Source organism: Macrotis lagotis, chromosome 4 (genome assembly GCF_037893015.1).
Source record: "Macrotis lagotis isolate mMagLag1 chromosome 4, bilby.v1.9.chrom.fasta, whole genome shotgun sequence".
NCBI classification, from domain to species: domain Eukaryota; kingdom Metazoa; phylum Chordata; class Mammalia; order Peramelemorphia; family Peramelidae; genus Macrotis; species Macrotis lagotis.
The window spans coordinates 230,215,571-230,359,749 of record NC_133661.1 but is presented as its reverse complement, the minus strand read 5'-3'; the positions used below and the strand labels follow the sequence as shown (position 1 = coordinate 230,359,749).

Here is a 144,179-nt window from a genome sequence, read left to right as displayed (position 1 = left end):
AGCCCTCTTCTATTCAATAAATTCCATTTACTTCTTGCTGCCAAGGATCAATGGCTGGAACTCTATTCCTCCTCATCTCTATCTCTTGACTTCCTTCAAGTCTCAGCTAAAATCTCACCTTCTGTAGAAAGTCTTTCTCAGTCTCCCTGATCTTAGTGCCTTCCTTCTAAGTCTATCTCCAATTTACCTTGTCCTGCATATATCTTGTTTATATGTAGTAAAGGACCGTGTCTGTCTCTAGCCTCTTTTCCTCCTTACTCTTCTTCATAGGAGACTTTTGCTTGTTAGGAAGAGAGGGTTTGGGTCAGAGGTATAGCCATTTTGCTGTCTTCAGAGAGAGAGAGGGTACTAGTATAGAATTATTTCTATCTGAATATTCAAACATTAGTCTAGGAAATGTGGTTTTCATGTTCAATTTAATTTTTGATTTCTGTTTCATTAATTGAGGGTTTGATATGCAAGGTTCGACTTCACTTCCACCTATTAGTTCCACATTATAATAAGCAGTAAAGAAATACATTTATCCAAGTAAAGAGCCAAACAGAAACCAGAGGAATGATTCATAGAAAACATATTAGACAATCAGAGTTAAGATGCTCTCCCATTGTAAGGAAGATGAATCAACTCAATGAAAAGAATTCTAGTTCTCACCCAAGAAGTTTGCCAGAGTCTTTAGAGTAGCAAGGGGCATGATGGAGTCTACTAGCTCCTCTCAAATCAGCTTCTTCTACCAGCTCCTCTCAAATCAGCTTCTTCCCAGAGCCCTTCCTTTCAGCAACCTGAAATGCAGTTGGCATCTTCCATCTTCTCTCTCAAAACTAGAAGCCAGAAACATCAAAAGTGACTGAAGAAACCAAAGAAACTAAGGAGACTCAAAGAGACTCCAAACCACAATGAAACTAAACTTTTCTTCTCTCCTGCTCCCACTTCTCATGCCAATATGGGACAGTGATCTCTACCAATGAGGAAAGCGTCCCATATTAATGGGTTTTGGGACTTCAGTTACATATAAAATGTTATATGTCTCACATATTGCTCACATGTTATTGGTGGTGGTGTTGCTCAGTCATTTCATGCATTCCCAACTTTTCATGAGCCAACCATTTGGGGTTTTCTTATCAATGGCTTTGCCATTTCCTTAGCTAGTTCATTTTTAAAATGAGGACACTGAGGCAAACAGGGATAATTGACTTGTCCAAAGTCACGTAGTTAGCAAATGCTGAGATTGGATTTGATTCAGAAAGTTCAAAACTCTAACTCCAGATCCTGCATTCCATTCACTGAGCCAATTAGTTAATCCTCTTTATATACTTTTCATCCCATTAGACTGTGAGGTCCTTTATAAAGGGACCTTTTCCAGTATTTTTTCGTCATTCCCATCATTTACTTAGTACAACCACAAAGTAGATGCTTAGTAAATGCTTGCCGATTTATATATGCCAGAGGACTAAGAAATACAAGCCCCTGACCATTGGGAAGGAAAGATTGGATTTCAGTGGGATCCGAGTTAGAGGTAAGTTGAGCCATTGGGGGAAAATCAAAAACCAGAACCCTACTAAATTTTTGATTATATTATATTAATTATATTATATTATTGTATTATATTATATTATTGTATTATATTATATTATATTGTATTGTATTATATATTATATTATATATTATATTGTGTTGTTATGTTATATTATGATATATATTAATTATGTGATGTGATATAATGTGATGTGATGTGATATGATGTTGTATTATATTATATTATATCATATTGTTCTGTTTCTTATGCTCCATTTTCCCAATAGATTATAAACTCCTTAAAGAGAGAAACTCTATCATCTACCATGAGACCCTGGTCAAGTCATTTAATCTCTATTTGCTTCAGTTTCCTATTATGTAAAATAGGGGTAATAATAGAACTTATCTTGTGGGGTTATTATGAGGATCAAATGAGATCATAATCATAAAATACATATAACAATGCTTATATGGTACATACTATGTAAATGTCATTATTGTTATTATTATTACTGTCCTGGTGTCTCTTAGAGTTCCTATTGTCAGTAGGTCTGAATGACACATATTAAGAGGGATCTGGAAACATGACTTCTTGTTATACAGACACAAACCAAAGAGGTCAGTGCCATTGGGTAATATCAGATTTTTCAGTTGCACACCATAGTTGTTCTAAGCAAAGTAGTATAATGAATTGGGCTTGGATTTAAGAAGACCTGGATTCAAATTCTTCCTCAACACTTACATGACACTCGGGAAGCACTTAACCTCTCCCGAGACTCAGTTTCCTTCTCTCTAAAATAGAGATGATAATGGCAACCACCTCACAATGTTTGTTGTGTGGGTCAAATGAAATGAATGTATTAAAAGCAACTTGCAAAGCTATATACCAACATGGGCTACTGTGCCCTCAAATGGTTTGCTTAAGCAAACTTCTGTGAAGATTCTAATCAATATGACTTAAAAGCTAAGAGGATTTCTTATTTTTGTTTGCTTTTTCCGCTATTACAAGTTAAAAGAATTTTTTCAGTGATTTGATTTTTTTGTAAATTTTGACTCCAAATTCTAGTCTTCCCTCACCCCCCCCCAGACTATAAATGATCAGATATGGGTTACACATATGAAATCATGTAAAATATTTTCATATTAGTCATTTTGTACAAGGAACTAGAATAAAAGAAAAAAGAATGAAAGTGAAAAATAACATACTTCAGACTCTCTTTGGTGGGAAATCTGTTCTAACTAGTAGAGGCACTAGGAATTGGTCAACCCCCCAAACAGCTCATCCAGCCATCATTTCTGAGGAGACCCTAATGTCTGAGATGCTTTAAAAAAAATCAGCTTAAGAATCTAACACTAAAACTGCTCCCAAACACTTACAGTTGATCTGGGCCACGCAGATACTAAGTGGTAAAAATGGTAGTCAAATCTATATCTTCTGACTTCAAATCTAATAGTTTTGTTTGGGATATGCTTATTTTTTTCCTTACTATACACACCTCACTGAATCCCAACATGGTCCCACTACTGTGTTTTCATATTCTGTCTTTTAGGATATTACTTAAAATGATATTACAAAATCTCTTGAGTCTTTTTTGTAAGGTTTTTGTTTTTAGATTTTTGCAAGGCAAATGGGGTTAAGTGGCTTGCCTAAGGCCACACAGCTAGGAAATTATTAAGTGTCTGAGACCAGATTTGAATCCAGGTACTCCTGACTCCAGGGCTGGTGCTTTATCCACTGTGCCACCTAGCCGCCCCTCTCTTGAGTCTTAAATCATGAAGCAGCATTGTTCTGATGTAAAATATGCCAAAATCAAAAGTAGCCCCAAGGGGACAACAGGCAGAACCAAAGACAATTCAGCTGATTGTCCTTATTAGGAATCATCAAACCTTAGTCTTGGGCTCTCTTACCCTTTACTAAATAATTTGTGATTGTCTAAACCAGTCACCTCCAATGTCCCCAGTGTCCTTACATACTTCTAAACAAAGGGAACCAGTCAGATGTACTTCTCCCAAACCACTTTTAAGTACAGTTATCCCTTCCACGTCGATAGGGTTAGGGGCATTTGGAAAATCCACATAAAATGTTTTGACCCTATCTTCATATCAGAGAAGAGGTCTGAATTTTTTCCCTTTTCTTTTATTGGTTATTTACAGTACCAAAAGATAAACTATATTGATATTATACAATACTATACAGATATTTTATGCGTGTCTATGTTTCTAAACTTGTTCTATGTCATTTTCTGGCCACTGCTTATCTACAGCTTCCACAAACTATCCCCAAAAGTTCCATTTAATTTTTTGTGCCAACCTGTAATATATCAAAAATGTGACGGGGAAAGTGAGAATGTGAAAGGGATAACTGCTCTGGTTCTCTACTTAAGAGTCTAATCAAACATATCCTAAGCTCACATAGCCTGCTTTTCCCCTAACTAGAAAAGAAGACCAAGGGAATCTCATTTTCAGAGATCTTGTTTCTTCAGCTCCCTCCTGAGTATTCTAAAAACTAATTATACCCTAAGAGTGTGTGTGTGTGTGTGTGTGTGTGTGTGTGTGTGTGTGTGTGTGTGTGTGTAGGACAGGGGTTCTTAAACTTTTTTTTTTATATTTTAGACTCCTTTGGCAGTTTAGTGAAGTCTGTGGTCCATTTATCAGACTAATATATTTCGAAATGCATAAGTATGTGTCGGATATAAAAGAAAGCAAAAATTACTAGAAATAAAGAAAACCAATCATTAATGAAAAATAAAGACGTAATTTTGTTTCCCAAATTAATTTACTGACTACAGAAAAACATTCATAGATTCAAAGTTCAAGGACCCCAGTTTAAGAAATCCTAGTGAACCTGTCTACTTCTTCAAAGATTTCCTGATGTTTCCAAATTTAGAGGACTCTTGAGCTTAAGAAACCAAAGGTCCCACTTGTACAGAATTCCAAATTTCAAGGAGTACTTTTTGGCCAAGGAAAATCAAACACTCCAGGTACATGAACATCTGGGGAATGTTGAGTTATCCCAGGAAACATTCTGAGTCTCATAGAAACCCAGGATATAACTTGCTTACCTAAGAAAACTCCAGGTATTAGTAATCTTGTTATGTTATTTTAAATTTTATTTTTTTTCAATTAATAAGATATTTTTAGATATTAAAAAAGTTAATCAATATCTAATGAGACAGAGGATTCCCTGTAGCTTTCCAGAAAAGCATGGAATTTCAACAGGATGTTCCAAAATGGTTTGAGAGAAATAAGAATGATGAAAGCAAAATTTATAGTCTGTACAACAGAAGAAAATCAGAAAAAAATTAAATGTATGGTGATATGTCTCTTTAAAGAAGCAAAAGAGAGAACTGAATGGAAATAAAAACTTCAGAAACAAAACTCAATGAAAAGAAGAGAAAAAGCAATACTGTCAAAAAAAAAAAAAAGCCTGGGATGATATTCATGACAAGATGCCTAGAGTTAATTTAAGAACCATGGGTCTCCCAGAACACAAATTTCCAAGAAAAATATTAATATAAAGTATGAAATAATACAAAAAACTGTTCAGAACTTCTGAACTTAAGAGTACAAAGTACAAACCAAAAGAATCTGCAGATCACCTCCTCTCACACACATACACATACAAAAAGTACATGCTGAAAACTTTGACCATAGTTAAATGGAACAGTTCCAATGACAAATAATATATTCTTCAAACAATCTTAAAAAAAACAATCATACCCATCAATTGGGGAATGGCTAAACAAGATATGGTACATGAATACTATGGAATATTATTGTTCTATAAGAAACCATAAATGGTCGAACTCTAGAGAAGCATGGGATGTCTTACAGGATCTGATGCTGAGGGAAGGAAGCAGAACCAAGAGAACAATGTACACATCAACAACTTTGTGAGATGATCAACCTTGATGGAAGCATCTCCTCTCAGCAGTCAAGAGAGCTAGGACAACTGTATCGGACCAGGTGTGCACAATGTTATCCCCATCCAGAGGAAGAAAAAACGAAACAAAACAACCCTTCAGAATCTGATGAACACTTCATAAAAATTATCTCTTATGAATCTCTTTCCCTTAATCCTAAATGTTCATACCAAAAATGACTAATTTGTAAACATGCTTACCAAAAATATGCATGTACAATGTTAACCTGTTACTGAGGGGAGGGGTGGGAAGGTGGAAGGAAATTTTGTAACTTGAAAATATACATATGCATATGGATGAATGTTGAAAAAACTTTCATAGCACCCTCATACATATTTGTGATGCACTTTGTTTTGAAAATCTATGGACCAGTCAAATCTGAACAATTCAACTCTACTCCAAGCAATCATAACTTCTGATAAGTTGTTAAACTTTGACACTATCATCAATGGAATAATATAAAATATATGATGGTTCTCTTGTCCTTCATTATTGAAGAAGACCAAAATGACATCACTATGTTTGAGAGAAATTACAGTGTGTTCAACTGTGGCTGATCAGTCCAATAGGCATTTGGACTGCTCTACCACAGGTAGGGCATAAATAGTCCATGTGAATACCTGGGGTGATTACTCTAAATTTACATATGTCATGTTTCTTTGTTGAGAGAAATTTCTGAACTACCTCAAGAGCAAGATGGCAGATGACACCTTTTATTTTTTTTTCTGACCCACATCAACTCTCAAAACTCTCCAGTCTAGGAATTATGCACAAGAGGTAGCACACCTGAAGCTCTCCCAACAGGTAAAGAAACCAAGAAGCCTATTTATCATTTGGAATCAAGACTAATCCCTAATCCTTGATCCCCTCACTCAGCATCCTATCCTTCGCCAGCCCATATGTTCTGGCAGAACTACACAACTGGACCCCAATCTTTTGAATTCTGGGATTCACCCAGAAATATTCTTGATGGTCTGAAATCTCTGTCATCACACTCTTTTTCCAATCATATCCCACCATTATGTGACAATAAGCACCCTTGATGTTCAGAGGAAATATAGATTTAGGAAAGTAGAAGGTGCGGTGCATGGAGAATAAAAAAAGAACAGGACTAGAAGACCAGATTATGTTGGGGGTGCTGGACCAGGTCCGAAGAAGATCATTCCTCTGGGACCTGTTCTATTCCCCCAGAAGTCCCTTGGAACAGGGACTGAGGCTAGAGAAAAGGGAGTATTTCAACATGGAAAGGGGCAGAAAGCTTTGAGGTCCAACCCTGGGGGGGGGGGGGGATCTACTATAAAAGGAAAAAGAGTCAGAAAGTTAGTGGTAACAGACTATAAGGGAAATGATTGAAATTACAGAAGATCTCAAAAGGAAGAAAACAGTGAAAACTGCTGCTTGAATGCAAGCAGATGAGTAGACAGAGAATATAATAAAACCAAAGGGAAGAATTTGCACCAGACAAGAGGTTTCTCCTAAGTCTGGCTGCTTTACTGGCGTACATACACTAACAGTATTTAGTCAGTGGATGGATAGCAAAGGGGAAATGTCTGATTAGCAACCTGTAAAATGTTTTATGCTGATAAGGATTCAGAATCAGCCTCCCAGAAGATTATTACCAATAGTTATGTCATCACCATATTCTCTTTTTAGTTTGTTTTTTGTTTATATGTACTGTGAATGTATGTTTAGCATGTGTGTGTACAGGTGTGTTGAAGTTCAAGCACGACTCCATTTGGGGTTTCCTGGCAGAGATACTGGAGTGGTTTGCCATTTCCTTCTCAAGTTTATTTTACAGATTAGGAACCTGAGGCAAATAGGGCCAAATGACTTGCCCAGGGTGACACAATTTAATAAGTATCTGAGACCAGATTTAAAATCAGATCTTCCTGACTCCAGTCCTAGAACTCTATCTCTGTATACCACCTAGTGTCCTGTGTACTGAGAATATACCTTTTAAATCATTTGTCCCTGGAACACTGGAGCTAAAGAAAATGAGAAAAGAGAACCTAAATTCTCCCATTAGAGCAAAGTACCCCCAGTCTGAACTTAGCATGAACTACCTGGGCACAGAAGAGGTGGCAGGTTCCCCCAGCCCTGGTGGATCCCACAGTACTTTTTCAAGGTCAAAGAATAATAAATAAATAAATAATATGAAATAAAGGTAAAAATATAAGGGAAGAAAAGCAAATGTCTCCATTTGAGAAATTTGAGTTGGGAAAGACCATTTTCAAATATATCTATATAACAACACTCACATACATTGCATCAGACCTTAACTCAAAGCCCTATTTACTCTTATTTTACATATAATTCTTGTTTATTAATTCCTCAATCTACAACATTAGGAACAGTCATTAAATGAGGCTAACCTAATAACTAGAAACACTTACACAGTGAAGAAGTGACAATTTAGAGCTTGACACTGAGGGAGGAGGAAAAAATAAACAAAAACACTTCAAAAACCACAGCAATCTGGAACCATTTAGTTTGAGGGGCACTCTTCTATACCCCATCTGTGGCTATCATTTTCAAATGGCTCAATAGATAAAATGTTGGCCTTGAGAAATAAACAAAAAGTTAAATTGTGTTTAATATCCTCTTTAAGAAGGCAAGGAAAGGAATAATCTGCTTTTAAAAGAGTTCTGTTGAAAACAATTAAAATGAAATGTTTTGGTGCTTAAAGGAGATAAGCTTCAGTTACCTGGAAAATTCATTCTCTTGGGACAGCTCCACCAATGATGCAGAATAAAGGAAGTGTTTCTGGAATATGAAAATGAAAGTACAGCAACAACATTTTCAGCTTGGCTTAGTGGTGCAAACATGCCAAAATCCTTCCGTTGGGAAATGCATATTAGTAGAAAGACACTTAAAATCAGATTACTAGCTTGCACTCACATTTCTCCAAAATGCATTTAATGTGCTAATGGTAAAACTGGGTTTTACTTATTGATAAAGACTTTTATTAAATTCTAAACAACTTTTCCTGGATTAGCTGTGAGTTTTTCATTTAGGCCACATTTTTTTCCTCTGAAAATATAATTAATAATTCCTTACTAATAAGTATTATATCTGATTATGTGATTACTCAAGTTCAATAATTTAGACTTTGCTAATGACTGCAAGAATGCTCTCTGTGAAGATGAAGAGGTAGCTTCAACTAACCAATAAATCAAGAAGTATTTATCAACTGTATCAGAAACTGGGCTACACACTAAAAAAATGAAACTGCTTCTACCCTCAAGAAGCTTACAGTCTTATAGGAGAGATACAACATGTTCACAAATAAGTAAATATGGGACTAAAGCTAAATAAATTACAAAGAAATTTGATAGAGTATAGAAGGATATGAGTAACATTTAATCTGGAGTCAGGAAGACCTGAGTTCAAATTCTACCTTAGGCATCTATTTTGTTAAATGATCCTGGACAGGTCATTTAACTTTTATCTGCTTCAGATTTCTTATCTGTAAAATGAGGATAATAATGGCCCAGACCTCCCTGGGCTGCTTTGAAGATAAATAAGGTAACATAGGGTTTTTTCAAATATTAAAGAGCTATATAAATGCTAGTGATGATGAAGACCATGGTTATGATGATGATGATGATGATGATGATGATGATGATGATGAAGAACTTTAAAAACCAAAGAGAAAAGTTCCTTTTTGATCCTAGAGGAAATAGGGAGCCACTGAAGATTCTTGAACAGAGTGGGAATATAGTTAATCTTGTCCTTGATGAATTTCAATTTAGGGAAAGATTAGGTACAGGAATATTGGGAATCTTTCAGAGTATTCCAGGTCAGAGGTGATGATGACCTGAATTAAGGTAGTGGCTGAAAGAATAAAGAGGAGGCAAAGGAGCCTAACTCAATCCTATCTATTTATCATACCAGGATTTAGGGAGGTTTATTCAATGTATGTAATGTAGTTCAAGATTTCCCTCTAGGGGCGGCTAGGTGGCATAGTGGATAAAGCACCGGCCTTAGAGTCAGGAGTACCTGGGTTCAAATCCAGTCTCAGACACTTAATAATTACCTCGCTGTGTGGCCTTGGGCAAGCCACTTAACTCCATTTGCCTTGCAAAAACCTAAAAAAATAAAAATAAAAAAAAGATCTTAAAAAAACTATATGATTAGAGGCGGCTAGGTGGCATAGTGGATAAAGCACTGGCCTTGGAGTCAGTAGTACCTGGGTTCAAATCCGGTCTCAGACATTTAATAATTACCTAGCTGTGTGGCCTTGGGCAAGCCACTTAATCCCGTTTGCCTTGCAAAAACCTAAAAAAATTTTAAAAAACTATATCATTAAACACTGTTTTAATACAATAGAGGTATTCTCAGAAACTTGAGGGTAAATCCATTAATTGTAAATCAAATTTTAAGTAATTCTCTATTTTAAGGAATTTTACATCTACATATTCCTGGAAGCAATGGAGTCCAAGTTAATGGTATACTCTGACCCTACCCTTGCTCAGGGTATTTTATTCATGTGCAAATAGTAATAACAAATGCAAAGTATTTTATAATAACATGTTAAGGTTTGCAAAGTACTTCTATTAAATCCATGGAAGACATTAAGGGGGAAAAAAATCACAAAATTTCAGTCTTAGGAAACATAAGTAAGATTTCACTCATTTTGCCTTGGTAGTAGTGGGAGATGGAGTTATTACTGACATGATTACAAATATGTTTTGGTGAAGTAATAGAGTTAATTTGCCTAGTATCATGCAGTTAGCAAATCAAATTTGAACTCAGGCCCTCCTGACTCTAGGGTTGGTGCTCTATCCACTACACTACCTAGCTGCCCCTAAACATGTATTTTTTAAGGTGGATAATAATCTACTAATTAGTCTGTTCACTGATAATGGTTTTCACAGAACATTTATCTTCTTTCTTTAATTCTTAGTAATAACAACAACAACAACAACAACAACAATAATAATAATAATAAACTGACACAATGCTTAAAAAGTTTTCAAAACACTTTAGATAAATGATCTCATTTGCTCCTCACAACTTGTGAGGTGGTCACTACAAATATCGTTATTCCCATTTTAAAGATTATAGACCATTTCCCTTGATCACAGCCAATAGGTATCAGAGATAAGATCCACACCAATTTTTTTTTACTTCAATTCCATCATTCTATACAAGTTTAAAAAGAGAATAAATCTATCCTTAGATGCTGAGAATCTAAACTATCCAGAGGTATAATTCTATGGTTTCAAATTATATTTAAAGGCAGAAATCCCAAAACAGTATGAACATTGTTATTGTTCAGTTGTTTCAGCTAAATCCAACTCTTGATGATGCCACTTGGGTTTTCTTGGCAAAAACACTGGAGAGGTTTGCCACTTCCTTCTCCAGCTCATTTTATAGAGGAGGAACCTGAGGCAAACAAGGTGAAATGACTCATCCAGGTTCATGAAGCTAAGTATTTGAAGCCACATTTGAACTCAGGTCTTTCTGACTCCAGATCTAGCATACTGTACACTGAGTCACTTAGCTCCCCTAGTATGAACATGAGTGCTTAAGAAATGTTTGCTTCTACATGGGGTTGATGATCAATCTTAATGGGCTTTGATCATTTCATCAATGCAACAATCAGGGACAATTTTAGGGTATATGCTATTGAGAATACTATCTGTATCCAAAGAAAGAATTGTGGAATTTAAACAACCATCAAAGACTTACCTTTAAATTTAAAAAAAAAGGTATCTTATCATCTAATTTTGCTATCTCTTATGTTTTATTTTTTCCTTAATATGATTTCTCTCTCAACACATTCAATTTGGACCAATTTATAGTATGTAAATAATGTAAAGACTATCAGACTGCCTTTGTGGGGGGTAGGGAGAGGGAAGCAAGATTGGGGGGAAATTGCAAAATTCAAAAAACAATAAAAAAATAAAAGGGAGAAAGAAATGTTTGCTTTAATGCTTGAAGCATGTGAACTTGACCACACCAAGACCAATATCCAAAAAAAAAGCCAAAAGCATGGAAGGAAGAAGTAAAGTTCATGTTGAAAGCAGGAATGTTATGGGTCAAGTTGGAATAATAAACAACAATAATAACTAAGTGTTAGTTACTATGCTAAGTCCTTTACAAAAATTATCTCATTTGATCCTAACAACCATCATGGAAGGTTAGTGCTATGATCTCCACTTTAGAGATGAGGAAACTGAGGCAAAAAGGTTAAGTGACTTTGCCCAGGATCATGAGATTAGTATCTGAAACTGGATTTGAACTCAGGTCTTAGTAACTGTAAATTTGACATTCTATCCTTTGAGCTACCTAGCTGCTCCACTCTATAAATATAAAGTGATAGTAATAAGGATATTTTCAAAATTCAATGTCATAACACAAATTAAGCAAAACAGGGGACCCTGAGACAGAATGAGAATTTGCCTATGCTACTATTTTTAGCCAACATCATTCATAATATCTTGATATCTTTCTCTGAAGAAGGGACAAAGAATTAGTATTCATCAGAGCAGTCATTTAAGAGGGATATGATTCTTTCAGTGATTAAATTCAAAAAATGTAAGTAGAAATCAAAAAAATCCTCTTCTTAAGTGGGGACCTCTGCCAGAGTGAGCACATGGAGCCCAGCCCTCAGGGCACACAGCAAGCAGCATCCTCTTTCCCCCAGCCCTGATCCAGGAAACAGAAGCAGGCAGAGCCGGTAAGCAGGAGCTCCCAGGGCATGAGCCCATTGAGCTGAGGGAGGGCAGTGAAGAGAGACTGCCTAGCTCTGTCCTCTGCCCCTGAAACAGGACTCTGGGGCTCTGACCACATTCAGATCCTGACCACAGTCTAGGCCCCCCCATAGAACAGCAGCCCCCCCCCCCACATCAGCCCCTTGGCAGAGGGGGATGCTTATGGTCATTCACAGACCAGGAGGGAGGACAGAGCCGCACACACTGAGACCCTTGTGGGAGTGTGACAAAAGCTCAAGAAACACCCCAAACCAGGCCCAGGCTGGGAAAATGAACAAGCAGAGAAACAAAAAGAAGACTATTGAGAAATATTTTGCAAATGAGCCCAAGAAGGACCAAAATACTCAGTCTGAAGATGAGGAAGCACAAGCTCCTGCATCTAAAGACTCCAAGAAAAACAGAAATTGGGCTCAGGCTATGATAGAGCTCAAAAAAGACTTTGAAAATCAAATGAGGGAGTTGGAAGAAAAACTGGGAAAAGAAAGGAGAGAGATGCAGGAAAAAACAAGAAAATGAAGTCAGCAGCTTAGTCAAGGAAATCCAAAAAAATGCTGAGGAAAATAGCATGCTAAAAACCAGCTTAGGTCAAATGGATAGAACAGTTCAAAAAGTTATTGAGGAGAAGAATGCTTTAAAAAGCAAAATTGGCCAGATGGAAAAAAAAGAGATAAGAAAACTCTCTGAGGAGAACAAATCCTTCAGACAAAGAATAGAATTCAGGGAGATTGATGAATTTACCAGAAATCAGGAATCAATACTTCAAAACCAAAAAAATGAAAAATTAGAAGAAAATGTGAAATATCTCATTGAAAAAACAACTGATATGGAAAACAGACTTAGGAAAGATAATTTAAAAATTATTGGAATACCTGAAAGTCATGATAAGGAAAAGAGCCTTGACATCATTTTCAAAGAATTACTACAGGAAAATTGCCCTGATATTCTAGAAGCAGAGGGCAAAATAGAAATGGAGAGAATCCACCGATCCCCCCAAGAAAGAGATCCCAAAAAACCAACCCCTAGGAATATTATAGCCAAGATCCAGAACTCCCAAGTCAAAGAGAAAATATTACAAGCAGCCAGAAGGACACAGTTCAAATATCGTGGAGCTGCAGTCAGGATCTCACAGGACTTAGCAGCAGCTACATTGGAAGCTTATAGGGCTTGGAATACAATATACCAGAAGGCAAGAGAGCTTAGAATGCAGCCAAGAATGAACTACCCAGCAAGGCTGAATGTCCTCTTCCAGGGAAAAAGATGGACTTTCAATGAACCAGGGGAATTTCAAAGGTTCCTTTTGGAATGGCCAGAGCTGAACAGAAGGTTTGATCTTCAGATACAGAACTCAGGTGAAGCATGGAGATTGGAGGAGAGGGGGGAAATATGAGGGACTTAATGAGGATGAACTGCATGTATTCCTACATAGAAAAATGACACTGATAATACTCATATGAACCTTCTCAGTTGGTGGAGCAGGTAGAGAGAGCTTTTATAGTTGGGGCACAGGAGAAAGCTGAGTTCGAGGATAAAATATGGTGTAAAAATGGAGTCAATAGAAAAAAAAAAAGGAAATGGAAGGGGAGAAAGAAAAAGGAGAAGGGGAATAGTCCAAGATATTTCACATAAGATTATTTTTATTACAATGAGCTATTGCAATGATATGGAAGGGGGGAGGCAAGGGGGAATGAGGGAACCTTTGCTCTCATCAAAGGTGGCTAGGAGAGGAAACAGCATATATACTCAATGGGGTATAGACATCTGGAGTAAGAAGGAGGGGGGTGCAGGGGGAAGGGGTGGGGATGTGAATAAAGGAGGAGAGGATGGACCATGGGGGGAGAGTGGTCAGATATAACACATTTTCTTTCTTACTTCTTGCAAGGGGCTGGGATTGGAATGCCTGCCCAGGACCACAGGGCCAGGTGGATTCTGGGCCTAAGGGGTGGTATGGGGGCTCAGGGCTTCTTGGCCCCAGGACCAGGGATCTGTCTGCTGAGCCACTCAGTGACCCCTACAGCAGAGTCATAGTGAAAGGACAGAGAAAATATAGTACACGGTAGTGGAGAAATAAGAAAGGAGGGAGTTGCGATCAGCAATGGCAATGGTGGAAAAATATGGAAATAACTTTTGTGATGGACTTATCATAAAGAATGAGATCCACCCATGACAGAGTTGTTAGTGTTGGAACAAAGACTCAAGCACATTTTTTGTTATGATTATTTGGGGGAGGGTGCAGGGCAAGTAGGGCTGGATGGTCTGCCTGGGGCCACATAGCGGGGTGATCTTTGGGTGTCTGGGGCCATATTTGGACCCAGGTGCTCCTGGCTCAAGGGCCAATGCTCTGTCTGCCACCCAGCCACCCCTACTATTATTACTATTTTATTTTATTTTGGGTCTTTTTTTCTTTCTTTTTTTTTTTTTTTGGTTCTTGCAGGGCAGTGGGGATCAGTTGGCTTGCATGTCACATGGCTGGGTGATTTTGGGGTTTACGAGGCTGGATGTGGACTCCGGTGCTCGTGGCTCCAGGGCTGGTGCTTCATCCATTGCGCCACCTGGCCATACCTACAATTATTACTATTATTATTTTTTTATTTTAATTTTTTTCTCTCCCCTTTACTTTTTTGCCCAAGCAAGTCTATCTATATTCATGGGGGAGGAGGGGGGGTATTTTGTTTACTTGTAAACAAGAATATTTTTATTAATGTAAAAAAAATTTGTATAAAATGAGAATAAAAAATAAATTAAAAAAGAGAAAAAAAGAATGTTAAAAAAAGAACTGGGTATAGCTCATGGCTGACTTCAGATTAGGCTAATTTTTAATCAGAAGATGAATGGAATCCAATATGTCATTAAGGGTTTTGTTTAAAGGTTGTTGTTTTTGTTGTTGTTGTTGTTGTTGTTCAGTTGTATCTGACTCTTTGTGAACCTATACAGGGTTTTCTTAGCAGAGATATTGGAGTAGTTTGTCATTTCCTTCTCCAGTTCATTTTACAGATGAGGAAACTGAGGCAAAGATGGTTTAGTGACTTGCTCAGGGTCACACAGCTAGGAAGTGTCTGAGGACACATTTGAACTCAGAAAGGTGAGTCTTCCTAACTCCAGTCCTGGTGCTTTATCCCCCATGCTACCTAGCAACCTGTATCATTAAGTAAGTAACATTAAAAACCAATGATGGAACTCACAGGTACATGGCTGAAACTTTGTTAAATTCATATGAAAAACAACATCAGATGTATCACCAGTCAGATTTGTCTAGCTGTTATTAAAATTAGCTGGTAAAAGCTAACATTATCCAGAGTTGGAACTTATACCACTTTAATTTACCTTCACTTTACCTGCTTTAAATGAATCTGTTTTAGATCCCATGTAGATTACAATAATGAGGAAGATGAAGATACTTCCCCTCAACTATTTTGAAAGTAGTTTCCTGCTCACAAAACCATTTTAGTTTCTACTTCTAATTATCAAAACCAATGCTGTTAACTTTTCTTCTGGTCCCCACTTTAGCATTTTTGTTTAAACATAGTAATAGTGCCATCTAGTGAGCATATCTTAAAACAGTGGTTATTTTGTCTTCTTTACATGATGGGGAGGAAGGAAAAGATTAGTCCTAACGGTTCAAGTCAAATCTCTAGTATTCTTTAGTAGACTGATCTTTCTGATGCCTCCATAGATTTTTATTATTGAAAATCAGAATTGCAGTAATGAGATTTTTGTTTAATTTTTTTTAGCCTGAAGTATGAACAAGCCCTCTCGCCTGACTAAACCGAATGGTATTTTCAAATATTGTGTCAGTCACACTCAGTGAGCTGGAAGAGTATTTTTGTTTATCTGCTTTGGGTTAGGGCTAAAGAGCTCTGTACAAGGGGAAAACTGTATTCCTTTGAAAAGGCATGCTCTTAGATAAGTTTAATTGCTGTATCTTCTAAAATGAGACCCTCAATTAGAATCTATTGCTGAGTGTTTCTTTTTTGGTTATTTTGTGTATATGTGTTTGAATGTGTGGGGGGGGGGTTGTTCTGAAATAATCAGGTGCAACTCTGTGTAACAAATATTCAATGATTGGAAAGAAAATATTTTATTTTTACACAAACACAATAACACTACTGCCTATTAGCTACAGCAGTCATTAAAAAGGCATCCTGGGGAGACAGCAAGATCTTACCCTTTACTGAACTTCAGCTTGTACTATCTGTATCATTCACCTGGTAATTAATCACATACTTCCTTGTGACACCTTCCAAATTGTCTCAGGTTCATTAGACTCATCTTGATTATCTTTTCCTGAGTTTGTCATTTTTCCCTCAGAGAGGTGGAGTGTTCATCAAAGAATCAGAATACTATATAGGTTCATAGATTTAGAACTGAAAGAGATATAGGGTATTAAGATCCAAATCTCTATTTTACAGATGAGAACCTATATAGAAAGACTAATTAGATAAAATAGGAGGCTACCAGATGTTAAATTTTCTATTTCCAAATCCTAGGTGAATTCCTGCCTTCCTGAGGGTACAAATAAAATATTAAGATGATCTCTGCTCACCCGAAACTCAACGTTCTAACTGAGATGACACATTTAGTTCAGTTTTGGGCAATGGAAAGGCCCAATGGACCTTAGGGTATGTCAACTCTGGTAACAAATGACTAAAGAGTCTCAGGTTTTGTAACTGCTGATAACTCCAAAAATACCAAGGAATTCATACAAGTTTTAAGCAAAAAGCTTTCTTTATTCCATTGGAGGAAGGAAATTAGACACATGTGCCGGGGTCTCTTCTAGTAAGAGACCCAAGGTGGTGGGGTTAAAATTTGATTTACATATTTGTGGGTAGACAAAGAATCAAATAGTGAGGTCTAGTAACACTGATGAGGTAAGGTTGTCTAGTAACAAAAAGTCCATTCATGGTAGGACTTCATGTCTGATGCTAACCTGGGCTCAGGGACCATCAGTTCTGTGATTTAATTGCAGAGGGTGAACACAAAGGATTGTTGCTGCAGTGAACTCAGAGTAGTTTGCTTGCTGAGACTAAGCTCTGGGAAACAGGGTGTTTCCTAATAGTAAAAAGAAAGAAAGAAAAAGAAAAGAAAAATGTTTTTAAAAAGACTGTTCTCAGATCCTGTAGAATAGATGGAAAGAACCAGGAGTCATTAAAGAACAGTGAAAGAGTAGGTGTCAATAAATGGTGATCTAATAGGCAGCAGAAGAGCAGAAAATTGTCCTTGAGGTATAGTGGCAATATCTATATCTATCTATATCTATAGATAGATAGATAGATAGATAGATAGATAGATAGATAGATAGATAGATAGATAGATATATTCAGGAAGACATAGAGTTACCACTGAAATGATGAGTTGCCATGTCTCACATCACCACCGCCCTCTCAATCATCAGGGCTCACCAACTAGATATGACCTTTTCTTCACTCACTTTTACCACCAATGTCCCAACCATTGTCAAATTCTGTTGACATCTCTCTTATGTGTTCCCTTCTCTCACTTGATGATTGTACCTTCCTGGTGTAGGCCCCACTCACATCATTCCCAGACTATTGCCATAGCCTGCTCATTGGTCTCCCTGACTCAGCTCTCCACCTTGCTGTTCATGCTGTCAAACTTATCTTCCTAAGATACAGTTCTGAATATGTAGCCCTCTTCTATTCAATAAATTCCATTTACTTCTTGCTGCCAAGGATCAATGGCTGGAACTCTATTCCTCCTCATCTCTATCTCTTGACTTCCTTCAAGTCTCAGCTAAAATCTCACCTTCTGTAGAAAGTCTTTCTCAGTCTCCCTGATCTTAGTGCCTTCCTTCTAAGTCTATCTCCAATTTACCTTGTCCTGCATATATCTTGTTTATATGTAGTAAAGGACCATGTCTGTCTCTAGCCTCTTTTCCTCCTTACTCTTCTTCATAGGAGACTTTTGCTTGTTAGGAAGAGAGGGTTTGGGTCAGAGGTATAGCCATTTTGCTGTCTTCAGAGAGAGAGAGGGTACTAGTATAGAATTATTTCTATCTGAATATTCAAACATTAGTCTAGGAAATGTGGTTTTCATGTTCAATTTAATTTTTGATTTCTGTTTCATTAATTGAGGGTTTGATATGCAAGGTTCGACTTCACTTCCACCTATTAGTTCCACATTATAATAAGCAGTAAAGAAATACATTTATCCAAGTAAAGAGCCAAACAGAAACCAGAGGAATGATTCATAGAAAACATATTAGACAATCAGAGTTAAGATGCTCTCCCATTGTAAGGAAGATGAATCAACTCAATGAAAAGAATTCTAGTTCTCACCCAAGAAGTTTGCCAGAGTCTTTAGAGTAGCAAGGGGCATGATGGAGTCTACTAGCTCCTCTCAAATCAGCTTCTTCCCAGAGCCCTTCCTTTCAGCAACCTGAAATGCAGTTGGCATCTTCCATCTTCTCTCTCAAAACTAGAAGCCAGAAACATCAAAAGTGACTGAAGAAACCAAAGAAACTAAGGAGACTCAAAGAGACTCCAAACCACAATGAAACTAAACTTTTCTTCTCTCCTGCTCCCACTTCTCATGCCAATATGGGACAGTGATCTCTACCAATGAGGAAAGCGTCCCATATTAATGGGTTTTGGGACTTCAGTTACATATAAAATGTTATATGTCTCACATATTGCTCACATGTTATTGGTGGTGGTGTTGCTCAGTCATTTCATGCATTCCCAACTTTTCATGAGCCAACCATTTGGGGTTTTCTTATCAATGGCTTTGCCATTTCCTTAGCTAGTTCATTTTTAAAATGAGGACACTGAGGCAAACAGGGATAATTGACTTGTCCAAAGTCACGTAGTTAGCAAATGCTGAGATTGGATTTGATTCAGAAAGTTCAAAACTCTAACTCCAGATCCTGCATTCCATTCACTGAGCCAATTAGTTAATCCTCTTTATATACTTTTCATCCCATTAGACTGTGAGGTCCTTTATAAAGGGACCTTTTCCAGTATTTTTTCGTCATTCCCATCATTTACTTAGTACAACCACAAAGTAGATGCTTAGTAAATGCTTGCCGATTTATATATGCCAGAGGACTAAGAAATACAAGCCCCTGGGAAGGAAAGATTGGATTTCAGTGGGATCCGAGTTAGAGGTAAGTTGAGCATTGGGGGGAAAATCAAAAACCAGAACCCTACTAAATTTTTGATTATATTATATTAATTATATTATATTATTGTATTATATTATATTATATTGTATTGTATTATATATTATATTATATATTATATTGTGTTGTTATGTTATATTATGATATATATTAATTATGTGATGTGATATAATGTGATGTGATGTGATATGATGTTGTATTATATTATATTATATCATATTGTTCTGTTTCTTATGCTCCATTTTCCCAATAGATTATAAACTCCTTAAAGAGAGAAACTCTATCATCTACCATGAGACCCTGGTCAAGTCATTTAATCTCTATTTGCTTCAGTTTCCTATTATGTAAAATAGGGGTAATAATAGAACTTATCTTGTGGGGTTATTATGAGGATCAAATGAGATCATAATCATAAAATACATATAACAATGCTTATATGGTACATACTATGTAAATGTCATTATTGTTATTATTATTACTGTCCTGGTGTCTCTTAGAGTTCCTATTGTCAGTAGGTCTGAATGACACATATTAAGAGGGATCTGGAAACATGACTTCTTGTTATACAGACACAAACCAAAGAGGTCAGTGCCATTGGGTAATATCAGATTTTTTCAGTTGCACACCATAGTTGTTCTAAGCAAAGTAGTATAATGAATTGGGCTTGGATTTAAGAAGACCTGGATTCAAATTCTTCCTCAACACTTACATGACACTCGGGAAGCACTTAACCTCTCCCGAGACTCAGTTTCCTTCTCTCTAAAATAGAGATAATAATGGCAACCACCTCACAATGTTTGTTGTGTGGGTCAAATGAAATGAATGTATTAAAAGCAACTTGCAAAGCTATATACCAACATGGGCTACTGTGCCCTCAAATGGTTTGCTTAAGCAAACTTCTGTGAAGATTCTAATCAATATGACTTAAAAGCTAAGAGGATTTCTTGTTTTTGTTTGCTTTTTCCGCTATTACAAGTTAAAAGAATTTTTTCAGTGATTTGATTTTTTTGTAAATTTTGACTCCAAATTCTAGTCTTCCCTCACCCCCCCCCCCAGACTATAAATGATCAGATATGGGTTACACATATGAAATCATGTAAAACATTTTCATATTAGTCATTTTGTACAAGGAACTAGAATAAAAGAAAAAAGAATGAAAGTGAAAAATAACATACTTCAGACTCTCTTTGGTGGGAAATCTGTTCTAACTAGTAGAGGCACTAGGAATTGGTCAACCCCCCAAACAGCTCATCCAGCCATCATTTCTGAGGAGACCCTAATGTCTGAGATGCTTTAAAAAAAATCAGCTTAAGAATCTAACACTAAAACTGCTCCCAAACACTTACAGTTGATCTGGGCCACGCAGATACTAAGTGGTAAAAATGGTAGTCAAATCTATATCTTCTGACTTCAAATCTAATAGTTTTGTTTGGATATGCTTATTTTTTTCCTTACTATACACACCTCACTGAATCCCAACATGGTCCCACTACTGTGTTTTCATATTCTGTCTTTTAGGATATTACTTAAAATGATATTACAAAATCTCTTGAGTCTTTTTTGTAAGGTTTTTGTTTTTAGATTTTTGCAAGGCAAATGGGGTTAAGTGGCTTGCCTAAGGCCACACAGCTAGGAAATTATTAAGTGTCTGAGACCAGATTTGAATCCAGGTACTCCTGACTCCAGGGCTGGTGCTTTATCCACTGTGCCACCTAGCCGCCCCTCTCTTGAGTCTTAAATCATGAAGCAGCATTGTTCTGATGTAAAATATGCCAAAATCAAAAGTAGCCCCAAGGGGACAACAGGCAGAACCAAAGACAATTCAGCTGATTATCCTTATTAGGAATCATCAAACCTTAGTCTTGGGCTCTCTTACCCTTTACTAAATAATTTGTGATTGTCTAAACCAGTCACCTCCAATGTCCCCAGTGTCCTTACATACTTCTAAACAAAGGGAACCAGTCAGATGTACTTCTCCCAAACCACTTTTAAGTACAGTTATCCCTTCCACGTCGATAGGGTTAGGGGCATTTGGAAAATCCACATAAAATGTTTTGATCCTATCTTCATATCAGAGAAGAGGTCTGAATTTTTTCCCTTTTCTTTTATTGGTTATTTACAGTACCAAAAGATAAACTATATTGATATTATACAATACTATACAGATATTTTATGCGTGTCTATGTTTCTAAACTTGTTCTATGTCATTTTCTGGCCACTGCTTATCTACAGCTTCCACAAACTATCCCCAAAAGTTCCATTTAATTTTTTGTGCCAACCTGTAATATATCAAAAATGTGACGGGGAAAGTGAGAATGTGAAAGGGATAACTGCTCTGGTTCTCTACTTAAGAGTCTAATCAAACATATCCTAAGCTCACATAGCCTGCTTTTCCCCTAACTAGAAAAGAAGACCAAGGGAATCTCATTTTCAGAGATCTTGTTTCTTCAGCTCCCTCCTGAGTATTCTAAAAACTAATTATACCCTAAGAGTGTGTGTGTGTGTGTGTGTGTGTGTGTGTGTGTTGTGGTGGTGTGGTGTGTGTGAGGACAGGGGTTCTTAAACTTTTTTTTTTATATTTTAGACTCCTTTGGCAGTTTAGTGAAGTCTGTGGTCCATTTATCAGACTAATATATTTCGAAATGCATAAGTATGTGTCGGATATAAAAGAAAGCAAAAATTACTAGAAATAAAGAAAACCAATCATTAATGAAAAATAAAGACGTAATTTTGTTTCCCAAATTAATTTACTGACTACAGAAAAACATTCATAGATTCAAAGTTCAAGGACCCCAGTTTAAGAAATCCTAGTGAACCTGTCTACTTCTTCAAAGATTTCCTGATGTTTCCAAATTTAGAGACTCTTGAGCTTAAGAAACCAAAGGTCCCACTTGTACAGAATTCCAAATTTCAAGGAGTACTTTTTGGCCAAGGAAAATCAAACACTCCAGGTACATGAACATCTGGGGAATGTTGAGTTATCCCAGGAAACATTCTGAGTCTCATAGAAACCCAGGATATAACTTGCTTACCTAAGAAAACTCCAGGTATTAGTAATCTTGTTATGTTATTTTAAATTTTATTTTTTTTCAATTAATAAGATATTTTTAGATATTAAAAAAGTTAATCAATATCTAATGAGACAGAGGATTCCCTGTAGCTTTCCAGAAAAGCATGGAATTTCAACAGGATGTTCCAAAATGGTTTGAGAGAAATAAGAATGATGAAAGCAAAATTTATAGTCTGTACAACAGAAGAAAATCAGAAAAAAATTAAATGTATGGTGATATGTCTCTTTAAAGAAGCAAAAGAGAGAACTGAATGGAAATAAAAACTTTAGAAACAAAACTCAATGAAAAGAAGAGAAAAAGCAATACTGTCAAAAAAAAAAAAAAGCCTGGGATGATATTCATGACAAGATGCCTAGAGTTAATTTAAGAACCATGGGTCTCCCAGAACACAAATTTCCAAGAAAAAATATTAATATAAAGTATGAAATAATACAAAAAACTGTTCAGAACTTCTGAACTTAAGAGTACAAAGTACAAACCAAAAGAATCTGCAGATCACCTCCTCTCACACACATACACATACAAAAAGTACATGCTGAAAACTTTGACCATAGTTAAATGGAACAGTTCCAATGACAAATAATATATTCTTCAAACAATCTTAAAAAAAACATCATACCCATCAATTGGGGAATGGCTAAACAAGATATGGTACATGAATACTATGGAATATTATTGTTCTATAAGAAACCATAAATGGTCGAACTCTAGAGAAGCATGGAATGTCTTACAGGATCTGATGCTGAGGGAAGGAAGCAGAACCAAGAGAACAATGTACACATCAACAACTTTGTGAGATGATCAACCTTGATGGAAGCATCTCCTCTCAGCAGTCAAGAGAGCTAGGACAACTGTATCGGACCAGGTGTGCACAATGTTATCCCCATCCAGAGGAAGAAAAAACGAAACAAAACAACCCTTCAGAATCTTATGAACACTTCATAAAAATTATCTCTTATGAACCTCTTTCCCTTAATCCTAAATGTTCATACCAAAAATGACTAATTTGTAAACATGCTTACCAAAAATATGCATGTACAATGTTAACCTGTTACTGAGGGGAGGGGTGGGAAGGTGGAAGGAAATTTTGTAACTTGAAAATATACATATGCATATGGATGAATGTTGAAAAAACTTTCATAGCACCCTCATACATATTTGTGATGCACTTTGTTTTGAAAATCTATGGACCAGTCAAATCTGAACAATTCAACTCTACTCCAAGCAATCATAACTTCTGATAAGTTGCTAAACTTTGACACTATCATCAATGGAATAATATAAAATATATGATGGTTCTCTTGTCCTTCATTATTGAAGAAGACCAAAATGACATCACTATGTTTGAGAGAAATTACAGTGTGTTCAACTGTGGCTGATCAGTCCAATAGGCATTTGGACTGCTCTACCACAGGTAGGGCATAAATAGTCCATGTGAATACCTGGGGTGATTACTCTAAATTTACATATGTCATGTTTCTTTGTTGAGAGAAATTTCTGAACTACCTCAAGAGCAAGATGGCAGATGACACCTTTTATTTTTTTTTCTGACCCACATCAACTCTCAAAACTCTCCAGTCTAGGAATTATGCACAAGAGGTAGCACACCTGAAGCTCTCCCAACAGGTAAAGAAACCAAGAAGCCTATTTATCATTTGGAATCAAGACTAATCCCTAATCCTTGATCCCCTCACTCAGCATCCTATCCTTCGCCAGCCCATATGTTCTGGCAGAACTACACAACTGGACCCCAATCTTTTGAATTCTGGGATTCACCCAGAAATATTCTTGATGGTCTGAAATCTCTGTCATCACACTCTTTTTCCAATCATATCCCACCATTATGTGACAATAAGCACCCTTGATGTTCAGAGGAAATATAGATTTAGGAAAGTAGAAGGTGCGGTGCATGGAGAATAAAAAAAGAACAGGACTAGAAGACCAGATTATGTTGGGGGTGCTGGACCAGGTCCAAAGAAGATCATTCCTCTGGGACCTGTTCTATTCCCCCAGAAGTCCCTTGGAACAGGGACTGAGGCTAGAGAAAAGGGAGTATTTCAACATGGAAAGGGGCAGAAAGCTTTGAGGTCCAACCCAGGGTGGGGGGGGATCTACTATAAAAGGAAAAAGAGTCAGAAAGTTAGTGGTAACAGACTATAAGGGAAATGATTGAAATTACAGAAGATCTCAAAAGGAAGAAAACAGTGAAAACTGCTGCTTGAATGCAAGCAGATGAGTAGACAGAGAATACAATAAAACCAAAGGGAAGAATTTGCACCAGACAAGAGGTTTCTCCTAAGTCTGGCTGCTTTACTGGCGTACATACACTAACAGTATTTAGTCAGTGGATGGATAGCAAAGGGGAAATGTCTGATTAGCAACCTGTAAAATGTTTTATGCTGATAAGGATTCAGAATCAGCCTCCCAGAAGATTATTACCAATAGTTATGTCATCACTATATTCTCTTTTTAGTTTGTTTTTTGTTTATATGTACTGTGAATGTATGTTTAGCATGTGTGTGTACAGGTGTGTTGAAGTTCAAGCACGACTCCATTTGGGGTTTCCTGGCAGAGATACTGGAGTGGTTTGCCATTTCCTTCTCAAGTTTATTTTACAGATTAGGAACCTGAGGCAAATAGGGCCAAATGACTTGCCCAGGGTGACACAATTTAATAAGTATCTGAGACCAGATTTAAAATCAGATCTTCCTGACTCCAGTCCTAGAACTCTATCTCTGTATACCACCTAGTGTCCTGTGTACTGAGAATATACCTTTTAAATCATTTGTCCCTGGAACACTGGAGCTAAAGAAAATGAGAAAAGAGAACCTAAATTCTCCCATTAGAGCAAAGTACCCCCAGTCTGAACTTAGCATGAACTACTGGGCACAGAAGAGGTGGCAGGTTCCCCCAGCCCTGGTGGATCCCACAGTACTTTTTCAAGGTCAAAGAATAATAAATAAATAAATAATATGAAATAAAGGTAAAAATATAAGGGAAGAAAAGCAAATGTCTCCATTTGAGAAATTTGAGTTGGGAAAGACCATTTTCAAATATATCTATATAACAACACTCACATACATTGCATCAGACCTTAACTCAAAGCCCTATTTACTCTTATTTTACATATAATTCTTGTTTATTAATTCCTCAATCTACAACAGTAGGAACAGTCATTAAATGAGGCTAACCTAATAACTAGAAACACTTACACAGTGAAGAAGTGACAATTTAGAGCTTGACACTGAGGGAGGAGGAAAAAATAAACAAAAACACTTCAAAAACCACAGCAATCTGGAACCATTTAGTTTGAGGGGCACTCTTCTATACCCCATCTGTGGCTATCATTTTCAAATGGCTCAATAGATAAAATGTTGGCCTTGAGAAATAAACAAAAAGTTAAATTGTGTTTAATATCCTCTTTAAGAAGGCAAGGAAAGGAATAATCTGCTTTTAAAAGAGTTCTGTTGAAAACAATTAAAATGAAATGTTTTGGTGCTTAAAGGAGATAAGCTTCAGTTACCTGGAAAATTCATTCTCTTGGGACAGCTCCACCAATGATGCAGAATAAAGGAAGTGTTTCTGGAATATGAAAATGAAAGTACAGCAACAACATTTTCAGCTTGGCTTAGTGGTGCAAACATGCCAAAATCCTTCCGTTGGGAAATGCATATTAGTAGAAAGACACTTAAAATCAGATTACTAGCTTGCACTCACATTTCTCCAAAATGCATTTAATGTGCTAATGGTAAAACTGGGTTTTACTTATTGATAAAGACTTTTATTAAATTCTAAACAACTTTTCCTGGATTAGCTGTGAGTTTTTCATTTAGGCCACATTTTTTCCTCTGAAAATATAATTAATAATTCCTTACTAATAAGTATTATATCTGATTATGTGATTACTCAAGTTCAATAATTTAGACTTTGCTAATGACTGCAAGAATGCTCTCTGTGAAGATGAAGAGGTAGCTTCAACTAACCAATAAATCAAGAAGTATTTATCAACTGTATCAGAAACTGGGCTACACACTAAAAAAATGAAACTGCTTCTACCCTCAAGAAGCTTACAGTCTTATAGGAGAGATACAACATGTTCACAAATAAGTAAATATGGGGACTAAAGCTAAATAAATTACAAAGAAATTTGATAGAGTATAGAAGGATATGAGTAACATTTAATCTGGAGTCAGGAAGACCTGAGTTCAAATTCTACCTTAGGCATCTATTTTGTTAAATGATCCTGGACAGGTCATTTAACTTTTATCTGCTTCAGATTTCTTATCTGTAAAATGAGGATAATAATGGCCCAGACCTCCCTGGGCTGCTTTGAAGATAAATAAGGTAACATAGGGTTTTTTCAAATATTAAAGAGCTATATAAATGCTAGTGATGATGAAGACCATGGTTATGATGATGATGATGATGATGATGATGATGATGATGAAGAACTTTAAAAACCAAAGAGAAAAGTTCCTTTTTGATCCTAGAGGAAATAGGGAGCCACTGAACCAGAGTGGGAATATAGTTAATCTGTTTGCCTCAGTTTCTTCATCTGTAAGATAAATTGGAGAAGAAAATGGCAAACCACTCCAGTATCTCTGCCAAGAAAATCCCAAACAGGGTAACAAAGTGTCCCAAACAGGGTAACAAAGTGTCAAGCACAACTGAACAAAAGCAAAGACTCTGCTTAATATTTGCAGAACCCTGGATAAGTCACAGCCTCTATGGGGCTCAATTTCCTCATATGTAAAATGAGCTATCAGAGGTATCAAATATTCTGCCTCTCTTGCTCCCAAGGGCAACCCAAAACAGATTTAAAATATAATTGAGAAGCATTTAACAAAATAAGAACATAGATAATGTTAACATGTAATGATTTTTCTAAATTGATAATCTGTAGCATTGTTTTATATTTTAGTTGACACTATCCAATGTTTTCTCTAGGGTCCCTTCCAACTCTAATCTGTCACTCAAATCTTAAATGTAATTTGTAATCTTTGTCCCAAAAAGGAAGACCATAGCACTCCCTTTTAAAATTTGGGCATCTCAAAACCTTAAGGATATCATCTGTCAGACATATTATGAGTCAGTATTATTTTCCACAGCAAGAATAGGTATTCAAGGGCTACTGGGATGAATTTTCTACTCTTGACTTTCAGATTTAAAGATGTCCATTGCTTAATTTTTAGACTACTCAGTAAAAAAGCTGATAGAATTTACAATTAGACATGAAGACCAACTAGATTTTCTCTCCTTCCCCTACTTGCCACTCTCTACCTTTCACATTCAAAGAAGGTAAACATTCCTTTAGTGAACCTTCCCTTCTCCTAACCAATATTGAAAGCAGACATACCAAAGAAAAGACTTTGGAGAAATATCTGGTGAATTTTAGATTATGAATATAGAATCTTGGGCTGGTCTGAATTAACCAGATTGTCTGTCTCTGGGTCTTGACTGTTTGGATATATCCTAAAGCTGACAGATGGTATCAATAGTTAGTTGATAGCAGTGGCAGTAATTCTGGGACCAGGGGTCTGGTCCTGGGGCCAGGCAAGCCTGGCCTCACTCATGATAATCCTCTGTTTGGGAAAAGGGATAGAACTATTCAGTTCATCTCTTTTGTTCTTTTCTACTGATCCCAGCTATATCTGGAAGAATTTTTCTCAGATGATCAAAAAAATAGTACTTAAAATCCTTATTTATACATTACTAAAGAAAACATATAAAATGTAAACAGTTATATCATGTAATACATAGAACATATATATGGAAAGGTTTTACACATGACAGATCATATGAATGACAGTTCTATGAGCTGTTGGAGCTAAAAATTGGAGGGGCTCATCACTAGAAAGTTAATTGGTCATTAGTTAATCAAGTTAACAAGCTTTTATCAATTGGCTACTATGTTCCAGGAAGGAGGTATTTTTTTAAAAATACCCTTTCAAAAAAAATCTTTTGATAAGTTGTGGCAGCATTCTATATATAGATATATATATTATATATATGCATATAAGAATTGATTTTTTAAATATATAATACCATCTAAAAAAGAATAGGATAACATGTACAAAAATATTTATAGTAGCTCTTTTCATAGTGGCAAAGAATTGGAAATTGAGGGGATGCCAATCATTGGGGAATGGCTGAAGAAACTATGGTTTATGAATGTGATGGAGAACTATTATTCTGTAAACGATAAGGGACAGGACTTCAGAATAGCCTGGAAAGACTTGCATGAACTGATAAAGAGTGAAGTGAGCTGAACTAGTTGAACACAATTCACACTAATAGCAACATTGAGTGATTGTCAATTATGATGGACTTGTTCATATCAGAGTACAATAATCAAAGACAATTCTAAAAGACTTGTGATGGAAATACCATCCATTTCCAAAGAAGGAACTATGGAGTTTAAATGCAAAGCAAAGACTATCTTCAGTTTTCAAAAGGTGTCCTTACATATTGTGCTTATTCTTTCTTTATTTTTCCCACATTTCAATTTGATTCTTCTTTCACAATATGATTAAAAAGGATTTATATTTATGTATAGCTCATACTAGATTACTTTCTGTCAGGGGGAGGGGGAGGGAAGGGAAGGAGGCAGAAAAATGTAGAACTAAAAATCTTGCAAAAAAATTATTTGAAAACTACCATTGTGTGTATTTGGCAAATAAAATATTTTTAAAAAAGAACTGAGAAGATGGCAACAAGAAGGGATCCAGTCTTAGGAGCTCTCTGATAAAATTCATCAGCTAAGGACTCTAACTAAACTTTCGAGAGACAGAACCTACAAAGGGACCCAGTGAGGCAGTTCTCCTACTCAAGGTAACCGGGAAAAGAGCAGAAAGGCTTTGCTCCCCGGTACTGGAGAGGCGGCCTGCCAGAGGGGTGGCCCACCAGAGGGGTGGCCCGCCAGAGCCAAAGAACCTCAGCCTTCTGGAGGCAGCCCCAGGGCGCTGGGGGTCTCAGCCCACAGCAGCGGGGGGGGGGGGGAGTCTCCTGAGCTGCACCCCGAGGAGCACCGGGCACAAAGTGGGGGAACAGCGGGGACCTCTGCCAGAGTGAGCACATGGAGCCCAGCCCTCAGGGCACACAGCAAGCAGCATCCTCTTTCCCCAGCCCTGATCCAGGAAACAGAAGCAGGCAGAGCCGGTAAGCAGGAGCTCCCAGGGCATGAGCCCATTGAGCTGAGGGAGGGCAGTGAAGAGAGACTGCCTAGCTCTGTCCTCTGCCCCTGAAACAGGACTCTGGGGCTCTGACCACATTCAGATCCTGACCACAGTCTAGGCCCCCCCATAGAACAGCAGCCCCCCCCCCACATCAGCCCCTTGGCAGAGGGGGATGCTTATGGTCATTCACAGACCAGGAGGGAGGACAGAGCCGCACACACTGAGACCCTTGTGGGAGTGTGACAAAAGCTCAAGAAACACCCCAAACCAGGCCCAGGCTGGGAAAATGAACAAGCAGAGAAACAAAAAGAAGACTATTGAGAAATATTTTGCAAATGAGCCCAAGAAGGACCAAAATACTCAGTCTGAAGATGAGGAAGCACAAGCTCCTGCATCTAAAGACTCCAAGAAAAACAGAAATTGGGCTCAGGCTATGATAGAGCTCAAAAAAGACTTTGAAAATCAAATGAGGGAGTTGGAAGAAAAACTGGGAAAAGAAAGGAGAGAGATGCAGGAAAAAACAAGAAAATGAAGTCAGCAGCTTAGTCAAGGAAATCCAAAAAAATGCTGAGGAAAATAGCATGCTAAAAACCAGCTTAGGTCAAATGGATAGAACAGTTCAAAAAGTTATTGAGGAGAAGAATGCTTTAAAAAGCAAAATTGGCCAGATGGAAAAAAAGAGATAAGAAAACTCTCTGAGGAGAACAAATCCTTCAGACAAAGAATAGAATTCAGGGAGATTGATGAATTTACCAGAAATCAGGAATCAATACTTCAAAACCAAAAAAATGAAAAATTAGAAGAAAATGTGAAATATCTCATTGAAAAAACAACTGATATGGAAAACAGACTTAGGAAAGATAATTTAAAAATTATTGGAATACCTGAAAGTCATGATAAGGAAAAGAGCCTTGACATCATTTTCAAAGAATTACTACAGGAAAATTGCCCTGATATTCTAGAAGCAGAGGGCAAAATAGAAATGGAGAGAATCCACCGATCCCCCCAAGAAAGAGATCCCAAAAAACCAACCCCTAGGAATATTATAGCCAAGATCCAGAACTCCCAAGTCAAAGAGAAAATATTACAAGCAGCCAGAAGGACACAGTTCAAATATCGTGGAGCTGCAGTCAGGATCTCACAGGACTTAGCAGCAGCTACATTGGAAGCTTATAGGGCTTGGAATACAATATACCAGAAGGCAAGAGAGCTTAGAATGCAGCCAAGAATGAACTACCCAGCAAGGCTGAATGTCCTCTTCCAGGGAAAAAGATGGACTTTCAATGAACCAGGGGAATTTCAAAGGTTCCTTTTGGAATGGCCAGAGCTGAACAGAAGGTTTGATCTTCAGATACAGAACTCAGGTGAAGCATGGAGATTGGAGGAGAGGGGGGAAATATGAGGGACTTAATGAGGATGAACTGCATGTATTCCTACATAGAAAAATGACACTGATAATACTCATATGAACCTTCTCAGTTGGTGGAGCAGGTAGAGAGAGCTTTTATAGTTGGGGCACAGGAGAAAGCTGAGTTCGAGGATAAAATATGGTGTAAAAATGGAGTCAATAGAAAAAAAAAAGGAAATGGAAGGGGAGAAAGAAAAAGGAGAAGGGGAATAGTCCAAGATATTTCACATAAGATTATTTTTATTACAATGAGCTATTGCAATGATATGGAAGGGGGGAGGCAAGGGGGAATGAGGGAACCTTTGCTCTCATCAAAGGTGGCTAGGAGAGGAAACAGCATATATACTCAATGGGGTATAGACATCTGGAGTAAGAAGGAGGGGGGTGCAGGGGGAAGGGGTGGGGATGTGAATAAAGGAGGAGAGGATGGACCATGGGGGGAGAGTGGTCAGATATAACACATTTTCTTTCTTACTTCTTGCAAGGGGCTGGGATTGGAATGCCTGCCCAGGACCACAGGGCCAGGTGGATTCTGGGCCTAAGGGGTGGTATGGGGGCTCAGGGCTTCTTGGCCCCAGGACCAGGGATCTGTCTGCTGAGCCACTCAGTGACCCTACAGCAGAGTCATAGTGAAAGGACAGAGAAAATATAGTACACGGTAGTGGAGAAATAAGAAAGGAGGGAGTTGCGATCAGCAATGGCAATGGTGGAAAAATATGGAAATAACTTTTGTGATGGACTTATCATAAAGAATGAGATCCACCCATGACAGAGTTGTTAGTGTTGGAACAAAGACTCAAGCACATTTTTTGTTATGATTATTTGGGGGAGGGTGCAGGGCAAGTAGGGCTGGATGGTCTGCCTGGGGCCACATAGCGGGGTGATCTTTGGGTGTCTGGGGCCATATTTGGACCCAGGTGCTCCTGGCTCAAGGGCCAATGCTCTGTCTGCCACCCAGCCACCCCTACTATTATTACTATTTTATTTTATTTTGGGTCTTTTTTTCTTTCTTTTTTTTTTTTTTTGGTTCTTGCAGGGCAGTGGGGATCAGTTGGCTTGCATGTCACATGGCTGGGTGATTTTGGGGTTTACGAGGCTGGATGTGGACTCCGGTGCTCGTGGCTCCAGGGCTGGTGCTTCATCCATTGCGCCACCTGGCCATACCTACAATTATTACTATTATTATTTTTTTATTTTAATTTTTTTCTCTCCCCTTTACTTTTTTTGCCCAAGCAAGTCTATCTATATTCATGGGGGAGGAGGGGTATTTTGTTTACTTGTAAACAAGAATATTTTATTAATGTAAAAAAAATTTGTATAAAATGAGAATAAAAAATAAATTAAAAAAGAGAAAAAAAGAATGTTAAAAAAAGAACTGGGTATAGCTCATGGCTGACTTCAGATTAGGCTAATTTTTAATCAGAAGATGAATGGAATCCAATATGTCATTAAGGGTTTTGTTTAAAGGTTGTTGTTTTTGTTGTTGTTGTTGTTGTTGTTCAGTTGTATCTGACTCTTTGTGAACCTATACAGGGTTTTCTTAGCAGAGATATTGGAGTAGTTTGTCATTTCCTTCTCCAGTTCATTTTACAGATGAGGAAACTGAGGCAAAGATGGTTTAGTGACTTGCTCAGGGTCACACAGCTAGGAAGTGTCTGAGGACACATTTGAACTCAGAAAGGTGAGTCTTCCTAACTCCAGTCCTGGTGCTTTATCCCCCATGCTACCTAGCAACCTGTATCATTAAGTAAGTAACATTAAAAACCAATGATGGAACTCACAGGTACATGGCTGAAACTTTGTTAAATTCATATGAAAAACAACATCAGATGTATCACCAGTCAGATTTGTCTAGCTGTTATTAAAATTAGCTGGTAAAAGCTAACATTATCCAGAGTTGGAACTTATACCACTTTAATTTACCTTCACTTTACCTGCTTTAAATGAATCTGTTTTAGATCCCATGTAGATTACAATAATGAGGAAGATGAAGATACTTCCCCTCAACTATTTTGAAAGTAGTTTCCTGCTCACAAAACCATTTTAGTTTCTACTTCTAATTATCAAAACCAATGCTGTTAACTTTTCTTCTGGTCCCCACTTTAGCATTTTTGTTTAAACATAGTAATAGTGCCATCTAGTGAGCATATCTTAAAACAGTGGTTATTTTGTCTTCTTTACATGATGGGGAGGAAGGAAAAGATTAGTCCTAACGGTTCAAGTCAAATCTCTAGTATTCTTTAGTAGACTGATCTTTCTGATGCCTCCATAGATTTTTATTATTGAAAATCAGAATTGCAGTAATGAGATTTTTGTTTAATTTTTTTTAGCCTGAAGTATGAACAAGCCCTCTCGCCTGACTAAACCGAATGGTATTTTCAAATATTGTGTCAGTCACACTCAGTGAGCTGGAAGAGTATTTTTGTTTATCTGCTTTGGGTTAGGGCTAAAGAGCTCTGTACAAGGGGAAAACTGTATTCCTTTGAAAAGGCATGCTCTTAGATAAGTTTAATTGCTGTATCTTCTAAAATGAGACCCTCAATTAGAATCTATTGCTGAGTGTTTCTTTTTTGGTTATTTTGTGTATATGTGTTTGAATGTGTGGGGGGGGGTTGTTCTGAAATAATCAGGTGCAACTCTGTGTAACAAATATTCAATGATTGGAAAGAAAATATTTTATTTTTACACAAACACAATAACACTACTGCCTATTAGCTACAGCAGTCATTAAAAAGGCATCCTGGGGAGACAGCAAGATCTTACCCTTTACTGAACTTCAGCTTGTACTATCTGTATCATTCACCTGGTAATTAATCACATACTTCCTTGTGACACCTTCCAAATTGTCTCAGGTTCATTAGACTCATCTTGATTATCTTTTCCTGAGTTTGTCATTTTTCCCTCAGAGAGGTGGAGTGTTCATCAAAGAATCAGAATACTATATAGGTTCATAGATTTAGAACTGAAAGAGATATAGGGTATTAAGATCCAAATCTCTATTTTACAGATGAGAACCTATATAGAAAGACTAATTAGATAAAATAGGAGGCTACCAGATGTTAAATTTTCTATTTCCAAATCCTAGGTGAATTCCTGCCTTCCTGAGGGTACAAATAAAATATTAAGATGATCTCTGCTCACCCGAAACTCAACGTTCTAACTGAGATGACACATTTAGTTCAGTTTTGGGCAATGGAAAGGCCCAATGGACCTTAGGGTATGTCAACTCTGGTAACAAATGACTAAAGAGTCTCAGGTTTTGTAACTGCTGATAACTCCAAAAATACCAAGGAATTCATACAAGTTTTAAGCAAAAAGCTTTCTTTATTCCATTGGAGGAAGGAAATTAGACACATGTGCCGGGGTCTCTTCTAGTAAGAGACCCAAGGTGGTGGGGTTAAAATTTGATTTACATATTTGTGGGTAGACAAAGAATCAAATAGTGAGGTCTAGTAACACTGATGAGGTAAGGTTGTCTAGTAACAAAAAGTCCATTCATGGTAGGACTTCATGTCTGATGCTAACCTGGGCTCAGGGACCATCAGTTCTGTGATTTAATTGCAGAGGGTGAACACAAAGGATTGTTGCTGCAGTGAACTCAGAGTAGTTTGCTTGCTGAGACTAAGCTCTGGGAAACAGGGTGTTTCCTAATAGTAAAAAGAAAGAAAGAAAAAGAAAAGAAAAATGTTTTTAAAAAGACTGTTCTCAGATCCTGTAGAATAGATGGAAAGAACCAGGAGTCATTAAAGAACAGTGAAAGAGTAGGTGTCAATAAATGGTGATCTAATAGGCAGCAGAAGAGCAGAAAATTGTCCTTGAGGTATAGTGGCAATATCTATATCTATCTATATCTATAGATAGATAGATAGATAGATAGATAGATAGATAGATAGATAGATAGATAGATAGATATATTCAGGAAGACATAGAGTTACCACTGAAATGATGAGTTGCCATGTCTCACATCACCACCGCCCTCTCAATCATCAGGGCTCACCAACTAGATATGACCTTTTCTTCACTCACTTTTACCACCAATGTCCCAACCATTGTCAAATTCTGTTGACATCTCTCTTATGTGTTCCCTTCTCTCACTTGATGATTGTACCTTCCTGGTGTAGGCCCCACTCACATCATTCCCAGACTATTGCCATAGCCTGCTCATTGGTCTCCCTGACTCAGCTCTCCACCTTGCTGTTCATGCTGTCAAACTTATCTTCCTAAGATACAGTTCTGAATATGTAGCCCTCTTCTATTCAATAAATTCCATTTACTTCTTGCTGCCAAGGATCAATGGCTGGAACTCTATTCCTCCTCATCTCTATCTCTTGACTTCCTTCAAGTCTCAGCTAAAATCTCACCTTCTGTAGAAAGTCTTTCTCAGTCTCCCTGATCTTAGTGCCTTCCTTCTAAGTCTATCTCCAATTTACCTTGTCCTGCATATATCTTGTTTATATGTAGTAAAGGACCATGTCTGTCTCTAGCCTCTTTTCCTCCTTACTCTTCTTCATAGGAGACTTTTGCTTGTTAGGAAGAGAGGGTTTGGGTCAGAGGTATAGCCATTTTGCTGTCTTCAGAGAGAGAGAGGGTACTAGTATAGAATTATTTCTATCTGAATATTCAAACATTAGTCTAGGAAATGTGGTTTTCATGTTCAATTTAATTTTTGATTTCTGTTTCATTAATTGAGGGTTTGATATGCAAGGTTCGACTTCACTTCCACCTATTAGTTCCACATTATAATAAGCAGTAAAGAAATACATTTATCCAAGTAAAGAGCCAAACAGAAACCAGAGGAATGATTCATAGAAAACATATTAGACAATCAGAGTTAAGATGCTCTCCCATTGTAAGGAAGATGAATCAACTCAATGAAAAGAATTCTAGTTCTCACCCAAGAAGTTTGCCAGAGTCTTTAGAGTAGCAAGGGGCATGATGGAGTCTACTAGCTCCTCTCAAATCAGCTTCTTCCCAGAGCCCTTCCTTTCAGCAACCTGAAATGCAGTTGGCATCTTCCATCTTCTCTCTCAAAACTAGAAGCCAGAAACATCAAAAGTGACTGAAGAAACCAAAGAAACTAAGGAGACTCAAAGAGACTCCAAACCACAATGAAACTAAACTTTTCTTCTCTCCTGCTCCCACTTCTCATGCCAATATGGGACAGTGATCTCTACCAATGAGGAAAGCGTCCCATATTAATGGGTTTTGGGACTTCAGTTACATATAAAATGTTATATGTCTCACATATTGCTCACATGTTATTGGTGGTGGTGTTGCTCAGTCATTTCATGCATTCCCAACTTTTCATGAGCCAACCATTTGGGGTTTTCTTATCAATGGCTTTGCCATTTCCTTAGCTAGTTCATTTTTAAAATGAGGACACTGAGGCAAACAGGGATAATTGACTTGTCCAAAGTCACGTAGTTAGCAAATGCTGAGATTGGATTTGATTCAGAAAGTTCAAAACTCTAACTCCAGATCCTGCATTCCATTCACTGAGCCAATTAGTTAATCCTCTTTATATACTTTTCATCCCATTAGACTGTGAGGTCCTTTATAAAGGGACCTTTTCCAGTATTTTTTCGTCATTCCCATCATTTACTTAGTACAACCACAAAGTAGATGCTTAGTAAATGCTTGCCGATTTATATATGCCAGAGGACTAAGAAATACAAGCCCCTGGGAAGGAAAGATTGGATTTCAGTGGGATCCGAGTTAGAGGTAAGTTGAGCCATTGGGGGAAAATCAAAAACCAGAACCCTACTAAATTTTTGATTATATTATATTAATTATATTATATTATTGTATTATATTATATTATATTGTATTGTATTATATATTATATTATATATTATATTGTGTTGTTATGTTATATTATGATATATATTAATTATGTGATGTGATATAATGTGATGTGATGTGATATGATGTTGTATTATATTATATTATATCATATTGTTCTGTTTCTTATGCTCCATTTTCCCAATAGATTATAAACTCCTTAAAGAGAGAAACTCTATCATCTACCATGAGACCCTGGTCAAGTCATTTAATCTCTATTTGCTTCAGTTTCCTATTATGTAAAATAGGGGTAATAATAGAACTTATCTTGTGGGGTTATTATGAGGATCAAATGAGATCATAATCATAAAATACATATAACAATGCTTATATGGTACATACTATGTAAATGTCATTATTGTTATTATTATTACTGTCCTGGTGTCTCTTAGAGTTCCTATTGTCAGTAGGTCTGAATGACACATATTAAGAGGGATCTGGAAACATGACTTCTTGTTATACAGACACAAACCAAAGAGGTCAGTGCCATTGGGTAATATCAGATTTTTCAGTTGCACACCATAGTTGTTCTAAGCAAAGTAGTATAATGAATTGGGCTTGGATTTAAGAAGACCTGGATTCAAATTCTTCCTCAACACTTACATGACACTCGGGAAGCACTTAACCTCTCCCGAGACTCAGTTTCCTTCTCTCTAAAATAGAGATAATAATGGCAACCACCTCACAATGTTTGTTGTGTGGGTCAAATGAAATGAATGTATTAAAAGCAACTTGCAAAGCTATATACCAACATGGGCTACTGTGCCCTCAAATGGTTTGCTTAAGCAAACTTCTGTGAAGATTCTAATCAATATGACTTAAAAGCTAAGAGGATTTCTTGTTTTTGTTTGCTTTTTCCGCTATTACAAGTTAAAAGAATTTTTTCAGTGATTTGATTTTTTTGTAAATTTTGACTCCAAATTCTAGTCTTCCCTCACCCCCCCCCCCAGACTATAAATGATCAGATATGGGTTACACATATGAAATCATGTAAAACATTTTCATATTAGTCATTTTGTACAAGGAACTAGAATAAAAGAAAAAAGAATGAAAGTGAAAAATAACATACTTCAGACTCTCTTTGGTGGGAAATCTGTTCTAACTAGTAGAGGCACTAGGAATTGGTCAACCCCCCAAACAGCTCATCCAGCCATCATTTCTGAGGAGACCCTAATGTCTGAGATGCTTTAAAAAAAATCAGCTTAAGAATCTAACACTAAAACTGCTCCCAAACACTTACAGTTGATCTGGGCCACGCAGATACTAAGTGGTAAAAATGGTAGTCAAATCTATATCTTCTGACTTCAAATCTAATAGTTTTGTTTGGGATATGCTTATTTTTTTCCTTACTATACACACCTCACTGAATCCCAACATGGTCCCACTACTGTGTTTTCATATTCTGTCTTTTAGGATATTACTTAAAATGATATTACAAAATCTCTTGAGTCTTTTTTGTAAGGTTTTTGTTTTTAGATTTTTGCAAGGCAAATGGGGTTAAGTGGCTTGCCTAAGGCCACACAGCTAGGAAATTATTAAGTGTCTGAGACCAGATTTGAATCCAGGTACTCCTGACTCCAGGGCTGGTGCTTTATCCACTGTGCCACCTAGCCGCCCCTCTCTTGAGTCTTAAATCATGAAGCAGCATTGTTCTGATGTAAAATATGCCAAAATCAAAAGTAGCCCCAAGGGGACAACAGGCAGAACCAAAGACAATTCAGCTGATTATCCTTATTAGGAATCATCAAACCTTAGTCTTGGGCTCTCTTACCCTTTACTAAATAATTTGTGATTGTCTAAACCAGTCACCTCCAATGTCCCCAGTGTCCTTACATACTTCTAAACAAAGGGAACCAGTCAGATGTACTTCTCCCAAACCACTTTTAAGTACAGTTATCCCTTCCACGTCGATAGGGTTAGGGGCATTTGGAAAATCCACATAAAATGTTTTGATCCTATCTTCATATCAGAGAAGAGGTCTGAATTTTTTCCCTTTTCTTTTATTGGTTATTTACAGTACCAAAAGATAAACTATATTGATATTATACAATACTATACAGATATTTTATGCGTGTCTATGTTTCTAAACTTGTTCTATGTCATTTTCTGGCCACTGCTTATCTACAGCTTCCACAAACTATCCCCAAAAGTTCCATTTAATTTTTTGTGCCAACCTGTAATATATCAAAAATGTGACGGGGAAAGTGAGAATGTGAAAGGGATAACTGCTCTGGTTCTCTACTTAAGAGTCTAATCAAACATATCCTAAGCTCACATAGCCTGCTTTTCCCCTAACTAGAAAAGAAGACCAAGGGAATCTCATTTTCAGAGATCTTGTTTCTTCAGCTCCCTCCTGAGTATTCTAAAAACTAATTATACCCTAAGAGTGTGTGTGTGTGTGTGTGTGTGTGTGTGTGTGTGTGTGTGTGTGTGTGTGTGTAGGACAGGGGTTCTTAAACTTTTTTTTTTATATTTTAGACTCCTTTGGCAGTTTAGTGAAGTCTGTGGTCCATTTATCAGACTAATATATTTCGAAATGCATAAGTATGTGTCGGATATAAAAGAAAGCAAAAATTACTAGAAATAAAGAAAACCAATCATTAATGAAAAATAAAGACGTAATTTTGTTTCCCAAATTAATTTACTGACTACAGAAAAACATTCATAGATTCAAAGTTCAAGGACCCCAGTTTAAGAAATCCTAGTGAACCTGTCTACTTCTTCAAAGATTTCCTGATGTTTCCAAATTTAGAGGACTCTTGAGCTTAAGAAACCAAAGGTCCCACTTGTACAGAATTCCAAATTTCAAGGAGTACTTTTTGGCCAAGGAAAATCAAACACTCCAGGTACATGAACATCTGGGGAATGTTGAGTTATCCCAGGAAACATTCTGAGTCTCATAGAAACCCAGGATATAACTTGCTTACCTAAGAAAACTCCAGGTATTAGTAATCTTGTTATGTTATTTTAAATTTTATTTTTTTTCAATTAATAAGATATTTTTAGATATTAAAAAAGTTAATCAATATCTAATGAGACAGAGGATTCCCTGTAGCTTTCCAGAAAAGCATGGAATTTCAACAGGATGTTCCAAAATGGTTTGAGAGAAATAAGAATGATGAAAGCAAAATTTATAGTCTGTACAACAGAAGAAAATCAGAAAAAAATTAAATGTATGGTGATATGTCTCTTTAAAGAAGCAAAAGAGAGAACTGAATGGAAATAAAAACTTTAGAAACAAAACTCAATGAAAAGAAGAGAAAAAGCAATACTGTCAAAAAAAAAAAAAAGCCTGGGATGATATTCATGACAAGATGCCTAGAGTTAATTTAAGAACCATGGGTCTCCCAGAACACAAATTTCCAAGAAAAATATTAATATAAAGTATGAAATAATACAAAAAACTGTTCAGAACTTCTGAACTTAAGAGTACAAAGTACAAACCAAAAGAATCTGCAGATCACCTCCTCTCACACACATACACATACAAAAAGTACATGCTGAAAACTTTGACCATAGTTAAATGGAACAGTTCCAATGACAAATAATATATTCTTCAAACAATCTTAAAAAAAACATCATACCCATCAATTGGGGAATGGCTAAACAAGATATGGTACATGAATACTATGGAATATTATTGTTCTATAAGAAACCATAAATGGTCGAACTCTAGAGAAGCATGGAATGTCTTACAGGATCTGATGCTGAGGGAAGGAAGCAGAACCAAGAGAACAATGTACACATCAACAACTTTGTGAGATGATCAACCTTGATGGAAGCATCTCCTCTCAGCAGTCAAGAGAGCTAGGACAACTGTATCGGACCAGGTGTGCACAATGTTATCCCCATCCAGAGGAAGAAAAAACGAAACAAAACAACCCTTCAGAATCTTATGAACACTTCATAAAAATTATCTCTTATGAACCTCTTTCCCTTAATCCTAAATGTTCATACCAAAAATGACTAATTTGTAAACATGCTTACCAAAAATATGCATGTACAATGTTAACCTGTTACTGAGGGGAGGGGTGGGAAGGTGGAAGGAAATTTTGTAACTTGAAAATATACATATGCATATGGATGAATGTTGAAAAAACTTTCATAGCACCCTCATACATATTTGTGATGCACTTTGTTTTGAAAATCTATGGACCAGTCAAATCTGAACAATTCAACTCTACTCCAAGCAATCATAACTTCTGATAAGTTGCTAAACTTTGACACTATCATCAATGGAATAATATAAAATATATGATGGTTCTCTTGTCCTTCATTATTGAAGAAGACCAAAATGACATCACTATGTTTGAGAGAAATTACAGTGTGTTCAACTGTGGCTGATCAGTCCAATAGGCATTTGGACTGCTCTACCACAGGTAGGGCATAAATAGTCCATGTGAATACCTGGGGTGATTACTCTAAATTTACATATGTCATGTTTCTTTGTTGAGAGAAATTTCTGAACTACCTCAAGAGCAAGATGGCAGATGACACCTTTTATTTTTTTTTCTGACCCACATCAACTCTCAAAACTCTCCAGTCTAGGAATTATGCACAAGAGGTAGCACACCTGAAGCTCTCCCAACAGGTAAAGAAACCAAGAAGCCTATTTATCATTTGGAATCAAGACTAATCCCTAATCCTTGATCCCCTCACTCAGCATCCTATCCTTCGCCAGCCCATATGTTCTGGCAGAACTACACAACTGGACCCCAATCTTTTGAATTCTGGGATTCACCCAGAAATATTCTTGATGGTCTGAAATCTCTGTCATCACACTCTTTTTCCAATCATATCCCACCATTATGTGACAATAAGCACCCTTGATGTTCAGAGGAAATATAGATTTAGGAAAGTAGAAGGTGCGGTGCATGGAGAATAAAAAAAGAACAGGACTAGAAGACCAGATTATGTTGGGGGTGCTGGACCAGGTCCAAAGAAGATCATTCCTCTGGGACCTGTTCTATTCCCCCAGAAGTCCCTTGGAACAGGGACTGAGGCTAGAGAAAAGGGAGTATTTCAACATGGAAAGGGGCAGAAAGCTTTGAGGTCCAACCCAGGGTGGGGGGGGATCTACTATAAAAGGAAAAAGAGTCAGAAAGTTAGTGGTAACAGACTATAAGGGAAATGATTGAAATTACAGAAGATCTCAAAAGGAAGAAAACAGTGAAAACTGCTGCTTGAATGCAAGCAGATGAGTAGACAGAGAATACAATAAAACCAAAGGGAAGAATTTGCACCAGACAAGAGGTTTCTCCTAAGTCTGGCTGCTTTACTGGCGTACATACACTAACAGTATTTAGTCAGTGGATGGATAGCAAAGGGGAAATGTCTGATTAGCAACCTGTAAAATGTTTTATGCTGATAAGGATTCAGAATCAGCCTCCCAGAAGATTATTACCAATAGTTATGTCATCACTATATTCTCTTTTTAGTTTGTTTTTTGTTTATATGTACTGTGAATGTATGTTTAGCATGTGTGTGTACAGGTGTGTTGAAGTTCAAGCACGACTCCATTTGGGGTTTCCTGGCAGAGATACTGGAGTGGTTTGCCATTTCCTTCTCAAGTTTATTTTACAGATTAGGAACCTGAGGCAAATAGGGCCAAATGACTTGCCCAGGGTGACACAATTTAATAAGTATCTGAGACCAGATTTAAAATCAGATCTTCCTGACTCCAGTCCTAGAACTCTATCTCTGTATACCACCTAGTGTCCTGTGTACTGAGAATATACCTTTTAAATCATTTGTCCCTGGAACACTGGAGCTAAAGAAAATGAGAAAAGAGAACCTAAATTCTCCCATTAGAGCAAAGTACCCCCAGTCTGAACTTAGCATGAACTACCTGGGCACAGAAGAGGTGGCAGGTTCCCCCAGCCCTGGTGGATCCCACAGTACTTTTTCAAGGTCAAAGAATAATAAATAAATAAATAATATGAAATAAAGGTAAAAATATAAGGGAAGAAAAGCAAATGTCTCCATTTGAGAAATTTGAGTTGGGAAAGACCATTTTCAAATATATCTATATAACAACACTCACATACATTGCATCAGACCTTAACTCAAAGCCCTATTTACTCTTATTTTACATATAATTCTTGTTTATTAATTCCTCAATCTACAACATTAGGAACAGTCATTAAATGAGGCTAACCTAATAACTAGAAACACTTACACAGTGAAGAAGTGACAATTTAGAGCTTGACACTGAGGGAGGAGGAAAAAATAAACAAAAACACTTCAAAAACCACAGCAATCTGGAACCATTTAGTTTGAGGGGCACTCTTCTATACCCCATCTGTGGCTATCATTTTCAAATGGCTCAATAGATAAAATGTTGGCCTTGAGAAATAAACAAAAAGTTAAATTGTGTTTAATATCCTCTTTAAGAAGGCAAGGAAAGGAATAATCTGCTTTTAAAAGAGTTCTGTTGAAAACAATTAAAATGAAATGTTTTGGTGCTTAAAGGAGATAAGCTTCAGTTACCTGGAAAATTCATTCTCTTGGGACAGCTCCACCAATGATGCAGAATAAAGGAAGTGTTTCTGGAATATGAAAATGAAAGTACAGCAACAACATTTTCAGCTTGGCTTAGTGGTGCAAACATGCCAAAATCCTTCCGTTGGGAAATGCATATTAGTAGAAAGACACTTAAAATCAGATTACTAGCTTGCACTCACATTTCTCCAAAATGCATTTAATGTGCTAATGGTAAAACTGGGTTTTACTTATTGATAAAGACTTTTATTAAATTCTAAACAACTTTTCCTGGATTAGCTGTGAGTTTTTCATTTAGGCCACATTTTTTCCTCTGAAAATATAATTAATAATTCCTTACTAATAAGTATTATATCTGATTATGTGATTACTCAAGTTCAATAATTTAGACTTTGCTAATGACTGCAAGAATGCTCTCTGTGAAGATGAAGAGGTAGCTTCAACTAACCAATAAATCAAGAAGTATTTATCAACTGTATCAGAAACTGGGCTACACACTAAAAAAATGAAACTGCTTCTACCCTCAAGAAGCTTACAGTCTTATAGGAGAGATACAACATGTTCACAAATAAGTAAATATGGGACTAAAGCTAAATAAATTACAAAGAAATTTGATAGAGTATAGAAGGATATGAGTAACATTTAATCTGGAGTCAGGAAGACCTGAGTTCAAATTCTACCTTAGGCATCTATTTTGTTAAATGATCCTGGACAGGTCATTTAACTTTTATCTGCTTCAGATTTCTTATCTGTAAAATGAGGATAATAATGGCCCAGACCTCCCTGGGCTGCTTTGAAGATAAATAAGGTAACATAGGGTTTTTTCAAATATTAAAGAGCTATATAAATGCTAGTGATGATGAAGACCATGGTTATGATGATGATGATGATGATGATGATGATGATGATGAAGAACTTTAAAAACCAAAGAGAAAAGTTCCTTTTTGATCCTAGAGGAAATAGGGAGCCACTGAAGATTCTTGAACAGAGTGGGAATATAGTTAATCTTGTCCTTGATGAATTTCAATTTAGGGAAAGATTAGGTACAGGAATATTGGGAATCTTTCAGAGTATTCCAGGTCAGAGGTGATGATGACCTGAATTAAGGTAGTGGCTGAAAGAATAAAGAGGAGGCAAAGGAGCCTAACTCAATCCTATCTAATTTATCATACCAGGATTTAGGGAGGTTTAATCAATGTATGTAATGTAGTTCAAGATTTCCCTCTAGGGGTGGCTAGGTGGCATAGTGGATAAAGCACCGGCCTTAGAGTCAGGAGTACCTGGGTTCAAATCCAGTCTCAGACACTTAATAATTACCTCGCTGTGTGGCCTTGGGCAAGCCACTTAACTCCATTTGCCTTGCAAAAACCTAAAAAAATAAAAATAAAAAAAAGATCTTAAAAAAACTATATGATTAGAGGCGGCTAGGTGGCATAGTGGATAAAGCACTGGCCTTGGAGTTCAAATCCGGTCTCAGACATTTAATAATTACCTAGCTGTGTGGCCTTGGGCAAGCCACTTAATCCCGTTTGCCTTGCAAAAACCTAAAAAAATTTTAAAAAACTATATCATTAAACACTGTTTTAATACAATAGAGGTATTCTCAGAAACTTGAGGGTAAATCCATTAATTGTAAATCAAATTTTAAGTAATTCTCTATTTTAAGGAATTTTACATCTACATATTCCTGGAAGCAATGGAGTCCAAGTTAATGGTATACTCTGACCCTACCCTTGCTCAGGGTATTTTATTCATGTGCAAATAGTAATAACAAATGCAAAGTATTTTATAATAATATGTTAAGGTTTGCAAAGTACTTCTATTAAATCCATGGAAGACATTAAGGGGGAAAAAAATCACAAAATTTCAGTCTTAGGAAACATAAGTAGGAATTCACTCATTTTGCCTTGGTAGTAGTGGGAGATGGAATTATTACTGACATGATTACAAATATGTTTTGGTGAAGTAATAGAGTTAATTTGCCTAGTATCATGCAGTTAGCAAATCAAATTTGAACTCAGGCCCTCCTGACTCTAGGGTTGGTGCTCTATCCACTACACTACCTAGCTGCCCCTAAACATGTATTTTTTAAGGTGGATAATAATCTACTAATTAGTCTGTTCACTGATAATGGTTTTCACAAAACATTTATCTTCTTTCTTTAATTCTTAGTAACAACAACAACAACAACAACAACAATAATAATAATAATAATAATAATAATAAACTGACACAATGCTTAAAAAGTTTTCAAAACACTTTAGATAAATGATCTCATTTGCTCCTCACAACTTGTGAGGTGGTCACTACAAATATCGTTATTCCCATTTTAAAGATTATTTAGACCATTTCCCTTGATCACAGCCAATAGGTATCAGAGATAAGATCCACACCAATTTTTTTTTTACTTCAATTCCCTCATTCTATACAAGTTTAAAAAGAGAATAAATCTATCCTTAGATGCTGAGAATCTAAACTATCCAGAGGTATAATTCTATGGTTTCAAATTATATTTAAAGGCAGAAATCCCAAAACAGTATGAACATTGTTATTGTTCAGTTGTTTCAGCTAAATCCAACTCTTGATGATGCCACTTGGGTTTTCTTGGCAAAAACACTGGAGAGGTTTGCCACTTCCTTCTCCAGCTCATTTTATAGAGGAGGAACCTGAGGCAAACAAGGTGAAATGACTCATCCAGGTTCATGAAGCTAAGTATTTGAAGCCACATTTGAACTCAGGTCTTTCTGACTCCAGATCTAGCATACTGTACACTGAGTCACTTAGCTCCCCTAGTATGAACATGAGTGCTTAAGAAATGTTTGCTTCAACATGGGGTTGATGATCAATCTTAATGGGCTTTGATCATTTCATCAATGCAACAATCAGGGACAATTTTAGGGTATATGCTATTGAGAATACTATCTGTATCCAAAGAAAGAATTGTGGAATTTAAACAACCATCAAAGACTTACCTTTAAATTTTAAAAAAAAAAGGTATCTTATCATCTAATTTTGCTATCTCTTATGTTTTATTTTTTCCTTAATATGATTTCTCTCTCAACACATTCAATTTGGACCAATTTATAGTATGTAAATAATGTAAAGACTATCAGACTGCCTTTGTGGGGGGGTAGGGAGAGGGAAGCAAGATTGGGGGGAAATTGCAAAATTCAAAAAACAATAAAAAAATAAAAGGGAGAAAGAAATGTTTGCTTTAATGCTTGAAGCATGTGAACTTGACCACACCAAGACCAATATCCAAAAAAAAGCCAAAAGCATGGAAGGAAGAAGTAAAGTTCATGTTGAAAGCAGGAATGTTATGGGTCAAGTTGGAATAATAAACAACAATAATAACTAAGTGTTAGTTACTATGCTAAGTCCTTTACAAAAATTATCTCATTTGATCCTAACAACCATCATGGAAGGTTAGTGCTATGATCTCCACTTTAGAGATGAGGAAACTGAGGCAAAAAGGTTAAGTGACTTTGCCCAGGATCATGAGATTAGTATCTGAAACTGGATTTGAACTCAGGTCTTAGTAACTGTAAATTTGACATTCTATCCTTTGAGCTACCTAGCTGCTCCACTCTATAAATATAAAGTGATAGTAATAAGGATATTTTCAAAATTCAATGTCATAACACAAATTAAGCAAAACAGGGGACCCTGAGACAGAATGAGAATTTGCCTATGCTACTATTTTTAGCCAACATCATTCATAATATCTTGATATCTTTCTCTGAAGAAGGGACAAAGAATTAGTATTCATCAGAGCAGTCATTTAAGAGGGATATGATTCTTTCAGTGATTAAATTCAAAAAATGTAAGTAGAAATCAAAAAAATCCTCTTCTTAAGTATCTGCTGTAGTCAAGGCATTGACCTAGGATTGAAGAGACAAAGTCACAAATAAGAGTTTATATTCTACTAAGGTTATGATATAAGTACAGATGAATTCTAACTACAAAGTAATTTGGGAAGGGAGTGAGCATCAACAAGCAGTCTGGGGAAGATTATGGAAACACTAAAATCACTGTTTATGAGTTGAATTTCAGTTGAGAAGCAGAGATGAAGAGAGTAAATTTCAGGCATGGAAGTATAGAGGGAGGCAGAAGATGGAACACTGAGCTTGGGAAATGGCCAAGTAGTCCATCTTAGTGGAGAACTTCAGGGCTAGAATGGGAGAAATACAAAATTAAGCTGTAAAGTAGGTCAGAGCTAGTTTATGAGTGGCCTTAAATGCCAGTTTACTAGAGTTATTTTTTTCTTGAGCAGAATCTTGAAACTGTTGTTTGGTAGTTTTTGGAGAGTGAAAAATCTCATGCAGAGATAGCATAGGTGAGCAGTTAATGAGGACCATGTCCCAGAGTGGCAGCCATGTGAGTAGAAAGAAAGGACAGATGGGGGGAAAATTGAGGAACAATTAACAGGACCTGTTAGAGGGGGCAGGTGGAGGAAGAGTTGAGGATGACTCGTTATTCCTGGGAGAATGGAGGCACCCTCATCAGAAAAAAGGGGGGGAAAGGGGAAGCTAGGTAATGCAGCGGATGGAGCACCAGCCCTGGAGTCAGGAAGATCTAAGTTCATATCTGGATTCAGACACTTAAAAATTACCTAGCTGTATGACCTTGGGCAAGTCACTTAATCCTAATGCCTTGTAAAAAGAAAAAGAATAAAGGGCCAAGTTTGGAGGACTTTAGGATTTAACAGGGAAGGTTAGCTTCAATTTGGATATGTTGCATTTGAGATGTCAATAAGACATCCAAGTGAAGATGACAGTTTTGGGTCATTAATCAAAGCATCTTGGAAACTCTGGCAATTGTTTCCAGAGTCCATTTACCAGTCTGAACATCATTAACATTAAACCGGTCCGTTTTTTTTGAACCTGCAGTTAAAGATAGTAGAATTTCTCACAACCTCCCGCCGGCCCCATCACATTTTGCTCTTTGCTTTGGGAAGGATCATCAGAGGCAGACGAGTCTCATGTTTATGTAATTCCCTGTGAAGGACAGGTATGATCCTCAATGGTAACTTGGCTCTCTGCTGCTGTTGCCATAGCAATCTTTGAGGGAGTTTGACTCGCCAGACCCTGTAAAACAGGATGTGGTAGAATGTTCTCTGCTTCCTTTTAAAGAACCTTATGATCTTGTCTAGTTTTTATGTTTCAACAAAACAGAAAAAGGGAAGAAAGCCCTGGCTTTTGTTTTATAAAGGAAAAAGGAATGCTTAACCCCTAGGAAAATGTATGCTATTTTCATTATAGTCAGCTCTAAATACTGACTTTGATTTCATGTTTGTCCCTCATTGAACACGAAGTTATCTGTGCTGACTCTAAAAAAAAGTCATCAGGTACAAGCAACATCATCATGGGTACTAGCTTTACAACTCCTTAATGCTTTGCTGCTCTACATGAACGAGTGACAAAAAGGATAAGCAAAGAAAAACAATGAAGAAAAGTCCTGGTTGGTAGGGTAAAGAGGTGTCAGTCTAGATAGCCTAATGATCAATGGCATTTGACAGTGTTTCTTAAACATGTACTAGCAGACAGCATGATGATGTAATAAAAAAAAAAGGTGGCTTCTAAGCCAGGAAGACCTGGTCAAATCTTACTTCGGCCCACTAGTTGGGTGACCCTGGTTAACTTACCTAACCTCTTAGTGCTCTAGCCAGTTCTTTAAACCTATAGGTTGCCAATCTGCACTGTTAAAATATTTCCTTTATACAAGAGCTCCTTCTATTAGTGAAAATACAGGTCTAGAGCCCTATTCCTATTTCTTCTATGTGACAGGCAATGGGAATATAAAAACCAATCTTCTCTCCATAAAGACTCTCTGACTGTTTCTTCATCTACAAAACAAGTAAAATTATACTTGTGCTTGATACAAAGATTGTTGTACAGAACAAATGAGATAACATATCTGTATTCATACATACACACACACACACACACACATATGTGTATACTTTTTATTCTTCAGGTGTTCAGTTGTGTCCAACTCTTCGTGACTTCATGAACCATGCCCTTCTCTCTTCCACTATGTCTGTCTGTCTAATTTCATGTTTACTGTTTCCATAATACAAGCTCATCCTCTGCCATCCCCTTTCCCTTTCACCTTCTTTCCCAATAATCCCATCTTCTCATCTGATACTGTTTCCATTTTTTCTCCTTCTATCTACCAGGAAGCAATGGGTCCAGTTGCCAAGATTTTCTTCTCTTCTTTTTTGCTATTAAGCTTGAAGACAGTTCTTAATATGCTCCTCTTTCACTCTCAAGAGGATCTTGATCATCTCCATATCTGAGATTGCTGGTATTTCTCCCAGAAACCATAATTCCAGCTTTCAATTCATCTAGACTGACTTGCCGCATGATGTATTCTGCATAAATTAAATAAAATAATAATAAACAGTCTTGTCATACTCCTTTTCCCATTTCAATCAGTTGTTCCATGTTAACTTCTATTTGCTAATTGGCATACAGGTTTCTCAGGAAACAAAGAAGATAATCCAGCATCCCCATCTCTTTGAGGACTTGTCACATTTTATCGTGATCTACACAAAATAAAAAAAAAGCTTTAATGTAGTCAGTTGAAACAGTAGATTTTTTCTTTCTTACTATGCTTTCTCCATAATCCAGTCAATGTTGGCACTTTGATCTTAGTTCCTCTACCTCTTTGAAAACCAGATTGCTCTTCTGTTCACTCTTGGTTCACTTACTGCTGAAAACTAGCTTGAAGAATCTTAGATGTAACCTTGATGATCTGTGAAATAAGCAGAATTATTCTGTAATTTAAAGTCCTTGGCACTGCCCTTCTTTAGGACTGGGATTTAAATTGATCTTTTTTAATCCAGTGGCCATTGTTGAGCTTTCCAAATCTGCTGGCATATACAACACTTTTAACAGCATCATCTTTTGGGATTTTAAATAATTCACCTGGAATTCTGTCAACTTCTTTAGCTTTATTGTTAGCATTGTTTGCTAATGCCCACTTGACTTCATTCTCTAGAATGTCTGACTCTAAATCAGTAACCACACTATGGTGGTTACTGGTGATGTTCAGATCTTTCTTATATAGTTCTTCTATGTATTCTTGCCCCCTTTCCTGAATCTCTTCTACTTCTGTTAAATTTCCACCATTTTTCTGTCTTTCACCATGCCCATTTTTGCATAAAACATTACTTGATATATCTAATTTTCTATAAAAGATCTCACCTCCATTGCTTTGCATTGTTCATTTAAGAAACATCATCTCTCCTTGCTATTCTTTGGAGTTCTGTATTCAACTGGGTAAATCTTTCTCTTTTACCTTTCACTTTCCTTCTTTGGCTACTTTTAAAGCCATATTTGGACCACCATTCTTGCTCATCTTTTTAATTTGGTATGTCTTTTGTTACTACCTTGTACATAATACTGTGAACCTCTGTCCATAGCTATTCAGACACTCTGTCTCCCAGAACTAATCCCTTAAATTTATTCAACATCACTACAATGTCCTATTTATAAGTCATGTTATTTAGTCATACCTATGTGGTCTGATGGTTTTTCCTATATTCTTCAATAGTGGAGAGTTCTGACAAAAGATTTTACAACGGAAAAGGAAATGACAAACTACTCCAGTATTTTTGCCAAGAAAATCTCACAGACAATAGTAAAAATGATAAAAGAAATGACATCATAAAATGATTCCCTCAGGTCAGAAGGTGTCCAATACATTAGTGGGGAAGAGTAGAGGACAATTACAAGTACCTCTAGTACTAATAAAGGAACTGAGACAAATCCCCCCCCCATCACTGCCTTGTTATGGCAGAGGGATTAAGTTCAATGATAAGTTACACAATTCATATATGTATGTTATGTATATAAATAAACATATAAAATCCAGAAATTTTAAACTGTATAAGTTTCAGTTATCTCCATCTTTATTGTTTTTATTATTATTAAAAGGGAAACAATATGCTTTTTAATCATTGCCTCATCCCCCTCTAATCTTTCATCTAATTTTTTCTACAATTATCTTCCTTGCTGGCCACAAACATGCCTAGATCTCCCCATCACTAACAATAAACAAAATATATTTTAAAAAAAATTTTGTTTGATCCTGCCATTCCCTGAAGGTCTCACATGTCTTCTGCTTTTTTACTGTCAAATTTCTAGAAAAAGGTATTTATATTTGAAGCACCCCCTCTGGGCTCATTTTCCACTAGTAGTAGTAGTTTGGGCTCTCATATGGTAGTTGATTAATTCTTCCCTAGGGGTTCTTGCCAGTGAAGGGGTTGCAGTTTTTAGTACTATCTCTCATAAATCCCTGTGTGGTCCTTTTTCCAATATCAATCAACTGTTGACATTAATTAGCTTTTATAAAAATGACTATTTACAGAGAAGAAATAGCACAATCAAAAATTACAAGAACATTTCCCAAATCAGAATATATTCTGCTCTTAAACATACATGTTACATGGAGAAGTGTATTCAAAATTAAAGATGGCAGCAAATATCCCCCCCTAAAAAAATGGATAAACAATTCTCCCTTGGATACACAATATTCCTCATTCTGGGTTCATACTTAAATTATAAAGGTAATAAAGTCTATATGTAGAGAACTCATGAGATCTTTGGTGCTGGAGTTTTTGTCCTAATTCATAAGAGTCTTCTCCAAATTTATATATAGGCATATAGCTGCTCTCTTCATCAATTGAGCTGTCTCTTAGTAGGATGAGCTAAGTTATTCACTCTGAATAGGACAACACAATAGGACAAGCCAATCCTACAACTGCTGCTGCTACCACCAGCTTCAGACACTCTACTAACTCTAGAAGCCAATGGGACCTCTAAGGGCTTTGATGGGTCTCCTAAATTTACTAGTTTCCTGAACACTCCTATCTTAGTATATTCATTCAACCAAGATCAAGAAAGAAGAGAAAAGATGACACATGTTGATGGACACATAACAACTAGGTAAGAAAATACATTTTACCACTCAATCACCTGGAATAAGCAATTCTGCCCACTTCAAACAGGAAGGGAAAAAGAAAGGTGATCAAGGGAAGGGTACATTAATTTGATGTAATCTTGGTTCTGGTTCAGCACCTCCTGAGTCATTATTGTTTTTTGCTCCTCTACTAATCCACATCTGGATTAAGAAAAACTGAGGTCAAATCCAGTTAGTCTTACTAGTTTTGTGATCCTAAGTTTCTTCATGTGTAGAGTGGGATAACAACCTTCCAGGGCTATTGTGAGGACCAAATGAAATTATTTATAGTATTTTGTAAACAATAAGCTATAATTGTTATATTTTGCTATGATATGCCTTGTATGAATTGTTCTTTGTGCTTAATGAGTTCAGCTTTTCTTGAATACATTCATTTATATTGCTGTTTTCTCTTGTTTTTTTTGCATTATCATTTCACATTTTGTCATATTTCTATGAATTCTTCATATTTTTAATAACACAATATTCCATTACAATCATATACTCCAAGATGTTCAGACAATCTCCAACCTATGAATACCTACTTGGCTCCCAGTCTCAATCTACTAGAAAGAGTTCTGATATGAATATTTTGCTACATGAAAAATCCTTCATCCGTCATTGACTTCTGTGGGGTGTATGGCTAATAATGGGTTTCTTGAATTAAGGTTATAGTTTAACTAAGGTTATTTAAGAAGTTAGTAAACTTCTCACATAATTCTATTTTTTTTCTCCAAAATGGTTAGATCAACTCACAACTCTAGCAAAAGTGCATGTGTTACCTTTATATTTCCAGTATCTCTTTAATACACAATTTCTACTTTTGACCTTGCTGGAGGCTAGTTTGTTCATTTCCAAATTTTTTAGTTGCATACTTAATTGACCTTTTTTCCTTTCTTTTTGTTGACTGGTGTTTAGAGAAAAAAAAAATTTCCCCTTAGGATTGTTCTCATTATATCCCCAGAATTTTGGTAAATCCCCTTATTAAAAAAAAATGTGTATACACTTTCGCATTATCATTATTTCAGATTGCTATTTAACCTCCATTTGTCTGAGTCTTTTGTTCATATTTCCCTTGATTGTGTTTAGCGCATTAAAGGATTTAATATTTCCTTTTTTAAAGTCTTACTTTATTTTTCAATTACATGCAAAGGTAGTTTATAACATTCATCCTTTTGCAAGTTTATAAATTCCACAATTTTTCTACTATCCTCCCATCCTTCACCCCTTTCCATGGCAGCAAATAATCTGGTAAAAGCTGTACATATACAATTGTGTTTTGTATATTTCCATATTAGCCATATTGTGTAAGAGGAATTAGAACTAAGGGGGGGGGGGGGGGGGATGAGAAAAAAAACATAAAAGAAGTTTTAAAAAGTGAATGTAATGTGTTTTTGCTCTATTCAGACTTCAGTTTTTTCTCTAAATGTGGATGACATATTCCTGAACAGGTCTCTCTCATAATTGTCTAGATTATTGAATTGCTGAGGGAGTAGCTGATCATCTCACAATGTTGTTCTCAATGTGTATACTCTTCTCCTGGTTATGCTCACTTCACTCAGCAACAGCACCATACAATCTTTCTATGTTTTTCTAAAGTTAGGCCAGTCATGATTTCTTACAGAATAACAGTACTCCATCACATTCAAATACATATTCGGACATTCCCCAAATGATAGGTCTCCCTTCCATTTCTGGTCATTTGCCACTACAGAGTCACTATAAATATTTTTGTAGATGGGGAACTTTTCACATTTTCTAATGCTCTATTTGAGATATACAACTAGTAGCTTAATGTTTCTTCTTTTCTCAGTTTGAGTCCTTTATAACAGGGTCTGTGGTTAATTTTTGTAAAACGATGTACAAAACTGGAAAAGTTGTATTACTTAAAGTTCTCATTCAGTAATCATAAAAGACTTCCCATATATGCATTTCCTCCATCCCCAAAACATAAGATTTCATTTGTGTAGAGAACATTCAATGGGGAAGCAAATAACTACAGAATGAATATAAAAGAATTATTCTTAAAACTCAAGACACTTTTGGAGAGTTGCCTGGAGCATTAAATGACTTACCCAAGGTCACACAGCCAGATCGTAAGAGGTAGAACTTAAACTCAAGTCTTTTTCTTTCAATCAATGTTTTATTTTTCCATTTACATGTATTGAAGGTTTTTCAACATTCATCCACATGCCTATCCATATTTTTAAGTTACATAATTTCTTCCCCCCCCCCCCCAGTGGTGAATAGTCTGGTGAATATTGTACATATATATTTGTGTTTAACATGTTTACAGATAAGACATTTTCTGTATGAGGAATTAGGATTAAGGGAAAAGAAAGAAAACCATGATAGGAAAGAAAAACAAAAGAAAAATTTTTAAAAAGTAATTGGAGGGGTGGTTAGGTGGCGCAGTGGATAAAGCACCAGCTTTGGAGTCCAGAGTACCTGGGTTCCAATCTGGCCTCAGACACTTAATAATAATTATCTAGCTGTGTGGCTTTGGGCAAGCCACTTAACCCCATTTGCCTTGCAAAAACATTTAAAAAAAAGATTCTATAGGGGTTTTTGGTTTTGTTCTGTTTTGTTTTGTTTTCCTTCCTCTGAATGAGGATAACATTGTCTATAGCCCATCTCCTAGGGTTGGCCTAGCTCTCTGAACTGTTGAGAGGAGCTGATTCCATCAAGGTTGATCAACTCACAATGATGTCATTAATGTATACATTGTTCTATTGGTTCTGTTCCCTTTACTCAGCATTAGTTCCTGTAATTCTTTCCATGCTTCTCTAGAGTCTGACCATTTCAGGTTTCTTACAGAACAATAGTACTCCATAACATTTATAGAACATAATTCTCCAATTGGTGGGCATCCCCTTAATTTCTAATTCTTTGTCACTACTAAGAGAGCTACTATAAATATTTTGGAACAATTTGTGGGGCTTTTCCCATTTTTTATAATTTCTTTTGCACATAGACCAAGTATTCAACCCAAGTCTTCCTGACTCCATGGGCAGTTTTTCCCCCACAAACAGCACAAATCTTTCTCTAATAATTAGATACTTAATGTCTTTCTTTTTCATTTTTCTGCTAAATTTACCCAAATCTGAAAGAGTGATTTTGAAGTCCCAAATCATTGTGGACCTTTAATTGTTAGTTTCCCCCTTAAATGATTTGATATTATGTCATTGTCAATGTATACTTAATTTTCTATTATGCTTTAAAAAAGTTTCCCTGCTTTGTTTCAAGTGGCAAAAAATATTCTATCAGATGGATCAAGAATGCTTTCCCCTATTTCTGGATACTGGTGATGTATAATAAATTCTAATCCATTCATAATTTTAATTCAACATGATTCATTTTGGAATTTCTTATTTTAAAACATTGTCTTTGTTTTTACAGCCATGCTGCCTCTTGTTTCAAAGTTGAGATCATCTCATTCCTGGTTATGGTTTTCACCTGCTCCCTCAATTTCTTTTAAATTACTTTTTTCCTTCCTAAACTTTACCCTCTTTCGCAACATTTCCTTTCTCCATTCAAATCCATGTAATTTGTTCACTGTTTCTTGCTTGGTCCAGTAAAAAAAAAAAAATGAGATTCTTGAGTTTTCCACTCCTCAAACTAATTTTTTTACTAATCTCTTGTAGCACTTTAAAAATTAGAAATGTTCAGTTCCTCCTCCCTGATTTTTCTGGAATTCCCTTTTTTAAAAAATACCCAGATCAATAGTTTGTTTCATCCTGCTCTTTAATTGATTCTGAAATATGTGATTCCAAAAGGTCAATGATTTTTTTCTTCCCTTTTCTGAATGCAAGAACATAATCAATTTGCTTTTTTTGAGATAATTTTATTTCCCCTTTCTTAAAATTTTTTTGTTTTTTTAAAGTCTCTGCAAAGCTCAGGTTTCCTCAATAAGAATGTTTAAAAGTGACCCATTTTGAAAAAAAGTCTATTTTTTCCCCCATGGAATTATATTCAACTTTTCAGAATCATTTTCAGTAGAAAATAATTTCTTATCCCTGTATCATATTCCAACATTTTCTTCCCTTTCTTCAAGTTGAAGTAGTCTTCTTGAAAAGTGACTGGAATTCTAGAATATGTGATCTTTTTTTTCCTAACCAATTACAATACTTTTTTTTTTCTTTTTTGACCTGTCTGCTCTAAAGCTTGATCATTACATTTCTAGGACTGTTCTATCTGGAATTCTTCCCAGTCATAATGTATGATTTTTTTTAATCTACCTCTGCTTTGCTCTCTGGTTTCACTATGTCTGGATAATTTTCTTTTTCAAATTTCAAATATATACTGCCTCTGAATTTGCATATGCTAAAAATACTCAATACTCTACTTCACCTATTGAAATCCTCTATTTCAGTCCCAACTAAAGTTCTATAAAGATTTTTTTGCTCCCCCCACTATCTTTTCTATCATTCAGACTTTTACCCTATATACTTCTTTCTACCTTGTACTAATTTTGTACACAAGCCACATTCCTCTTTCCCCTTGCAAAATTATAAATTCTTTTATGTCAACGACTTTGCTCTTCATGTTTCCATCCCTATAGCGGTGCTGTGTGTGTGTGTGTGTGTGTGTGTGTGTGTGTGTGTGTGTGTACTGGATATGTTAGTTGAATTCAATATTCTCTTTAATCCAATCTCAAGTGCTCCAAAGCACTTCAAACACATCTAAGAACATGTACTCTTCAATGTGGGTACCTTGTTAATGAAGCTGAGCAGTCCATCCATACCCTCAGTCTGTGTGATATTTTTCCATGTCCTCTTACAAATCTTATGAATGGATCCCCCCCAATATACTAAGGATTTTCATCCAGATACTTTGGCAGCATTTAATAATGAAGCAGCTGGTTTGATTATCAGATCTCAATATTGTTAGGTAATTCTTTGTTCTTTTTTTTTTTTTTAGGTTTTTGCAAGGCAAATGGGGTTAAGTGGCTTGCTCAAGGCCACACAGCTAGGATATTAAGTGTCTGAAACTGGATTTGAACCCAGGTACTCCTGACTCCAGGATCGGTGCTTTATCTACCGCGCCATGTAGCCGCCCCAATTCTTTGTTCTTAATATATTGCAGCCTATTCACCTCTACCAGTGGCCTTTCTACTAACTTCAGGTATCTTCAACTTTAATTCTCAAGAGAATTTGGGACACCATGACATCAGAATATTTGTATTAAAAATTTGGGCCTTTGGTTTTAAGAATGTTGGAACCCTAAAGAACATTGTTCAATATCCAAAACTCTATCTGACTAACTTCCTTCTATTCAGTTCAGGCTTAGTTCGCTCTTTTTTTTTTCAGGATCTATCCAAGCTGTTTCTCTGGGATAAGCTTTAAATAATATCTTTTAAGAAAGCAGTCTCTCCTAAAGCAGAATCTTTTCACTTGTGACCTACCAAACTACACCTCTACAAAATTTCTGGATGCCTTCTCTATTTCAGTATGAGCACAAGGAAGAGACATATTGACATGGAAACAGTAGTTTCAATCTGATTCTAGTAAAAAAAAAATTATTTCAAGTAAAATAGTATGAAATGTACAAAAGAGGAATTTTCAAAAATAAACATTTGTTTAAAAACAATTTCTACCTAAGTAGGCAAATCACTAGGCATTTGCTTTAGCTATTTAAGAACAAAAGGTTTTGCATACTTCAAATCCCTGGGAAGAAAACTCATCAGTTATCCTAATGACAATCCATTTCTCTCTCTCTCTCTCTCTCTCTCTCTCTCTCTCTCTCTCTCTCTCTCTCACACACACACACACACACACACACACACACACACACACACACAATAAACAATAGGTCATACTTTATTTTGCTCAAAAACAGTGAGATACATTTTTATAAAACTTCACTAATAAAAGTAATGTATAAATTTTTTGCAAATATGAAATCTTTTTTATGTGCCTTATTTCATTCTAATAGTTTGGCAACTACTTGTCAACCCACATATTCTTGAAAAGAAAAAACAAATACTGAAGAAAAATTGTTTTATAATAGTTTTATTCTTTATTATAATACAATGATTCATTTAAAATCTTTAACAGCATTTTAATCAGATAAAAAAATTTAGTATCCATTCCATAAGTACAAAAATCAAATGAACTTAGCAAAATAATCAAATTCTCCTTTTAAAATTTTAATTGATTAAATTAACTATTGATATTAACTATTATTAATAAAATTATAGTTAATTGATTTTTTCTATAACTGCCTAAGTCATGATTCTGAAATTTAGCTGTTTTGTAATGAAATAAGCTTAGAAATTCGGTTCTCCTGTCAATCACTGCTTTATTTTTGTTGCATTTTTTTGAAGGCATCCGGAGGAAACCAGGGGGTTTGAAACTAGTATCTTTATACCACCAAGATATCCTTCAAGAATGTCTGGTATGTTATCTGAAGAGGACTGGTTTGCTAATTCTGGTCTTAAAGATGTAGTTGGACTCAAACAATAAATATTTTTTCAGTCACAGAGGGAAAAAGATGGTTCCTGCTACTCCTCATTCTCAATTTCTAACCAATTTTCTTCCACTTATGATGCAAGTTCTCCTATTTTCTGAACTCTGCATAACTAAAAACTAGAGCTTTCTCCTTCATGCTGGGGAAGCTGATATCTTACTTACTGGTAAATTCACATAAATCAATAAATTCATAAATCAATTGTGCTTAGAACTTTGTGTCCTAGTCTGCCTTAATTTTAACTGCTACACTAGTTGGAATACTCAACAATAAGCATTTATTGCATACCTTCTATGTTTTAGTTACTGTGTCAGGCACTGGTAATAGAAATATGAAAAACAAGACAGTTCCCATCTTCAGAGTTTACATTAGGAAGGAAACACAATATACCCCAGAAACCTAAATAGAAAATATATAAAAAAGTTATTTTGAGCAGAAGTGAAGGGGGAAGTGGTGGCAGGAATGGCATTAGGAGATGGAAGGGTCAGGATAGGCCTCCTGTAGGACTTTATTGGAAGGTAAGAAGTCCAAGAGGTGCAAATAAGAAAGTTTCCCAGACATGGGATACAAATTATAGAAAGACACAGAGGTGACATGGAAAAGTGCTTCACAAGAACCAATGTCTGAAGGAAATTAAAGCACAATAAGCTATCAGGGACTGGAGACCAATAGTGAAGGGTTTTAAAAGCCCACCAGGTATTCTTTTGGGGGGGGGGGGTGTTTGCAAGGCAATGGGGTTAAGTGACTTGTCGAAGATCACAGAGCTAGGTAATTATTAAGTGTATGAGGCTGGATTTGAACTCAGGTCCTCCTGATTCCAGGGCTGGTGCTCTATCCACTGTGCCACCTAATTGCCCCTCCACCAGAGATTCTTTAGTAAGGGGAGATTTAAGACAGAGAGATCAACTAGGAGACTAACAAAATATTCAAATGGAATGCCTGAATTAGGATGAGGGCTGTGAGTAGTGAGAAAGGATGTAAGATAGAATGGGAAGTCAAACTGCTTTGGCTTCTGATTAGACCTAAGGGGTCAGGAAGAGGGATGATTCCAGCTGAGAAACTGTGACTGAAAAGATAGCATTGCTCTCAACAGAAACATAAATATTAGGAAAAGGGTAATTTGAGGTAAAAATATTGAGGTAAAAGATTTTCATATTTTCAGTATGACAAATTTAAATGTCTTCACTACATCAAGTTGGAAATGTTCAATGGGATAATAACAGATGAGAAGCCCAGGAGTAGGACAAGGGATGGAAATGGAAATTTAGGAATCATTTGCAGCTAATCATTCACCCAAGTGTTGGTTTTCATCCCACCTCTACTGCCCCCGATAGCCCTGGTGTGGGTCTGGACATGAACTTCCGAGAGTTGGGTCAAGTAGAAAACATACCCAAGCATGTAAGGTTGGGATGTAAAAATCTACTAAATTTATTTTTGGAAACTCAGACTTTTTATAACAAAAACAGTTAAAGGAGACCCAGTTTCACAATTTTCTGGGTAAATTTACAATATTTGTTCTTAGAAATCTGCATACTTCTCTAGCTCAGAAAAACCTTTTACAACTACCTCTGGAGCCACAGATTATCCTAAGTCAGGGTTCACTGGAGAGCCAACAAGACCATACAATGAGCAATTATACATACATATTTCTGATGGAAAAGGTCACCAAGAATATGTGAAAATCACTCCCAGGGGCTGGCCCTCTACACACCTCCATTTCTCACTCTGATCTTCCAAGTGAATTCAGAATTCTTGTTATAATAACCACTGCAGATTTACTCTAATTTCTCCCCAAATGGCAACATATATGCATTTTCTAAGAGTTAAAAATGTCTACTGGTCCTACTCCTCAAGAAAGGGAGAAAGGAATTACATAGAAATTATAATTCTGCATGGGCTAAAATTTATAAAGCATGAATGCCGTTTGTACTACTAACAACTATCAACATAAATCCTTAAGCTTTCTACTTAAGCATAACAACCTATGTGGAATTCAATTCAACATACATTTACTAAGGACCTACTGTGTACAAAGCACCATACTAGGCAAGTGAAATACAAAAATAAAATATATGACCTGACTCTGCCCTTAAGCATCATCCACTATATTGGGAGACAGGAGACTCATGGATAGGGGAAGAGGTCTACAGACAAGGACAAGATAGGATGTGAGAAGTTGATGAAAAGTATAATAAATTGCTCTAGAGAAATTAAAGGAGAGACATAATCATGTGTAACTTAATAATCTATGAGCAAAAAAGTAGCTATTATATATTTCTCAACATTCATCTTAGACCTTTATCTACCTTTAGCAATGTTAATGACACAATGGATAGGGCACTGGGCCTGCAGGCAAGAAGACTCATCTTCCTAGGTGCAAATCTGGCCTCAGACACTTACTAGCTCTATGACCTTGGACAAGTCACTTAACCCTGATTGCCTCAATATCCTCAAATATAAAATTAGTTGGAGAAGGAAATGGCAAACATTCTAGTATCTTTGCCAAGAAAACCCTAAATGCAGTCACAAAGAGACAAACATGCCTGAAAAACTATTGAATAACATCATCATTTATAGAGAGTGCTATTAAATGTATTATAAAATGCACATTAGAGGAATAATGAGAATGAGAGGTACTTCCTCATCATATCTAAAACAAAGTAACCTGTCAGACAGCTTTTTTCTCATGGGTTTGAAACAGAATACAATGCTTGTTATCAACTTTTAATTTTTATTATCAGTAAGCCTTGGAATATTGCCATTACTTTTAGAAAAACACCACAAATCTGAACAAAATAGTATCTGAATTTGTAGAAAGGTCTTAGTTATATGGTTAAAATAGATAAAAGTAAAATGTTCTGAATTATTCACTTTCCCCTTAATACCTAATGAAGTGTTCCCAAGTAAATGTCAAGGTAGACTTGCCTTAATGAATGGTCACTATCTCTGAGATGGACCATTCATTGATATGCATAGTTATTGTGAGAAAATTCAACCAACAAGTGAACATTTACCAAACACTCACTATTCATACATTGCTGTGCTAACTACTGGGGGGGTGACACAAAGAGAAATAAGATTTCTTTTCAAGAAGCCTAAAAGCTAACTGAAGGACTTTACATCATTAAACTATAAATGACAATATGCAGATACCTAATGACATACCATGATGGGACCACACCATGACTCTACCACAGTCATAATGATGAAAACTTTGAGAGGAGAGAAAGGTCAATAGAAAGACAGTAATCAGAAAAGGTGGCATGACTTAAGCAAGAAATCCTAAAGAGTTCATCTTCTTAATAAGGATAACTATACAGACTAAATTTTGCTTAGCCTTCAAATTGGAAGAGCAAACATTGCTTCACAAGGTCATATGAAAAATTAAAATTAGTGAAATAAAAATTAGTATAGCAGAACAATTCAGCTTTTTGGAGCTAAAAGTTATCCTATAATGCTTCTAAGTTTAAAGTCTTCATTTTAGAGTTCGAAAGTAGTTAAATGATATATTTAACTTCTCCTAGAACCAAGTTTTAATTTTTTTTCTTCCAGACTATATATGAAATGTATTCCACATTAATAACTGAGAAATTCTTTTAAAGAGTCCATTTTTAGAAACAAATTCTAACATAAAAAGTATATGCAGCGCTCTTCAAATATAAACTGATCAATGTATTAAAAAGAGTTGATTAAATTTCAGTTGGTGTGATGACTCAAAAAAATCAAACAACAATTTCATTTTGTGCAATAGGTCAAAAGGTAATTCTCCCCTTTTCCACAAACCCAAATACTGGCTACACCAAGAGGAAAATAACTTTTAAAAAAAATTAAGTTAATTAAGAGCAACTACATAATCAAGGTCCCAAATTATCTATTCATTTCTCCATTACTGACAGAAGAAAGTTTAGAAGGTAATTTATTAAAAAAGCATTTTAGAAATTGTCTTGAATTTGCTTACATTACCATTTTAAAAACTGTCTAGAATGTAAGGAGGAAACACCATAGCAATTCATAAAACACTGCCTTTGAAGCTTCCCTTGGCATAAGACTACTTGATGGAGACAAAAGATTCTTTGAAGAGTAAGAAAGTATTTCTTTCATCATGACGTGACAAACATGGGTATGTCAAACAATAATAAACAAGTCTTTATAGTTATGTTTATTAGTGTTACACAACACGGAGAAATCTTTCAGTACACATATCACATAACAAATTACAAACCAGATAAAAAGGTCCAATTCCCTCAATATCAGAATACAATCATTGTGAGATCTCAATGGCAAAATTGTTAAGAAAAGGAAGCAATATATACTCTATGAAGCAATATTTTAAAAAGTAAATTAAATATATAGTAGTATCAATCTGAGAAAAAAATTCCTTCAATGTTTTCAGTCTCAAAAAGTCCCAAAGTTTAAAATAAATATAAAAGAGTGAGAGTTTCAAAAATTCTAATTTTCAGCCTCTATATGAAAGTTGTCAAACTGTGCAAACTCAAAGCTACCTGTTCCAATTGCTGCCCAACCATTCTGGGGATAAAAAAATTTCCCACCTGTCCAGAGAACCACGCCATCTATTGCAGCACTAACAGAAAACTTCTGTCAAAAAAAAAAAAAGAGTTACTATAGATTCACAATTTTTTTCTCCTTAATGCTATGTAAAAACTGAATATTATTAGTTAGCTAGTTGTGCTTATTACTGAATTTCTATATAACAAAATAAAATTTCGCAAAATTAACAGAAAAGTATTTTAAATTTTCTTCATTCAGCAAATGTGCCTGCCACACAAAAGATGTTTAATCAATATTGATTGTTTGATCTCTCACATATTTTATATATATATATATATATATATATATATATATATATATAGTATTTATATTTAAGAACTATTTCAAATATGGCACCTAGAACTGAACATAATATTCCAGATAGTCTTAGTACAGAGAACACAGCAAAAATGCCAATTCCCACTTTCTGAACATCATGCTTTTATTTATCTATCTAAACATCAATTTATAAAAAAACTATTTCATCAATTTAAATAACAGTTAACAATAGTTAAACCTGGAGTCAAATTTAGCAGCAAATTATAACACTCCAATAACACAGTTAATTTAAAAAATACTCAAAATCAATTATAATTTCATTTTCATGTGTTTATCTATTTTTGTATCTTCTTGTACACTAATAATAAATAAATTAGCTTCCAATCATCATGAACAATCTCATTGCAATTCACAGGACCAGCAGCAAATCTACAAACTATCAAGTATAGCCTTTTAACATCAGCTCATACAAGAGGGTCAGTTTTTCAAATAAAGCTGAGAACAGCAAGGTGAAGAAAATTAATTTCATGGAATGAAAAACTTCTCAATTATAAGGGATCTTCTGAACTTACATCTCCTATGACAAGTCTAGCAACCCTTCACTTACATTCGAACCTTCAGGGATACAGAAGTCACTCACTTCCTTGAGGACCAAAGTAGCCCATTTCAACTTTGGACAGTCTAATTATTAAGACATTTTCCCCTTCATTGAGTGAAATGTTTTTTCTCTGAAATTTCCATCTACTACTCCTAGTGTTGTCTTTGGAGGTAAGCAAAATAAATATAACCCTTTTATCAACAAGACAGATACTTTCAAGTATCTGAAGAGTTTATTATCAACCCCATATTTCCCCTATTGTCCAGATTATATAACCTCAAGATCAACCATCCTATACAAGATTTTAAGACTCTTTACTATTTTAGTAACCCTTCTCTAGATGTATTCAAGAATGAAAAAATTCTTTCTCAAATATAGCACCTCAAACTGAACCTAATATTCCACATAATCTGTTTAGGACAGAGAACAGAGCAGAATGCCAACTCCCACTTTCTAAACATCATACTTTTATTTATTTATCTAACCATCTATTTATTTATGACAAAGCATTTACTAAAAGCTTATAATGCTAAGTATAAGGGGGAAAAATGTAAACAGCCCCTGTCCTCAAGAGGCTTACATTCTAATAGAGCATAACACTCCCCAAGAAATTGTTTGTGAGGTTGCAAAGCCAATATATATCCAGGTAGTCTGATAATTCTTAAATTTTCTTTCCTTGTTCTGTTTTCCAGGACAGTTGTTTTTTTCAATGAGATATTTCACATTTTCTTCCCTTTTTTACCATTCTTTTTAAAAATTTTATTTATTTATTTATTTTAAAGTTTTATGGAATCATTAGTTTCCACTGGTCCAATTCCAATTTTTAAGGAATTATTTTCTTCAATGAGATTTTGTACTTTTCTCTATTTGGCCAATTCTGCTTTTTGAGTTTTTTTTTTTTTAGGGAATTTTTGCACCTTCTTTATCATTTAGGTCAATTTCATTTTTTAAGGTATTATTTTCTCAAGGATTTTTTGTGCCTTTTACCAAGCTGCTAAATTTTCTTCTCATAATTTTCTTGCATCACACTCCTTTCTTTTCCCAATTTTTTCCTCTACTGTTCTTATATTTTTCTTTAACTCTTCCAGGAATTCTTGCTGGCCTTGGGTTCAATTAGCATTTTTATTTAAGGCTTTCTTAGTTTGTTAGCTCTTTTCAAATAACTGCCTTCTTCTAAGTTTATATCTAGATGTTCCTTAGCTCTGTAGTAGACTTTTTATGGTCAAGTTCTTTTATTTTCTAATTTTCCCACTCATTTCTTCATTTTGAACTTCATGTTAAAGCTGATATCTACTCCCCTGTAGATGGAGCTGCTTTATGCCTATCTAACTTGAGACTTTTTTGCGCTATTGTTTTTCAGAGTTAGTTCTAAGTGGCATCTGCAAATTTTCCATGTTTACGAGGTAGTATTATCTGGAGAAAGATGTGGTCACTGCATTCCTCATCTACACTCTGGTTTTTACTCAAAAAGAGTATCTGGACTCCTGTAGCTCCAAGTTCCTCTTGGCCCTAGAACTGTGACCAGGGACCCTGCTCCCTTGTGACCCATCACAAGTACTCTTCTCTGCCCTGGAACTACAAACTAGAACAGCTTTGAGGCAAAAGAGCTGCCAATCAGTGTCAGTTTCACCCAGTGCCAAAAAGGGGTCCACTGTAATCTCTTTCTGGCCAGTTGTACAACTTTTTTTCAATATTAATGACATAGCACAGTGGACAGAGCAACAGCCACGGAGTCAGGAGAACCTGAGTTCAAATGCGACCTCAGACAATAATTACCTAGCTGTGTGACCTTGGGCAAGCCACTTAACCCCATTGCCTTAAATAAATAAAATTTTAAAAATATATACATTAATGAGAGATGAATTTTTTCCCTCTACAGCTAGATTTTATCATCCTCCCCTTGTGAATTGATCCCTCCAAATCTTCACAACATGGAATTTCTCTAGAGACAATTGATCTTGTAATCCTGGCTTCTTTTCCTATCTTTGTCCTCCTACTACTTCTTTAAGGATATCTAAGAATGGGATGTTAATGTAATGTTTCTATTGACCTTGATGGTGAAAAAAAGTTTATAATTTAAAATAATTACTGTTCTACCTATTATCTTCTTTTCACCTGATCTATAAACTCTCAGGAGTATCGTTTGCATCTCCAACTTTCTTGATCTTGGTCTTATTATACACTGCTTCTGTTTTGTGAGGTGATATTATTTGTAATCTTCTGTCATTCTCTATAAGAGTTTATTTTCTGAAATGGTGTTTTGTCCCCCACTCTTTCTCCACTGAGAAAGTCAAATCTTTCCTAATTAAGGTACTTTTTAGGTGCCTTTGATCTTATGGCTGTCTGATCACAAACAAGGCATAAGATAAAGAGATTCATACTCAACCAAAGCTGTCTATCAATACAAGTATACTGAGCTCAGAGATCATCTTAATTGAAGAAAGATACCCTATGAATGGTGAACTCATCCAGAGACTCCTATTTGTGGAAATTGTAAAAAATACTGTATGAAATTATTATTCTATATACATGTGTATTAAACTAAAACACTTTTTTTCATTATCAGTAATTTATTTGAATAGGTCATGATTGACCTATTTGAACTGCATGCTACATGTTAATTATTTTCTCATTTCTTATAAATCAACAGCACTATTACACACAGACAGCTGACTCTGGAATGACTCCCACATCATAGCATTGTTTCTTGTCATTTAAAATATAAATAACTTGATTTTTGTGATGATATCTTAGTTTTTGGGAGCAGTTATTGGCAAGTAGGCAGAAAACTGATCTTGCAGGCAGGAAGATCTAAGTTCAAGACCCCTACCTCCTCACCAGCTGATACATTATCAGATGTGTAAACTTTCAGAAGCCTAAGCAACTTCCTAAGAATGAGTTGAAGCACAAAGCTATTATGTTTTCTCCTTAGTTCCCTTGACCAATAAAATCATAAGTCTTGTCTCCTCCAAAAAAAAAAAAAAACCCAATATTCAGCAAGTCGAAAGCCTACTGATTCCTTTCTTAAAGGAAAGTTTCCTGTTATCATGATATATGGAATCAAGAAGCTTCTGAATAGCCTACATGTCTTGACTTCTCTCATTATTCCTGACTCCTATTTTCCAATGTATTTCTTACCATCCTCACCTATTCTCACATAGCTTGATTTAATTTGGAAAGTCTTACTCAGTTCTTTATCTAATTTTCTCAACCCCTTCAGCACAAGCAATAGGAAGCTAGATAGCAGAGTGGATGATGCTGGACCTGGAATCAAGAAGACTCAAGTTCAAAGCCTGCCTATGACACTTACTGTGTGATCCTAAGAAAATTCTCTTAACCTCTGTCTGACTCAGTTTCCTCATCTGTAAACTGAGAGTCATAACAGCACCTATCTCCCAGGGTTGTTGTGAGGATTAAATGACATAATTTGAGAAAGTGCTTTACAAAAACCTTTCAGTGCTATATGTAGCTTTCAGTTAGCATTATTATCATTATTATAGTACATAAGCTATAACTATTTTCATAGCAATCTTTTTACAAATATTTATCATAAAAAACCACAACATAAAATGACCAGATGTCCATGGAATGATTTTTCTTATTGCCCCTGCAGATATAATAAAATCAACTTTGCCAATTTAAAAAAATTTCTCTAAGGCAAACCCATGAGTCATATTTCTATTTAACTATCTAACTGTCCTCTTTCATCTAAATTTCATAGAAAGAATGTCAAGATTGATATGATTCACTTCTAAGAACAGTATGTTCATTTGTCAGGAAACAGACAAGGTCTCACATTTAGAGTACCAACAAAGAAGCAAGATTTTATAGAGTATAAACCTGCAATTCTAAGGCCAACCTTGCTCTCTTTTCTTCCATTTTCACTATTATCTATCACAGGAAATAATTTCCTTGAATTTTCAGTTTTGCAGTAGAACAAAAAATAAAATTACTTTTAAACACGATTTTATTGTTAAAATAGAAGACTGGGAGCCACTTTGTGTTTTCCCATTGCCATGGCCAAAGAATCATCTAGCTAGCCTACTAGTAAAAAGCTTTTTCAAACCCAGTTCAAATCAAAGTTCCAGATACTTACTAGCTGAGTAAACCTGGGCAGGTCACTGAAGCAAGTACATACAATAAGTGATACCAAAGTAAGAGGAGAGGTCACTGTTTAAATTCTTTTAGTAAAAACCCCTACTCTACCCTCCCTTTTCCATGTTTCCTGGCAAGATTACTCATGATACTCACAGGTTAACTCCTCATATAAACCAATTTTAACACAAGAACTTTGTAACCTCTATTTTAGAAAATAATGACTCAAAACTGCCCAGTTTTTGAACTTAAAATGACTTCCCAGTCCTATAAGTTCAGTTATAATTAGTGTAAGTTGGAAAATAAACTCCCCAATTACTTCTAGTCAACAAGCAGTTCCTTAACATCCAAAAATCAAAATTTCTGCTAAAAAAATAGAATCGTTATAAAATTATTCATATATGGGTCTGAAGCTATTCCCTAATCTTTTGAGGACAGGGTTTACTAATGTACAATAGCCACTTAGTACTAACATAAACAGGCAGCTTATCTAGCTTTCTTTTATTCATATCAATGTTACTCTTCACTAGCAAAAATAAGTAATAAATCCAAATAATAATTATATACAACTGATTTCTAGCAATGCAGGGGATAAAGAGCAACAAAGTCAAGAAGATCAGAGAATAAATTCAGCCTGAGTTCAAATACTAGCTGTGTGATCCTGGACAAGTCATTAAACCTCTGCCTCAGTTTCAACATCTGTAAAATGGCATAATAACAGCACCCAGGGTTGCTGTAAGGAACAAATGCAATCCCTGCAAAGAATTTGCTAGTTGTTGTCATTATTATTATTATTATTATTATTATTATTATTATTATTATCATCATCATCATCATCAATCATCATCACTAAAAAAAAGCATGCTTTAGCTGAGAGCACTTTGAACTTACATTAATATTCAGATTGAGGGTATACCATTTTCCAGCCGTGACATTAGCATAATCATCCTTCATTATCACTGATCTAGCTGCAAAAGAAAATATAGCATTTGAATAGATTAATTTTTTCTGATTTAAATCATCAGAATAGGATCTGAGGAGGTCATTCAATCCTTGCCTTTAGGAAAGATGTTCATGAAATGATAATCTGACTTTATTGAAAGATTTATAACTTAATATAGAAAAATTAACAAATATCTTAAGTGCCTTCAGAAGTTGCTGACAGTCTAGTTGGGAAAAAATCAAATTTATTCATTACTCAAGAAATAATTATTGAGAACCAACTCAATATTAAGCATTGTGTTAGATTTGCAAGATGAATAAGCCAAGTTCTTTATTCAACAAAGTCTTTCGCTTCTAATTGCTTAAGTGATATTGATGGGAATGAAAACATTCTATATGGGTTTTTAAAATAATTTTGTAGATGTTTATCAACTGTATTTGAGTTCTCTGTTTCTTGGGATATAACTGCATATATTACACTTTATTTCCTCTCTATTCCTTTTCAACTCAAACTTATTAATGATCTTTCACTCTATTTTTCTTCATTAAGTTAGCTAATTTATTGATTTTGTTACTCTGGTTCCCCCTCAACTAGTCTATCCCCTTTATCAAACCTCTTTTAATCATACCAAAATATTTTGTTGGCTCTGCACAACAATATAATTTATGTTTGAAAAGTGTTAATGCTCCTTTCATTTCTACCTTTTATCCATTGTTTATTTCCCTTGCCTAGATCTTTTTTGTTACTTCAAATGAAGGCTATTATCATTTTATTTAGATTTATAAATTATGCCTTTCAAAGTTCTGAAGTTTTACTGTATTTGGCCAATATTCTTTTAGTTTAGAATTGAGATTTTCTTTTGCTTGATTTTTTCTTAATGGTAGACCTGTATTTCTTAAATTATCTCTTCATGTCAAGTTTTCAAGTTTGATATTCCAAGTTCATATTCTGTTCCAATCTTAACTGGTGTTTTAAAATTTTTTCTTCTATTACTTTTTTCTTTGATCTCTCTAGCTCTGCATTCCAATTTTCCTTTCTTTTTTTTTAGAAAATCTATTACTTTCTGAAAAGAATGAAAAATGTCTTCTGTTTCAGTCTTTATTACATAGTTTAAGATTTTCTGATTTCTGTGTTTATTACATGGATATTTTTTATTTGAGTTATTCTGAATTACAGGCTTCCATTTGCTCAAGAAGCAGGCATTCCATTGGGATTATAATGAAGGAGTTAACTCCAATAGTCAATGTTTAAAACCCCAATAGTTAAAAGGGTCACAAGGCAATCCTGGGCTAACATCCAGCCTGTAAGCAGGAGACTAGGGGAGTGGAAGGGGAGGGGGAGGGAAAGGGGAGGGGGAAGAAGAGGTGGGAAGGGAAGTGAAAAGGGAGCAGCAAAGGAGTGTGAATTGTGGCTTTTGACTAGAAATGAACTCTGGCTGTCCAATACACCTTATTCTTAAACATTTCAAAGGATGCTTGATTTCATTAAGATGAGTATTTGCTTCTCATAGAGTAAATAACAAATTAAGCACACCTTCTCAAAATACCAAGAACTTAATAGGTGCTTCAAAAAAAAAAACCTAACTGATTGTCTGACTATTCAATTTTAGGGGGTCTATCTAATGAATCAGAGGGCTTCATTCAGATCTCTAAATATTATCAGTTTAGTAACAATAATAATAATAATAATAATAATAATAATAATAATGATAATAATAATAATAGTTAGTAATAGTATGTAGGGTACCAGTACAGCACCAGTTTGAAAGGGAACTAATGATTTCAAGAGGCAGAGGATTTCAGGGAGTATATTCTAGGAACTGGGAACATCTACTGCAAAGGCAAAGAGATGGGAGAATGAAAAAGACATTCTGAGTGAAGAATTGCAGGGTCAGTTTGTCAAGACTGAAATTCCTGAAGGGGAAAAGATGTATAAAGAATTGGAGCAAACATTTATTAATGCTTATATAAGGCACTAAGTTTGGCATGGAACATAGAAATATTTACTTACCAAGATCCTTTGTAATTTGGTAGGTCCCATCTGCAAAAATCCAGAAGAAAATTCCTTTGGCACTTCGAATGATTCCCCCACCCTTATTTACTCTTCCAGCAATGAACACACTACCAAAATGTGGTGTCTCTATGTAGACATCACAAGTTATTACAAGATTTTTCCTAGGAAACAAAATTGTCAATTAGTTCTCACCAAAATTATATTTTTCTAAATAGAAATTAAATATAATATGTAAGCATTTGCCTCCATTATTTATTTTGAGTAGGAGATATTTTCTAAGAGTTAATGTCATCTAATAGTAACTGCACTACTAACATAAATAGTTATCCCTTCCACATCATGACTTTCCTCATCATGGTTTCAATTTATCACAGGTCACCAATAGGAATTAAATGGGAATTTGGGGCAAGTTTTGCAGAAGCCCCAGATGATATATGAAGACCAACAGATGACAGAGCCCAAATTTTAAAATTAGGTACTATAAATATTCCATAAAAGAAAAGGAAAAAATTCAGACTTCTTCTCTGGTACAAGGGGAGGGTCAAAAAATTTTACAGGAATTTTCCAGACTGTGGGGGCACCACACCCCTAACTCCCATGATGTGGAAAGGACAACTATATCTATATAGTACCTTAAGAATTGCAAAATTCTTCAAACATATAAGCAGATCTTATTTCACTGACAAACATTTTATAGATGAGGGAAAAGTGAGGCAGATAGAAGTTAAGTGATTTGTCCAAGATCACCAAGCCAAATAAATGTCTGAAGCAGGATTTAATCTCAGTGCTTCCATGACTTAATGTTTAATACTCTATCCACTATACTACCTAAAACTGCCTCTGATTTTTACAATTTCTCATATAAGCTAAATCAAATAAATTCACTGTTCCTGCTAATGGGTTTCTGGACAGAAGGAAGGTAGAAAGTGGTAGAAGATAGGTTTGCAACTCCCCAGAAAGTCCTACTCTGAAGCCACACTATGATATTCTTATATCATAGAGCCTGGATTCTCGCTCTATGAAGTTCTACCATTCTGGAAAGGTTAGCAGTACATGAATCCTGGGCAAAAAGTTGAAATCTTCTTTGGATAAAATGATAAACAGGAGCTTGACCACTGGTAATTGGATGCCAGGGCATTCCATGAAACAAAGCTTTGATTGGCCGCTAATATGGTCTCACATCCTAAATGGATAGCTAGGTGGCAGAGTAGATAGAGTCAGGAAGACCAGAGTTCAAAGCTGGTCTCAGACATTCCCTATCTGTGGGACTCTAAGTCACTTAACTTGTTTGCCTCAGTTTCCTCAAATGTAAAATGGAGATAATATCACCATCTACCTTGCAAGACTGTGGTGAGGATCAAATGAGATAATAATTATAAAGAATTTAGCATAGTATCTGACAGAGGATACCATACAAATGTCTGATAACCTCCTTTCCCCTTCCTCCTTATGAACAATATAAACAAAGCTAATTCTATAAGAATTGTTTTGACAAGAAAAGGAAGCCAAACTCCAGGTAATTTTATAAAAACAAACGAGAATGACCCTGGAATTCAGATGATGAAATATAGCCTCTTCGTTTGAACAGAGAGCTAGGGAAACTCCTAGGGTTAGATGTGATCCCTGTTTGAGGTATTTTTACTTCATTGCTTTTCTCTTCTACGAAGAAAGGTTCAATGTTTGAGATGGGAGGTGGGGCAGAGGGAATCAGAGAAGGAGGTAAGAATGTTGTAAAATGATATTTTTTTAAAAAGACATCAATAAAAAAAAAAAGACATCAATAGGCAGGTAAGTGGTGCAGTGGATAGAGCACCGGCCCTGGAATCAGGAGTACCTAAGTTCAAATCTGGCCTCAGACACTTAATAATTACTTAGCTGTGTGGCCTTGGGTAAGCCACTTAACCCCATATTGCCTTGCAAAAACCTAAAAGACATCAATGAAACAGCCTCCAAAGGATAATAACTTTTTAATCAGTCTGGAAGAATTGTAGCTTTCACAATTAACTCTCCCTAGATTTATTTTATAATGTCCAGGGACAACTGCATGGTTGCAATCATTTCATTCAGTTCTGTGTGAATTACCAAATAATAAATTATATTATCTCTGAAATGAATTCATATACTATCAATAATTAGCAACTCTTCCAAATTATGAATTAAGTAATAAGAGAATAATAATTTCTTGTAATGGAATTCTGAGTAAGGTGGACAAGAATGCAAGTGGAAATAGTGGGCAGATGGGAGCTGGCACTAGAATTATTGTTCTCACACTAGAAATATTCTATTTAAAAAAAAACAAACCTGGGAGCAGCTAGGTGGTGCAGTAGATAGAGCACCAGCCCTGGAATCAGGAGGATAGGAGTTCAAATGTGACCTCAGACACTTAATAATTGCCTAGCTGTGTGGCCTTCAGCAAGTCACTTAACCCCATTGTCTAAAATAAATTTTAAAAAAATGAAAAAGGAAAAAAACAGTAGGGAGACATCTCAAAACTGAAATTGCAATTAAGAAAAATCACTTCAACATCATAATAATAGGGGGGAAATCCAATGAATGCCTAGCTTCAACATCTGTGAAATAAGACTAGACTAGATAAATTCTAGAATCCCTTTCAGCTCTTTCAAACTATGCTTTCTACAACTCTGTGACAAAAATAATCTTAGTTTTCACAATTGTAAGTGTATGTATAAGGATAAAAAATTTTCTCTTTGGTATCTAACCTGTAAACCTACTGAGAAGAGCCCATATTTAATCAACAGTGCACTCCATGCTTCCTACTTTAAACCTCCTACTCAAATAATGTTTAAAAGCACCACAAGTAACATAGGCAGCACAATAAACTTATCTTTCAATTTAATGGAGATTTAAAATTTTTTTTTCTATTTCACATATCACAACCCATAATAAATGATTCTGGATTCAGTCCGAATCAGGAAAATTTATAGATAATGGATGAAATAGAAGAGAGTGCAGTTCACTCCTCCACACTCATAATTCCTCAGTAGTGCTGATGAAAGCAAATGAAAAAAATATATATTGGCCAATAAAGTAAGTTTGATACTCAGGCTGCAGAGTTCAGATAAATGCAAGGAAAGGTAATTTTCTGGTTGCCAATCTGATTACAATCAATGATTGCTAACAAGATGGAAAGTTTTACATGGCTTCAGTTAAAGTTACTTGGAGTGCTAATGTTACTCTATGGGTATTCTCCATGAAAGCTAAATAAAAGAGAGGCGTAGTCTCCTGCTAAATGAGGCACTTTTACAACTGGTGGCACTATTTCTGTACTTTTCTAGAAAATGAAACTTGATCTACTTAAGTAGAACTGCAAATAGGCACCCTAAACTTCCTTTTCTGTCCAACAATTTTAAAAATTAGAAATATTAGTCTTTTTTTCTTTACCAGTTTATGCTACCCTTAGAAAGTAAGCAATATAACCAACAGGCCTTCCCAATTATCTGATAGATTTTTTTTTCTTTAAAGAGGACTGAGTCTCAGTGGTTCAGAGAATTTGGATAACCTTGGGAGATCTGTTATGGAGAATGCCATCCACATTCAGAGAAAAACAAGCAAACAAAAAAAAAAACAAACAGAATCCTATGGATACTATATTCACTTCTTTAAAACTGTTTTCCTTCCTGTCCCATTCTTTCTTTTCCCTTAGTCCTAATTCCTCATAGACAAAATGACTAATATGTAAACATGTTAAACACAAATGTACATGCACAACTTTTACAGACTGTTCGCCACTGAGGGGAGGGGGATAGGAAGGGAGGGTGGGAGAAAAATGAGTTACTTATAATATACCTACCTGCAAGTGGATTAATGTTGAAAAATTTAATAACACATAATTGGAAAAATAAAAGAAAAAAAAACTTGAGTCTTCTACTTCAACCAGACTGGTGGTAGGGCTACAGACCCATTTCTGACCTCCTTGGGCAGTTTGATGGTCCTAACATTCCCAATTTAGCCCAATTCAGAATTCCCAAGCTTAGGAGCTCCATGGTGGGAGAGATTAAGGTGTACAATACCACATCCCAGACTCTGGTAGAAATTCTTATACATAAGAGGTATGTAACACTTTGGAGGGCTGTCCTAAGATATTCAGGATAGTGAATGGGTGACATTTATATGACAAAATGTTATTTGGTGTACAATAAACTATAACCTAACTTAATCAAACAAATAAGTGGTTACTGAGAACCTAATATTTGTTCACCACTCTGATAGGTACCAATGAGATTAATAAATAATAACACCCTCCCTTCAACTGTTTTCCACCTGAAATAATTACTGGACAGAATGCTAAACAGGGAAAAAGTCAGTATGGGATTAAGTTTGGGAAAGGTTTCATAGAAGAGGCAGAACATAATCCATACCTTGACAGATAAACTATATATCTATAATGGGAGAGAAATAATAATGGTATTCAAATCAAGGACAACAGTAGGGGGGGGAAAGACACATAAATCAGTAATGACCTATGCAGGAGGTAAAGGAGAGTTGGGAAGTTGAGGGTAATTTGGCAAGGAACCTGCTCACAGACAGTCTTGAAAGCCAAGAATAGGATGGCTGGCATGATATGGCTGGCAATGAAGTCACTGTAAGCTCCTGAGGAGGAAAGTGCTAAGATCAAAGTAATATTTTAGAATGAACAATCTGACAATAATTACTGGAGTTAGAAGAAATTTAAGGCAAGAAAGCTATTTGGGGGATTCAATTACAATTTGTACTTTTCAGATTCTCTCTACAGAGATATTAGGGTATAGATCATGGAATGTTACAACTGGAAGTGGTTTTACAACTCAACCTCTTCATCATTTGGATAAAGAAATTACTATTTCTACTTCAAAAAGCTACTCTGGGAGAGCTGTTATGGACAAAGTCATCCATATTCAAAGGAGAAAAAAGAAAACAAAACAAAAAACACAGAATCTGAATAGATACTATGTTCCCTTTTTAAAAACTTCTCTTATGCTTTCCCTTCCTATTCTATGATTTTCTTTCTTTTCCCTTGGTCCTAATTCCTCATACACAAAATGACTAATATGTAAATATATTAAACACAAAAGTACATGTACAACTTTTACCAGACTGTTTGATGCCAAGGGGAGGGGGGGGATGGGAAGGAAGAATGGTAGAAAAATGAGTAACTTATAAAATATGCAAGTAGATAAATGCTGAAAAACTTCCATAACATGTAACTGTAAAAATTAAAATAGAATATCAATTAAAAGAAAAACCATTGTGTAAAGTAGCAGGGTAAATGTTCCTTTGTAAATGTGAACTAATCAATTAGAGGTGTGAATAAATGGAATGGACTGCTATAAGATCTCAAGTCCCTCCATGAATACTAGAAGTGGACTGATGATTACTTTCAACACAATCATAGAGGGATGCATAGATTGAGCTGATGGACTAGATGGTCTCTATGATTTCTTCCAAAATTATGATCATTTTATTACAGGTTAAAATAAAGTTAAGATAGGGTTAGCTAGGTCGCATACTGGATAGAGCATCAGCCCTGGAGTCAGGAGGATCTGAGTTCAAATCTGTCCTCAGACACTTAACTACCTAGTTGTGTGACCTTAGACAAGTCACTTAACCCCACTGCCTTGCAAAAACAACAACAACAAAAAATGAAGTTAAGATAAGCAACTCCTAAGGAATTATCTGAGTATAAAGAAGTAGCACTTGACTGGATAAAGAAATCTGAATACTAGTTCTGCCAACTTAGCTCAATAATTTATCTAACTTCTCTGGGTTAGATACTATACTATAATAGAGTCTTGCCTAGTCTGAGTGTCTCCAGTCTCCCTTTCCAATCCAGTCTTTAAAGATCCTCTAATGTAACTCCTGTGCTCAGAAATCTTCAGTAGTTCCATACTGCCTAGAGGGTAACAAACTTTTCAGTCTACCATTTAAGAACCAATGTGGCTCCAACCCAGCCTTCCAGGCTTACTTTCCTTTATGCATTCTACAAAGCAACAAAATTTCCTTATCTTATCCTGCCCCCTTCTGCCTCTATGAATTGGTGCAGTGTATTCCAAGGCTAAAATACAGTCTCTCAATGTCTGGAACATGAAACATTTCCTATCTATCATCCTAATACAAAGATGCCGTCCTCTGAATGGCACTGAAATCCTACTCTGATAATCTGTGGTGATGCACAGGTGACCCTAGACTCTCAAAAGCTATGACAGTTGAATCTCAATCTCCAGAAGGTCCTCCTCTAGCTGGGAAAGCTTCAAGTACAGGGATGAACTGCATGTCATCCAAGACAGTCCTAGTCAGTCCATCCATCAGCCACAGCAAGAACTTACAGAGTATAGCACTGCTCATACACAGTATTCCAAAAGCTGGAATGCAGTTTTAGGTTAATAAATAAGTTAATAAAACTTTAAAACTGTATTCTAACTTTTGGAACACATTTTATTACCTCATTGATCCCCACAATAACACCATAACGTACATGTCCTTATTGCCAAGGATTGGCCACAGCTAGCTTGTTTTCCTGACTCCAAGACCACCCCTCAACCCACTGTATAACCTAACTACCCCACAAAATTGGAGTTTAATAAATGTTTATTAAGTGGACAGTAAATCTCAGTTATAACATTAGAAATCCAAATAATAGAAACTTAATAAATATTTTTCAGCTGAACAGAAAAAAACAAGTATTGGACCAAGCAAAGAGCTTGCAACTTTGGATCAAATTAGTGGCTTCAAATTGAATTCCTTTCCCAACCTGGAAATAGTAGCTTTTAATTCATTATTTATACTATTTTGGATAAACAACCTCAGAGTGTTTTTTGCTGGTAAAACTCCAACTTACTCCAACTGCAATAGCTTCCTCCAACTTCCTCCAACTTCCTAAAACAACTATTTCCAGGACTTAGCATAGTTATTGACACATAATAAAGACAAGAAATAAGTAATGCTTGCTGGGGGGCTAACAGAGTGATGGATTATATTGGTGTAAGGCATAAATAGGGCTTGACTCTAGGGACACAAAGGGATAAAGTCCTAGTAGGGCTGAGATATGAATGCATGCATATCAAAATCCAAGGAAGAACCATCCTTATCCCCTTTCATCTGGAAACACCTGGGACCAAAGAGGAGCAAATTCTGTTGTCAGAGTTTTAAGCTCTATTTCCTTACTCTTTAAGCTACATCTCTCTGATTTGATATTGCATTTGGTAGAGGAGAAGATAACTCTTGACTAAATTCGATGGGTTAAGTTCAGAGTTGTAGAAACAATTCAACTAGAAAAGCTGCTTTTGCCTCTTATTATTGCCACCTATTGGACAAGTGCAGTATTTTACCTTAAATCCCACAAAATGAATTTTCAAAACAATCCTAAAAATTCATCCAGCAGGTGGCAATCTGAGACCAAGAGCTACAAAATGTGACTTATAAAATCTAAAATATGTAACTTGCAAGTACATAAAAGTCCACTGTCAGATTCAGCAGAAGTAACATTTCGTTCTATCTGTTCATATTTCAAGTCAAAATGTTCCTATATCATTGTCCTGAAGAATTAGTAGAAAGAAAAGGAAGGGACTTGCAATTTTGTCATAAATGAATCAAAGGAGGGGAGAACTTAAGAGATCTTTGAAATTGTCTAATTTAACTTCTTCATTTCATAGATGAGGGAACTGAAGCCAAAGGAAATGTAGTCAAACAGACATTTAGCAGTCACTGCATAGTAACACAAGACTGATGTTGGAATTGCCTCAAAATGTACTATAGAGAGAGCAAGACAGTACCGGTAGACCCAATTTACTCACCAGTTATAATCTCCTATAATACTGATAGTCTGATCTGCATCAGCAGACCAAGTGATGGGTCGCTGAGTGATCACTTGGCGTAAGGTGAAGGTATGGTCTCCCTTCTCCTCAGTATTGGTGAAGCACTCAAATACTCCTGTCTGATCAGCAAAATTTGGAGCTTCACTAAAAGGTGGATTACCTGTTTTGAAAATAAGGGAATCAACATTTTGTGTACAATATTAAATACTTTGGATTTATATTTCCAGTCATTCACTTAAAAAAATCTTTCAATTAAAATAAGCCCTACATATATGTACAAAAATATAACATGTACATATCTACCTTGTATAGGTGCGCACATGTCTAGACACATGAGTATGTACACACACAAACTGATCAAGGCTTAAAATTCCATAACATTAAAGAGATATCAATTATTATCTTCTATGTAATGAAGTAAGTATATTAAATTTTACATAACAATTTTTATCTATTTTTTGAAATCACAAATTCTTTTCCTTTCTAGGAGACAATTGCCACAATTTGGTTCTAATGTCTTTCAAATGTACTTCTCCTAGTCCTTCTCTTTGTAAAAGTTTCAGGTTGCATCATATGATTTGTAGAAGGATCATAAAAAAACAAAAACAGTTGGAAACTTGGGTATTTTTTCACAAGTAAGAGCCTCTCTCGCTTGCTGAAGGCCACAAAAGAACAGTTCTAACATATTAATTTTTATGGAAATTTGTATTTGTCAAAGTCTTCACATACATTACATTATTTGAGTCTCAAAGCAATACTGTTTGAGATTTCAGGGTATACCTTTGAATTTTTAACTCATAGATTTAATAGCTAACTAACAATCCCATAAGTTTTAAATTCAATATCTCAGAATAGAGCCTCATGGCTTCAGAGATGAGAGTAAAAACAGATCTAGCAAAGCAGAACTTCTACAACATGAAAAATGTAAAACATCCAAATCTCACACACCTATTGATAGTCCATGGAAATCAATGAAAAGTTAAACTCTACCTACAAAAGTTGGGTTAATGGATTATTCCAAAGATTCAGAACCACTTTTTTTTTAGAAAGATAATCTAATCAAGCTGCTTCTAAGGGAGTTTCTCAATAGACAACCACTAAGCTTTCCTGAGCATTTGCAGACATCATAGTTGGGCTTCCATAATATATCCTAATGAAAATCATTAATGGGAATCCATTTTGCAACTAAGGACATGCTAGGCAAGGAGTCCAAAGGTACAGAATTTTCCCTCATGGCCTCACAACAGCCCTTGGGTGTATACCTTCAGTATCATCATTTATCCCACATATCCAAATCTTATCCTTTCTACTTTTACAATCCATGCCCATGGCCTTTTTTCTCTTACTACCTAATACTTGGGTTGGAGCCCTCATCACCTCTACCCTAGACTATTAGAATAGTCTTCTAACTGATCTCCTTGCCTTCAGTCTTTCTTCCAAAATTCACCATCCATTCATGCTCAAGGGATCTTGTTACATTATAGAACTGATCATGTCACATCCCCACTCAATACACTCCAGTGGCTCCCAATTTACTCCAGTATCAAATATAAAATCCAATGAAAGCTTTGTGTAAACTGGACCTTTCCTACCTTTCCCATTTTCTTAAGACTTTACTCCCCACCTCATGCACTACCATATCAATATTATAGACTGGCCTATTAGTTGTTCTTCCCATTCCAGTATTCCATGTCCCTTCTATCTGTATGTCTCTGAATTAGTCATTCCCTCATAGCCACAATGTTCTCCTGTCTTAGCTCTGCCTCTTAGACCTAGAACAGGAAACCTCTCCTAGTGTACTCACCACTTTGAGATGAATTACTATCTACTCTCATGTACACATTGTCTCCCCATTAGAATGTGAGCTCTTTGAGTGCAAAGACTATCTTTTATTGTGTCCTTAGCACTTTGACCACTGTCTGGCACATTAAAAAATACTTTTTAAATGATTTATTGCCAGTGACAGTAGGCAAGTCCCATAAAATCCCCTGCCATAAAATTCATGTGTCATCTAGTCAAACATCTATTCAAAGCTAAGAAGGTTGAAAGTCTTCAATGAAGGTTGGAAGTCTTTTTTGGAAGTCAATTTTACTCTTGCAAAGAGATTAAAAAATAACCTAGAGGACTAATCCATTTGTGATTGAGATTTTACACTGCATTCATGATGAAAATAAACTGGTATTTGACACATGATTTTAGTCTAAAAATAAAGATTATATTAATTTTTTAAAAAAGACTTACAAATATTGAAATCATCTTTATAGCTAGATGGAAATGGTTGTGATTTTGGAGGAATAGGATGACTGCCCTTCTGGCCTGTAGTAATAGTTGTTAAAGAATATACTTCATCTATACCCAATTTTAATGTGACTATGCCATTAGTAATCTGAAAGGAAAAGAGAAAACAATGGTTAAGTTCAAAGGGGGCTCCTATGTGGACAGGTTGAAATCAGAAAAGACTTCAGTAAGAACTTCCTAAGTGGCTCTGTAGGATTTCTTTGGAGGATTATGAAGAGCACAAAAAACCATCAGAGCTATTTTTCAGAGCAGACAAAAGAGAATCCTGCTTCAAGGAAAGTGAAGAAAGTAGCTGTGAATGAAAATGATAAATCACAAAGCATTTTATTCACAGCAATTCTGTAAAAGAAATGGTAGAAAAAATATCAAGTGATTTGATAATTAAGGAAGAAAGTGAACCACATAATGAGCAAGTGACTTGGCCAAGGTCAAATCAAAATTTTCTGGGACCAAGTCTGACATTCTTTTTTTCTATGTAATACACTGTGTTCTCTTTGTGCGTGCATGTGTATGTGTGTATGTGTGTGTATGACTATACACAAAGAGATAGAAAGCAAAAATCTCCATCCCTCCCTCCCTTTTTTCTTCCCCCTTGTCTCTGTAGTCTGTTCCTCCCTCCCCCTCCCCTTCCTCCCACTCTCTCTCTACATTCTGCACCTCTCTTCTGTCTCTCCTTCTCTCCCTCTCCCCCTCTATTCCCACCCTCTCTCCTCCTTCCTGTCTCCTGCCTGCCCCTTTTCCTCTCTTTCACACACATTCTCTCTCCTCAACTCTCCTCCTCTCTTCCCTTCCAGAACCTGTCACTTCTATTTGCTTTATGACTATATTTATCTTTATGACTCCACTAAGGTGGAAAAGACCATAAAAGCTATTGTTTACTCAAAATGTATTAATTTAAATATTTCATACCTATCATAGATATAAGTACATAACATGATGGTCATATTCATGATAGGTGTGTTTTTATGTGTTATAGTACATGTTAGAGTATTCTGGATCTCTTTTTAGAATGCATAAAAATAATTTATGCCCATTTCATGAGACCTAGAGCAAAATTTTACTATTTTAAAGTGATAAATTATTAGTCGACACTACATTTTCATGCCAAATCCCATGTTCATAACACAAACCTGGATTAAGATTGCTACCATAGAAAAACCAATTTATTTTATGAGAATTACCTTTACAAGCTTATTTTTAGGTATTCACTATGTATGCACTATGCTTTACATGCAGAGGACAATGCTAAGACTAATAACTAAAATAGTCTCTGGCAACAGAGAAAGCAGGTGAGATTCAAAATGACAAAATAGTTTGCTTGGAATAGGAAGAAAACACAAAGCTACTGCCTCAAAGACTTATGTACCTTAAAAGAGTTTTGTTTTCTATAAAATATGTCCAGTTCCTACCTTTACAGGAGGTAGTTGCTTGAATAAGACAGAACTATTCCCAGTTTTGCTCCCGAGTTTGGAATACCATACCTGTAGCATTTTTAATTCTTTCTGGGAAGAGAAAAAGATCAACAAAAGGGTAGGCCAGCCTTATAATTTTCAAATAAGTAATAATGAAAGATATGCAAAGCCAAAACATACTAAAATTTACCAGTCACCTTCAACTTTGAGGGAAGAATATGATTTTTCTTTTCTTCATTGCATTTCTTCCCAACTTCAAAAAAAAGATAACACTCAACCTCTAATGATACAGTCAAAATTGGGGCAGCTAAGTGGCGCAGTGAATAGAACACCAGTCCTGGAGTCAAGGACCTGAGTTCAAATCCAGCCTCAGACACTTAATAATTGCCTAGTTGTGTGACTTTGGGCAAGTCACTTAATCCTATTTCCTTGCAAAAACCAAAAACCAAAAGCAAAAACAGAGTCAAAGTAACCCTAAAAGGTAGGATTTGATATAGTCAGTTTTCATCAGTATAATATAAATAGTTGGTATTCACAGAGATACTAGACTTTATCTGGGATGCTAAGATTTAGATACCTATTTCTGAGGGATTTTGTAAATAAAGCAACTTCTTTTGACAACAGTGGTTATGAAAGAGCTAATTTAAATCATTTTGAATCTCTGGGAGTAGCATAGCTTAAGTAATTTTTTGCCTTTCAGACCAGAAAGAAACATGAGAAAGGACAAGTAACTAACTCCTTTATTCAATGTTACCACTTATAAGGAGTTTAGGTTTTCCATTTTCTATAGGAAGAATATGAAATTCTAGCTATCACTGAGAAAGTAAGGGTCAAGGTTAAATAAATTTCATTCAGGGGCAGCTAGATGGCGCAGTAGATAGAGCACCAGCCCTGAAGTCAGTAGTACCTGACTTCAAATGCCGCCTCCAACACTTAATAATTACCTAGCTGTGTGGCCTTGGGCAAGCCACTTAACCCCATTGCCTTGCAAAAAAACCTCAAAAAAAATTTCATTCATAGATGTTTCATGCACAATCCTATTAATATAAAGTAGCCTTTTACATTCTCATTAACCAAGAGTTTGCTGATGCCAACAGCCATGCAGTTATGCCAAGATGTAAGTTTATGAAATCCAATGATGTTGTAAACCCACTTCCCTTTCAAATCTCATGTCTCACACTGCAAAATAATAGCAAAATATACATGGGGAATTTAGAAAAATAAGTTTGAATTACCTAAGTAAATACATTATTTTTTTATAAAGATAAAAGAATTTAGTATATTCTAGGACAAAACACACATACACACACACACACACACACACACACACACACACACACACACACACACACACCTGGAATAGAATATTTAGTATCTTGCTAAAATGCCCATGTAAAAAAGTTGAGTTCTAAGTTGTTATATATGCTTCACTTAAATTTCTGTAGAAAAATATCAGTCTGAGAAACACTGATGTTTTCAGTGTTTAAATGCAGTACTTTGTAGAAACTATATTACTATCTCTTCTTATATATAGTTCTCAGAATAACCTTTCATGAAAGGGTTCATCATAAGCAATTAATGATAATTACAAAAAACTTCAAAGCACATAACCTTGAAATTCCTCTGGAATTACAAAAGATATTCTCTACCCTAAGCCTCTCTGCAAGCTGACTAATATCAGTCAGTCAAGAGATAATGAATGATCTTTAACACATTTTTCCTATTATTACATGTATATATACTTACAAAGGCTCCATTAAGAGAGAAATTTGCAATTTGGTCAGACACTGTGAAGAAAGGAAGAGGTGGCCTTATGCATTTTGAATGCTCATGAGACTGAAAAAAATCAAAACAATCCCAAAAGATTTAAATTAGCTAGAAATTCCTTATTTAAAAAAATTAGTGCTGACACTTGTGTGACATTTTAAGATTTATTATATTCTACATGTTATTCCTCTTAATCATCATAACCATTATGTACCATATATACCATCATAACCATTAGGTACCATAACTATTAGTAACTCCTTCAATAGATGAGAAAACTGGGGCTTAGAAGCTAAGTAACTTTCCTATTGTCCCACAGTTAGTCAGTGTCAAAAAATGGATTATTTGACTATCATTACAGTTCTATTTCCATTATACCATGCTGTCTTTGTTGCTATACTTTATAAAGGAGTGGGGAGAAATAATTAAATATTACATTTTTCAAATCTTAGGATGTCACAAATTTAACTGTCAAAACAAATTCAACTGAAAAACAAATTTCATTAATCTTCCATGGACTCATATGTCAACTGCTTTAGAATAAGGTTCAATGATAATTTTTATGAAAAAGATGAAAAAAGTTAATTCCTAATTATATGTATATATATTTGAAATATAGATTAATTTTCATTTTTAACAGATAGTGCCTTATCTTTTTCAAGTAGATATATGGTCAGAAAAAATGTCTAATAGAGTAAATCTTTCATTTGAGTTAAATAAATTTTACGAATTGTCTGTCTTGGGTGATATATTCGTTTTTGTTAAACTGCTTTTCTCCCTCTCTCTCTCTCCACTTGACTTCTTTGTGAAACAGCTAGGGTACCAGTGTCACTGGATGGAATAGTTTGTGGAAGGGAGTAAGGTATAAGAAAACCCAGAAAGGAAAGAGACACCTACATTATGAAGGCTTTGAAAATCATATAGAGCGTTTTGTATTTGTTCTAGGAGGGAATAGGGAGCACTGGAATCTACTAAGTTAAGTAGACAGAAGTAATATGGTCAGAACTGCACTTTAGGAAAATCACTTTAAAGGCTTAATGGAGGACAGACTGAAGGCAAGCAAAACTTGAAGCAAACAGATCTAATGGCCCACTAATAGGCTATTGAAATAATCCAAGGATGAGGTAAGGAAGGCGCTGTACCAGAGTTGTGGCAGTATCAGAGGAAAGAAGATTTCTATTATTCCATCCTACTCTTAAGATAGTGCCAAGGTGAAATCAATGAGTCTTAGTAGCTTGGAGAGAGATAATGAAGAGTCCACAATGACTCCGAGGTTTACAACCTAGGGGACTAGAAGGATGATGCTGCCCTATACAATAATAAGGAATGTAGGAGGGGGAAGGAAGGATATGAGTTTAAGATGTCTACTGGAAATCTGGCATAGGATGTCTGAAAGATAGTTGGAGATGCAATACTGTAAGTCAGGAAAGAGGTCAGGGCCAGACAAGTAGATCTGAGAATCATCAACCTGATGTGGAGTGAATTGATAAAGGGTACCCTGGAGGGGGGGGGACTAGCAAGGATCAGTGGGGGTTCATATGTCAGTGAAGAAATCACACTGCTCCCTGATCCAGGATTTTTAAGGAAAGTCAAAAATTTTAATTTACAGGGTTATCTCAAAAAATTACAAGCTAATTCGTAGAGTTGTTTAAGATGCAACAAGGTAAAGAAAGCAGGTTTTTGATAGATAGTGAAGTAAAGAAAAGAAAGGGCAGCAACAGCAGCAACAGTGGCAGCAGCAGTCATGAGTAAGAGTAAAGTTCAGAAAAGAAGGGGCAATGGCAGCAGCTGCCATGAGGGGGTGGAAGAAGGAGGAGCCTGAAGAAGTGGAATACAGGGCTGTCAGCAGAGAGTAAGTGAGGTTAGCATGGAGAAGAGCTTTTATGTGGTCCAGCCCCTCCATCAGGCTGGGAGGTGTCAGGGGAAGGAGGCAGGGAGTGACTATACCTGGGAGTGACAAGTCAAGCATACACCTGTATAGCTATGTGCTACAAGGTTGAAGGAGTAGGGGTAAGTCAAGGTAGAGAGAGAATAACAGATAACATCAAGGTATTTTGAAATAGAGAACAGGAAAGGGGGAGTTCACAGCAAATAGCCTCAATTTTTTCTCAATAAAGTATATTGTTCTTTTGTCTCTACTCTCTTCTCTTCTCTATGCAATTCACACAAATCTACTCAAACTTTTCTAAAATTTTTATATGGCTCAGGAATAATTCATTACATTTAAACATGGTAAATTATTTATCTACTTTCCAGTCAATGAGAATATATTTTTGCTTCTAGCTTTTTATTATCAATAATGACTATGTAAATTTTTTCTATGTTAAGTAGTTGGTGTATATAATCTTCTCAATATAAGATAATAGAAGTAGACATTGACAAATTAGAGGATTCAAAGATGGAAAAGATATTAAAAGTCATGTCATATAGGACTGAAAAGACAATGAGAATGTTTGGGCTGGAGAAAAATAGTAGCTGCCATCAAATAGCTTCCTTCAAATCCCAAATAGAAAAAAAATGTATTGTCACATATACTGCTACTTCACCCCAGGCGGCAAGAGGAAATGGCAGAAGTTGGGAAGTTGCAGAGAAGCAAATTTAAGCTTTGTTTAAGGGTAAAACTTTCTAACAAAGTGAAATGGAGTCCCTCAAGAAGTAGTCAGTTCTGAGGAAGAAAATTTTACCAAAAAATATTGCAAATTATCTTTACTTATATCCTTATATGGGAAAAAATATTTTTTTAAGAAAAGAATTAGTAAATACCCCCTCAATGGAGGTTTTCAAACAAAGACTGGATGACTGATTATCATGACATTTAATAAAGGATCTTTGGTCAAGTAGGAGTTCTGTGTCACACCATACATACACCCTGAGTTCCCTCCCATCTCTGAGATTCGTAAAGTCTGCGGAGCAGCATAAAATACTTTCTCATTCCCCACCCCCACCATAAGCAATCCAAAGTCTGTCCATTTCTCCTTTGTAACACACCTCCCACACTCCCCCTACTCTCTCCTGACACTGCCCTCATGCTAATGCAGCCCTCATTACCACACACCTACATTACTGCAAGAGCCTACAGATTATTTTCTGCCTCATCATCCTTTACCTCAGGTCTGACTAATCCACCCACTACTCAGTAGACTCCAAAGGTTTCCTATCTCCTACAAAATCAAATATTAAGTCCTCTGGCATTCAAAGTCCTTCACAACATGCCCCTCCCTACATTTCTTGACTTCTTAACACTTCCTTCCATGGAATATTCTAGATCCAGTGACACTGGCCTCTTTGCTGTTCCTCATTCAAGACCTTCCATCTCCTAAGTCTATTATATACCATTAATGTCATCCAAAACCAAATATAAAATTTGACTGCTTTTTTCTCTGTAATAACAAATATGAATCCCCCCCCCTTTTTTATCAATGGTTATTGTTTGGAGTCAGATATCCTGGATGGGAAAATTCACATGCTTTGTGGAGGAGGTCTTTAGCACAAAGGCCTTGATTTGGAGGGGACACTCCTCTGAAAGCAATCTCTGATAGCAACCCTCTGCCACCAACAATGAAGCATATCCTGAGTGGAGGACCACTCCCTTGATTGACAGGCTGAGAAACAGCTTAATCAGGTTCTATCTTCAGATTGCAGAATCCTATAAATGTCATTTCCCAGAACCCCTTTTTGAGTTGGTTTCCTAGCCAGGTCCTACACATTCAGGCATAATCCAAGATTAGAGAAGCCAATATGCTAACTTAATTCCATTTGTCCCTTATTAGATCAAACTCTGGAGGTTAATACATTAATTTAATTCTTTATTAATCAATCTCAAAGAGGTTGTTAATACTTAGGAAATTCTATAGGAGTAGAGAGAATGGAAGCCCTGAGACAGGGTGGGAGTAAGTCAGAGAACACTTCATCTTACAGGCAAAAACTAAGCTGATTATTAAAAGGAAAGGTAGAATTTAAATTAGTGGAGAGGAAGGATATTCCAGCAAGATGGGTAAGATATGAAGCAAAGTATAGGGCAGGAAAGTGTAAATTTAGAGCATAATAACAAAAAGCCAAAGAAAAAGGAGATGTAAATAAAGAAAACCATCCTAGAAACATTTCAACTACTGTAGGAAACAAAGTTACATAACAAAAATACCTTAATTTTTGTAAATACTGACCCTCTCTACTGCAACCAGTTAAATTAAATCAGCTTTAAAAATCTTACCATGGTTTCAATGATAATAGTGAGGTTATTTAAGCCATCAGTGAGAGCCACATAGCTTCCACCTTTATGTAAATGGCCAGCTGCTTTCAAGTATCGCCATCCTGGTTGAGCAAACTGAGTTGTATGAGCTGTGAAAAGGTAGAAAGAGATAAAAAAATAAGAGTTCAAGGTTCATTTCAGAAAAGACATGAGAATCATTCTGTGTTAATTATATTTTTGTCCTCATTTAATTGATTCTCTACTTGTATAGAAATCAACTGTCAAAAATCTTATTTCAGCTTACTAAACAAAAGCAATTAGCAATTCATTTCAATTAAATTTTGCTATACTCTTTATCACATGACTGGAGCTATCCCTAGCAAGCCATTATGCCCCACCCTAGACACAGCCACTGCAGTACCTGGATCTTAGGGTAAGGGAATCAAAGTCCATTTTTGTATGCCCAGTATCTAACAGTTTCAGAGAAGGTACTTAATAAAATCTTGCTAATTATAAGAAAAATTAAACCCGAAGAGGTAATCTCAACAAAGTCACCCTGCTAATAAGTAGATTTGATTTAAATTAAGAAAGGATCAGTTAAACCAATCTCAACACTTTAAAGATGAGGAAATTAAAGTCAAGAAAATTTAAGTGATTAGCCCAACTTTATACAGGCAGTAGTCAGTAACAGATGCAAAAGTTCTGATCCTCTGAGTAAATTTAATCATCTTTATCTGTCTAAAATCCAAGTATTTTGACACCTACTTAATTTCTGCATTGTTTCAATAATACCCATCTGTTTTGTTTACACCTCTAATCTAGAGCTCAGACAAAGGATAAAGGTATTTAGTGTGGTAGTGTGGTACAATGTAAAGGGTAACCATAGCTGGAACATGTCCACATACATGTGTGAATATAATGTGAAACTTAAATGGTGCATCTAAAAGAAAGTTAATTAGATGTTACTTTTGATGCTGCAACACTGAGATCTATAGTTTTAAAAAGAAGACTCTACCTAAGGCATAGAAAGTAGTGGAAATACTGGGCAGAAAACAAATAATTAACTTTTTCCATTCTGATTTTCTCCTTGAAAAGCATATTTTGTGTAATATTATAATTTTCTTAATATCTCCCCTCTACACTGCCCTTGGGTTGATAAAGACTATCTCACTACTCTGTGTCTGATCAGAAATTTCCTATCATATACCCTTCATCCTGTACAATTTGTCAAAAGGGGTCATACCCCAGATGTGGACCAGAACTGTCTGGTCCACTGAGCCACACACAGAATGCTGAGATAACCAAGGTTGTCCCAACAATGAGCCAACTATTGTTGACTACTTCTGACATGATTCCCTGAACCACACAGAAAGCAGCCCTCCCCGATTCTCCTCTCCCCCCCCCTCAACCCTTTCTTGTGTTTCCATTTTAAAGTTATGCTTATCTTTCCACATGTAAGTTCTTAGAACTCAGTCCATTTGGAGAAGTTAATAGTATAAACCAACTTTAACATCCCTCATATCTCTGGGATCACTGTCTCTGTGAATTCTTTACACTGCTCAAAAATTCAAAGTCCACCACTACCACTGAGCGAAAGGGTAGAATAGATGAAATTAGAGATGAAATGTATGAGCTGTTTGTCTTCTCTGGTGAAGGCTTGGACAGTGAGTGCTCCCTCCCTCCGGAAATGATCTCTGAATAAATATGTGCAAATGACAGTGTATGTGTATATGAAGGTTCATATACATACATACATCCAACAAATGTGTGTGTGTGTGTGTATCCAGATCTAATTACTCTAGATAACTCCAGTCAAAAATCCAATAAGCATCACAAAATTCAAAATGTTTACAATGGAATTCATTGTTTCTCCTCCTAAATCCATTCTCCAAATTTTATTATTTCTATTGAAATATACATCCTCCAAGTCAACCAAATTTACAAGTTTAGAGTAATCTTTGACTTTTCCCCCTCCTCACACACAATTCAATAAGGTATCAAGGATTGTCAAGTGTACCTCTCCAGTAATTCTGCTATCTGTCCCTTTATCTTCACTCACACTGCCACTGCTCACTACAAACACCTTCTTGATCTCCTAGCTTCTAGACTCTCCCCTCTCTGATTCATTTTCCACATAACTACTAAAATAATCTTCCTACAGCACTGTTCTGGTTCTAACATGTTCCTTCCCAAAAAGCTCTTTGGTTTCCTATTCATTAATCTCCAGGATAAAAGGGACATTACTTAGGTTAGTATTTAAAGCCTTCATAGTCTACCTCCAACCAAATACTGACATTTCCAGACAGTTCTATGTATCAAACAGGGTTATTTTCTATTCCCTGAACTTTCAGTTCTATCTCCCACCTCTGAACCTTTGTAGAGTCTGCTCCCAATACCTGGAATATATTTCTTCTCACATCTGCCTCTTAAACTTCCTGCTTTCTTCAAGGCTCAGTTCAGGTGCCATCCCCTGAAAAATCTTTACTGAGCCCCTAGGTGGCAACACTCTTCTCCATGATTATCTTACTTTTTTATTTGTATAAGGATGTATATAGAATATAAATTTCTTCATTTAAAAAGTTATTTTTTCATTTCATCTTTTTGTATAATACTTAATGACAGCTTATTGAATTTGATTGTTGAGTGATTTTCCCCTATGTTACCATACCATATTTAACAACTAAAACAGCAATTTAATATGAGAAGAATGAATGACAAAAATGTAACTTGCAGAGTACTGAATTGGTTTTTTAAAAAAAATTAAGTTCTGTTCATCTAAAAAGAGAATATTTAAAATATAATGTCCAGTAGTATACTGGTCCCTAAATTAATCAGAGAACAAGAAATAACTAACCTACTAATTATTCATAGTCCTTAGTCTAATCTGAAACTTAAAGTTCAACTCCTACTGTTAATAGAATTTCATATCATTCAACAATTTAATGAGATTTCTTCACTTTCAAAGTCAATATTGCTAGTGCTACAAACTTAACTTTTATCAAGTTTTTCCTTCTTTATGAATGGCAGACCACTTTGAATTAACACATAATCTTTGAATTAAAAATAATATAATTATTAAACTAAAATTTAAAAATAACTTTAATTTCTAACTTCTCTTAATTCTTTTTTTTTAGGTTTGTTTTTTGGGGGGTTTTTTGCAAGGCAATGGGTCACACAGGGTCACACAGCTAGGTAATTATTAAGTGTCTGAGGCCGGATTTGAACTCAGGTACTCCTGACTCCAGGGCCAGTGCTCTATCCACTGTGCCACCTAGCTGCCCCTCTTAATTCTTAAGAAAGAATGATTCAAATAAAATTGTGCTTGTGACAGGCATCTATTCAAAGTGGGGAGTTGGCTAGATTTTCTAATGGAAGAATAATAGGAAAGAGAGGCAAAAAGATAAAAAGGGATAGAGAGATTGTGATCTACACCAGTACAGAGAATGAGAACCTATTTTGACAAAATTGATATGACAGCAAGCCTATTCTACAAAGGACTATTTTAATTGACTGAATGTAGCACTTATATAAAATCTTTGCAATAAAACATATTTCTTTGATTGAATTGTTATGTTTATTCTAAATATACTGCATTTTTTTCTCTTTAAGGAGGATTATAGGGAGGAATTTGATGCTTACCTGTAATCCAGATAGGACTTTGTACAGTATAATGCCCACTCCAGGGTTCCTGAGCGGTCATCAATCCATCTCTCCCAAAAGGTAGTTGAGGATAGTAACTAGCCACCAAGTTCCAAGCAATTGTGCTGAAAAATTGGTTTTGCAAATCAAAAAGACCAAGATTACTTTATGATATGATTTTGATTTGTAGAAGTTGAAAGTTTCCCAACCCCCATAGTGTCCTTCTCAAAGAAAAAAAAGCAAATCTAAAACATATAACCAAAAATGTTCTTCCCTTGCTTCTGATACTTCTCACTGAACAAGAGTTAATTTATACATTTTTAGATTTTATTTTTTGAGCTGCTAATTTATACTAAATTATAAATCACTTATATCCAAGTATGCTAGTAAAAGTTTAACAAGCAGCTTTCCAGGAAAAAAATTGTCAACACACATTTAACATTTAATCTGGGCAGCTAGGTGGCAGAATGGATAGATTACCAGCCCTGGACTGAGCAGGACCTGAGATCAAATCTGATCTCAGATACTAAATAATTACCTAGCTATGTGACCTTGAGCAAGTCACTTAACCCCATTGCCTTGCAAAAAAAAAAGTTTAATCTGCATTAATATTTTCTCCATGACTTTCTTAAGTTATTCACAAAACAGTAAGTCAAGCCCTGATTTGTAGTGTCTAGCAATTTCCAAGGTATAACAGTGAACTCTCCCATTATTTGAGCTAGTTCCAGCACACCCCAATATGGTTAATTAAGTGAACTGTTATAAAAATGTGCTCACGCGGTCATGTAGCCATTCACATAATTCTGATTCAAGATGCGGGCCCAGCAGCCTCCACCCTCTTCATTATTGAAAGTGCTATAATCTTCTGAAGACCAAAGTATTTTGTTGGTCTTCAGGGCTTCAGGTGCAGTGAAGGTTCCAGGATAATGAGCCCTAGGACAAAAATATAGGGGGGAAAATGAGCAAAGACTTTCTAAATATTAAAGTTCGCTCCTTAGTTTTCCTTTTCAAAACAAAGTGTGAGAAGTTTGAGAGTTACAAAATAAGCACAACTATGTTTATTTAAAGAACACTGGAACTCTTGACAACCTAAATTATGAATTAACTAAAACAGTAAAATTTCAAATATTCAGAACCCTTGTAGAATGAGTCATTCTGGAGAGCTAAATACCCTAGACAGCTAAGGACTAATTCTTTAATCAAAGTCCAAATTTTTATTTTTCCTTTAATAAAAAGTCTGTAAAAATGTACTTCATACATACCTTAATTCTAATCAAGATAATTTCACAATAACATCATTAAAAGATTATTATTAAACTCTACAGAATCATAAAACCCTAAAGCAACCCTAAAGCAAGCTTGGACAATCACTTAAGACCCATTGTGTCTATCAATCTAATTTCCTCCTGTAATTGTTTTACCCAATACTGTGCTCTTATGAAACCAATTTATTTCAACAAATATTAAGGATTTTGTACATGTAAGGAGCTAGGCAAACACAGTAACACAAGGATAACAAAAATGACATAATCCCTGTCCTCACAGAATTTCTTCCACTTTCCTTCCCTAGCTCAAGGAGGAGTACTGCAGATACACAAAAATAATGCAAGCACAGTGTAATCTAAACAAAAGGCAAAATAAAATAAATGCTCTAGGAAAATTTGAAGAGGGAGAGATTGGGAAGGTAGATCAGGAAAGGCCTCAGGAAGGATGATACCTAAATAGAGTCTAGAACAAAAGCTTTTAAGGTGTAAATGAGCAAATGAGTAACTTCAAACAACTTAAGAAAAACAGGAGACAGCAGGATAAGTGAATGGTTAATGATCCAGTTATCTAGTATCTAGAACAAGAGTTCTTAAACTGAGGTTCATGTTTGTGGTTTTCAATATTTTAATAGCTATTTTCAATATATTTTGTTACCTTCCTAATCCAATCTTTTATTTTAGACATTTAAAAGCATTCTTCTGAGAAAGAGACATTTGGCTTTACCAAACTGACAAAGGGGTCTAAGACACAGAAATGATTAAGAGCCTCTAGATTGTAGGGACTGAGTGGGAAAAAAAGATGTTACCACTACTATAAGAGGCTCACTTAAAAGTTAAGTATCTGTGAGTCTGGGCAATCCTGGGGGGGGGGGGTAGGCACCATGTTTTATATCACTCTGCACTTCTACTATTACAGAGGCATATCCCATACAAAGAAACAATTAAGTGAATGCTTACTATTTCTTTTAAAGAGAAAAATGAACTGACTGCTCATTCCCTGCACCTATCTAGCTCAGCACAGTGTTCTTCAAGAGTTAACAGTTGCATTTGTTGCTATTTTTCCAGTGTTGCAAAAATGGAAGAAATAAACCTCCAGTTCATATACCCAGAATAGACAAAGTAATTTATAGATGAAATTATAACAACTTCCATTTAGATAACTTCTTTTTGGAGATTCTCAGATGAAGAAATTAAAGCTATCTATAGTCATATGAAAAAATGGCCTAAATCATTATTGATTAGAGAAATTCAAATGGAGGTACAACCTCATACCTATCAGATTGGTCAATATGACTAAAAAAGGAAGATGATTAATTTTGGAGGGTATGTGAGAAAATTGGCAAAGTTGTGAACTGATCTACCTTTCTGGAGAGCAATTTGGAATTACACCCAATAAGCAATAAAACTGTGCATACCCTTTGATCCAGCAATACCATTTCTAGATCTATATTCCAAAGAGATCACAAAAAGGGGTAAAAAAGAAAACCCATATGTACAAAAATATAGCAAAGAATTGGAAATTGAAGGGATGTCCATCAACTGGGGAATGGCTAAACAAATTGTGGTAAATGAATGTGTTGGAACACTATTGTTCTATAAGAAATCATGAGGGGACTTCAGAATAACCTGGAAAGACTTGCATGAATTGATGCAAAGAACCAGAAGAACATTATACAAACTAACAGCATTACCATGTTTCAGTAGTATAATAACCAAAGACAATTCTAAAAGACTTATGATGGAAAATACCATCCATATCCAGGGAAGGAATTGTGGAGTTGAAATGTAGACCAAAGTTTAAAATCATTTTTTTAAAGATTTTATTTATTTTGAGTTTTACAATTTTTCCCTTAATCTCACCTCCCTCCCCTCACCCCTCAAAGAAGGCAATCTGTCAATCTTTACATTATTCAGCGCTTACAATCTTCAATTTTAAAAGTTGTTTTATGGATTATGGTTTTTTCTAATTTTTTTATTTGGATTTGATTCTTCTTTCACAATATAATTAATATATATATATATATATTTTTTTTTAGCATGGTAATACGTTTTTAGCTTATATTTGATTGCTTTCTGTCGGGGAAGAGGAAAGGGAAGGAGGGGGAAAATATAAAACTTAAAACCTTACAAAAAAGTGATTGATGCAAAACTACCATTGCACATAGTTGGAAAAATAAATTAAAAAATTTACTAAAAAATTGCTTCTTTTCCCGCTAAATTGTATTAATCGTTAACATGGATGATCTAATTTTTCAAGATTCAATTCTACTTTATAAAGTTAGTTAAAGGGCACAACAGAAATTTCTATTTTAATTAAAGTGCATGCAGAATTTTAAAAGATTTTTAAATTCTAATTTTAACTACTAAAACCCTGAAGTTTTCTGAGTCAATGGACTAAAGTGACTATGTCTCTGAGGTTTCATTTCCTGAGAAGAAATCAAGTGAATCAAAACACTTGCAGACTTTTATCAACAAATACCTGCATCCATCAGATCCAAGCCCTTAGGAAACCAGAGGCCCTGTCCTTTACTAGGACTCAAGGACTGGAAAGCACAAAAGCTCACTTGCCACGGGGTCTTCCAACTATGTTTATTTCCATGTTCTCTCTACCTCTCATGGCTGGTAATGAATCAGGTGCACCACAATTCCTTCTCTGGATATGGATGGTATTTTCCATCATAAGTCTTTTAGAACTGTCTTTGGTTATTATACTACTGAAATGTGGAAATCCATCATAGTCGATCATCATCCAGTATTGCTGTTAATGTGTACAATGTTCTGGTTCTGCTAACTTCACTCTGCATCACTTCCAGGTTATTCTGAAGTCCCAATCCTTGTAATTTCTTATCCCACTATAATTTCCCATTCTTTCAATTCTCTATCTGCCTCATTCCTTCTAAACCAATATTCTTTATTTTCACTATTTTCCCTCCACTGCTCTCCATTCTCTTGGTCCTTTCAACCTTGTTCTTAACCCTAACACTAGTCATTTACTATACAGAAGCCTAGACAAAACTCTATTCACAACCTTCACCCCCCCCCCCACAGAAACCCAGGGCTTGAAGTAACAAGTCATTTGTTACTAACAACCCTTGCCCACAGCTGGACCTCAAGTATTACAAGATCTGAGAAGATGGGGGTTCTAATCAGCTGGTGGTCCTCCCATCTTATAAGCTGGCAAAAAAATCCTATTTTTGCCCCCCTTACTTCTGTGATTGAGTCAACATCAAAAGATTCCTTTCTCCCATCACATCTCAGTAACCCTTTACAGTCGTTCTCTTCTGCCCTTCCCATTTACCATGTCTTCTGAACTCTCCTTAAATCTCCACCAAATCTTTTCATCTTTTAGTAATCTAAAACAGTTGGCTCCCTCCAGAAGACATTCCATTCTGGGCCACCTTTTCTCATGCTCCCTACACCATGGGCTAGACAGACTATACATGTACCTAATTCCTTACCACCATATTTCTAGGACCCTCTCATTGGATACATACCATAAGTCTTGTAATAGTTAATTTCTGACTTTCTGATCATCCCCACTCCTGTCTCAAAGTCATTTCCATCCTAAACCTGGTCTTCACACTTAAGGACTTAAATACACATATATACTAATGGGTATCCTCTTAAACCCTCTGAACCCCCAGTTCACCAAGATCTTCAACTTCCACTACAACTTGTTCACAACTACACAAGGACGGTTACTTCTGAGATCTCCCCATCTCGCTGGCCCTTCTACTGATCATTGGGCTCTACCACTCCTGAGTTTCTCTCAGTTCTGATAGGTCAATTCTTATCTTGCATTTGGCCAGGGTACTCAAGCTCAATTATCCTCCCTCAACCTCCTTGATTTCCAATATCCTTTATGTATTGCCCTTCCCTATTAAAACCTAAATTGCTTGATGACAAGGACTCTTCCCCGGCCTTTTCTATCTACTGTGCTTAGCAAAGTTCCTATCATAGTAGATGCTTATTAAATGCTCTAGATAGTTACAACTCTATTACTTATCTCTCCTTATAATTTCCTATTCTTTCAATTCTCTATCTGCCTCATTCCCTCTAAACTGATATTCTTCATTTTCTCCATGATCCACAGTTCCTCCACTGCTCTCCATTCTTCTGGTCCTTCAACCTTGTTCTTAGCCTCACTTTTTTGCCTTCACAGTTTTTTTTTTTTAGTTTTTGCAAGGCAATGGGGTTAAGTGACTTGCCCAAGGCCACACAGCTAGGTAATTATTAACTGTCTGAGGCTAGATTTGAACTCAGGTACTCCTGACTCCAGGGCTGGTGCTCTATCCACTGTGCCACCTAACTGCACCCCTTCACAGTTTTAACCTTAGAATGGATCAATTCCACTATCCTTGAAATCCTTTGTCCCCTAGTGCTATTGTTGCCTGTACCTTACCAACCCCAAACATGAATTACTCATAACACCTGTCTTCTAAGTTTCTTTTCATATGCTGCTGCAAAGAAATGTAAATGCCAATTGGATTCAATAAAAAAATAAACACTATCTTAGCTCAACTGGCCCTCTTTGGGGCACAGCAAGACTTTAGTTTCCTGACATTATACAAAAACCTTCTCTTCTCTCATTAAACTCCCCAAATGACTCCCCACTTTTTCTGGACCCATTCCCTTCTCAGGAATAAATTTCACCTCCTATTTAACTAAGATGGAAGTCTTACTGTTGTGAGTGTCCTCTTCTCTCTTACATCACATCCCAAAATTCCACTACACCATCCTAGTCTCTTCTCTTGGGCTCACCTATTTTTCAGGGTTAAGGCCCTCTACTTCATTCAGTTTACTCTCCTCCTTAATCCTTCTTTATCCACTAGCCCCTATCTTGGTAACTTCAAGTATGTCTTGAGTCTCTCTCATCCTTAAAAAAGCACAGAAACCATTTAACTCAGCCATCCCTCTTATTATTGTCTTATCTTTCCTATAGCATAAACAAAACTCACAGAATCACAGGTCTAGAAAAGGAAGGGTATTTAACCCAAGGAACAGGAACTCATGAAGAAATTTAAAGGAATCTATGAAATTCAATACCCAAAAAAAAACCCAAAACTTTACTCACTAACCTCTAAGTGAAATTTGGCATTTCCCTAAATTATGAATGCAAACAATAGAATATTAATCTGAGAAAGAGTCCACAGGGCTTCAACAGCCTGCCAAAAAGATAGGTGACACACAAAAAAAGGTTAAGAAATCTAAGTCACCTAGTACATGTTACTCAAGACCTCTATTTGCTCACTCAGTGCTTTCACAATTCCAAATATCTAGCATTTTGCCTACAAGTTCCACTAACAGACTGAATCATCCCTTTCAGATTAGCATTAGAACTCTTAAGTGTTAAATCTAATTAACAGCCTCTTCTCCATTTTCGTCCTACTTGATTGTTCAGTACTTTTGATAAATGTAAACAACCCCTCAACTTTGAAATTCCTTCCCTGAACCACATACATAAACATATACTATCAGTTGCCTTGTTTTAATCTTCTTCTCCCTCTTAATCTCTCATATCAAAGTCCCTTCTCTCTCCACAAAACCATTTCCTCTCTTCTCAATCATAACAACCCCCGAATTGCTCTGCCCCTGCTTCTGGTTTTCCCCATCTCCAAAACAATCACCACAGAACTTCTAGATTAATATTCCCAAAGACATAGGTCTGACTGTTATTCCCCCTTATTAAAATCAGTCATGATTCTCTACTATATCTAGGAAAATATCAAAACTCCTCAAGCTAGCATTGAATGCCCTCCCCAATTTGGTTGCCAACTTCTTTTCTAAATAAATATTTCTCCTTTCCCTTCATGCCCCTTATATCCTAGTTAAACCAGTTTGTCAGTTATTCTCTAAATTTGACATCTTATCTCCAACTCCAGAGTTTTGAAGAAGCCAGATTACATGCTTGAGGAAGTAGGTATTCCATCTTCATCTCTGCCTCATTTAGAATCTGCAGGTGCTTTAAAGGATCAGCTCTGGCATCACAACCTACATAAAGTCTTTCCTGGGTCTCCCAGTTGTTAATGTTCTCTCCTCCCCTCAAATTTTCCTGTATTTAAAGTACAAATTATACTCTCCTAAAATAACCTAATCTCCTTAAAGGTTAACATCCTTTAGTCACTAAAAAGTATATGAAACGGGGCAGCTAGATGATGCAGTGAATAGGATACCAGCCTTGGAATCAGGAGGACCCATGTTCAAATCCAACCTCAGACACTTAATACTTACCTAGCTGTATGAGTGATCTTGGGCAAGTCACTTAACCCATTGCCTTGCCAAAAAAAAAGTGTATGATACTAAAGGATACTAAAGGAGATACTCCTTTAGTCCAGATCACCCATTCTGCTAGGCTGGCTGAGCTTGAGCTTGGGTTTTCTGATATCAGGGCATAGGTAATCTAGAGTCTGTACAGAGTAGGGTGGCAGTGGGTGGTGGAAGAAAGAAAGAATTAGATTGCATAAGGAGAATTGAACTAGCCCAGAAGGTAGAAAATGAGATCAGCCTGGAAGCAGCTGTTGGAAATCATGGATAAGATAGAAGGACTCAGTCTCAAATAAATAGCTGTCTACCAACAAGACAGATAAAAAAAAAACAGATTTTTAAAATGCACTGAAATGTAGTATTACTGCACTAAATAAAATATATATACATAGGGGGGTGGCTAGGTGATGTAGTGGATAGAGCACTGGCCCTGGAGTAAGGAGTAACTGAGTTCAAATCTGGCCTAGACATTTAATAATTACCTAGCTGTGTGGCCTTGGGCAAGTCACTTAACCCCACTGACTTGCAAAAACCTTAAATATATATGTAGATATATAAACATATATGTACATATTTAATATGTACATGTATACTGAATAACAAGATTTCATGAAATGCTCATTTTGACACTTGTAAAGTTTAGAATTAAAAATAAAATAAATTAAAGTTTGACAAGCAAGACCAATGTAAATATTTAGTTAACCCTCATGAAAATGAAGGTATTAGATCTCTAAAGGTCCTTCTAACCCTAAATCATAATAAAGGTTTCTGTAACTCTATACAAATAGAACAGTAAATATATCAGTTCAACAGCATTCTAAGACAAAAAAGTATTCTAAAATGAAAATAGATATTAAAATATTTTATAGAATTATTACTCATTTTAATACTATGTCAACTCCTGAGGTTGCTGAATAAATACCTACTAGTAATGATATTATATGTCAATATTACTAACACCTTATAAGGTAGAGGAAAAATCAAAGGACTAAAGGTCATGAACAGAGAATCCCCCCCCCCACACAAATGGCAGTATTATCCACGAAATTAGGCTGTTCAGTCATAACTAGATAATGAAGATACCTTCATATTAAACATTAAATTATCATGTTGAAAATTCCCATCCTTAAAAGGCAAATCAAAATTTCTCTAAAAATAATAATGCTCATTTCTTTCATGATTTAAGGTTAACATAGCACAGATTTCACAAAAACCCTATAAGGTAGATAGTGAGAGGATCAATGTCTACTCTTTTACATGAGAAAACTAAGCCTCAGTGAGACTTAATGACCTGTCCAAGATCACATAGATAATATCAGTTTAACAGCAACAATCTAGCTTAATTGCAGGAGAGAGACACAACCAGACATCAGTGATAACAAAGAAGTAGGTCACATTCTACCTTTAGTAGGCCTAAAATTGTTTTTAGCATCTCATGTGAATGCAATAGATTTGACCAGAAAAACCAAGTCAGATGATAATACCTAATTCCAATGTATCAACAAACTACCTCAAACCACCTTAAGCAAACAACATCATCCAGGTTCAACCTCTTCATTTCTAGGCTGCTCACTATGAGATTCTGATGCTTATAATACAACACAAAGTACTCTAGTGAGTATTCCATTATTTTGCTATTTGCCATTTCTAGTTCCATAGCATCATTTCATTGGTCCTTTGCCCTCCTCTACTCATAATGTCACCATTTTAGATCAGGTCTTCACTCCTAGTTTGGACCACTGCAGTGGCCTCTTAATAGTTCTACCTGCCTCAAATCTCATACTCTGTTCTGTCTCTCTTCTGTACAAGTGATTTTTCCTTCAGAACAGATCTGAATATATCATCCCTCTGTTCAAATTCCAGTGGCATTACATCTAGGATTGAATAGAAAACTAGTTTGACTTTTTAAAGCCCTTTTACAATCTTGTTTCAGCTCACCTTTCCAAACTCATCATAAACTTTTCCCCACTTCTATAGCAAACTATAGTCTAGCTAAAAGGGATTTCCTATCTCGTTTCTTGTCACTCGTTTTGTCCCATACCTGGAATGCTTTTCCTCTTCCCTTCTCTCTCATAAAATGATCTTTATTCAAAATTCAGTTCAGGGTGGGGGAAGGGAAGTAAGATTAGGGGGAAAATTGTAAAACTCAAAATAAATAAAATCTTTAATGAAAAAAAATTCAATTCAAACACCAATTCCAATTCTTCTGCTCCTATTCACAAGCTACTGAACAAGCTCAAAGAAATCATGTAACCAAATTAATTCCATCTATTAAAGATGATTTACTCTCAGTGCAGTATGCACCACAGTAAGACAATCCTTTCATTTCTTCCTAATTTATTTTCTATCCCACAACAGAGGCTGCTCTGAATCATCTCTTCTCTCAAGCTTCCCTTCCACAACTGAGAAAACAGAAACCACTTATCATGAGCTTCCTTTACTCTTCTTCTCTATATCTCACATTGTTTTTGCCATCATGTCTCCCTTAACAGAGTCTGATGAAGAGGTGATTCTGGACCTCATAAAAGCCAACCACTCTCCATCTAGCCCAATCCAGTCCCTACTACATGCTTTTCAGCACAGTCCACAAAATCATCTCTCTTTCTCTAATCTTCAAGTAGTCTTTAGCAACAAATTCCTTCTCTGCTGCCTCCAAAGATGTCCAAGAATCCTCATCTTGGAACAAACCCTCACTTGACATACCATTCTTTTCAACTATCTCTCTATCTCTCTATTCCCCTTCTTAGCCAAACTATTCATCAAGTAGCTATCTATACCCATTGTTGTTTTTCTTCTCACCTTCTAGAGTCTAGCTTCCAAGATTCAACGGAAACTTCTCCCTCCCCCAATGAAGTGTTTACTGTCAAAGCTAATGGTCTTTTTTTTTAACCAATCTTCAGCTTTCTTGATTTCTCTGTAACATAACACTATTGACTACCTTCTCCTGGACATTCTCTCCTCTCTGGGTTTTTGTGACACCGACTTCCCTGGAATCTCCTCCTACCTGTTTGACTGCTCCTTGGTCTCCTTTGCTAGCTATTTATCCTCAGCAAGTCTCTAAATGTAACATACACTAGGACTCAAACTTGTGCTTTCTTCTATTCTTTCTTTTTATGCATTTACCTGATGACCTACCTCATCAGTATCCATGGTTATCATTTCTATGCAGACATATATATATACATATATATATGTATGTATATATATATATATATATATATATATATATATATATATATATATATATATATTCTCTTCTGATGTCCAGACACACATCTCCAATCGTTTCTTAGAGATTTCTAAATGGATAGTCTAGGCACATCAAACTCAACATAACTAAACAGAGCACAATATCTTGCCTGACAAATTCACAACTCTTAAGAACTTTCATAATTTTGTCAAGAGCATACCCTTTTTCAATTTCCAAAGTTTATGACATCAAGATTATTATACCCAACTCCTCATTCTCCTTCATTTATATCATTTCTACTGTTGCCATCATCTTTTTTTTTTTAGATTTTTCAAGGCAATGGGGTTAAGTGACTTGCCCAAGGCCACACGGCTAGGTAATTATTAAGTGTCTGAGGTTGAACCCAGGTACTCCTGACTCCAAGGCTGGTGTTCTATTCACTGTGCCACCTAGCTGCCCCGCCATTATCTCTTATAGCCAATCTTTTCTCTCTCCTCACCCATATATCACCTTAGTTTAGGCCTTCATCACTCCCTACCTGGACAATTACAACAGTTTCATAATTGATATCCCTGCCTCAAAATCCTCTCTCCAATCTAGGCTCTGGGGGCTGTGTTATCAAACTCAAATAGAAACAGATTCTAAACTGCATACTGACTTTAAAAAAAACCCAAATTAAGATAAACTATATTGTTTTGGATTTAAGTTTGACATCTCTGCTCTAGAGAATTTCTAAAGTGACACTCAAACAGTTTAGATCTAACATGTCTATCCCTTTCTCAATAAACTACAAAGTCTCTCTCTTAACTCTAGGATCAAATGTAAACTCTTTTCTGTGTAACTTTTAAAGTCTCTTACAACTTGGCATCAACCTATCTTTCCAACATCACTATTCCCCTCAATACACTGAAAGGTCCAGCCAAACTTGTATTTTTTTTTTTGCTGTCCCTTCACACACTATACTCCATCTCCAATCTCTGCACTTTAGTACTGGGTTCTCCACCAATTCTATAGCACTCTCCCACATCACCTCTGCCTTAGAATCATCTGCTTTTTGTTCCTGCATCTTCTATTTGTGACAAATAAAAAATCCTATAAGACAGAGTTTCTGGATAAACAATAATCATTTTATTAATTAGGCTTGCTAATAATCAATAAATTGACAGACAGTTGCTTGTCTCAGTAACCAAAGATAAAAGATAAGGAGAGCCTGAAAGTTTTAAATAATCCTTGAAAAAGCATTTCCTAGACAACTGAAAATCAAATATCCATCATGATTGGTGAACATAATGAGAAGATGGACTAGCAATCTTCAGTTCTTCTTGCTGTGAATGTAGCTTGATCATAAGACTCGAACACCTCCAGCAACCTGGACAGGGGAAGCAACCTGGACAGGGGAAGCCATCTCCATCCAGCTCACTCTGGTTGGTTTTCTCCTTCATAAGCCTGATCACCTTAAACCCTAATGGAGGTATATAAGGATTGGGGCTCTTTTCTTCAGGTTAAGAATAGGATTCTATTTATACCCTAAGCAGAAGAAACTAAGTGGGGTACTGCTCAAGATTGAAGACCACATGACTTGAGGACTAACATTTTTCTTTAATTAGTCACTGTCCTTCAAGAAGCTGAATTTTATAGGGGTTGGGCCTTAAATGAAAAAATTAAAAAAAAACCTGTGTATTAATTTAATAATTGGTAATACAATAGAAAAATAATTTTTCTCATAGGAAAGCTTTTCTTAATGTCCCATTCAGTTATTAACATCTACTCTCCCCTTTAAAAAAGATCATTTAGCTTGCATTTGTTTATGTAAATTTTCTAACTTTCCTAATAGAATAAAGGTCCCTTAGGGCAGAGAATATTCCATTTCTGTCTTTGTATCCCTGGCACTTAGTCTGGTAACCAGGTAAACAAAGCTTGCTTATTGATTTAGACTGATAGAGGTAGGGACCAAGTATTTTCAATTTTCATATCTTCCCCAAAAAAGATATAGTTTTCTAATACATAGCAAGTATTTAATAAATGTTGAAGCTTTCCTGTTTGCCAATCAATTGTCATTCAACAACTGTTTATTAAGTATCTACTGAGGGGGGTGACTAGGTGGCAGTGGATTGAGCACCGGCCCTGGAGTCAGAAGTACCTGAGTTCAAATCCGACCTCGGACACTTAATAATTACCTAACTGTGTGGCCTTGGCCAAGCCACTTAACCCCATTGCCTTGAAAAAAAAAAACCTAAAAATAAAAAATAAAAATAAAATTAAAAAGCATCTACTGAGTGCTAGTCACTAAATGATAAGGAAAAAACAGAAAAGTGAATAAGAGCTAGGATTTAAAAAAAAAGAAAGCGAATCAAGGCAAAATTGTAAATCTAGACTGTCTTAAGGTATGCACTTTAAGGGAAGGTAATTTCACCAAATAACAACCATATACCTAATAGTGAACCTCTGCCATATACCTTAATACAGATCTGGTTCAATTTTAATGGATTTTCTACTTTCATGGATTTACAAATTCTCAAAAACTTTTTTATTTATGCTATGATAGAAAGAGCTAATAATAATACTAATATATTGAAATAAAAAGCACCAATTTAACTGGTGCAGATATCTTATCAAAGGCATATTTAATTAAAGGAAACAGGTAAGAGTGACTTTGGAAAGATAAGGAAATCTTTATGAAGAAAAGTCTAATGAGGAAAAGAAAAATAAACTTAAACTATATAGGGCAATCATAGAAAATAGTCTCAAGTATTTCCTACCCAATAATATGAACAGCCTCCATGAGTTCAGGATCCTTTAACATAGCCAGGGAAATGGGTCGCCAAAGGAAATCACTGGCTATGATCTTCACTCTTTCCAGGCCACTTTGATCAAGTGTTTTTCTTAATACCTTTAGGAAGAAAAAAACCACGCATACAACAAAAGAGAAAGCAAAAATTGTAAACAGATTTTCAATTTTGTGAAGTAACTCTCAGAAATAATGATTTATTAAGTTTTTTAAAAAGAATAACAGCCTAATGTAACAGACTAAAAATTCCAAAATTCTCAGTTTAAAGATCCTACCAATTAAGTAATATATCCAAAGGATGTCAAAGACTGGGGAAAAAGTCCTATACATTCAAAAATTTTTATAGCATCATTCCTAGGAGTAGCAAATAACTTTAAGGAAAAAAAAATAAGCAGATATTCATTATCCAATGAATGGCTAAACAAACTGAAATTCATGAATGTAATAGAATATTACTATATTATAATAATAAGTAATGAATATGAAGAATTTATGGGAAGACATAGATATGAAAAACAAAGAAAAATTAGTTGAACAATATGCACAGTGATTACAACAAAGGAATAAAAACAAAACCACAATTGAACATTGAGAAATTAAAATTTTCAAGCTTGACTAAAAGTTAGGGAAAATGTATCTTCCTTTTAATATAAAGGTGTAGGACTACAGATGTGCAATGTGGCACAGATTGCCAGATTTTAGATTGTTGTGATAAATAGTTATGCTGAATTTATTTTTCCCATCTCTATTATTATTATTATTATTATTATTATTATTTAATTATAAGAGATGGTTCAAGGCAGAATTAAGGGATGGAAAAGGAAAAGATATTTTAAGCATCTCATTTATGTGCATAGGTTTCTAGATGAAATTTTAATTTTAAGCCTCAATGTAACATTAAGTTAAAGGATAATTAAGGTAATTAATTTACAATTAACCTAAAAAATGTCCAAAGGTGAAAAAGATTAGTCTAAAAACATTAATATTCTTAGGAGAAAAATAATTATGCACTATTCTAAATATGAAAAGTAAGACTGTTATCAAAAAAGAGGAAAAGAGTAACATCAATTTATAGATAGGGCAATAATAGATATTAATAGTAAATTAAATTATATTGGCAATCAAGAATAGTGATAGGTATAACCTATATCAAATTGCTTGCCTTCTAAAGGAAAGAGGAGGAGAGGAAGGGAATTTAGAACTTGAAGTTTTTAAAAACTTTTCACGGGGCGGCTAGGTGACACAGTGGATAAAGCACCGGCCCTGAAGTCAAGAGTACCTGGGTTCAAATCTGGTCTCAGACACTTAATAATTACCCAGCTGTGTGGCCTTGAGCAAGCCACTTAACCCCATCTGCCTTGCAAAAAAAAAAAAAAAAAACCTAAAAATCGAAACTTTTCACATGTAACTGAAAAAAATGAGAAAAAAGGAATAGTGACATATACATAAGTGATTGTTAAGGATTTGGCAGGGATACAAAGTAAAAAGTGTTATCTCTATTTTCAACTTTAGGGGGAAAAACTAGCACATTAATAATAAATGCTAACTAATAATTATTAATGATTTAATTAATAATTGATTATATTTCATAATGTATTATTAATTGGTAAGAGTCAGTATTTATATGGCAGCTAGGTAGTAAAGGGGCTTAAGTATGAGACCCTGAGTCAGAAAGACTTATCTTCATGAGTTGAAATCTCAGACATTTATTAGCTATGTGGCCCTGGACAAGTCACTTTAGTCCCGTTTGTCTCAGTCTCTGCATTTATAAATTGAGCTGGAGAAGGAAATAGCAAATACTCTAGTGACTTCACAAGAAAACCCTAAATGGAGTCATGAAGAGTTAGACAAACTGAAATGACTGGTCAACAACAATATTTATATAACTCTTCACGTGTGCTAGGCATGTGCTAAGAGCTTTCAATATGAACACAATAATAAATTTACAGATGAATTATGTAATCCTGCTAAATGGCTATGTTTTATAGTACTTGGAAAAAGAAATCTGCATAAAGTAGCTACAGAAATCTTTATGAAGGAAATGGAACTTGACTAGGACTTTGATAAGATATTTAAGGATTATAGGTAAGAATTGATCTAACATTTGTAGCTAAATATGGTGACATGAAAGGTTACAGAGAAGCCCAACTCTTCCCTATAAACCCCAGAAAATACATGAAATCAAAGAAAGATGAATGTTAAAGACAACCAAAGAGAAAAAGAAATAACTTCCTCTATCCAGCTACATAAAACAAAGTTGGCAGAGATTAGTTTTACTAGGGAAGGTAGTATCAACTCTCAAACTCAAGCAAGCAGTCTAAAGATCTGAAAAGTGAATCCATGAGAAGAAAGCCAATGGGAGCTCAAGTAAAAGCGTTTGTGGAGACAGGAGAGGAGCATGCATGTGGGAGGCATGAAATTAGAAATGAAATGGGTAGCTCAGTAGAAAAAAACCTGAAAGGATATTGGCTTAGAAGAGAAGGCTTAAAACAAAATTTTACTCAAGTAGTAGACTCCCTGAAAAAATAAAATGAAACAAACAGGATTCTATGATTACATAAAACAACAAAGTCAAGACTGTAAAAAATAGGAAACTGAAATTGAACTGGAAAAGTTAATTTAACAATCATCAGAATCTCTGAAGACCATGATCAAACAAAAAACTTGGACACCATATTTTAGGAAAACAGAAAATAAAGTTTAAGTAACAATGAACCAGAATCAGGATTATAAAATCCACTCTGCAATTTAGTCCTAGCTTCCTAAAACACTGAAACAGAATAAGGATTTGAATTCAATCCTTCCTAGAATTGAGGTCAATTATCTATCCACAGTGCCATTTTCCATTTCATCTTGTATAAGAATTATAAATATTTAGAGATGGAAGGCCTTAAAGGTCATCTCATTCATTTTAGAGGATCAGTAACTAAGACCCAGAGAAGTGACATGGACTTGTCCAGGGTCATTTTAACTCCTAAATGTCTAAAGAAAGATTAGAACTTCCTGTCCAATATTCTATTTACTACACCAACCTGCTTCAACTTATTTGGATCACTATTATCAAGTTAGTAATGGGACTTCATTAATTACAATATGACTCATAATTTTATTGATGTGAGGACTCCCTACAAATGGTACATATCAATTTAATCTATGCCTGATACTGTTTAAATCTGATCCATGACTCTCTAGAAAACTACAAGAAAGGAAATACTTTTTAATCTACATGGCAGTCAATAGAATGTTGGGCTTGAAGTGAGGAAGACCTGAGTTCAAATTCCACCTCAACACTTTTTAGTTGCATGATCCTGGGTTAGTCATTTAATCACTGTCTGCTTCAGTTTCCTTATCTGTAAAATGGAGATAATAATCACACCTCTCAGGTTTGCTTTTAGAAAAAATGAGAAAATATTTGTAAAGTACTCTATAAACCTCAAAGAACTATGTAAATGCCAGTTTTCTTTACTGTTGTTATTATTAGAGGGAAACATAATAAAAATAACTATAGCATACTTTATCCTAAACTGTAAACCAAAAAATATTTTCAAATTATAAAAATAATATTAGTATCCATAATAGTATCTATGAATTGATCACAAAAAGAAGCATAAGACAAATTAACATGCTAAAAACTGCAAAGATAAACAAAATGATTATATAAATTAAGTCTGAAATGTTGGATAGGAGGGAAAAAAAATCCAAATTTTAAATTTTATGCTCAGTAGAGATATTTCAGGATTTTTTTTCAAGGTTTCCTAACTTCATGTTAATAAGGCTCTAGTATTAGTTCTAAACCAGAATTTTTTTTTTTTAGGTTTTTGCAAGGCAAACAGGGTTAAGTGGCTTGCCCAAGGCTACACAGCTAAGTAATTATTAAGTGTCTGAGACCAGATTTGAACCCAGGTACTCCTAACTCCAGGGCTGGTGCTTTATCCACTACACCACCTAGCCTCCCCTAAATCAGATTTTTAAAACCAAGTTTCTGCTTCCTCAATTCAAACTGGAAAATATAATAATTTAGTCACATATTTATGAACCCAGTTAGTAAATAAAAAACTGTAAGACAAAAAATAAACTGCTATTTCTTGGGTAATAGCAATAAATAAAAGTAATTTAATTTAAAATTTGAGAAATGTCTCAATAAAATTCCAACTCACATCTTTTTCCTTTGTTATTTTAAAGTTAGACTAGATGCTGAATTTTTCATCTTTTCAAAGTTTTCATCTTTGCCAGATAGGTAGCTAATCATTATCAGTCTTTCACTATAAATAAGAATTGCTCAAATATTCCCTGTAAACAAACACTTAAGTGTTCAAAAACTCAATACTGAGGATGATTTTTAAAAAAGGAAATCATTCCTCTGAGGAAGGGTTAGTGAGAACTAATCAATCAGAGACCTGAATTCATTCCTGCCATGTAGCCCAGGACAAATCATTAAATCTCTGTGTCCCCAGGCAACACCCTAAGATCATAAGTTGAAAACTATAAGCCAGTTTGCATAGATAAAGAAAGTTTCCTCACAGGAAGCTCCTTATACTAAAATCTAGACTATCCTTTTGTTCTATCTCTGCTTCCCCCAGGAAAAAAAATTATTCCTACTTTTTAAAAAAAAAATTTCTTTGCTGAACTATACCTAAACCAAAAAGAATGAAAAATTATTTTGTCATCTTTGAAGTTCATTTATTACTATGGCATGAAACAAATGCTAAAACACCAAGAGGAAAGGAGGTCTTATGCAATGTTATAAGAAACAAATGTTTTCATATTGTCACAGCTTAAATTAAAATGGAACAAAAATTTTTTTTTGCTATTAAGAGTATGGAAATAAAGTCTTTCAAGGTGCTACAAACCTTTATATATTGACTGTCAAATGCTCTCTCATTCCAAATCTACAATAGAAAAAAAAATTTAAATAAGGTTGAAATATAAAAGTTTAAAAATAAAACAAGAGCCCTAATAAATAGCATCCCCTTCCCATACTTCAAATTATTTTACTGTCACCTCCTTATGGAATTCATACATTTATGGTTGATAAGGGGACTTTAAAAAAAAAAACTTTGCTTTGAAGGAATTAAACATATATTGCATGATTTACTAGAAACTGGCAAGGGGGTAGGGGAAAGGGAAAAGGGGAGGAAACCAAAAGAAAATTTCCAAGACAATAGTTTAAGAAAATTGATCACAGGTCTACATTCTGAAGTACAGATCAGAATTAGTCTGAAAACTATAGAGCAACCTGCTAAATGTGCACCAAAAGAATGTATTAATGAGCCAAATAAAAAAATCATTCATTTAATGGCCATGGAAAGGACAGGAACAAGGAATATGAACAAAATCCATTATAATTATGATTAAACAATCACAGAATTTTACAGGCACCCTAGCAAATTAATCCATGCTCCCCCCCACCTTTTAAAAAGAAGAGCATCAGGACTAAATGACTTGTCCAACATCCCATAGTTACTTAGTGGTAAAAAGAAAACTGGCTGTTCCCAAGTCCACTTCTGACTGACTGACTGTTAGGCAAAAACAAAGAGGAAACTGGATGGCATTTCCATAAAACAAGGGCAACTTATATCACTATCAACTACCAACGGAAAAAAAATAGCCTGATAACAAGGAGGTTCAGTTACAACACTCAATGTGAATAGGGTCTAAAGATAAATATTAATTAAACATGTGAGGTAAAAAAAAAAAATCAAAGATACTTTAAATATATTACCCCAATATAATCGATATCCAAATTATGATGTCTCTTAGCACCCCATATCCAAGATATAATATACATAGCAGTATTTTGGAGGTTGACATAGGGCCAGTTTTCACCTTCACCCAACCAACCAGGAAATGACCATGGCAAGCCTAAAAGAAATAATCAAAGTGTAAAAGGCTAAGTTAATAGATCAAGTCTAATCAACATCAAAAGTAATGTTCTTTTCGAACAATATTCCTCAAAATGCAGTCTTTTTCTGCCTAATACCTTTGCAACTCCTTCAGCTGCCTCCCCACTCTGAAGTTGAGAGTGGGCAAATGAAACTCTGCCCTGGCCCCCCTGCCAAAGCTTCCTTCACAGAAGGCTCAGAATTTTCCAGGCAACATTCTACTCTCCTTCACTGGCTCTATTTGGTTTTCAATACATGGAACAAAATGTCCATGCCCCTTACTGGGTACAACCCTTAGAGATCCCTCCTTTTTTCAGTCCCCTTTTGTGTACTCCATTGGATTGTTAACTCTTTAAGGACAGGAACTGTCTTTTTCTTTTTTGTATTCCTGAAGTTATTTGATAAGCACTTACTAATCTGAATTTATTGAAAAAAAAACATTTAGGAAATGTGCTGATTGCTTCAAAAAAGACAGAAACATTTTAAGAATTTGGTTGGGTCTATTTAACTCTTAGCCTCAAGTTTAATGTTGGTAATAAATTGGTATAAACTCACCAAAATATCATTAAATGATTACTATATTGAGTGTGTGTGTGTGTGTGTGTATGTAGAAGAATGAATGCATAGATATGCATATGTCATTACTATTACTATTACTTGCAGTTGAGATTCTGGTCAGAGAGTCCTTTCCAAGCAAATCCTTCACCCAGAAGATGGTCATCTACCTGAGAGTCAGTGTAGCTTCAGAAAGGGCCAAGGAACCAAGATAATATAGTTATTTGATACCCAACAACTCCAGGAGAAATACCAGGGGCAATGCAGAGGTCTATACACAAGGTTTATTGATCTGAAGTAGGTGCTGTGGAGTACTTAAAGCTTAACAGAAAAGGTTAAGCATCTCAAGCCATCACCAATATTGTTGACTGTCTTGACTCTGAAGTGTGATGTCCATGCAACTCAGCTTAAATCCAATTAACACGTTTTACCATTCCTATCTTAAAGTCCTGTGTCAATAGGCAAGTGATAAAGCAGCTGGTGTGGATACCCTAGGAGCTGCAGTCACAACCCTGCACACTGGTGGAGCAGCAAAGCAGGATTTGGCCGATCTCTGGGTGTCTGAGCAGTCTTTTAAGGATCACATTGCTCAAGTCCTTGTGAGAGGAAGGGGCCAAAAATTGTCAGCTTACTCAACTCTGGCCTGATTACTCCAACAGGCAGTAGGCCCACCCTGAGGCTGAGACACAAAAATTGCATAAAAACTTCTTCAAAGATGATTCCACTCACTATCAGGACACTGAATACACACATTTAAAATCCTAAAAATCAGGAGACTGAAAGATAAACAGCTCATGTGAGAGAATTCAGCAAGTTATCACATCCAAATAGCAACATCGAGTGAAACAAAAATGGAAATGATGGTCAGCTTACTGAACTTGGAACTGCTTGCAGTAAAGGGGAGTGCCACAAAGCTGGTGTAGGTCTTGCAATTAAACTCTAGTCTACCAACTTGGATGCCAAAGGAGTAAATGACAGTCTCATGAGGTCAAAGAAAAAGTAAATGAAAAGACCCTTATCAATGTGCCAAAAGAGGATAAGATTATAATTCTGAGCAATTTTAATGCTAGAGTAGGCTTTTTAATGCTAGAGTAGGCTCAGACTACTGGACATGGCAAGGAGTCCTTAGGAAGACTGGTATTGGAAACAACAGCAATGGTCACTTACTACTGAAGACTTGTGTATCTCATGACCTTAACATCAACACTGTCTTCTGTTTACCTAAATACAATAAAACTTTGTGGATGCACCCTCACAGCAAACACTTGCATTTAACAGATTATGTGATTATAAGAAGTAGAAACAGACAAAGGCAATAGAGTTCTGTATAGATAAGATCATAGACATATCCTCTCTAAGCTAAATAGTCACATTCTACCAAAACAGCAGACCCAAAGCAAAATGATTACCAGGAGACTGGAGAGCTTTTCTGAGCAGGAACAGCTTGTTGCTAAACTTGCAGGAAAAGTGGAGCCAATACACAATTGGCAATAAGAAAGAAGAAAAGCAGATTTGGTTCAGAGATTTGGTTTACAGGACTGCATTTGCTCATCTAAGAACACTCAAACATCAAGATTGGTTTGATGAAAAAGATGGGGAAAATATAAAAGCTGCTAAATGAAAAATGAGAATTCCACAGGATTTAACAGCAAGATAGTTCATCCACATCTAAGAAGGCAGCATTTAATTCCATCAGAAGTATATGATCCAACCATTCTGGAGACAACTTGGAACTTCGCCCAAAGGGTTATAAAACTGCGCAAACCCTTTGATCCAGCAATACCATTACTAGATCTGTATCTCAAAGAGATTGCAAAAAGGGGGAAAGATCCATATGTACAAAAAGGGGATCCACATGTACAAAAAAGGGGATCCACACATAGCTCTTTTGGTGATAGCAAAGAATTGTAAATTGTCGGAATATTCATCAACTGAGAGTAACTGAACAAGTTGTAGTATATGAACATAATAAGAAATGTTTAGCAGGCCAATTTCAGGAAAACTTAGACTTATATGAACTGATGTTGAGTGAAGTGAGCAGAACCAGAAGAACATTGAACACTTCAACATCAACATGGTGCAATGATCAACAGCCTTAGCTCTTCTGTAATACAGCAATCAAAGACAATTCTAAGAGACCTGAGATGGAAAATGTCAACCACATACAGAAAAAGAATTACGGAATCTGAATGCAGATCAAAGCATCCTATTTTCAACTTTTTAAATGTTTTTTTTGTTTTTTCCTTATTGAGTCTTTTTCTTTTGTTCTACTCTTCTTTCACAGCATGACTAAAATAGAAATATGTGTAACAAAATTGTATATTGATAATCTACATTAGATTTCTTGCTATCTTAGGATGGGGGAACAGAAGGGCAGGAGGGAGAAATCTTTACAAAAATGAATGTTGAAAATCATCTCTCAAGGAGGGGCGGTGCCAAGATGGCGACAAGAAGTGATCCAGTCTTAGGCGCTCTCTGATGAAACTTGAAACTAAGGACTCTAACTAAACTTTCGAGAGACAGAACCCACAAAGGGACCCAGTGAGGCAGTTCTCCTACTCAAGGTAACCTGGAAAAGAGCAGAAAGGCTCTGCTCCCCAGGGTCAGAGGGGCGGCCCACCAGAGTGAAAGAACTTCAACCTCCCAGAGGCAGCCCCAGGGCACTGGGAGTCATGGCTCACAGCAGCGGGGGAGTCCCCTGAGCTCCACCCCGAGAAGCACCGGGCACAAAGTGGGGGGAACAGTGGGGGACCTCTGTCAGAGTGAGCACTTGGAGCCCAGCCCTCAGGGCACACAGAGAGCAGCTTGGTCTTTCAGCAGCACAGATCAGGAAACAGAAGCAGGCAGAGCCTGTAAGCAGGAGCCCCCAGAGCATGAGCCCATTGAGCTGAGGGAGGGGAGTGAAGAGAGACTGCAGAGCTCTGTCCTCTGCCCCTGGAACAGGACTCTGGGGCTCTGACCACATTCAGATCCTGATTGCAGTCTAGGTCCCTCCATAGAACAGCAGGGCCCCCCCAACCTCAGCCCCGTGTCAGGGGGAGGTGCTTATGGTCATTCACAGACCAGGAGGGAAGACAGAGCCTCACACACTGAGACCCTTGTGGGAGTGTCCCAAAAGCTCAGGAAGCACCCCAAAACCAGGATCAAGCTGGGAAAATGAGCAAGCAGAGAAATAAGAGGAAGACCATTGAGAAATATTTTGCATATGAGCCCAAGAAGGATCAAACCACTCAGTCTGAAGATGAGGAAGCACAAGCTCCTGCATCTAAAGACTCCAAGAAAAACAGAAATTGGGCCCAGGCTATGACAGAGCTCAAAAAAGACTTCGAAAATAAAATGAGGGAGTTAGAAGAAAAACTGGGAAAAGAAAGGAGATGCAGGAAAAACATAAAAATGAAGTCAGCAGCCTAGGCAAGGAAATCCAAAAAAATGCTGAAGGAAATAGCATGCTAAAAACCAGCTTAGGTCAAATGGATAAAACAGTTCAAAAAGTTATTGAGAAGAAGAATGCCTTAAAAAACAAAATTGGCCAGATGGAAAAAGAGATAAGAAAACTCTCTGAGGAGAACAAATCCTTCAGACAAAGAATAGAATTCAGGGAGAGTGATGAATTTACCAGAAATCCGGAATCCATACTTCAAAAACAAAAAAATGAAAAAATTAGAAGAAAATGTGAAATATCTCACTGAAAAAAAACAACTGATATGGAAAACAGACTTAGGAAAGACAATATTTTTTTTAGTTTTTTGCAAGACAAACGGGGTTAAGTGGCTTGCCCAAGGCCACACAGCTAGGTAATTATTATTATTTTTTTTTTTTTAGTTTTTGCATGGCAATGGGGTTAAGTGGCTTGCCCAAGGCCACACAGCTAGGTAATTATTAAGTGTCTGAGGCCGGATTTGAACTTAGGTACTCCTGACTCCAGAGCCGGTGTTCTATCCACTATGCCACCTAGCCGCCCCTAGGAAAGATAATTTAAAAATTATTGGAATACCTGAAAGTCATGATCAGGAAAAAAGCCTTGACATCATTTTCAAAGAATTACTACAGGAAAATTGCCCTGATATTCTAGCAGCAGAGGGCAAAATAGAAATGGAGAGAATCCACCGATCCCCCTGAGAAAGAGATCCCAAAAAACCAACCCCTAGGAATATTATAGCCAAGTTCCAGAACTCCCAAGTCAAAGAGAAAATATTACAAGCAGCCAGGACACAGTTCAAATATCGTGGAGCTGCAGTCAGGATCTCACAGGACTTAACAGCAACTACATTGGAAGCTCGTAGGGCTTGGAATATAATATACCGGAAGGCAAAAGAGCTTAGAATGCAGCCAAGAATGAACTACCCAGCAAGGCTGAATGTCCTCTTCCAGGGAAAAAGATGGACTTTCAATGAATGAGGGGAATTTCAAATGTTCCTGTTGGAATGGCCAGAGCTGAACAAAAGGTTTGATCTTCAGATACAGGATTCAGGTGAAGCATGGAGATTGGAGGAGAGGGGGGAAATATGAGGGACTTAATGAGGATGAACTGCATGTATTCCTGCATAGAAAAATGACACTGATAATACTCATATGAACCTTCTCAGTTAATAGAGCAGGTAGAGGGAGCTTGTATAGTTGAAGCACAGGAGAAAGCTGAATTCGAAGATAAAATATGGTGTAAAAATGGAGTCAATAGGAAAAGGGGAAATGTAATGGGAGACAGAAAAAGGAGAGGGGGAATAGGCCAAGATATTTCACATAATAAGATTTTTTTTATTACAATGAGCTATTGCAATGATATGGAAAGGGGGAGGCAAGGGGGAATGAGGGAACCTTTGCTCTCATCAGAGATGACCAGGAGAGGAAACAGCATATATACTCAATGGGGTATAGACATCTGGAGTAAGAAGGAGGGGGGAGCAGGGGGAAGGGGTGGGGATGTGAATAAAGGAGGAGAGGATGGACCGTGGGGGAGAGTGGTCAGATATAATACATTTTCTTTTTTTACTTCTTGCAAGCAGCTGGGATTGAAAGGCCTGTCCAGGACCATAGGGTCAGGTGGATGCTGGGCCTAAGGGGTGGTATGGGGGCTCAGGGCTTCTTTGCCCCAGGACCAGGGATCTGTCTGCTGTGCCACTCAGTTACACTACAGCAGAATCAGAGTGAAAGGAGAGAGAAAATATAGTACATGGTAGTGGAGAAATAAGAAAGGAGGGAATTGCGATCAGCAATGGCAATGTTGGAAAAATATGGAAGCAACTTTTGCAATGGACTTACCATAAAGAATGCAATCCACCCATGACAGAGTTGTTGGTGTTGGAACAAAGACTGAAGCACATTTATTATTATTATTATTATTTTGGGGGAGGGTGCAGGGCAAATGGGGCTGGGTGGCCTGCTTGGGGCCACATAGCAAGGTGATCTTTGGGTGTCTGAGGCCGGATTTGGACCCAGGTGCTCCTGGCTCAAGGGCCAATGCTCTGTCTGCCACCCAGCCATCCCTACTATGATTACTATTTTATCCTATTTTATTTTGGGTCTTTTTTTTTCTTCTTTTTGGTTTTTGCAGGGCAGTGGGGATCAGGTGGCTTGCATGTCATACGGTTGGGTGATTGTTGGGTCTAAGGGGCTGGATGTGGGCTCGGGTGCTTGTAGCTCCAGGGCTGATGCTTTGTCCATTGTGTCACCTGGCCATACCTACAATTATTACTATTATTTTTTTTAATTTTAATTTTTTTCTCTCCCCTTTACTTTATCACCCAAGCAAGTCTATATTCATGGGGGGAGGGGGTATTTTGTTTACTCTTAAACAAGAATATTTTATTAATGTAAAAAAAAACATTTGTACAAAATGAGAATTAAAAAATAAAATAAAACAAAAAAAAGAAAATCATCTCTCCATATAACAGAAAAAAAATTTTTTTAATTAAAAATAAAGTACAAGTAAAGCTTAAAGAGATTTAGGATTGATGAAATTCAGTTTAAGGTCAATATTAACACTCCAAAGTGCTTTTATGAAACCCTTAAAGCTATTTATAGGCCAAGAACCTCTGGTGCATCTCAACTCCTCAATGATGATGAAGTTACATTGGCTAGTGTTAGGGACATGATCCTAGAGAGATGGATTGAACACTTCTAAAACGCAGTCATCAATCAATGCTGAAGTCACTAACTGTTTACCTCAGTAGCCAATTCCTCCATATTGAAATAACAATTGGGCGGCTAGGTGGCATAGTGGATAGAGCACCGGCCCTGGAGTCAGAAGTACCTGAGTTCAAATCCAACCTCAGACACTTAATAATTACCTAGCTGTGTGGCCTTGAGCAAGCCATTTAACCCCATCTGCCTTGCTAAAACTAAAAATAATAATAATAATAATAATAATAATAATAATAATAATAATAATAATAATAATTGAAGTAGAAGTTATAAAAGTCATTAGGCTCCTTTCAAGTAGCAAAGTACTTGGTTTTGATTCTATTCCAAAGAGTTGCAATATCAAAGGTTCATTGTTCATAAAAAACCAATTGAAATTTTCCAGTTAATATGGCATGAGAAGATTACCCCCAGGAGTTCAAGGACATCTCCACTGTCCATCATTATAAAAGTAAAGGGAATAGATTGTCCTGTCACAGTCATAGGATTTTTCTCTCTTAGTCATTACTGGCAAGATTCTTGCCAGAGTCCTCCCTTAATAGGTTAACCCTTCATCTGGAATATAGTCCTTCACCTGAAAGCTAGGGTGGTTTCAGAAAGGGCTGAGAAATGGCCAATATGGTGTTTGCTGCCCAACAAGTCCAAGAGAAATGCCAGGAGCAAAAAAAAAAAAAGTCTATACACAATGTTTATCATTTTGATCTAGGTCTTTTGATTATGTCAGTCATAAGGATTTGTAGAAAATTATATCAAAAGTTGGTTGCCTCGAGTAGTTCATCAGTATTGTACATCAATTTCAATTTGGGATACTTGTCCAGGTTCTAGATAAGGGACAATGGTCTCACCCTATCCCATTCACCAGTGGAGTGAAATAGGGTTGTGTGTTTTCTCCCATGCTTTTTTTAGCATGATGCTTTCAGCATTGATGTCAAATGAAAAAACACAGCATCAAGGTCAACTACCACACTGATGGCAAATTCTTGAATTTGAAAAGGCTAAGCTAAGACCAAAGTAGAGGAGTGTTGGAGCATGATTTTCTGTTTGCAGATGATTGTTCGCTCAAGGAAACTTCTGAAGGTGAGATGCAATAAAGTGTAGATAGATTCTTTGCTGCTTGTGCTAATTTTAGCCTAACAATAAAGACCAAGAAAACACATCAGCCCAGCACTACACCATCCATATGTGGAATCATCTGTTACAACAAATGAAAAAGTTTTGAATACTGTGAATAGGCTTACCTCGGCAGTATACTTTCTAGGGATATACATATTGATAATGAGGTTAACATGTGCATTGCTAGAGTTAGCTCAGTGTTTGGAAGGCTTAAGAAGGAAAGTGTGGGAGAGAAGAGGTATCAGACTGACTACCAAACTGAAGGTCTACAAAACCATTTTGTTGACCTCACTGTTGTATGCCTGTGAAATGTGGATGGTCTACTAGTGTCATGCCAGGAAATTAAATCACTTCCATATAAATTTTCTTAAGAAGAATCTGAAGATCATCTGGCAGGATAAAGTACTAAATAATGAGGCCCTTTCTCAAACTAAACTGCTGAGCATTCAAACTCTACTGCACTGGCCACGTTGTTTGAATGACAAACTTTTCTTTGCCAAAAAAGACTATTTTATGGAGAACTTATATATGGCAAGCATTCACAGTAGGGTCAGGAAAAAAACAATACAAGGATTCATTTAAGAACTTTGGAATCCATTATGCAACATGGCAGACACTGGAAAAAGACCCCTCAGCATGGGTGCCATGCTCAATAAGTAAAGCAGAGTTACAATAGCTCAAAGGACACATGAGATGCACAAATTTGCAGAATTTGCCCCAAATGTTCACTTAGCCTATTTGGACCTGCCCTGTGGTGAAGCCTTTTGAGTTTGCATTGTTCTGATCAGCACAGCTGAGACAAAGTGTACCTTGAATCCAACAGAGTAATATCATTTTGGTCCTCTTCAAAAACAAAAGACAACAACCAACCATTATATAATACGATAAAAAAATGTAATATAATTATTGCATATATATTACTATTTATATAGATAACTTAATGATCTCTTGGTGAGATTTTAACAATATATTATAATATATACATATATGTATTAATACACATGCATATATACACACACACACACTGGAGAGGAGGGGGGCCAGCTGGAGGGGGGAACTAGTACACACAAGTAGACAACATGACAAACTAGATTTAGAATAAAAGGATCTGAGTTTGAATTCCAGCTTAGTCACTTAGTAATTGTATGACCTTAGATAAGTTGGCTAACCATACTAAACCTCAGTTTCCTCATTTTTAAAATGAGACATTGGCCTATAAGACTTCTAGAGTTGGGGCGGCTAGGTGGCGCAGTGCGCAGTGGATGGAGCACCAGCCCTGGAGTCAGGAGTACCTGAGTTCAAATCCAGCCTCAGATACTTAATAATTACCTGTGTGGCCTTGGGCAAGCCACTTAACCCCATTTACCTTGCAAAAGAACCTAAAAAAAAAAAAAAGATTTCTAGAGTCCCTTTGCAGCTTTCAAAACAATAACAAAGATTTAACAAAGATACCAAATCAAAACTCATACTGGGCATCTTTAATGTACAAGGTGATATCCCTAAGCAAGAATCTATTATCTGAGTTTCTCTACTAGGTCACCTTGAGACTAAACTTATTCTGATGTTGCTGTAATTGTTCACAGTACTGGTGAAAGTCCTTTTCTACAACTACTCTGAGTTCATGAAATGCATTCTAAAAAAATGCCATGTGACTTTATAATCACACCCTGTTCTAGAAAAAAAGACTGATATTAATGTTCATCCTTTGAGAAATTTCATTTCAGGAATCATCCAAGTCCTCTGAGATCATCCCCAATGAATGAGTGAGTTAAGCAATCAGACATGATTCCAGATGACATTTGATTGATTTCCAAAATCAAACATTTTCAAAGAATAAAAAATAATACTATTATTATAAAGTAATAAGAACTTTTCTCATATGGATCATAATAAGCAGACTCTGAAATAGAAACAAAAGTTACAATTCTTACCAATAAGTTTAATATTGGGATTCCTCTTCTTAGCTTCCTTCATTAGCCACCATTCATAGCCCAGAAAATAGTTCTCTTTATTTGCATAATGCATATGAGAGGGTTCAGTGCCATCTAAATAGAATAGAGGGGGGAAATGAGAAACAAGTTTTTAGTTTACAGCACTCCAACTAAGCTTGATTCAGTCAAATATGTACTTCTAAGAAATAGCATTCCAAGGTTCAAATCTGAAATTATAGAATAACTTTCTAGGAAGATTTCTTTAATGTTCAAAACTCAATTTTTAGTCTTTAAACCATTTTGAGGATTTTTTAGGTTAATTAAGCAGAAATTTATGCAATAACAATGTCACTATAAAAACAAACATCTTTGAAAACTGTAGGAACTATAATCAACCCAATAACCATTCATGACTCCATGACTAAATAACTGACTTAGAAAACCACATATTAACATTAGCTATGTTTTTATTTTTATTTTGTTAACTATTTCTCAATTATATTTTAATCTAGTTCCTGAAGTAGGGGTGCAGACTGCAATGGCCCACATGTGCAAACAGTCACATGGTTGACAGCTGTAATATTGCTCTTTACAGGGAAGTGAAAGATTTAGGGGAAAAATGTGTCTGTGTGTGTGTGTGTGTGTGTGTGTGTGTGTGTAGGGAAGAGAAGAGGTTGAGTGTCTCTGTGATTGTATGTGTACATTGCATGTACACAGCCACTGAGGGAATTTGCTTTGCTTAACTACATACATTTCTTATATGGAATTCTTTTTTGTTCTTTTTTTGTTCTTTCTTTTTTCAATAGGGTGGGGATGAATGTGAAAAGAAAAAAAAATAAATTTCAGTTAACTTTTTTTAAGAAATGGAGAGTGCAGAGCAACTAGGTGGCATAGTGGATAGAGCACCAGCACTAGAGTCAGGAGTACCTGAGTTCAAATCCGTTCTCAGACACTTAATAATTACCCAGCTGTGTGACCCTGAGTAGGTTACTTAATTCCATTGCATTGCAAAAAAAAAAAAAAAAAAGAATCTTTAAAAAGAAGAAATAGGGAGGGGGCGGCTAGGTGGCTCATTGGATAAAGCACAGGCCCTGGAGTCAGGAGTACCTGGGTTCAAATCTGGTCTTAGACACTTAATAATTACCTAGCCCTGTGGCCTTGGGCAAGCCACTTAACCCCATTTGCCCTTGCAAAAAAAACCTAAAAAAAAAAAAAGAAAGAAATAGGGAGTGCAAGAGACATGAAATATTGCACTGTGTACTTTTATATGAGGCCATGGTATTGCTAGCTTGATATAAGTTTTTTGTTTTGTTATGAGACATCTTTCAAAGTAGAAGTAATCTATAAAAATGTCTGTACTGCAAAAACAAAAAACATCAAAAATGTTTTTAAATGACATTAAAAAATTATAATAGCTACCATTTATAGTATTTACTATGTATCAGGGACTGAGCTAAGCACTTTACAAAATCTATCTTATTTGATACAATTACCCTGGAAGGTAGATGCTGTTATTACATCTATTTTGCAGATGAAGAAATGAGTAAAAGAGAGACCAAGTAACTTGCCAAGGGTGACAAAGATAAGTGTTTCTTTCCTAAATGCTTTCTCCTCTATAAGTTTTCCTGATTCTCCAAGTAGTTAAGGTCCCTCTCCCTCAGAACTCAAAGCACCTTTTGCAATTCTCCTCTTCTCCTCAACAATACATTTGGATGACCATAATATACAATCCCATTTCATCCCTTGATTAGACTATTAGTTCCCATGACTAGACTACTAGTTCCCATGGGACAGGGTCAAAATCCTCTCTAAACTTTGTATTTCAACAAGAGCAAAAGTCATATTCACTAGGCATTTTATACACTTTTGATGAATTGAATTCACATTATCATGGAACATGATACTATGGTCATGAAAAAAAGCAAAAATTACAAACTTATAGTATGAAATTTACACATCATATCATAGGAACTACTCTATTACATAATGTGAAATATCAGTCCTGGCCTTTCTGAATTCAACTGAGGGACAATCCTAATTCCATTTTCATCATCTTCATATGAATTTTGATTTTCCTCAACTTTCAGCTTCATTTTTCAGCTTGTGCTGAAAAAAAGAAAAATCTTCATTCTGTATGGGCATAGTTCAGAGTTCCTAATAGTTTTACAGAGGCTGTTATTGTTTTGGGAAGACTAGAAGAACATAAAGAAAAAATATACCAAAAGATAGCAAGCAAGTCAGTGATTTTAATGGGTTCAGAGCAGTCCTTAAAGTCCTTATTTATATTACAGTTTTCTGTGTTTGTTCTTATTTTATGAACCTATCTTTGTTAACTGAAAAGAAAGCAATGAATTTTGGGATAGAGTTATGCATACATTTCTTTTTAATAAGTAATATGTTTAATGATCACCAGAGACCTCAAGAATTGTTTGTTGTCATATTTGTTTTGACTTCTGACCACATGGTTAGCATCAGGCTGGATGGCAAGTAAAAAAATGGGTAGAAGCAGTGGCTTAACCTAGTCTATTCTGTTTCAGTGTAGACTTTTTCTTCTCATAAGAAGCAGATTTCAGGTTTGTGAGCTGAGCATAAAAAGTCTTTTGTCTACCTAATTTTCTCCCAGTGGGTAGCTGGTACATGGGTCCCTTTGTACTCATATACACAATATGAATTGTTTTCATTTGGCAATGACAGCTATTACATACTAAAGGGTTATATTATGGTCACTAAGGGAGGGAACGAGGTGACCTTTGAATTTCTTGGCATATAAAAAACATTTGTTTTTAACAGTTGTAATTGTTCTCTTCTCTTTCCTTGCTTTAATTTAATGTTTAATGTTTAAAGAATTTAATACTTAATCTCGACTACATAGCAAATGGCTTTCAGTCACTTGCCCTATCCTACTACAAGGAAATGAGTTGCTATATTTTGACTGTGCCAACTGTTTTGGCTACTATGGTCCTGGCTACCATTGTCCTGGATTCTACTATCCTGGATCCCAATCTGAAGGAATTTTTGGTGTCCCTAAATTATGTTTTGCCAGAAGGAGGAGGAGGAGTTCTCAAAGAGGAGCTGTTCCAACCTGCCGTGCCACTGTGGACCGGTACAAGGAAGGTGTCCATGTCCTTGCAGAGGCCACTTTACATCGTTAGGCCTCTGTTCTAAACATGCAAAATGAGGGAACTAGAATAGATGACTTTCAGGTTCCTTCTAGTTTTCAATCTAAATGAGTTCAGTTTACAGTTTAAGTTTTGTTTGGAAAATACAATACAACCTCCTTTTGATGCATTTCAGGAGATTCACAGTTTAAAAGTTTTGCTTTTCAGAGCTTTTATTAGTCTTCTCAAATACCAAAAACAAATTATGTACATCAAAAAAATCATAGGCCTCCACCAATGACCTACTTATTTTAAGTTAATATTCTTTCTATAAAATAAGTTTCTATATAACAAAAATGAATTTCCCATAGAGTTTATTATAATGGGATCTAACCTGTAAAAACGTCCCCTACATTTATCTTTTTTTTTAATTTGAAGTCCAAGGTTTCAAAAAGTATTAAGCTAGTACTATATGCCACATATATCTAATAAAAACAATAATATAAAAGCACATGTGATTTTAAATTTTATATAATTCCATTGTAACTAATTTACTTTTCTAAAGATCTTGTTTTCATCAGAAATGTGATTTTAAGTGACTCCCCCTTCTTTCTTAGCATTTTTCTATCATAGATGTCTCTCCATTTTTTTTAATTTTTCAGTGAATTTCAAACTTTACACTTTGATCTACTATCTTTAAAAGCCCCTTAGGTCCTTTCCCATTAATTATTTAAATTCAGTAAACCTAAGATCAATCTGAAAAAATCAGCTTCAAACAAAAATATGTTAAATTATAAAGATTTCCCAACCAAGATCTCGCATCCAACGCTTCATGATCCCAATTGAACTTTTCTCAGCAAAAACACTGTAGTGGTTTGCCACTTACTTATCCAGATTATTTTACAGATGAGGAAACTAAGATAAACAGGGTTAAGTGACATGCCCAGTCACCCAGCTAGTAAGTGTCCAAGATTAAATTTGTATTTGGGTCCTTCCTGGCTCCAGATCTGTCACTCTATCCACTGTTGCCCCCTAGATGCCCCAAGACATAAAGTAGGAATTGTCTATATTCAAATACAATGAAGTTAAATATAGACTGCACTGCTGAAAAAGTCCCATTTTCTCAGAACTCTTACCTGTTGTCTGTCCATCACCACCTATTTCCACTTTCAGAATATGTAAAGAGGCACCAAAGTTTGGCTAGGGAAAAGAATTAACAGTATTAAATGTCCTTTATTTTATCATGCTCAGAGAACTTTATTATCACCTAAATTTTATAAGGCAAACAAGATAAAATTTAAAGCAAGGCAGAATTTAAATTTATAACCACTTTTATGACAGTCAATTCCAAGTGGCAAAAAAAAAGGCATCACTTTCAAAATTTAAAGTTCTCAAACAGCTCTTAACACAACCATTAAATGTCTCTTTTAACATTACCTTAAATAAATAATCCAGTATTTCAGAACGATATGTTTCAGGGTAATTGACCAGAAGTCGGGAGGTTGCCTAAAAGAGTTCAAAGGAAAAAAAAAGCTAAATATTGAAAATTTTTTTAAAAAATTAAAGACACCTAACCAGATACCCAACCTGCCCATATTTAACCATGTTAGTAGTATAAGTGGATTCAGTTACTACCCAAATTAGAATTTGGGGGATCAAAGAGGAAGAGTCGAGAGACTATTCAGTTTCAAACTGAAGTCAATTTTAGTCCAGGTTAAAAAAAATAGGCAAATAAAAATGAAGAAGTTATTGCTCTAGCAGATAATAGTTCCTGGAAGGCTGCTGCTTTTTTGTTTGTTTGGCAAGGCAATGGGGTTAAGTGACTAGCCCAAGGTCACACAGCTAGGTTATTTTTCAGTGTTTGAGGCTGGATTTGAACTCAGGTCCTCCTGATTCCAGGGTCAGTGCTCTAAATACTACACCACTTACCTGCCCCCAACACACTATTTTCTTAAGTCTTTTTGTAAATTAGTTTGCAATTTGTAAATTATCTAGGGGGAACACAGTAGGACAAGTCACTATAGTTTCAACAGCAAAAAAAAAAGAAAGAAGCAATGTGCAAAAAGTCTGTCTCATCTACATCAGCAAAAATAATCAGCACTCAGTTAAACTCAACCATGAAATGACCACAGCATGTCAACAATGTATTGTGCTATTTGCCAATAAAAGACATTTTAGAAGCAGTACTTTTGTATTAAGGAGTCTAGTATAATACCTCTGGGTCAAGCCTCTTTTCTCATCTGTAAAACATACTAATAAAATACTCTGCTTACTTCAAAACTGTTGTAAAACAAAATGAGGCGGGTGGCTAGGTGGTGCAGTGGAGAGAGCACTGGCCCTGGAGTCAGGAGTACCTGAGTTCAAATCCGGACCTCAGACATTTAATAATTACCTAGTTGTGTGGCCTTGGGCAAGCCACTTAACCCCATTTTCCTTGCAAAAAAAAAAAACCCAAAAAATAAAAAAATAAAAAAACAAATGAGGTAATCTGAAAATTCTCAAAAAAAGTATGACTATACTAATAAAAGATGTCATTAACAAGGGTTACAAAATTTAAAAAAAACTTTTCAAGAGCATTATTAGGTCCTGAGACTCTCATTTTGACTTATGTGTCTTCAAGTTTTAATTTTTAATACCTGAGTTTTAAAGAGCTCTCTTCCTAGTTCATGAAATATTCATTATTTAATTTTAAGATTTGAGACTATTAAAGAATTAATCTTTCCTCTTTAAATTATTACCTTTTACCAAGTCATAGCCCACATACTGCCTAATCCTAAAAAAAGAAAGGTGATGAGGTCAAAAAAAGGGTAGAGGAAAATAAGATTGTAAAAGTTATAAAGTTATAAAGAACAAAGAACAGTTAATTCCAAGATGTCTGGGTAGGCAAATTTTATGATCTGTAAATCACAACCAAGATTTCACTACAAGATAACAAACCTACAGGGTCATCATTTAATTCTGATGACTTTTTCTGGTTCAACTAATTCAATCAGATATTCAGCACTTAACTTGAAGACCTCCAGCAAGCAAAAACCTACTACCTCCTAAAACAACCCCAAGCACTTTTGTCCTTCTGTACAGGCCCTTGCTTTGTTCTTTTATGTCTTTTTTAAAATTTAAATTAATTAATGAAATCCTTGTGCATCCACAAAGAGGTCAGTCATCACATAACTAATCCCCCTTTTCCTCCTGTTTCAGAACTTTGTTTCTCTTTGTTTCTTTAGAATTTCACTCTGTTCCTTTTCTAGATTTACACCTGTTGTAGAATTTTAAACCTAAGGATTCTACAAGTCTTTTTCTTTGAATCCTATGAAATCAGTACTCTCAAAAAGAGATAGCAAATATTCACTAGCTTTTCTTGTCATTGCTTGCCTCAAATTCTAGGGCAGAGCAGTACCTTCTGACCAGGATTCCCTTCAACAACCAATTCCTTTTGCAGGAAAGATTCAATTCTAGGCTAAAAGTGCTTTTAATTGATTCCTCTGCCTTTTAAATGATATTTCTCATTAAGGTGACAAAAAAATTATTAGCTAGTTTGCTTTGGACAGAGAGAACTCTAATAGGTGCCTAGCAGGCTTATGATTTGTTTACCAAAGATCTTTCTGTCCAGTTACCCTGTACCACATCAATGACAACTGGGCTTACTTCTGTGATGCTTACTACTAATATTCTCTACCAGGCTTCCCCACCCCACTCTACTTCCTAGATTGCCTCACAAAAGTATATCTATTTAAAATATACACTGCTACTTTTGGGGCGACTAGATGGCACAGTGGAGAGAGCACTGGCCCTGAAGTCAGGAGTACCTGAATTCAAATCTGCCCTCAGACACTTAATAATTACCTAGCTGTGTAGCCCTGGGCAACTTAACCCCATTGCCTTGCAAAAAAAAAAAATCCTAAAACAATAAAATAAAATAAAATAAAATATACACTGCTACTTTCAATATGATTAGTGATTAGAGAATATAAACAAAAATTTTCAAAAAGAATTGAAAACTATTAACAACCACATGATGTATTCCATATCACTAATAATGAGAGAAATGTTCATCAAAACTCTGAGGTTAGATCTCACAACTGACAAATTGGCAAAGAAAACAAAAATATAAAATAGTCAACGTTGGAGTAGTTTTAAGACAACAAGAACACTAACACTTTGCTGGTGGGACTATGAAATAGTACAAATATTTTGAAAAGTAATTTGGAATTACAAAAAATGAGTAAAATAAACTATCCCTATACTTTGATACAGGGATTCTACTACCAGACATATACCTCAAGAAGGTAATTGAATTAAAAAAAGTCTCCATAAATACCACTAATAGCAGCAGTTTTTGTGTTACAAAAAGAACAAAAAACAAAAAAAATTGGCTGGGGAAAAAACAACAAATAGTGCTGTAACAAAAGCCCACATACAATGAAAACCTTAGCAACTTAAAAACTTAAAGTTAAGTAGAGCCAGGAAAGCAATATACACAATGACAACAATGTAAATGGAAAGAATAATCACAAAGCAAGTGAAAGTGAATTTGCAAAAATTATAAAGCTCTTTAAGCATGGTCCCAAAAAAGCGATATGAAAAGATATACTTTTCTGGAGGAAGATGTGGAACATTACAAAAATTGTCAGATTTTTTTTTCAATGAATTTATTAGTTTGACTGGTTTTCTGCTTTTTCATTCAAAAAAATTCATGTGATATATGTTATGTGTGCTAGTTCTTTGGAAAAGGAAAGAAGAATAAAGGGGAAATTGAGGCAATTTTAAAAAACTATATTAATAAAAATTTATTTTAAAAACAACCACTGAAAGATTTCTCCAAAGCACTAATAATAAGTGAAATGCAAATCAAAAAAATTCTGAAGGTTTTATCTCAGACCAAGCACATTAACAAAGACAAGAAAAGAAGCAAATAATAAATGTTAGAAACAGGTCATTTAAAAATTATCCATACTAATTCACTGTTGGTAAAGTCATGAAGTATTCAATGATTCTGAAAAGCAATTTGAAATTATTCGAAGAAAATTACTAGTGTCTATATATTTTGTTTTAAGATAGTTCTTAACTCAGACCAGTCCCTTGGTAATTAATTTTCCATATTGTAACAAAATGAAACTCATAGGTCCTTCAAGATTCATTTGGCCAAAACAATAGAAGAAAATTCAACAGATGCATCTTTTCAGGGATAAGGATCTTTTTTTTAACACCTAGAAATTGGGGCAGAAAGCCCAAAGTAATGGGAAGCTTTCAGTTCTGTCACGCTGAACCTGCTGAGTTTCCCAGCTTGATGACAACAGCAAGCCTGTAATGATGTTGCTCAAGCCCAAACACAGGTTTGGAACTTGAAGAGCTCAGACAAGAAAAGCAGCCTCCAGACTTTGCCCTGAAACACATTATTTCAGACACATTACAAGTTTACAAGTCCCCAACCTGAATTGTCCCTGCTATCCTTGAATAACATGATATTCAGTGCCTGAAAAGGCAGAAGAAGGACTCAAGAGGACACAAAATTGGACCAAGCAGAGCCTAGCTATTTTCACCAGGAGTGTGCAATCTGCTCCCAACACAAAGTCTAAAGTCAAGCAGAAAAACTAGTAGAAATGAGCCAACAACAACAACAAAAAAAGCATCCCACCATCAAGGATTAGGGTGGCAGAAATAGTCAAAACATACCAAGAAGAAAATGATTGTACGGGCGGTGGCTAGGTGGCACACTGGACAGAGCACCAGCCCTGGAGCCCTGAGTTCAAATGCAGCCTCAGATACTTAATAATTACCTAGCTGTGTGGCCTTGGGCAAGCCACTTAACCCCATTTGCCTTGCAAAAACCTAAAAAAAAAAAAAAAAAAAGATAATGAGAACAATGAGAAAACATACCAAAATTTGGGGGATGTGGTAAAAAGTAATGAAAATGTATATCTCTAAAGATTTTGGCAGACAAATAGAAAAATCAACGAATTTAAATATCCCAATTAAACACCAAAATAGGAATCCTGAAAATCAAAGACAAGATAAACAAAACCGAAAACAACAAAAAAAATTAATTTATAAATAAAAAAGCAAGCTGATTTTGAGGGAACAAAATCAATAAAATAAATCATCAATTTGATTTAAAAAAGAAAGAGGAAACCCTAACTGGTAGTAATAAAAATGGAAAAGAATAGAAAGCATACTGTCTCAGCCAAAATTTGATCTAGGATGTTCTTGACTCAAGGCTAGGTACTCTCCAATGTGCCTCTTCATTGCCCATAAAATAATCACAGGATAGAATACATGGGAATCCACCCACCCAAATACAAAGAACAATAGAAATAGAACTACAAAATACTTTTTACACAAATAAAGATCTAAACAAATCTAAAAAATATTTATTACTATAAAGTACAGGCTGAATCAAAAATAATTTTTAAGCAATATATTTATTCAGGGAATAGGAATTCAGCCATATGAATTATTATTCAGTCATATGAATTAAACCACAAAAGGATGACTTAATGGAGCTAGAAAATAGAATAATGAACCTCAAAGGAAATCATGAAAAAAAGTGGGAGATCTTCAAAACAGTCACTATCAAGATGATGGGATACTGGTAAAGACAGCGAATGATCAGTGGAATAAACACAAGGAAGCAAAGGAGCACAATCACTCTTGTTTTCTTGATAACCCAAAAAATCCAGTTATTGAGATAGGAATTCACTATGACAAAATCATTACAGAACCTGAAAGCAGTCTAACAGAAATTAGGTTCAACCTACCATCACACTCGGTATACCAAGATAAATTCCAAATGGGTACACAAATTAAATATTTAGTGTGACATTATAAACAAATTAAAGAAGTTACTTGTCAAGATTCATAATAATAATAGCAGCAATAGCTAATGTGTGCACAGAGTTTACTGAAGAATGGGAATTATATATATAAATATAAGCAATTCCCTGCCATTAAGGACCTTGTGAATGTAGTAGGAAAAGAAATCAAAGAAAGTTTAAAAAGGAGTGTCAATCTGGAACGTTATGCAAAGTTCAAAAATGAATCATTGCTCCTGCTCAAAATGGAGATGTTGGGAGGAAGCCAACAATGAAATAAGGGGTTTGTAAGAAGAGAAAAGGATGCATGATGAAAAAGTCCAGAGAGTGAATCAAGAAGGTAGCGGAGGAAGAAATCTGCTGACTCAGTATTACTACTAAGTAGGAAGATGAATAGCAACAGTGATGCCAAAAAAGTTCTTAAGATACAAAGCATAACCAAGGATTTAGCACTAAATTTCTGGCTCATTTCTCTGATGAACAAAACATTTTAATATGAAAGTTGAACTAGGGAGCCTAATACCAGAAGGTTAATTTGATCTCAAAGGAATCACCAAAAGTTAATATCCCAAATAGGCCAAGACTTTTTCCCTAGCTTATGATTCAGAAAAGGAAACAAGATCAGTAAAATAGTGTAGTAGTATTTGTATATGTGTGTATATTCTTTCAAAAAAAAAAGGTATTGTTTTTCTTTTGAAATCTAATTTTTTTTATCCAGTCTCAGATACCTAATAATTACCTAGCTGTGTGGTTTTTTGGCAATCCACTTAACCCCATTGCCTTGCAAGAACCTTAAAAAAAAAATTAATTTTTTTTAATGAATGAAATCCCACCTTTTCTCCCTCCAACCTCCTTACCTCTACTGAAGGAAAAAAAAAAAAAACAAAGAAAGCTTATTAAAATGTTTTGTTCATCAAAGAAATGAGCCCAGAAATTTAGTGCTAAATCCTTGTTTAGGTTTTGTATCCTAAGAACTAATAATAATCAGCAAATAAACAATGAAGTGTAAGTAAGGCAAAGATTCTTTAAAATTTACCAAGAAACCTCTAGGCCAGGAACCATCTATCCAAGATGACCACACTGAACAGAGAATATATTTATACATTAAAAAGAAACAAGGGGATCATTAAAACTTCTGGTGGTCAGTAAATCTGGTTACACATTTGCTCACATATGTCATCGTTATAATGTTGTTATTGAGAAGAGGGCAATCTATATCCTACTTGATTTAATATTTAACAAATACCAGTAACCTATGTGGTTCTCATAAAACTATCATCAGGTTTTCCAGGTTCTAAACATCTGTCTTCCTGTGATTGTTAAAACAATGAACAATGAGAGAATTAGAAGTTCTAAACTCATAATTCTCAGTTACAGATTGAAAATTTAGTCTTTGGCCAATAGTTTAAATTATATTACTGTTAAAAATTAACTTTGACAGTCTTTATAACAGATAATTTACAATAAAAACCTCCAGTATGAAAATTTATTAGAAGTTCCATTTTAAAGAGGGGCTCAGAAGAGCCTAACTTATTTATACTTGAACTCTTTGTGACTCCATTTGGAGTTTTCATGACAAAAATACTGGAAGGGTGTGACATTTCCTTCTGATTCATTTTACAGATGAGAAAATTGAAACAAACAGGGTTATGTGACTTACCCAAGGACAGACAGCTAGTAAAAGTCTGAGAGTAAATTTGAATTCAGGATTTTCCTGACTCCAGGCCTAGAGTTCTATTCACTGTGCCTTAACTGAATTATAAGCTAAGGAAAAATCTTGGCCAATTTAAGTCTATTAACCTTTGGTGATTACTTTGAGTTCAAATTAGCCTTCTGGAGCTAGGGTTCTCTAGTTCAACTTGTTTATTAAAATGTTTTGTTCATGAAAGAAATGAATCCAGAAATTTAGTGCTAAATTCTTGTTTTAAGCTTTGTATCCTAGAACATTTTGGCATCATCTATTGCTATTCAGCTTCCCACTTAGTATTTACACTAACAGAGTTAGCAGATTTCTCCCTCCCTACCTTTTTGGTTTAAAAGCCCTTTTGAACAAATCTGCAAGATTTTAGGTAATTTCATTCTTACCACCCTAGCAAGGCATATAACAACACAAGAAGAAGTCTATTATTTTTACAGGTTAAGCTATTACCTGCCAGATATCCTAATCTTATTCTTAGGTAACATCTATTTAAAACCAATTTCTCACTTCCCTAATGTCTCTCCCTGCTAAAGCTTTCAATCTGCAAGTGTTACAAAGACTTGTTCTAGTTCCAAACTTTGACGAATTTTAACATTTCTGGAAGTATAATTTATGCCCCTATGAATCACTGGAATTGTATAAAATAAATAAGGAGCTGTTCTGTCAGGTAATCACATAAGTATTCCTCAGCACACCACTTGTTTGTCTTTCCTCATTGGAATGCAAGTTCTTAAGGCAGAGAATGTACTTTTTGCTTGCATTTATATCCCCGTTCTTCAGTAGTAGACACTATATATATACATATATATATATATATATATATATATATGCACAATCTTCTATATCTAATGAGAGCCTATCTTGATATTTAGTATAAGATGTTAGGCTGTACCTGATATTTGCCAGACTTTTAGGTTTTTCCAACAGTTTTTATCATAGATCTTTGGGGGTTATCAAAAAAACAAGGCTACTATGCCCCTTTGCTTCCAGATGTTTATTTCACTGAATGACCTCTGTCATCTTGATGGTGATTGCCTGAAGCCCTCCTACTTTCTTCCATTATTTCTATAGCGATTCTTCACCTTTTATGACTCCAGATGAATTTCATGATTCTATTTTCTAGCTCTACAATCTATAAAAATCTTGTAGTCTGATTTTTAGGGTACTGAATAGGAAAAATTATTCTGGTTTGGTCTACCTATTTACAATGAATATCTTCTTCTGACCATTATTGTGCGAACTTGTTACCTGACATCTCTTATGGATTCATATTACTATTCAGAAGACAAGCAGCAACTTGCTCCTAAGATCAAATACAAAACCCTCCTCTAGGGTCAAAGACATAACTTTACCCTTCAACTCCACCCCCTCCATACCACTTTGCCTGACTCCTTTACTTCTATCCTACCATAGTATCCTTCCAGGAATCTGGACAGTGTGTTTGGATTCTTCCCTAATTATGGCCTTAATTATTAGCCACCCATGGAGATTCACATTTCAATAGGATAATAGCCTCGGCCGCCCAGGGAAGTGTTTGTGGGAGGTAACAGGGGTCAAGCACTTTTGCAAACTTTAAAATCAGTAAAAATATGAGCTAAAAATAAGCATTTCTTCATACGTATACTAATAATTTACTCTTAGCAACCTATAATTATGAGATGTGCACGCTGCCTGCCTCCGCATCTGCATCTCCCCGAGGGCGGCACAAAGTAAGTATTGATTGTTTGATTCCTCCCTGGTCCCGGAGGTATCGAGTGGGTCGACTCTGCCAAACACCGCACTAAGCCCTGGGCTCCAAAGAAAGGAAAGAGCAAGTTCCAAAGATGACACCGAGGTGCCCAGTGCCCGCCTTTCCCCGGCCGCTTGCCCAGGTGGGCTGTGCTCCTCTCCCGCCGGATGCCTCTCCGAGATTATGCCCCCGCCCAGTCGCGGCGTCCGGGGCTGGGGAGGGCAGACGCGTCCTCGGGACCCCCAAGGGCCCAGCACGGCTGAAGGATGACGCTTGCTCAACTTTGCCGCAGCTTTACAGCCGGTGGAGGTGCTTTACGGCCGGAACCCGCTGCCCCGAGGGCTGGGGGCCGCGGGGAGCGCGCTGCGGAGGCGGCTTCCGACGCCCGCCGCGCCTGCGCAGGGGGAGCGGCCCCCGCGCGCGCCTCCACCCCGCGGGTCGCGCCGGACCGAGGCGGGAGGCGGCAGCGGCGGGAGACACCCCCCCCGGCCGCCGCCCGCCGCCCCCCCCCCCCCGAGAGCTCTCGCCAGCCCCCGGGCGGCGCTTACCCCGCCGCCGCTCAGCCCGCCGACGCCGTCAAACACCCGCCCGAGCCCGGCGTCATCCAGGGCATAAGCGGCGGAGTCGCGGTGCCAGCGCGCCACGTGTCTGTCAAACAGTCGCAGGAGGGACGCAGACGCGGTGCTGCCGGGCGCCGGCCACAGAAGCGGCAGCAGCGCCAAAAGTAACCGCCCCTCCGCCGCTTGGCGGCGGACCCGAGCCTCGCAAACCGCCATCCCTCGGCAGGTTCAAGCCACCAGGAACTCAGCAGGCTGGCTACCGGCCATTATGATGGTCACATGACTCCGCCTCCAGCAGCCACCTGACCCAAAGAGGGCGGTAGATGGAAACCAGAAGCCGGGCCGTCGCCATGTTGGAAGAAGGCTGAAACCCAGTGACGAAGCTGACGCCATCTTGGTAGAGGGTAGGCATGGAGAGGCCGAGGAGACAGAGGGAAAAGGAAAGAGGTAGATAGATGATGGATAGATAGGTAGATGGATGGATAGATAGTTGATAGATAGGTAGATGGATGGATGGAGAGATAGATAAATAGATGGATAGATGAATAGATAGGTGGATGGATGGAGAGATAGGCAGATAAATGGATGGATAGATAGATGAATAGATAGGTCAATAGATGATGGATAGATAGATGAATAGATAGGCAAATGGATGGATAGATAGTTGATAGATGGATGGAGAGATAGGTAGATAAATAGATGGATAGATAGATGAATAGATGGATGGATGGATGGAGAGATAGGCAGATAAATGGATGGATAGATAGATGAATAGATAGGTAGATAGATGATGGATAGATAGATGAATAGATAGGTAGATGGATGGATAGATAGTTGATAGGTAGATGGATGGATGGAGAGATAGGTAGATAAATAGATGAATAGATAGCTGGATGGATGGAGAGATAGGTAGATAAATGGATGGATAGATGAATAGATAGGTAGATAGATGATGGATAGATAGATGAATAGATAGGTAGATGGATGCATAGATAGTTGATAGATAGGTAGATGGATGGATGGATGGAGAGATAGATAAATAGATGGATAGATGAATAGATAGGTGGATGGATGGAGAGATAGGTAGATAAATGGATGGATAGATGAATAGATAGGTAGATAGATGATGGATAGATGATTAGATAGGTGGATGGATACATAGATGATGGATAGATAGGTAGATAGATGGATAGATGAATGGATAGATAGGTAGAAAAATGGATGGATACATAGATGGATAGATATAGATAGATAAGAAAGATAGAGGTAGATGGATGTGAGATAGAGACAGACAGAAAGATAGTAAAACAGAAAGACTGCTATGGATAGATGATAGAGCAATAATGGATAGAAAGGTAGGTAGATGATGGATAGATAGGCAGATAAGTGGATGGACAAATGGATAGATAGGTAGATGGATGGATAGATAGATGGTGGATAGGTAGATAGATGAATGATGGATAGATAGAGGTAGATGGATGAGAGATAGAGACAGACAGTAAGATAGTAAAACAGAAAGACAGCTTTGGATAGATAGATGATAGTTAAGATAGACGGATGGATGATAGATGAATGATAGATATATAGATAGATGATATGATGGATGGGGTGTGGATGAATGATAGATGATAGAAGAAGGATAATTGAGAGATGATAGATGAGTCATGGGTGCATAGTTTCATAGATGCATAGAGAACTAGGTACAACACTAGATACATAGATGATAGAGGCATAGTTAGATATATAAATAGATCCAAGATAGATGATAGAGATAAGATCGATGAATTAATAGATAGATAGAAAGGATTTTGGATCAATTTACAACGAAGTTGAAAGAACAAGCTGTGACAGAGAGAGCTGGATTTTTGAGACATTTTTTTAATCTTTTGTTCTTTGTAGGTTTTGGGTTTCTTTGGATCCCCAGGACTTAACACAAAGGCTGGCAGGGTAGTTGATTAATAAATGCCAGTTGACTGACTGGCTTAACACTTATAGTATTGAAGCAGGAATCAAGCCATTATTTAGCTTGCATTTAATATGTGCCAGATATTGTGCATTGTCAAAGATTGTAAGGAAAAAATACAACTCTGCCTTCAAGGAGCTACTTTCAAATGTGGAGCCATCAACCGGCAACTGAAACAATTCAAGGCTTCTGAGCCCATGGAGCCATTTTCCTTCCACTCCACTGAGGAAGGATTCAAACATTGTCCAGATTAGATTTTTTTTTCCCAGGGGAACCTATTCACCTAAAAAGGATGATCAGACTCCTTTTCCCCACATTCTTTGGTTTTTACACTCCAACAGAAGGAAGAAGTTACTTAAACTTAGGTTTGCCTCTTGTTCAGAAACTCCAAAGGGGATCTGTAGGAAGCCATTCAAGATTCAAAATGAGTAGATACAAAACTCAGAATTTATTTCCTTCATACAAAAAGTTCTCCCAAGCTCCTACAGATAGATACTTAAACAAGTAGAAAGTACTAACTACAGATATGACAGAAAATTGAGACAAGCATCAGAACATGGAACAGGTTACAGAACTGTTGAATGAGTATTACTGAAGCAGGGCACAGAGAAATGATTGTTTTGGACTTGAAGGTCTACCCTTTTGGTGCAGGAAAGACTAGTGCATAGAAAGCCACCTATCCACACTGAGTACTGTCTTAGTCACTCCTTGGAGGGCTGTCCCAAGACATATATACATACTGGAAAATACCTGGAGCCAGGTGCTAGTCCACTCCCCAAGTATCATCCTTATCCAACCCATTATGGAAATGCCTTTAAGCAGGGTCCTCTGGAGTGGAGCTCTCTTTTCTTCTTTGCAGAGTGGTCACTTTTTCTCTTGTAAGAGAGAAACCTTGTGCTCCTGGCCTATGCCACTGCAGCAATACAGCCCCAGTTCCATGTAGCTGGATTTATGTTGATCTAAGCCTTTCTTCTTGACTCTCCTGGTCTCCCTGCCATTTCCTTCTCTCTTCTTTCCTCTAAGTTCTTTTCTATGTTTATTCTGGGCTTGTAACTAAATTCCTTCCTAGGTCTATGTTTTCCTTTGAATTGCTTGTGCTTGTGGGCCTTTATAAGTCTGTGAATAAAGATCAGAGTTTTTTTACAACTCCAGAGTTAGTCTTGAGTTTTTTACTGCTATTTGTGGTGACATCACCAATTTCCCCATCATCATTATTATATTTCATCTAAACTTAACAGTAATCAAACAATTTCCTCAAAGTCTGTCTTCTGGAAAGCCAAGCCAAAACTTGGGTTCTTTGTTTAGCAGTATCTTCTCTGCTTCAGAAACACCTCCAGCTAACAGTAAACTCCAACTGAGGACCTATTGAAAACATAAGGTTTTTTCTGTTAACTCTGAAAAATAAATGACCAAAGAATCATAGTTACATACCAGCTATTAAGTATAAAAATACTATAATAGAGCTCACAGGTTATGTACTTTCTCTGAAAAATAAAATAAATAAAATAAAAATAAAATACCAATGAATTCCTAGAGATTATAAGCAAAGGGCAACTGGGTGGCAGAGTGGGTAGAGCACTTGAAGTCAGGAGGACCTGAATTCAAATCCAGCCTCAGATACCTAATGATTCTAGCTTGTGACCTTGGGCAAGTCACTGAACCCCATTGCCTTGCAAAAAATTAAAAAAAAGATAAGCAAAAAAACTTTATTCCATTAGAGAAATCAGACACATGTGCCAAGGTATGTTCTAGAATCTAGGCTACAAAAACGTTGAGGCCAAGCAAGCCTTAATACATAATAGTTGTGGCTAGACAAAGAATCAAGCAGTGAGGAACTCTAGGAAATCTAGGAGTCCTTTTGAATATAAGAATAACTACAAAAGTTTCTTCCCATTTCCAACTTTATAAAGACATATATTGGAGTACTTAGTATCCTTTCTGGTTTTCTTTTTCCTGTTAACCAAGTTTTTACTGAACTGTATATAACCTGACCATGACAAAGCAGACCAGAGTAAGAGTGCCAGAAAAGCAGATAGTGGTTTATTAATTTTTTTGCAATGCGCGGTTTGTATATCATGGTATTATTCCATTCCCTGGAGCTCCACCTTGTTGTGGAGCCAGATTTATACATGATCATTCCAGGATAAGCCCACCATTCAGGATAATACAATTACACTCCTTGTGACTATCCAAATAGGAGTCTTGTGGGTACAATTGGGTTGATTGTATAGTTCTGGGAGTTACAGTACAGTACTGGCAAGTGATACTGGTACACTTAACACAGGTAAACACAATTCAGAGTAGGACCTAATATGATTGACAATGATTTCTGTTACTTTGTTTTCACAGTTTTCCCAGGTCCAGAGCCTGCCTTTGAAAAAGACCTCTAGACACTATTATCAAATTTATTATACATACCATATTAATCAATATAAGAATCAGAACTTTTGATACCCCCTATGATATAATCTAACCCAGCTATGTGGCAGAGTGACTAGAGTGTTGGGCCATCTTCCTGAGTTCAAATCTGGCCTCAGCTCTACCAGCTGAGTGATGCTGAGCAAGTCACTTAATCTTGTTTGTCTCAGTTTCCTCATCTGTCATATGAGCTAGAAAAAGAAATGGCAAATCACACCCAAATAGGGGTCAGGAAGAGTTGACTGAAAATAGACCAACAGTAGCAAAATGATATAAACCCAGAACTTCGTGGTCTTTATTCCTTTCCCTAGTCTGTTGTCTAAGTAATTAATTGTTTTCATTGCCTTCTTTTTCACTTATAAAAAAATCATTTTCAAGAACTTCACATTGTTCATGATAAACAATAAGATAATGTGGTTGGGATGATGAAAGATGATAACAAGAAACAGAACAGTACCCCCACAACATACAAGAAATAGGGAAGTTGAAACCAAATACCCAAAACTTCTTTCCTATGTGTCAGCAAATGACACATCATCTGAAGTTGTGTACTTAAAAAACAATATATAAGTTCTTCCCCAGAGGCTACCGCTAATACTTCCCTAATCAATTTAAATGGTAATTATTTAGATATAGCAAATCAGGAAAAATAGTTCTGCTATTGTTACAAATTTTTAGTTCATATACTGAATATTTCTCTAGCATTCAAAGTATTTTAGAACACTAGACAAATGTGTTTGCTGTCAAGTGCTAATATGCAAATATATACTGAAAAAATGGCAAAAATGATAAGTAGACAGTCCCATTGTGTCAAAATGACAAAATATAAATGAGATAAACTATTATTCAGATTATCATTCTTCCTTTTGCAGCTTCAGGTTATGTCAGTCTCTTAACAGAAAAAGAAAGATTCAGTGATGATTTGAGTTTTACAGTTCTCAGAATGAATCAGAATGAAGGAAATTTTCCTTAAGCTCCAAAATGTTTTCCTTTGAACAGTGTTTTTGAGTTTTAGGCATTGCAGATATCCTCAAGCTAGCAGTCAACACATTTTTTTTAAACACTATATAACAAGTGCCGTATTAAGCTCTGGGAATAAAAAGATAGGCAAAGACCTGTTTACTGGCCTTAGTGAAATGACATAATAGGAGAGGCAATATGCAAATAACCATGCACATATAAATACAGAGTAAATTCACTCTCAGAGGAAAGATTTCCTTTAGAAAGTAAGATTGCAGATGATTTTTTTAACTTTTCATTTTTTTAAGGTGATAAGGTGATATCTAAGGTAACACAGCTAGTAAATACACATATCAGTCAAATTTAAGGGTCCTCCTAACTCCAGGCCGGTATTCTATCCACTTTGCCACCTAGCTGCCCCTATAGATGATTCACAAAGAAAAACAGGGAAGCTTCTGTTGACAAAACCTACTTTAACTTCCTCCATTGCTTCCTGAGTTATGAGAGAGATTAAAGTCTCAAAGACTGTGCCAGTGAAACACAAGCTCTGAAACAGAACCAGAAGGTTAAGAGGAGTTGTATTTATCCAGTGTCACAGGGCTAATAAGTATCTGAGGCAGGCTTTGAATTCAGATCTTTCTGACTTTATATCCATAACTTGAATAACTATAGTACCTAAGCAACCTCAAAAAGTCCAGTTGAAATAGTAAGAGATAGATACATGAATCAAGGCTTCAGTGCCTAATAAATAATAGGATGTTGAGCTAGATGATGAAAATTTCAGTTTGCCACAATTTTTAAACCTTGCCAAGGCGTGACCTAACTTCATCTGTCAAATTCCTTGAAATTCCTTTTATCTCAAGAGTCCCTGGCACTATTGATAGATAATCCCATCATGATGTCAGATTCAAGTGAGGCAAACCTTGATTACTATATCACTGACAAAATGCCCCTTTGCTATTTTATCCCACAGTGTCTATCCATAATGTTTGTTTCCTACCTTAGACCCTCTGCAGGCTCTAGCTCTGTTTGGCTGATTTCATTTATGTAGGATGTCCAAGGCAACCATCACTCCATTCCTCTTCATGTTGTTCTCCTGATGTTCTCTTCCTTTACCTTCCTGCTATTTACCCCATTTCTTCTTTCCAGCTTCATTTTAAATATGTTGTCTTTGCTTTCTAGATTGTATCTTATTTCCCCACATATGATACACCTTCATTTTGGGTTCTGAAATTTGAAAAAAAAATGTATTACATAAAATTATTGAACTCAAGTTTTATTCATCATAAAACCCATACAACTCCTCATCACTATCAAAACTCCCATCCATTAGCTTGTCTGAATTTGTGTTTGATGATGAATTACTGTCTTTGTATATTGCCTTGTCCTCAGTTCTATCTATGACATTTGAAATATCACACTTCTTAAATGACTTGACAACAATCGCAATCTTAATATTATCCCAGGATATTTTCACCCAGGTACAAACTTCTCCTATAGTTGGTTTCTTCACTCTTCCTGCTGGTATCAAATTGTCCCCAGATGACTTCATCCATTGGCTCCATTCGTCTCTCATTTGTTAATGCTGACATCAAGTGGTTGGAGCTGGGATGTCAAGCTCCAGGTATGACAGCAAGTTTTGTTTTTTGCTCTGCAACAATCTTCTTTATGTTTGTTGTTATATGTGCTCTGAATTGATCAAGTATCAATAGGGCAGGTTTGTGTAACAGTCCACCTGGTCTCCTCCAAATTTTCTCAAACCAGATCTTCATCCCATCCTGATCCATCCAACCCTTATCATGAACATGGACAATCACTCCTTGAGGGATGTATTCTTTTAGCATTGTTTCATGTTTGAAAATCAATATAGGAGGCAACTTGTTTCCATTGACAAAACAAGCTAGAACAACTGTATAATGACTTTTTTCCATGTACACTTCACAATTAAACAATCTGAAATTCAAGGACCTTCTGCTCATGGCTTTCAGGCATCTTTTGGGCAAGTCTGGTGTGTAGACACATGCTTAGTCCATTCCATTTCATGAACCTGAAGCACCACTTGTGTCCTCCTTTGAAATTAGTAGCTTCTTTTTCATTAGCAGTTCTTCTTGCCTACTGCTGAACCATCTTTGTGGACACAGGAATTACCATTGCCTTTGCTCTTCCATCCATCTCTTCAATTCCCTCTCTTACTCATGTCATTTGGCTGACTTGCCTCTCGTGGCCTTCTGCTGTGGTGTTGTTAGTCAAATTTCTTTTTCTTGTAGCCAGTCTTAGATTGTTTTCTCAGTTGGAGGAGCACCAAACGAATGTTCAGCAGCATGCTTTCCATTCACTTTTGTAAACTAGATCACTTTGAACTTGAATTCAACACTGTATGAAATTCTTTCTGAGCCATTTCTGGGCAGAACATGGCAAAACATAATCTAATATACCAGTAATAAATGAGAAAACAATGAGCACAAAGACAAGTGCAGAAAAAGCAGTGACTGCAAGTAAAAAAAAAACCTACATCCACTGTATAAGAAGCTCCCAGTTTTTAGACCCCCAATTTTTCAAAATAGGGTGTATCTAATACATGGTGAAATACAATAAGTTCTCTGCAGACAGGAGCTATCTTTGGATTGGATTTGTATTCCCAGTACCTAACACAATGTGTAGTTAATAAATGCTTGTTGTCTTGGATTGTCTCTATGGCCTATTACAGATCTGTCATTTGATAAGACCATTGCACAAAAGTAGTGAAGAGAACCAGAGAGAATAGATGATCTAATCATCTGACAGCAAACTAAAATTTAAACTGGATCACTCAACCACAGAAAGATCCCCTAACAGGCATGATACTGACTTGGGAAACCACATGAGAATATTATTTGTGTTATATTGTATTTTTAAAATAATTCCTAATTACATTTTAATCTGACTCAGGATGGCCTTGAGAGTGTTGAGAATCAATGTAACTAATGAGTTTGACCCCCCCCTGACTTAATCTAAACCTTTCTTTTTATAGACAAGAACTGAGGTCTGGTGGGATAGAATGGAAGCCCAGGTCTTCTAACTTTAAATCCAGGGTTTTTCTACACTAACTGCATGTCTGTTCCTCTGACTCTGTTGACACTAGGGAACTTCTTATTGTCTAGTCTGTTCCTCTTACTCTGTTGACACTGGGGAACCAGGATAACATTCTGGTTATTCTTTGAGGTCAGTTTTGTCAACAGTCCTTCCCTTTCTAGATATAATCTTGCTCTTAGGGCCTTTCAGGAACCCGTAAATCACCATCTTTGGAGTCAGCTCTCCAATAGCAACCCTTATCATCATCCTATCAATCAGTCAATAAATATTAAGAGCCTACTGCATGGAGGCACTAGGTTAAGCCCTGGGGTTGCAAAAACAGACAAAAAACAGTACCTTTCCACAAGAACCACACAATCTAATATAGGAAAAAGTCTGCAAACATATACAAGCCAATAAACAGGATAAATAGAAAACAATGAACAGAAGGGAGACA

The 144,179-nt window shown here is 36.1% G+C and overlaps 1 protein-coding gene across 2 annotated transcripts; it reads right to left on the bottom strand.

Annotated features, from left to right (window-relative positions):
• Window positions 1-58,346: 58,346 nt before the first annotated feature.
• Window positions 58,347-135,592, bottom strand: GALC (galactosylceramidase). Of its 2 annotated transcripts, none has more exons than XM_074235584.1 (17): window positions 135,319-135,592; window positions 125,971-126,039; window positions 125,670-125,733; window positions 121,436-121,549; window positions 111,539-111,678; window positions 110,667-110,705; window positions 105,788-105,918; window positions 93,087-93,242; window positions 92,310-92,434; window positions 88,692-88,819; window positions 84,461-84,550; window positions 82,712-82,804; window positions 81,246-81,390; window positions 78,984-79,164; window positions 71,191-71,354; window positions 69,129-69,205; window positions 58,347-63,313 (listed from the first exon to the last, which is right to left on the bottom strand). In XM_074235584.1, exons 1-17 carry the CDS (start codon window positions 135,544-135,546, stop codon window positions 63,167-63,169), a joined length of 2,091 nt encoding a protein of 696 aa, XP_074091685.1. In that variant the 5' UTR covers window positions 135,547-135,592; the 3' UTR covers window positions 58,347-63,166. The 2 variants fall into 2 exon arrangements, with proteins under 2 accessions (XP_074091685.1, XP_074091686.1); XM_074235585.1 differs by lacking the exon at window positions 135,319-135,592 and adding an exon at window positions 130,207-130,295.
• Window positions 135,593-144,179: the final 8,587 nt, after the last annotated feature.

Coding starts and splice junctions, on each gene's coding strand:
- GALC (XM_074235584.1), bottom strand. CDS start 135,546: ATGGCGGTTTGCGAGGCTCGGGTCCGCCGCCAAGCGGCGGAGGGGCGG. Junction 105,919..110,666: donor TTGACAGTCAATATATAAAG/GTTTGTAGCACC, acceptor TTCTTCCTAAAG/GTATTAAGAAAAACACTTGA. Junction 84,551..88,691: donor CTATTATCATTGAAACCATG/GTAAGATTTTTA, acceptor GATTTTTTTCAG/TCTCATGAGCATTCAAAATG.